Source organism: Lactuca sativa, chromosome 2 (assembly GCF_002870075.4).
Source record: "Lactuca sativa cultivar Salinas chromosome 2, Lsat_Salinas_v11, whole genome shotgun sequence".
In the NCBI taxonomy this organism is placed as follows: Eukaryota; Viridiplantae; Streptophyta; class Magnoliopsida; order Asterales; family Asteraceae; genus Lactuca; species Lactuca sativa.
Window position 1 is genome coordinate 177,333,367 of NC_056624.2, and position 144,179 is coordinate 177,477,545.

The following is a 144,179-nucleotide window of genomic DNA, read 5'->3' on the forward strand; positions in this document are numbered from 1 at the left end:
CCTGGTCCAAGGTCAACTCCTTGGTCAAAGTCAACTTCCAGTTGACTGGACTCGCCGAGTCATGGCACAGACTCGCCGAGTCCCTCTCCTACCATCCCAGTACTAACTCATCAAGTCCCTTTTCCCACTCACTGAGTCACCCTTAACTCACTACTTGGGACGATTAGACCGACTCGCGATCCAACTCGCCGAGTCCGAGAACAACTCGCCGTGTCCGAGAACAACTCGTCGAGTCCCACGAGCAGATCTCTTACTCGCTTCCAAATCCTCACCAGAGCATCCATCTTGAGGATTTGGGTTTCTGGGACTAATGTTACACGTTAAATTGCTAATTCCGCGTACAGCTACGAAGGGTTGGACCTTCTACACTTAAACCCGTCTTAACTCAGTAACAGTTCATATGACTCGCCGAGTTGTTCATCCAACTCGTCGAGTCTAAGACCATCTTCATAGAACTCGCCGAGTCCACTTTGGAACTCGTCGAGTCCCTTCAACCCTCCTCCCATACAGACCAAATCGGAGACATGCAATGGTTCCAAACCATAGATCTAGGCTCCTAGGGCATGCTTATCAGGTAAAGTTACAAACTTTACGTGCATGCATGGCCCTATGAGCTCCAAAAGGCAATTCTAAGCTCTTTATGAGGTCATACACTCAATAGGGACCTCAATCACTTCAACCACAGAGACTTTACACTTCTAAGATGTCCATAAGGTCCAGATCTGAAGTCCTTTCAGAACATAGAGCATAACACATGGAGTTTGAGGTTTAGGGCTTGAAAACCACCAGTAAGGGACAAAAAGGGGATCTAATGAACTAGTGATCGAGGTAGGGACTTTACTACCTGAATGAAAGCTTCTCACAGTGTAGGTTTCAGATCTACTTCCCTTCCTTGCACTCTTCAACCTCCTCCTTCTTCTTCTAAGCTCCAAACTTCCTTCACAAAGCCAAAAATCACTCACAAGAACAATATGGGGGCTAGGGTTTCGCTTTATAGCTCTCTGGATGTGTTAGGGACAAGGGAGGCCGAGTTAGAGTGTTTAAATAGGGTGCAAACACCCGAGTTAGGGTTTTACTCGTCCAGCACGGACTCGCCGAGTCAGGGACCCGACTCGTCGAGTCCCTCACTTAAATCCCGTGCCAAAACCGCTCCTACTCGGCGAGTCGGGCCTCCAACTCGCCGAGTCCAAGGCAAAATGAGAAAAATACATAAATAGAAATCGTACCAGGAATCCGGTGTTACATGATTTTTCTTCTTGAAAACGTATAATATGAAAAAAATACATAGGATAAAACTGTTAAAAAAATTATAAACTTAAGGGTAAAAACGTAAAAAAACTATAAACGTAAGGGTTTTTTTTGCGAAATTAATATAATGGTAACCTGTTATCACAGGTAAAAGGGTAAAACCGAACATTTTTGGAAAATGTTAGGGTAAAAACAGACATAAAATTCAACTTTGGGCAAAACCGACAAAACCCTGAAAACTTGAGGGTTTTTATGACATTAGCCCTCAAATGTATGTATTCATTTATTTCGATTTTCTTTGTCACAAATTACATGAAATCAGTTAACTACTTTTCTGAAACTTTTCAAATAAACAGGAAAAGATATTACGTACCTTTAACAAAACAGAAATTGACTATCTTGAGAACTGACATTAATTACAAAATTGTTACTTTTATATATATTAGAGATGATTATGATTTTTTTTTAATTTTTATGTCTTAAGAATTCGGTTAATTTTGGAATGATTTTAAAATATCATTGAAGTTATTATATTTTTGTATATCATATCAACCTACTTTTTTATCTTTATAGAGTAACAATAAAATTTATAAATTTACACAACAAATATACATATTTTGAATTTTGTAATATTATTATACCTTACAAAATACAACTCCCCCCCCCCCCCCCCTCCCCCCCCCAAAAAAAAAAAAAAAAAATTTTCGCCAGCAATTTAATCCAAAATTTCAACAAATTTAAATTTGTATTTTCTTTATATAGAATTTTTAATGATCCTGGTTTTTTCCTGTAGAAGTATATCAAACATTTACGTCTTAGATAATGTTGCGCTATTATAATTATTATTTTCCAAAAATATATTTGTTTAATGAGGATTTTGATATAATGAAGGAAGTAAATGTTAATTAAAATGAGATATTTATTCCATAATTATTACACTGGTTTATTAGAAAAAATAATATCAAGGTGTAAACGTTAAACATTTTCAAAGTGAAATTTCAGAAGACATACAAACGATGATGTTGTACAATGAAATATAAAATTGAATAGACTGAAAAAAAACTATTAAGGCAGTCAATCTTGAAAATAACATAGTGATGAAAAATTATAAAGTAAGATAAAAATTATAAGATATTAGGAGATTTGTAAAAAGTATAATTAGTAAAAGCGTTACGGTTATTAGAAAAATTAAGACCATTAAGATTAGTAAAAATACAATATATAAACTAAATTATCACAATAGTAATGAAATGTAGGGGTGGCAAATCGGGTCATCGTTTCGTGTTTTTGTTTGACACGACACGACACGACAATGTTTTATGTAACACGAACACGACACGACATGATCTCATGTTTCTTTAACTAACACGAAAACAAACCGATTAAAAAACGACAAACACGACACGACACGACAAAAATAACATGAAATAAAAATTAATGTGTTTAATTAATATTTATTCATACATAACACGACAAACAAGAAAAACACGACAAAAAATGTTAAATCGTGTCAAATTTTGAACACGAACACGACACGACACGACGTCGTGTTTTTTACACCTGACACGTACACGACACGATCACGAATTCAAATTTCAATTTCGTCTCAATTTCGTTTCGTTTCGTGTATTTTTGTCGTGTCGTGTCACAATTGTCACCCCTATTGAAATGTCATTATCTGATATTTTATATATTTGAAAGATATACCAAATTACATTGATGATATACTAAAATTATTCAAAGTTGCGCCAAAACTAATGCAAAGTTCTTACGAACACCAAATAAATAAGAACAAACATAAAAGCTAGCACTTATATTCATAATAAATTTAAAATAAATCAATCATGATTTAGAAAAGAATCTCCATTGATGATATACTAAAATTAAATCCATATAACATTTAACATTCTATAAATTATATTATACTATAACTTTATTTGAATAAATGAAATAGTTGTCAATATTTAATGTAGTAGATAAAATGGTATATTGGTTTTCAATATATGTTTAAATTAGGTAACCTTATTATGCAAGGAATGTCTAATTAAAATGCTTACAATTATATAACAATATCATAACTATATGAGACGAGGAAGGCCGTTTAACTAATAAAACAAAAAATGATGTCTACAAAGAGATCCTTCAATGATTATAGATATTTATCGTTTTCAATGTATTTTCTACACATTTCAATAATATCAATAATCATATATTTTTTTATAATCATTATGCAATATCTGTAAATGGTTATATTTTTTATGTGTTTTCCACGTTTAACGTGGGCTATAATATATATATATATATATATATATATATATATATATATATATATATATATATATATATATATATATATGGTTAGGTTTTTTTTTTTTTTTTACTATCTATTGTGTGCATGTATGACTGATTCTGGACCAATCATTTTAGTTATTTTAAGAAAGTAATTAATGCATATTACATGTTGAATATATAATGAATATTAATTACATCTTCAACATTTAATATACATTAATTATTTTTTTAAAATAACTAAAATGATTGGTCCAAAATCAGTCATACATGCACACAATAGATAGTGAAACATTTGCACCTATATATATATATATATATATATATATATATATATATATATATATATATATATATATATATATATATATATATATATATATATATAAAAGCGATAAGCGAAAAGAAAATAGTCGTGATCAAAAGTGGATTTTTTTCCATTTTTAGACACGAATTACAATTCAAAAACATTATAATTAAAATAGTATATGTTTTTGTTTTCCTCGATGATACTTTTGTTTTTTATATTATACTCATAAAACGGATTTATAATTAATGAAAAATTAATCATTAAGATGAAGGTGGTTAGATAAATTAGAAAAAATTAAAAAAATTATAAAAAAAAAAAAAAAAAAAAAAGGGTAAATGAGTTTTTAGCGATCCTACATATGTTGAAGAAGGAAAAGGAAGGGAATTTATAAGTAGAAAGATTTCTAAGCATTCTAAGACTTATGGAACTAGGGGTGTAAATGTGAACCAAAATGGCTTTGGTTTATTAAACTTGTGCGCGCGCGTGGGTACGAATGCACCACCAGTAAGTTAGAAATATCTTTTTTTTTTCCGCAATTAGATGTTTAATTCTTGGTCAATTAATTAAGGGTACTTTTTGCCAAATAGATAAACGGTTATATTTTTGTGTTCTCTTCAATGATATGTTTTCTTTGGTATATTATACTCATAAAACGGATTTATAATTAAAGAGAAATTAATCATTAATGTAAGGTGGTAAAATAAATTGGAAAAATATATTAATGTGTTTTTAGTCATCCCACATAACTTGGAGAAGGAAATGAAAATAGGTTTATAAGTAGAAATACTTTTAAGCCGTGTAAGACTTATGAAACCAAAGCTTTCTTTCGCATGCATAGAGGGGTGCAAATGCAATCCAAAATTACTTGAGTTCACTAAACTTGTGTGAGAGTGTAGGTACGAATCCACTATCGGTCATCTAGAAAAAAGTTCCTGGAACTTGTTTTGCTAAATATATTCTTTTTCGATATTGAATGTTTAATTTTTGGTCAGTTGCAGTGTTGCCATTAAATTAACGGTTATGGTTCGTATAAATATGGTTACTCATAACCATTTGACATACTATAGTTCAGACCAAAAACATTTGATCATCTACTATTCAGTTGTGTTTTTTTTACTATCAAGGCAACATTTGGATTTAATACGTTCAGACAGAATTAACTGTTTCTAGCTATTGTAAAATGGGAAACAAATGTATGATTGCAAAATGCGAACTGTAATGATTTTGGATCGCTAAAAGTATATACGAGCATGGATACAAATACACCACTTGTCGACCAGAAACGGTAAGTTCATGACCTTTTTGCCAAATATCTTATATTTTCCGTAGAAATTATATATATATATATATATATATATATATATATATATATATATATATATATTAAAATTTTCCATCCTTAGCTACAGTAAAGTGGCTAAGGATTTGACAAAAGTGGTCCCTTATGTATGAGTGTCTTTGCAATTCTTTCTCATTTGTTATTTGTTTTTGTAGTGGGTCAATTTATGCCATTATATAGTTTCTTTATTTATACGTGTTCTTTTTAATTTGGTTCACCGTTTTTTTTGACCAATAATATTTGGATTGATGTTACTGACATCTCTGGTAGAAGCACCGCCTCAAATGCTTGGATACCTTTATTCCTCTTTCGTCTTCCCCTTTTTGCGAGAATCTCAATAAACCCCATCGATCAACAAACCCCTTCCAGGATTGCTTCCAAAATTGAACGACGATTTCTCATCGCTTGGTACAACCGACCAACTACAGGGAACATCAACGGTCTAGGCTATGTACATACGTTTCTTTATGTGTGTGTGCTGAATCGATGACGATAGTATAAGGAATTAGGATGTCGAAGGTGTAGAGTCGGATAATAACCCAACGCCGGTCACTTACATATTTGGACCGATCGGATACCACTGATCGAAATTGTGTCTGTAAGGACTTCTAGCCCTAAAAATCACCATTAACGCCTTTAGAGGGAAACATCGACACCTCAACCGCTTCTCAACGTCCCTCTCACCGACTCTGTTTTTTTTTTCGTTCCTTTCCCTTCACCGCTTCCTTACCATTATGAACACCCGCTCTGTTGCTTCTCCACCGATGTCTGCTCAGATATGCGTCTCCACCGATCTTCCAACAGTTGTTTTCGATTGTTTTTGAAGCTTTCCTGATGACGGATGTGCCACCGACTACTTCCACTTTCCCCTTCTCGCGACAATCCGATGGAGAAGAAAGCCATGAGTCTTGCAAGAAAGGCGGTGGACCGACAAATTTTTTTCCCCAGTGGCGACCGTCCCCATCTCCATCTCCGTCCGTCTCCACCGCAAGTATGTCTTTTGTTTTTTGTTTTCTGCTGACATCTTTGCTTATTGCTGATGTATTGAATGCAATAAGCATTCATATGGGAAACCATTCATCTCCGATTTCACGTTTCGTTTTCAATTTCACAAAAAAATTGTTTCAATTTCACCAGTTGAATTGCGTTTGGGTGTTTAAAGTTTTTAGACGTTGGCTTCAGTCCCAGGTAAACACTAAACTAGGGTTAGTTCGATGCCCAAGACGCCAGAAAGTTCTTTTGGATCCACCAGAAGTTTTGGTCTATGAATGTGGAGGCTGTAATTCAATTCTTGTAGGTTAGTAGGATGTATGTGATTGTGTATTTTGCTAATTTGTGATGCTCTCTCGGTTTTGTTTTTTAATATATATATATATATATATATATATATATATATATATATATATATATATATATATATATATATATATATATATATATATATTGATATATTTTTTTGTAATGTTATGTAAAAATGCAGTGAAGGAGAAAAATGATACATTTGATTAGGGGTGAGCAGAAACCGCACCGCAACTAAAATTAACCGCAAAAACCGCAACTGAAAAACCGCAACCGCAATAAAAACCGATGGTGAGGTTTACTGTTTTTCAAAAACCGCAAATTTGCGGTGCGGTGCGGTTATTAATTTTCAAAAACCGCAAAAAAAATGCACCGCACCGCATATATTATATACAATTTTTAATTAATTATTAATATATTAAATATTAAAAATAAGACAAGTTTCATGAATAAAAGATGGATAAAATACTAGAAGACAAAAGTGCTGGTTTTTTCTTATGTTTAACTTAGAAAAATGATGAAATTAGACAATTTTAAGATATTTATTGTTAATTAGTATTTATTTGACGTTTTTAAGATATTAGTTATTTGTGATTTAAGTTATTTGTCTTATACTTTATGGTTTTTTTATTATTATTACAATTAATATGTTTGAACTTTTAAAACCGTTTAAGCTCTAAACTGTGGTTAAAAACCATACAAAATAACCGCAACACAAAAAAACAAAACCGCACAGCAAAAATAACCGCCTAACCGCACCGCAAAAATAACCACACCATGCGGTTTTGAAAATGGATTAACCGCATTTGCGGTTAGTGGTGAGGTTTTGGCTAATAACCGCACCGAACCGCACCGCGCTCACCCCTACACTTGATACAGAGGTAAATGCTGGAGATTTCTCATTTTTCTAGAAATTCATTATACGATTTTTTATGTTGATGAAATATTGGTAAATTGTTGTTGTGTATGTGTGCATATGCATAGATATTAGAAGCTCAGGTTGCTCAGGGGACAACGATGTATACTCAAAGTATACCTCCATCTAACCCTGAAAGTACTTCAGATCGTACGCTAATAACTCGCCCAAAGGTTAAATCAGTAAATTTTGTTTATGCGTAAAGTGTTTAAGACTAGATCAACATTAATTAGTTCAAATTATGTCCATAATGAAGCAGCCAAACAACTTCAAAATCCCCCTTCAGGCCACAAAAGATTGTACTCAACACTTCAACCAAAGAAACTTCATCGGGAAAGGTCTACAAGGGAGTCCTCTTCTAGGTGGATCATGTAAACCACCTGGTCACCGGGTTTCAAGGTAACAAGGAGTTCCACACTGAGCTCACAATGCTTTCACGATTAGATGTCCTTGTGACGCCTAAAATCGATTTCTTCATGCGAAATCGATTTTTATTTGGTATGCATAGAACCTGTTTGATAAAATTCCTCAACTAAAAGAGTTTCAAAAACTTTAATTTTTAGGAAATTTTTAATTATTTGTTTGTTTTATTATTTGTTCAAACAACTTTCCAGAGCCATATATAGTTGTTTGCAGAACCAAGCTCTAACATCAAACGTATCAAGTATTCCATAGTTTTCTTGGATTATTCTTCTGTTTTGTTCATTAATATTCTCCATTTTGCCTTTTTTTACACATATTTTTTTGGTGTCGCTGTTGTTGTGTTTTCAATTTTTTTATTATACGTACAGTTAGTTAAGCTTTAAACAAATTAACAGTAATGTGAAAATAGAATTTTGGTAAGATTTGCAAGTTTTGTTTTGAGGAATCCTTTTAATTGATATTATTATTAATAAAATCTTTGGCTAGAAGGAAAGATATTTAAGTGTTGATATATATAATTATTATTAATAAAACATAGAACATCCAGAATAGGAACTCATTTAAAAACTTTTTCCATGAACAAATCTTTGAAAAAAACTTACAGTAAAAATTAATAATTTTTCTCACTAAAATTTCTCTGTTTGTCATTTCATTTATTAATGCATATTATTTTCTAATTTTAATCAAGGTACTTCCAAAATATTTATTTATTTATTTTATAGAAAATTTTAATTTATTTTTTTTCGTTCCATGGTTATTTATTTATCAATTGTCTCTTACACCCCATGGCCCCATCTCCGACAACCAATCAATTAATATTTTATCTTCTCTAACTTCCTTTAACAGTTTCTTGATTTATTGTAACAACCCAATTTTTCAAGTCCAAAATTTTCATTTTTAATTAAACACTTTGCAAACATTTGAAAATAAACAACATTCGATCATATCATTTCTTAAAACATATTACGTGTTTGGAAACCAAAACATGGGGGCAACCACAGTGTCAGAGTACAAATCTCAGGACAATTTCATAATGCGGGAAACAAGAGGTGTGTATGATGGGCCGCTACCGTGCCAGCTCCTTCCCCTTCGCTGAAGAGGTACCTGAAACCAAAACTATAAACTGTAAGCACGAAGCTTAGTGAGTTCCCCCACAATACCTCATACCATACAATCATACAATGAACAGCTAGGAGATACGGGCCTCGCCCACACTCATGGAGATACGGGCCTCGCCCACACTCCGCTATCTGGGAGATACGGGTCTCGCCCACACTCAGCTACTAAACCACAACATACAAGTATCACACATACAACAAGTATAAGCAATTCTATCATACTGGCATATAACATAATCAAACTCAACTATGAGATACGGACTCTACCCACACTCCGATACTATCATATCGTCTATACGGGCCGACCTTGGTGCCTTAGACCCGTTCCTACTAGAAGGAAACTCACCTCGAAAAGTAGCTACCCAAAGTCTGACTGCTAGACGTCTGACTGCTGCACCGGTAATCCTCCGGCTACAAATCCATAAATATAGATCAGCCCCTCATAAATACCCTTAGGTCAATCGACTGACCCACCCCTGGTCCAAGGTCAACTCCTTGGTCAAAGTCAACTTCCAGTTGACTGGACTCGCCGAGTCATGGCACAGACTCGCCGAGTCCTTCTCCTACTAACCCGGCCTTACTCGCCAAGTCCCTCTTCCCACTCACTGTGTCACCCTGGACTCACTACTCGGGACTATAGAACCGACTCGCCGAGTCCAAGAACAACTCGCCGAGTCCCCACGAGCAGACCTCCTACTCGCTTCCAAATCCTCACCAGAGCATCCCTTATGAGGATTTGGGTTTCTGGGACTATTGCTACACGTTAAATTGCTAATTTTGCGTGCATATACGAAGGGTTGGACCTTCAACACTTAAACCCCTCTTTCTCAGCAACACTTCATATGACTCGCCGAGTTTGAAGAACAACTCGTCGAGTTCCAGGAAATCTTCATAGGACTCACCGAGTTGTTCATACAACTCGCCGAGTCTAAGACCATCTTCATAGAACTCGTCGAGTCCCTTGGACCCACTTCCTATACAGACCGAATCTGAGACATGCAACGCTTCTAAACCATAGATCTATGCTCCTAGGGCATGCTTCTAAACCATATGGGGGCTAGGGTTTCTCTCTACAGCTCTCTGGAAGTGTTAGGGACAAAGGAGGCCAAGTTAGAGCGTTTAAATAGGGTGCAAACACCCGGATTAGGGTTTTTGCCCAAACAGGGTCTACTCGCCGAGTCCGGGGACCAACTCGCCGAGTCCAAAGCTTAGACCCCGCGTCTCATCCCGCTTCTACTCGACAAGTTGGTCCTTCAACTCGCCGAGTCCAAGGCAAAATGCATAATCAAGAAATATTAATTACAAGGATTACGTACCAGGAACCAGGTGCTACACTTATGATGATTATGTTACTGTAATTGTTGATCAAGACAACATCAATGGTTTAATTGACTTCATTTTTCAGCATCAACGGTTTTAGTTGATAGTGACTTCATTCTAGGGCTATTTTTTTGGGCATTTTCGTCTTTTCACATCGAAAAAATTCTTTATGGTTTCAGACACTATCAACTTCTGATCTTCGTGATCCCGAGATTTCAAGTCTTATTGCCGTCAAAATGAAGGAATAACTACTTCAGACATTGTTGTGAACTACTTCATCAGTTCAATGAATCCATCTTGCAGTAGCGATATGAAAGCCTACTGAGCTGATAGTCGCGACACCTTCATCAGTTATCAGCACCAAAAGTGTATGGGTGTTGCGAAGCAAAGAAGCGACAAATTTTTGGTACATAAAAATCCCATTTTTTAGTTTAAATTTGATACGAGCACCTATTTTGCAATTTAATTAGTATGTAGAATTGAAATATATGCACTTATTTAAGAGGAGAAATTGAAATGGAAAATACGCATTAATTTGAAGTCATAAATTGTTGGATCCTTTTGTTGGGGTTTGATTGAAATAGGACAACATTTTGTGGCGGAATCATGGCTAAATGCCAGTTTTTTTTTGCATTTTTGTAGCATAACTGGTATAATGGTGATTTCATAAATCATATTTTCCTCTTTTAACAGTTTTTTTAAGGCTCTTTTAACATAATGTTTTTATATATATATTTTCACCACATACCATCATCATATGTTTCTATTAAAGAGTTTTATAACAAAAACTTAAACATAACAACCAACGACACACTACCTATCGCTACATCACATACATAATAGATAAACAAAAGACTAAAACTATAGTCTTAACCAAACCCGCGGAGCGGGGTTTCATACCTAGTTGTAATTAAATTTTTCGTTATAAAATTGTATTAATTACCAATATTTATTACATTTTAGGTGTTTAATTAATGGTCAATTACAATATTGCCATTAAATAAGTTATTATGGTTTGTATACAAATAAGTACTCCACGACAATATGGCATACCATAATTCAGACCTACAACCCTTTATCCTCTATCCTATACTACTTTAGTTGTGTTTTCTTGCTATCAAGATAACATCCGAACTTTACTTGGTTTTGATATTGAAAAACAACTTCTAGTTGTTGGATCATGAGAAACAAACATCCAAATGCAAATACAAACTGAAATTGCTTCGATTCACTAAACATATATGTGGGTGGTACGAATTCACCACCTATTAATTAGAAAAAATTTGGGGACTTTTTGCCAAATATATTCTTTTTTCCGCAGCTAAACTTTTACTTAAATTTACACTTATAAACCTATGTTAGTTACTATATATTTTTTTTGGGTGTTTAATTCATGGTCGGTTACAATATCGTCATTAAATGAGCGGTTATAGATTGTATAAATACGAGTAGTGCATTAGCATTTGACGTAACATAGTTCATATCTAAAACCATTTATCATCTATTACTTAAGTTGTAGCTTCTTGCTATCAAGGTAACATTCGAATGTTACAAGGTTAGGGAGGTCTTGAAGAATTGCTTCTAGCTATAGTATCCTAAGAAATAAATATCCAAATACGGGCGAATTTTATTTTAAAAACAATGTGTTAAACACATGCCACAATAATTTCTGATTTCTCGTCTAATTATGTTACCATAGGTATGTAATGCGTCTACTTTATTTGGATTTGCTTTTATTTATTCTTTCATAATGATGTAACCACTAATCTTTTCTCGTTCAACTTCATCCCATGTCATTTTTTTTCCATTGAGCTTATGCTCGACAATATCCCTTGGTATTTTAATCTTGAGGACTGGTTTCACTTTTTATTATGTTTGGTATTATTGTGTCATGACTTGTGGTGCCATGGAACTCACAATATTTGTTGTTGTCTCGAGGAGGGAATCTTTCATTACTTATCTAGTTTGGTTGTTTCCTTGAACTTGTTAGTTATGTGATATATGTTTTTGTTTTGGTTATGTTTATAGGTTGGTATTGTTGGCTTCGTGCTTTATTGAACTTATGTATCTTGTTGTATTGATGCTGATATTGTCCCATTTGGTTATTGTGACCATTGGTTGGCTTGTGCTCTTTTTTGTGGGAAGCATAAGGTTTTCCTCCTATGTCAAATTTTATCTTCTATGTTGTTGCATCTTCTTATTTGAGGAACCTATAAACTTTATCCTCACTTTCTTGTACGTGTTACTGGTTGAACAACAGGTGTTGCTATCGGCATTGTTATAAACTTATAGGTAAGGTGGTTGTGTTGAAGAAAATTTGTGACATCCCCAATTTCACGGCCATAAAAGAACGATTTGTTTATGCTTTGTTTTATAAATCAGAGTATTCGTTTAAAGAAAACGGTTGCGGAATTTGTTCCCAAAACAAGATATGATAATAACTTATCAAAACATTTCTCAAAAAGAATGTATTTTCATTTAATAATAAAACCTCGGGATGTCATGTTCCGATACAGACATATAAGCATAAACAAAACTTACATTTAATTACACTAATGATTTATATCTCCTTTAAATCTCTCTGTGAAATATATCTTCTTATCGATACCTGTGATACAAAGAAAACTGAGTGGGTCAGGCTTGGGAGCATGGTGAGCATATAGGGTTTTCATCCCACAATGTTATATCATATAAATATATATAGAACATCCAAAATTATATAATTTCACCATATAAAAAGCAACTCTTATCCCACCCCATCGATCCTCACAATGCCACGATCTAAACTCTCGTATCTAAACTTTTCCTCTTTATCTGAACCCTACTCACGGATCTAAACTAATCTCTCCACCTGATCCATACTCTCGGACCTAAAACTAACCTCTTGGTCTAATCCATACTCCCGGATCTAAACTAATCTCTTGGTCTGATCCATACTCCCGGATCTAAAACTGTGCCCAATCCATACTCCCGGACTAGGGACAATTAACTATGTCCTAATCCATACTCCCGGATTAATAACCAGTTTACCTATTGGTCTGATCCATACTCCCGGATCTAAAACTGTGCCCAATCCATACTCTCGGACTAGGGACAATTTACTATACCTAAATCCTGTTCTGATCCATACTCCCGGATCTAAACTGTGCCCAATCCATACTCCCAGACTAGGGACAATTTACTATGTCTTAATCCATACTCCCGGATTAATAACAAGTTTATCTCTTTTCCTATTCCATATTCTTGGATCTAAATCCAATCTCTTGATCTAATCCATACTCACGGATCTAAAACTAACCTCTTGATCTGATCCATACTCACGGATCTCATCTACCCATGTCCTACCCAACATATTCGTAGATACAAAATATATATACAGTTTAACTCATTAAAACCTATATAGTTCATCCATTCCATACTCATCTCAAATAAACAAACAATATATAAACACATAGCACGTATTTCATAACAAATACTTAATATTTATGTGTTAGAAAAAAGTGACCACACACTCACGCAAAACATATACTTAATACATTCAAACAATACTTGTATTATAATCGTGTTTATGAAAGGGACTATACACTCACTTGATCAGAAGATGATCGGATAGCACTACGGCTCTTCAAGTAGATATTCTTCGGTGAAACCGGGATCACTTCACACACCAGGTTTCTCGCGGGCAGAGCTTCGGCTCAGAAACTCTTTTCTTCTCAGGATCTTCGGGTTTCGGAACTTGCTTCGGGTCTCGGGGTTGATACCGGGGCTTCGGGGGGTTAAAATAGGGCTTAGTGGGTGTATCGGGAGTGGGAGAGAAGGGATGGAGCAACCATAGTCGGCTAGCCCTTCAAATCTATTTATAGGGCAAATTTGGCCGTTGCCACGTCGTGGCACCCTTTTTCCACGTCGTGGGCTTGGTCGTCACTGCATACGTCATCGCAAATTGCATCTGGGGGACTCCCGGAGGTGTCAGGAGACTTGCCACGTCGTGGCACTGCTTGCCACGTCGTGGTCTCTGACAGTTTTGGGGTTTCGTGCCCCGAAATTCAGAAATTCATAACTTTCGCATACGAACTCCGTTTTCGACGTTCTTTATGTCGACGCGAAGGTGAGATTATGCTCTACAACTCTCGTTTAGACTCCATTGGATAATTTTGACTTTATTTTTAATATATGATAATTATATTACTTATATATTATTTTTAGTAGGCCAGGACAGGAAAAGTCCGTTATAAACTCATAACTCCTTCATCTGAACTCCGTTTTCGTCTGTCTTTTTATCGTTGGACTACTATCGATGAGATCTTCAATTCTCATTTAGATTGTTTTGGATAAATATCGCCCTAACGTAAATTCACTATTTACGTCACGTTGTGTCATGCCGGTTCTGTCACGAAACTTCGACAGGTCATAACTTCTTCGTTATAACTCGGATTTTGGCGTTCTTTATATGCACGGAAACCTTGTGACATATACTACAACTTGGTTAAGATTAATCCTTCTAAATAATCTTGCATCAAAAAGTCATTTTTGACGCCTATCGTCTCTAAATTGACTAGCCCGGATCTACGGGCGTTACAATTATCTCCCCCTTAGGATGATTACGTCCCGGAATCATCAACAAAATAGGGCTTGCATAATGATTACACACGTTATCTCTTCATCCTAGGTAATAACCGTAACTTCTATGTTTTCCTCGAAAGAGTATTTAACTTTATGGCTTTCTTGACCGCAGACGATGCCCAATCTTGCATCTGCTTATCGTACTATGCTGTACTTTCAATCATAACTTCCAAGTTACAAAATAAGTCCTTATTGTGGACTCCTTCTTCTCAGGAAAAATACTTTCATTTATCTATTGTAACAGACTGATGGGTCGTGTTCTAATGACCTCTCATCGTATGATGTAACGCTTAGACTCAAGTCTCTTAGAGTCAAATTCCAGAATGGAATATACCTTCCTTCATATTCTAACGTGATATAATCACATTTTTTTTACATCTAGCATTTCTAGCTACAAGCTTCCTTAACAACAAGCGCGATGCTATTGATCGCATTGATTTCAATCTTTTGACTTAGGTCAGATGTTACATCGAACTTGGTTCCATGAACCACGTAACAAACTCCTTGTAGTCGGACTCAATTTGATATGACCACTAGGGTCGGAAAAACAACCATCTTACTAGTCACTACCGAAACAAGGGTAATGACACACTTGAACAAACCGGAATCAATTACTAGCTTCTTGGTAACCTTGTGACTTTCCCTGATCCAAGTGTGAGTCCTGTCCTTCCGGTAGTATATGTATCTACGACCTTTCACACCTACTCATACTCGTCCCAAGTATTGTCCCGCAGTCGACCAAGTCACCATACAAGAAAATCACAAAACAATTTAACACATACGAATGTGTCTAATAATCATAAACAATTTCCCTAAACTCTACTAGGACTTCTTCAATGCTCAATCTTCAATCATCAACTCTACTTCAACTCGATTGGTGATGGAAATACCAGGCGATGAGACAACTTCGAGAATTTCACCAATCGTTCCATCATCCTGCCAATCGAAGGTGTACTTCAGACGTACCGTACTCCTCTAAACGTACTGTTATTTCATAAGACATACTCTAAAGGCAAGATACCACTCTTACGATATCTTCTGATAGGTGTCATCCACTATCATAAGCCTTCTTCATTTCCTCCATTTACTCAATTTATCTACGAGTCTTCACCATGACCTCTTGTACATCCAAGCAGGCATTTGGTGTACCAAGCGAGAATTTTTAAGATAAGAAAGTTTTTAATTACGATAACCGTATAAATCTCCTTATCACTCCGAAATGTTTACAAGCTAGTTCTAATACCGTAGTTGTACGCTTAGAATCCTACACACATAAGGTTTTTCAGATCCGGTCGGCAACAGACCATAGATCCGAACAAATAATAGCATCAATTTAGCTATCACACAAAACAATTAGCACATAAAAGCATTTTAGGCATCATTCCTAAAATAAACTAGTGCTTGTGTCAATTTAAGTGTACTACCTAACATATTTTAGACACACTCATCACAATCATTACTTAGCATTCTAAATTTAAGTCTAGAAATTTCCTACAAATTCCTAGTTCGCTTAAACTAATGCTCTGATACCAACTGTGACATCCCCAATTTCACAGCCAGAAAAGACCGATTTGTTTATGCTTTGTTTTATAAATCAGAGTATTCGTTTAAAGAAAACGGTTGCGGAATTTGTTCCCAAAACAAGATATGATAATAACTTATCAAAACATTTCTCAAAAAGAATGTATTTTCATTTAATAATAAAACCTCGGGATGTCATGTTCCGATACAGACATATAAGCATAAACAGAACTTACATTTAATTACACTAATGATTTATATCTCCTTTAAATCTCTCTGTGAAATATATCTTCTTATCGATACCTGTGATACAAAGAAAACTGAGTGGGTCAGGCTTGGGAGCCTGGTGAGCATATAGGGTTTTCATCCCACAATGTTATATCATATAAATATACATAGAACATCCAAAATTATATAATATCACCATATAAAAAGCAACTCTTATCCCACCCCATCGATCCTCACAATGCCACGATCTAAACTCTCGTATCTAAATTTTTCCTCTTTATCTGATCCCTACTCACGGATCTAAACTAATTTCCACCTGATCCATACTCTCGGACCTAAAACTAACCTTTTGGTCTAATCCATACTCCCGGATCTAAACTAATCTCTTGGTCTGATCCATACTCCCGGATCTAAAACTGTGCCCAATCCATACTTCCGGACTAGGGAAAATTAACTATGTCTTAATCCATACTCCCGGATTAATAACAAGTTTACCTATTGGTCTGATCCATACTCCTGGATCTAAAACTGTGCCCAATCCATACTCTCGGACTAGGGACAATTTACTATACCTAAATCCTGTTCTGATCCATACTCCCGGATCTAAAGTGTGCCCAATCCATACTCCCAGACTAGGGACAATTTACTATGTCTTAATCCATACTCCCGGATTAATAACAAGTTTATCTCTTTTCCTATTCCATATTCTCGGATCTAATTCCAATCTCTTGATCTACTCCATACTCACGAATCTAAAACTAACCTCTTGATCTGATCCATACTCACGGATCTCATCTACCCATGTCCTACCCAACATATTCGTAGATACAAAATATATATATACAGTTTAACTCATTAAAACCTATATAGTTCATCCATTCCATACTCATCTCAAATAAACAAACAATATATAAACACATAGCACGTATTTCATAACAAATACTTAATATTTATGTGTTAGAAGAAAGTGACCACACACTCACCCAAAACATATACTTAATACATTCAAACAATACTTGTATTATAATCGTGTTTATGAAAGGGACTATACACTCACTTGATCAGAAGATGATCGGACAGCACTACGGCTCTTCAAGTAGATATTCTTCGGTGAAACCGGGATCACTTCACACACCAGGTTTCTCGCGGGCAGAGCTTCGGCTCGGAAACTCTTTTCTTCTCAGGATCTTCGGGTTTCGGAACTTGCTTCGGGTCTCGGGGTTGATACCGGGGCTTCGGGGGGTTAAAATAGGGCATAGAGGGTGTATCGGGAGTGGGAGAGAAGGGATGGAGCAACCATAGTCGGCTGGCCCTTCAAGTCTATTTATAGAGCAAATTTGGTGCTTGTCACGTCGTGGCACCCTTTTTCCACGTCGTGGGCTAGACTTGCCACGTCGTGGTCTCTGACAGTTTTGGGGTTTCGCGCCCCGAACTTCAGAAATTCATAACTTTCGCATACGAACTCCGTTTTCGACGTTCTTTATATCGACGCGAAGGTGAGAGTATGATCTACAACTCTCGTTTAGACTCCATTGGCTAATTTTGAATTTATTTTTAATATATTATAATCATATTACTTATATATTATTTTTAGTAGGCCGGGACAGGAAAAGTCTGTTATAAACTCATAACTCCTTCATCTGAACTCCGTTTTCGTCTGTCTTTTTATCGTTGGACTACTATCGATGAGATCTTCAATTCTCATTTAGATTGTTTTGGATAAATATCGCTCTAACGTAAATTCACTATTTACGTCACGTTGGGTCGTGCTGGTTCTGTCGCGAAACTTCGACAGGTCATAACTTCTTCGTTATAACTAGGATTTTGGCGTTCTTTATATGCACGGAAACCTTGTGACATATACTACAACTTGGTTAAGATTAATCCTTCTAAATAATCTTCCATCAAAAAATCATTTTTGACGCCTATCGTCTCTAAATTGACTAGCCCGGATCTACGGGCGTTACAAAATTGGACATCACCTGCATCGAGCTAAATGGTGTGGACATTGGAGGTATGTTTACATAATTGTTTTGACCTGACATGGTTACGTTGTTTTTTTTATCATTGATATTGTTCATTGTGATTAAACAATACGAAGACGACGTTGATATATATATATATATATATATATATATATATATATATATATATATATATATATATATATATATATATATATATAGGGTTAGATTATTTTGTTTTCACTATCTATTGTGTACATGTATGACTGATTCTGGACCAATCATTTTAGTTATTTTAAGAAAGTAATTAATATATATTACATGTTGAAGATATAATAGGTATTAATTACATCTTCAGCATTTAATATACATTAATTACTTTCTTAAAATAACTAAAATGATTGGTCCAGAATCAGTCATACATGTACACAATAGATAGTGAAAACATTTGAATAATATATATATATATATATATATATATATATATATATATATATATATATATATATAGAGAGAGAGAGAGAGAGAGAGAGAGAGAGAGATATTATATGCTCTTATTCAAATTACGTGGGGAAAATGTTAATGATTTTTTAATGAGCTTATGTGGGAATTGTTTCTAGTTAACCAATGTGGTAGTGATCAAGAATGAAAAGAAAGGGTTGGCAAAGGGTGTTGAAGAAAACAACTATGTGGTTGTGAGTAGGCGAGAAAACGTTGGTGGATATTGGTGGAGAGAAAGGCCCCGGCGACGGGGTTTGATATGCTGGTTAATTGTTGAGGCAGGAGTTGAAGAGGGAATGGATCGATAGAAGTGTGAATACGGTGGTTATTTTAGGACTTTCATTCCATTTTAAAAACAAATTAAAGGAAAATTTAAAATAATATAAAAACAAATTAAAAGATATAATAATCGTTTACACAAGTTTAATTAATCATTTTAGATAGTAACAAGCTTAGGGACTATATATATTCAATTTATGAAAATATTGTCCATAGGTCATATCAATAATTAAAAGTTCGGACTAAAACTACAAATAAACATAAATGACATGAAATAAAATTGTAACTTATTTTTATGAGAAATTAAATATCCTCCTACTTTTTGTTCCTACATATCTTCCTACCCAATTAAATTGTGATATGTGTAATATTGAATGCTCATTTAATGAAATTAAATGATATTTTAGGATACTAATATGACACATGTCATCATTTAAATATGTAGGAAGATTGGTAAAAATAAAGGTAGAAAGATATTTAATTTCTCTATTTTTATAGTGTAAATTACACGGATGGTCTCTATGGTTTAGAGTAATCTACGTGTTTGGTCCCTAAATTTTTTTTTTAACTCGAATCGTCCCTAATTTATATTTTTGTTGCACGCTTAGTCCATGTCCGTTCTAAAAAGACTATTTTACCCTGAATAATTTATTCATTATTTCTTATTTTACCTTTTTATATTAACAATATATTAAAAAATAAAAAATAAATAAAAGAATCCCTAAAACCCTAAGCAGCGCCTCCAACCCTCTTTGGCTCCTTCACCCCTCATCTTCCATCATCACCATTCACCAGTTGCATGGTGGCTAGCCCAGCCCTTTACTCATCTTCTTCTCCTGTAAACACTATATGCCCACAAGACCTTCCCAAAGCTTTGTGACCTTTCTGACGTGAAAGAGAATAGGCACACACATCGTTGTGAGAACTTAAGCAGATCTCTAAGAATTGAAGATGGTGAAAGTCAACATCGATTTTAATGGATTGCAACACAGTTGAGGGATTTGTGTAGCAGATGTCTCACCAGAAAACCCATCCCTCCATGAACATCATCGCCGAAATTCCTCATAAATCTTCGGTGCAAGAGGCACGACGACTTCTGTAATGATTTCAACCATCACTGCCACCTCTTATGCAATGATTTCAACCATTAGCGCAATATCTTCTTTAACAACTTCAACCATTGTGGGATCTCCCCTGTACGAAGTATTGTTCCACTGTCTTTAACGGTGTGTAACAGTGGTATCTTCCATGTACATGAGTGTACTCATGCCATGGTGTTCAATCAATTTTTTGGTTTTGATATAGGTTAGAAGGTTGAAATCTCTAATTTGGCTTGTAATCTTTTACAATATTAATGGATTTTTTTAGGTTTCTTCAATAGTTTATTTTTGTATATTTGATATAGTTCATCAAGTTGATTTCTTTTCTTGTTGGGGAAGACGAAGATGGTAGACTGGTGGGGGAGGGGATCGGTGTTGGCAACCGGAGGTGATGGTGGTATTCTTTTATTTAAAAAAATTAATATATTATTAATATAAAAGGTAAAAGAATAAATAATAAAGAAATAAATAAATTATTAAGGAAAAAATAGTCGTTTTAGAAAGGACATGGACCAAACATGCAACAAAAATATAATTAAGAACGGTCCGAGTTAAAAAAAAAAAAAAAAAAAAAAAAAAAAAAAAAAAAAAAATTGTTAGGGACCAAACACAAAGATTACCTTAAACCACAGAGACCATCCGTTAAATTTACCCACTTTTATATAATGGTATCTTTTACAAGTTTTAAATGCTTTATTATCACTAGCAGAATATCAGGTATTGTCTTTCCTACTTGTGTTCGAGGGTTCCTGCCTCGTTTGAGGCCTAAGTGGAACTAGAAGTAGCTTAGGAGTTAGAATATATTAGATTTGTCGTTTGAAAAAAATAACTTTACTAATGTCATTCACGACAACGGATTAAAATAATTGCAAAGTTTATTTTTTGTGAGGGTAGATCATAATTGTCGATTAAACAAAATGATGATACTATTTCCCAAAAATTTCCTAAAGAATATTCTGTAAAAAGACCACAAAAAACTAAAACAAAATTCACTCATTTCGAAATAATATCATTATTTTTACCGAATGATATCATGTTTTGCAAAACCTAATACATTTTGTAATATATTGTGTATTTTTTTTATTTAATTTTTTTTTGTCTCAAGAAAAGCTTAATTGTTTTACTTATCATCATACAACGAATTAGAAGGTAAACGGGCAACAAGATGCGCCGCTAAACTCTTCTGTATGGTAAAACCAATTCTTTTGAAAACTACATCCATAGATCTAGCGGATATAACATACTTATGCATGATCCGTTGTAGTCTACTAAGAAGCTCCACCGCATCCGGCGCAAGGAAACCAAACGTATCAAATGCAAATGGTATGAATGCGTGTTGATTTTCCATGCACGGTTTCTCATGTTTAGTGACCTTGCATGTAGCAGCTTTTAATGCAGCATGTCCCGCCGTAAAACCCTCAGCCCTCAAACTTACGAGAGGCGATACCCTTGTAAGGTCCACACATGTGTGTTTCCTTCCAACCCATCCAAAAATCAAAACGCCAGCCGGTCTAAGGGTTGACCTTCCTTCTGTCGGGTCAGTCAAGAAATTCACAGGAGCCTCTTTCTTGGTGGAAACCCCGGTACGCTTACATATGTCGACCAAAACATCCCTAACCATATCGTGTCTGTATTTGAACCCCGGGAGTTCTTTGCAATGAACTGGATGCTCTCCGAAAGAGTCCAAACATGCCTTGCGGCACACCGGACATATCCCATCAGCTGGGAATATTGGAATCATGAGTCGATATCTGAGGATGGTACGATACTCCACCGGAGACATATGTTGGCCAAGCCCATCTATAGGGATAGCTAGAAGAAAATCTTGAGCATGTGGTGCACATAAACACTGGAAAACTGTTTTCTGCCGAGCCGTCATATTGAAATTCATTTCCATATCTTGGATAATTTTACTAAAAATGGCACTCGCCAGTGTATTCTGGGATTTAGGGGGGGCGGTGTCCTTAGTAGTAAAACTGCTAAGGTCAATGTCCGGAAGCTTGTTATGAAGAGAATCTAAGGCACAAGCATAATCAGAATCCATACCATAAATGCCGCTATCCCGTAAGATGTGGTCTTGCAATACCCAATATTGGGCCCTTGAGGCTACAAAAGCATATGAGGTAGCCTCTACTGCTGAGTATAAACCCAAACCACTAAACAAAATGGGTAAGTCGCCACTGTAAGTCGCCAAAGAAGGGGCCACCACAAACCACAATGTCCTCAGTCGCCCCGCGTAATCCATTATCGAAGAACAACGCTGCCTCCTCCATGTGAATGGGTTGGCACATCTCAGCCTAAAGAAAAGTTTAGCAATACCCATACAAGACCGAAGTAGAAAGAGCTCACTCTGCGGGTTAGACAATTGTGGAAGAAGGCGCATCAAATTCACAGCGCCTTCAGCTCTCTTTATGGCTAAGTTGCTAATGAAACTAGCATCTCTGCTAACATCTCCCCCGAGAAGTTTCACCCACAATGGCGGCCTCCCGATGCTAACTGGGATTAGCCCCTCACGCAGCTTCCTTCCATCACACGAGGCCAAAAGAGCTCGGTTTTCTTGATATTCAACTGAAGGCCTAATTGTAGGCCAATAGCCTTAATGATGTCTAAGGGTTTGGCCACCTCCTCAGAATCTCCAATAAGTGTACCATCATCCCAGGTACCATGCATGGAGAAGAAGGCTGCAATTGTCTCTAATATTATGCAAGAGCGGGTTTAACACAAGGGCAAAGAGAAGTCGTCCCAAGGGGTCTCCTTGTTGAACTCCAGTAGAAGACCAAATATGTGCGTCCCCTAGCAGATATAACCTTGCTGATTGACCATATAGGAATTTTACCCACAAGGATATAGAAGGGCACCTCAATCTGACCTCATGAAGTAATGGGGATATGTCAACAAGGTTAAAGGCATTAGAGAAGTCCACAGTAAGCATGAAAAGAGACCCGTTATTGTGGCGTTCACTCAACACCCTGTTGGCGCTATGTAATACGGCTTCAGCGCCACACGACACCCCGACCCCGAACTGAAAATCATTGAGATACTTGGTCATTTCTTTACCAACACCTTTAATAGCCAACTTGGAAACCAAACGTCTCCATATAGTTCATACTGCAATAGGTCGTATTCCCTTGTCAGGTTTTAGAAGCGGGGTAAGAGGAGCAGAGGCAACAAATTCAGCCAAACTCGAAGGGCATCTCCCCCTAACCATAAATTAATTACACATGTGATAGCACATAGGAGGTATTTGGCAATTGCTGAACCTTTTCCACAAAGAGCATCTAAAATGTGTTGAGCTCTCAACTCATCTCTCCCACACGAGGTTCCTTTAGGGAATGATTTAGGGGGTGTTTGGCTTAGCTTTTCAAACCCCAAAAGTCCTTTTTGGAAAAGTTACAAAAACTCAGGATTTCCTGACTTTTCCAAAAAGTTCATTTTCCTTATGTAAAAACTTCAAAAGTGGCTTTTAAAACTAATTTGCCAAACATCTTTTGTTTTTTTTTTTTTTTCCAAAAAGGAATTTTGGCTGTGAAAAACTAAGTCAAACACCCCCTTAATTCTCCCAAGGACATTGTCAACAACAACCACAAGGAAAGGTACTGAACATATGGTACTCGGCATAAATGGTGGTGACTTGTGTGATGTGATTTTTATTAGAAGTTTTGTTATATTTAACATTTTTTGAATGATAAGCGTAATCTATAAAACAATTTGTAATACGTGACTACCTTATTACGAAATTTATATTATTTAGTTTTAATTTATTATGTTAACTATAACATACTATATTAGTCTACATATATACTTTTTCTGGTTACTCTTTGTTTTAAACCTAAATTTATTAAAAAGGACGATGACAATGTATAAGTTAACGAGAAGTTAAAATTTCATTTTGATTGCGTTCCTAAAAATAGAAAATATGGGAAAAGATAAAAAGATATTGTTAGGATGACGTACCTAAAAAAGACTTCAAAATAGAAACACTTTTAATTATTTAGGAAAGAAGAATGGGTGGGATACAGCCTGGCTCCCCCTCTCCCATTCAGCGACCAATTTTGTCTTTATTCACTCTACCTTTTCTTTTTATTTCATTTCATTTCTTTTTCTTTTTAAAAAACAGTTTCTTTGGTATCTAATTATCTTATCCCAATTATTATTTTATATTTGTTATAAACTTTTTATTTTATTCTAGTGTTTAGTTCTACTTGACTTTTTTAGAATGTTTTAAATATATTTTCAATAATTAAAAAATTAATAGATTCAATTTATACAAGTTCACTAAAAGACCGTTATTTCTAACGATATCAAAAGTTCACGGATTGTTAAGAGTTCAAATCTTATTATAAATTAAATATATAGATTTATAAATAGAAAAACAAATGTATGTAATACAAGTTAACCTATTAACGATCCATTTGCCAAAAATCAAAAATAAAAATACTTCGAGTAAAATACATCAATGATGGAATATACAAGTTGATATTCTCATTTTAAAACCCATATGAAAAGTATATAACTTTAGAAATATATATCTTTTAGTTTTAAAAATAATGGACAATAGCATTATGCTTTATATGTTCTTAACTGTCAATTTTTGGTTTTATAAATTTAGAATTTTATCTACAAATTTACGAATCTTAAAAAAAAAACAACAACACAAGTATTTTAAGTTAACCTTCACGTGATGTAATCATATAATTATAAGTTATTTAAAAAAAAAAAGATAAAAATGTTCGGCCCATACTGAATTCCGGGTCATGTGTGGCGGTTTGCCGTTTTCACACGTTGAACCGGATACCAAAACCTTTTGTCCGTCCGGCTTTTTAAGTGTACGGAGGCATTAAACCCAAGCCAACCGACTCCACGATTCCCCAAATGTCAGACATTGCCATGGACTTTCCTCTCACCTTCTTCCCACTTTACTTTTTTTTTTTTTTTTTTTTTTTTTAATTAACATATTTACTTTTAATCAAATAAAAAGAAATTAGTTTTGTTCTATTTTCTTCATTCAAAGTTGTTTAGTTTCTAAAATTTATCTTCATGTTATCATTTTTAATCAAAATGTCAATAAGAAAGTTGTAGCTTTTTATGTTATTATGTATATGGATTTATTGATATATAAAAAGAACTAAAAAAAATTATAATTCTGCCATTCTGCCATGATGATTATTTGGTGGAAGATTGGATAGAATCAAATCTTATATTGTAAACATTATTTGTCTACTCTTCCAATTAATTATAAAAATAAATAAACAATTCGACTATTTAATTAAAGTTACCTACAATAACTTGGTGCAATAAATATATTATATGTAGCAACTTTTGCACTTTGTCTGCTACTTTCATTGCTGTTAAGTTCTAATTAATATTTTTTTATTTGATAAAATACTTTATAACTTTCTTATTGACATTTTTATAAAAAAATGATAGCATTAAGATATTCACTTTTTTTTTGGTTAAATGTATTTTAATTCATGGCATTTACTATTTAGAAGTTAAAAGAGAACTATATCTATGTCAAATGCATTAGACCGAGGTGGATCATAACTACTACTAAAAAACTGAATTTCCGTTTATCATTTAAAGATGTAATTATGATTCAGAGGTTGAGAATGATGCTTATCCGATTCCTATTACTCGATGCATTGTACCAACTACCTACTAACATTTCCATTTCTTTATTACAGTATTTTGTTCTTTTAGAACGGCGAATAATTAATACTGTATTATTTGTTTTTTTTTTTTTTTTTTAACTTTTTAGTCACCGATTAAAGTTTCAATTACCTGAAAATGGTTTAGGCTTTTTGATATTCATCATAGAACTTCGGATCTAACTAGGTCAAATTTAGATTATTTAATATCATAATTAAAATTTTTGCTTATGTCTATAATGTTTGATATGTCGCTTACTAGGTCTGATTATATGTTGGATCTTATTCAGTGAGATAGTGCATCAATCAAATCTAACTCGATCAAATGCTATCAAATTTTATTATTTATATTGTCATAAATCCAATAATTAATATTGACATAAAGGATATTTTTTTTCTCTTAAAACCAGCAACAAAACGATGTTATTACTAAATTCCTCTACTAGAAAGTAACAAGATTGAGGCTAACATGGCAGAATTATTTACAGAGGAAAGGGGAAACTCCAAAGTAACCCAATTATAAGTCCTTTTCTTTCCTTTACGTTTAAATCTAGAAAAACACAATGAAATTAGTAACTTCAGCTCCCATAAGGAAGTAAATTTGTTAAAAACCATAAAGTTTTTTTTTTTTTTTTTTTTTTTGCCTTCTTTAGACTCCGACTCCGAGGCTACCCATAGCAAATCGCAAAAAACATCTTTCTCTTTTGGGAAAATGACATAAAAGCCCTTAAGTTTTCATAAAAATATCGGTTTTACCCTTGGACGTGTTTTATGTCTAGTAAAACCCGAAGTTTGTTTAATTTTTTCATTTTTATCCTTGTAGTCGGTTACCTAATGTCAATAAAACCCTTGAATTTTCAAAAATATTCAGATTTACCCTTAAGTTTTTCAAAAATGTTCGGATTTACTCTTACCTTGATTGTTATTATTATTATTATTATTATTATTATTATTATTATTATTATTATTATTATTACATTTTTAATTGTATAAAAATATTGTATACATACATTTTTAAATGTATAAAAATATTTTATACACACATTTTTAAATGTATAAAAAATATTTTTACTAATATAGATATATTTTTAAAAATATATGTACTTGTATTTAGTATTTATATACATTTGAAAACCCTAAATATTCATCTATAATTGTTGAATCGAACAGAAAAAGCTTGATAAAGTAAAAAATATCGTCAATGACTGATTTTGCAAAAACCGTATAAATATGTATAAATACATTTCTACAGGTTTACATGGGCTATCATATAAATATTAAATACAAGTATATATATTTTTAAAAATATATTTATATTAGTAAAAATATTTGTATATATTTAAAAATGTGTGTATAAAATATTTCTATACATTTAAAAATGTATTAAAAATAATAATAATAATAATAATAATAATAATAATAATAATAATAATAATAATATGTATAAAATGTATTAAAAACGTATGAAATATTTTTATACATTTAAAAATGTATGTATAAAATATTTTTATACAATTAAAAATGTAGTAGTAGTAGTAGTAGTAGTAGTAATAATAATAATAATAATAATAATAATAATAATAATAATAATAATCAAAATAACAATCAAGTTAAGGGTAAATCCGAACATTTTTGAAAATTCAAGGACTTTACTAGCATTAGCTAACCGATAAGTTACCTGGAAACCGATTACAAGGCTAAAAATAAACAAACTAAACAAAACTGTGGGCTTTACTAGACATAAAACACGTTCAAGGGTAAAACCGATATTTTTGTGAAAACTTAAGGGCTTTTATGTCATTTTCCCTTCTTTTTTTAAGACAACGACTCCCTGTGGTTGTGAAATTTATAAACTTATAGGTCTCCTTAAATCATGAATGAGGAATACCACACCATCTAATTATATGATTTTTCGTCTTAATTGCAAATGTACAACCTGTAACACCCGCAAATTCAGACTAGTTAATTAAAATATTATAAAAATTAAAAATGACTTTTCGATAGAAGATTATTTAGGATAAATAATTTTAACACAATTATAGTATTAATTGTGACAAAATTTTTGTACATATAAACAACGCTTAAATCTGACTTCTTAAGAGGAGTTATGATTCTTCTGATATTTCAGCATAGCAATATGCGGCTCAGAAACCGAAACTAAAATCGATCGATTGTCAGGAAAAACAATCTAAATGAGAGTTGAAGATCTCGTTAATACGTATGTGTCAATATAAATACAGTTGAGAACGAATGTCGTATGAGAGAATTATGAAGTTTTAACTAACTTTAGCAGTCTAAGTCTGTTAAAAATATAACTTTAAAAATAAAGTCAAAATTAGCCGACTGTCTAAATGAAAGTTGTAGATCTCTTTGACAGCTACGTGTAGATATAAAACCCATCGACAGAGGAGCTTGTACGGAAAATATATGAATTTTCTAAGAAATTAGAAATTTACGCATAGTCGCACGCCCAGACAGTAGGCGCGACACGCACTTACAGACCTCCAGGCTTGCGACACGTGTCAGGTTAGAAATTGGCCACGTCACCCTTGTCCGACCAGATGTGCGGCGCACACCGGATCTGTGCACGACGCACACCACTTTTCATCCTATTTAAACCCTCGAGTTCAACCATTTTCTCATCCCAACTCCACACGAATCCTCTAGAGCTCTTTCCACTTGTTAGTCCTGATACTCTGAATTTCTGGCTACTTTAGCAAGGCCATGCAGTGTCAGCTAGCCGGTGAATAGAAGCTCCCGAATCAGAGTTCTGCTCGTACAATAAGATACTCTGTAATTTAAGCTACGCTTATTTTATTTAAGTGTAACTTTTAATTATAGTCGTAATCATTTTTATGAACCTATAATTAAGATTTATCAGTAATTCCAAGTCATCATACTGATTGATCTACTTGTTGGGATGATGTCTAGACTGGATTTAGTGAGCTGTTTAAAGTGAGATTTCAAGCAGTATACTTTGTATACCAAACGGAACCTACCTCCAGTATGATCCTACATGGTTGTTCCTTACTTGATAGATCTTGATGTAAACACTGGGATTAGTGAGGAATCTAGACTATCATTAGTCACCATGAATATAAGACTAAGACTTAGTAATGTGAACCAAGGTTGCACCAGAGTAAAAGATAAAGTTCCAAGGCGAAGTTCTGCCGAATCCCGAGGCATCCACTTTTATTAAGTGAGTGCATAGTTACTTTCATCTTATATATATATATATATATATATATATATATATATATATATATATATATATATATATATATCGAATATGAACTTTTATGAATATTATACATTAGGTAAGAAAGGGTAATGAATGATGTCATAGTATGACGAAAGATAAGATGCCATAGCACGATGATAGATGTAGAAATCATACTAGCGTGCCAACGATGTAGAAATGGTACTAGCGTGTCAGCGATGTAGGAATGGTACTAGCACGACAAAAGATAAATATTGTGTCACATAAAATCCTAAGGATGTCATAATCAATATAGATACATATGTTACAATATAAAGACCTATTGGTTCTAAACACAATTGTGTGTTATCTCTTAATTACTCATCATCTCAATCAAGTTCAAGTAGCTTAAGTCTTGATACATGTGATGCATACAAACTGAGTAGGTTAGGTTGGGAAACCTGGTGAGATACATAGGTATTTCAATCCCATAATGATATAATATGTATATATCTAAATCCTATAAAGCCACCCATTACTAAACAATGTATCTCAAACTTAGATACCTATAAGCCAATCATACCCATCCTAACTGATCCTTACAGATCCTAGTCCAGGACTATCAGGAAGATAAACCGTTTTAAAGTATGGTTTGACTACACAACTAGGGGCTTCCTTGGCTGGTTAAAGTCATAAAGGCGCTTGAGCCATCAGCGTATTTGATGGATATGGTATCCCATTTTACCTACGTTTGTGGTTTATGATCCCACACTAGCAACGTAATTCACAAGACCTTCTATAATGATTAATTGTTGTCATCTTATTGTTGGAGATGACCAGACGTACCCTTATAGTCGCCTCATCTGGACCCACCATGGTCATCCAAGAAAGAATACTATATGTACTCTGGTACATATTTCATACCATCGACACCTAAAAGTGTCACTAAAAGAATTCTAGGGAATGTTTTGAAGACCTTTTGGATGGCTCAAAACATTTTCTTTTTATAAAAAATTGCCCACATGAATCAAGATAGCAATGACATGAATTTTAACAATCAACAAAGAAGACAATGTCCCCAAAACATGGAGTAATTGAAGGACATGAACAATAGCATTCTTGAGATGTTCATACCAAAATTTTGACAGCAACACACCATCAAAATACACCCAAAAAACTAGAATTCAACCATATGAACATTCAAAGACTGTAAGGAGGAAGAATAGATGATCAATAACATCAAAAATGGAGAAATTAACAATGCTAATAACCAATTATCATCAATTGGTGAATGAATTTCACAAGTAGGAGATCAATTGCCTACTAATAATGATTTCTAGCTCCTTATCTCCTCATTTCGACTTGTTCTTGCTTGTTCCGCTTCACGTCTGATCTTTTTTTTCTTTCCTAGCAAGCGATGATCGGTGTTGTAAATCCAAGTATAATTGGTTCTCCTTTTTTTCATTCGCCCTATAAAATATTAGAGGATATCACGATCGATTGCACTCCCTTACCATGAATGGTATCTATAAAATATACTCGACGAGTCGGGTCAACATGGATAGTTGACTCGAGTGTTGACTTTTGTTGACTTTAGGGTTTGGTCAAGGCAGGGAGTATGGGGACCGTGGAGGGGTAAAATGGTCTTTTACCCATTCCATGAGTTTGAGAGAGATATTAACCAAGTTTATTTCGAGTTGTGATTTAAGTGTTGATTATAGATTATTATCTTATGTGTTAAGTAGAGGCTAGTTCGAGATTCGTGTACGAGATTATTACTTACTTGATTACAAGGTGAGTGTTCTCACTATACTTACCATGAGTGGTATCTATGTGTGACCGGAGGGTCTTATGTGTTATATTGAGTATTTTGATATTATGTATTATGTCTTTATGATTTATGTTGAGTATTATTATTATGAGCTTGTTGAGTTAGGACCGGAGGGTCCACCCGAGTTGTGGAACCGGAGGGTCTCCACTGAGACACATTGACCGGAGGGTCGTATTGAGTTAGCCTCGAGCGGCTAATGTGATGTGTGGTATTTTGGGGAACTCACTAAGTTTCGTGCTTACTGTGTTATGTGTTATGTGTTTCAGATACCTCTCAGGATCACGGGAAGACACCGACTTGATTATACACACACTTGAGTTGGAGATATGTTTTTGGAGGATCCTATATTTGTGTTATAAACAGTTTTGGGACATATGTTTTGATAAATTAATGTTTGTGGGATTTTTGGGATTTTGGAAATGAGAAAATTGTGTTTTTAAATGAAAATTTTGTTTGAAATTTTACGGTGTTACAGATAGTAGCACAGTCCTTTTGGGTTGCCTTCATACTACCAACTAGACAGGATGATTAACTGAGAAAGAGGAAGAATTTATTAATTTGATTAATAAATTGAAATGGATGATTTATTAATGTATTATGTAAATAATATTTTTATTATAAATCATATTATTTAATTAATAGTTAATCAGAAATTAATTGGAATTAATTGAATTAATTAAAAGCATAGGGGTTGTTTGGCAATTTATTGATAGTTGAGGAAAGAAGCTCCAAAATACTCCTAAAGAGGCTTGGACAAAAATTTTCTAGAGAAGCCCTAGAATTTTCATCCAAGGGCTTAAGAATGGAAGGTTTAGAGTTTCCTTGGTCCTTAAGCAAAGCAATTAGGGTTGATGTAAAAAATGCTAGTTTTATAAGGTAGACTAAGGGTTTACCTTGTGTGAATTGGTAGGTAGTGTGTAGTACTGATTTATTGGTTGTGTAGCTGGTTAGCTATCGACAACATTGTAATGTGAGTTTTCTCACTATACTATGTAGGATGCTAGTTGTCTTTGTGATAATGGCATGGAATACCAGGGTTTAGCCCTTGGTATTTGTATGGAAGACCAGGATTTGGCCCTTGACATTTTTACGAAAGACCAGGATTTGGCCCCTGACATTTGCATGTAAAACCAGGTTTTAGCCCCTAGTAATTGTATGGACGACCAGGATCTGGCCTTGATACTTGTACAAGTAAAGACCATGCTTTGGCCCATGGCTAGGACTACGACTATGATTTGGCTCATAGCATCCTTAGGGTTGAAATAGACCCATTATGTTATGTATGGTATGTAGTACTTTTGGGAAGTCACTAACCTTTGTGCTTACGGTTTTATGTTTAAATAGTTTCAGGTTTTCTTATATTAAAGGAAGGGTGCGGCTCGATTGCACCACACCCATTGGAGATTTCCGCACTTAATAACTTCATGACGATACTCTGATAAATATTTTGAATCAATTGGTTTTATCTAGAACTTTGAAGTTGTAATTTGAACGGATGCTTTTGTTTTTAAATGAATACTTTGGTTTGTAATTTGGGACATTGCAAAAACTTTATAAAACTTTGAAGTGCTGGTGTTAAAATATTTAAAACATGTTTTCAAATACTATTTTAAAATCACCGAACAAGGGGTGTTACACTTTAGAAAATAGTTGGAGTGGAGTTTTATAAATGAATCCTTATTGTGATCCTTCATAAATCTTATTTGATTGGTACAATTTAAGTTTGATATGAATTTGGTAGCACACATGTTGTATACATTTTAACAAATGGTTTTTGTTGGACTACATTTTTGTAAAAAACATAACTACATGTGATGAAATGCTTTAAAACCATGACATAAAAAGCTTTATAAAAAATAGGTGTTACAAGATCCAGTTTGGGATTTGCAAAATTCACAATACTATTTTCCAGTACGTGTAAGGTTATATTAATTTTTGAGGAACTGATCAAACCCCAACAAATTTGTCAAATTTCAATGAAAAAAATTCATTATCAGACCACAGATCCACGTATGATCTAATTTAAATATTCAAAACTATGATTTTGACATTAAACCATAAAAAATACTTCAAAATTGGGTCGTTGAACTTATTTCATGCTTAAAATTGAATTCCAATGGATCTATCAATGATTTCATGTTAGGGTTTCAAAACCACAATTAAAGCTATATAAACTCAATTTTGACCATAAATATGAACTCACACCAAATAGATTAGTGTGAGAAAACATATAATTCAACATAAAAGTCGGATTATTCATAAATCTCATCGTATAACTCGGATTTGATGAAACAACTTGATTTTTCACCATTTTTAGAAACTAAAGTGTTGTTTGGTAAGTCTCTTAATGGTTCAATTAAAAAGGAGACTCGTTACATGTTCAACATTCACGTTGTTTTGGTAAGTTTAGAATAAACTTCTTAATGGTTATGTAGCGAGCAATTCAACATTTTACCTATCTCCAAAGCATTCCATTTTTTTCTTTAAAAAAATCACATTTCCTTTCATAACCCTAAAAGAAAAAAGTTCCTCATTTTCTACTTCATCTAAACTCGCTTGCGACCTTCGACAAAGTCCTCCCATCGACATCCACCAACAATCATTGAGGACCTCATCCTATCGAGAGTCACCGACAACCATCGACGACCTCCTTTCATTGATATCTTTTTTTCTCTTTTTTATGCTCTTGCTATCTATCTCAATATCTCTTTTTTCCATCATGATTTTGACTTTTCTTTATTTGCTAAAGGGTAACTACTAGTTTCATGGATATATGGATATGATTCATGATCTTGGATGATAATCAATATACATAACGACTCGTTTTTTGGATATAAGGATATGTTTATTTGATCCATTTTTGTACTTATAGGATAAAACTAACAACATAATTCATGAAATTTTACTAATACATAGTTTCCTTTTATCCTTGAACAAAACTCCATGATATTATTTTTAACAACCTCAGTTGGATAAAACACACAAGTGAATAACTATATGAGAATGTTGTTGTTCGTCAAACCGTGAAGAATGGAACAATTCATCATAATTATATCATGTCAATGTAATCTTTTCCCTTTTAGTTAATACCTTGATAATTTAATTTTTTATTTGGGCCTAGAAAATTGAGGGGTTTGATGATTTGATAATATGTTTAGTAATTTTTGGATTTCAACAAATTTGGGATTTGGTTAATAGGTTCCATTGTGGATGAATTTATTTATTTATGAATTAAATTACTAATATGTTTTCTTTGAAGTTTTTTATGTTAGAAGGTTAAAATGGTAAAAGAAAATCATTCAACAAGTTTGTTAACCTTACCAAACAACACCAAATTATTCATGTCTCTTAATGGTTCAGTAATGAGGCATTGAGTTTCTATGAAACAACCCTTAATTGAAAATGATATATACTATAATAAAAAGATTCATTTTGCCGCATGTCAATCTCTCATGAGTTCTGACACTTGTCATTTTGTGATGGTAACTTGCAATTAATACATTTATCCATTCCTTATTTCAAAATGTAATAAATGTGATGGTAACTTGTAATTAATACATTTATCCATTCCTTATTTCAAAATTTTATTTTAAAAATTACCTATTGTTACACTTTGATATTTAATCTTTTTTTTAAGCAACTCGTGTAATACGTGGGTCTTATACCTAGTATTAGAATAAACTACCTTACAAGCTTCACTTTATGGATTTGTGTTAATACACAACTAAGACTTCAATTCACTTCCAATCTTCTAAATATCTATCAAACTCACAATTTCTATCACTTCCTAAGCTTCAATTCATTAAAATGGAGGACAAAAGAGAATTTTCACATCTTTGGAGATCAATTTTATTGAATTGTTTAAACTAGAATTAGGCCATGACGACTCCACTACCTTTTGCCTTGATTGTTGGACCGGACCGATAGCTCTTTGTGAAAACACGCATTGTTATATGACTTGGAAACAAAAAAACGATGTTATCTGACTAATCAATGTATAAAAGTTAGGAATATGATAACATGGAATTGGTTTCGGAAGACATTAAATCGTCTAAAGAACTGCGCCAATTGGAAAACTACACAAGGGCTTTATTAATGTTGGAATATCTTACCAAGGTGAGAAATGGGTTTCGTTATGCGACTCATCAGTATGTTTATGGTAAGCTCCACACACAACAATGTCGAAACAAAATATACACTCCTAATGCTTATAAACACTACTGGAACAAATGGCTACCCTCAAACTAAACTTCTTTGGATGTTGGGTTGCATTGAATAAAATCTCTTCAAAAGTTGCACTTTCTAGGCATGGGGTTAGCACTTATCCTATGCATATTTGCAAGTGTCATTTGGTAACAAATATGGAGTTCGTGTAGTATGGAGGCTTCAAATGTAACACGTGTGAGTTAATTGCTTTCTATCACACAAATAACTTAGGCCATAAGGTTCCATACCAAACTCACCACACTATTTCAGTGCAACGTCATTGCCACATCATATTTCCCATCACCATACAAAACTGGTGAGTTTCATATCACACCTTACCACATACACAACAAACACACACACACACACACACACACACTCCAACGGTCAAAAATTAAGAAAAAAGGGTGTTGTAAGGGCTTGTGGTGTGGTGGTCATACCACAATGGCAATTGGAGGGTTGGTGTTGTGTACACTGCACACTGCGATGCCGCATCAACCATCACAGTGTGCGATTTAGGATGCATCTACCGACCTTATAGCTATTTCCATCATTCAAAAAAGATTCATTCAGTGTTGCTAGCTAATAGCTACGATATGAATTTTTTAGTGTGTTAGAAATAATTAGGTATTTACTAATTATGTTGCCTCATCCACTGAGATGATCGACGAGATAAAGACAAATACTTATGTTTAGATCAAGAATAGTGGAAAATTCAATTTTGTTAAATTGTTATTATTGATAGTTGATTTTTTTACATATAGCTTTCGCGGTTCAGAAAAAGTTATTTAAAACGAAGAATATAATATAATTGTTAATTAACAAGAATAACTAGATCTTTTAATCGGATATAAATCAATAATGAAAGTATCAATAAGTTTTACAAATATATGATGTAAAATGAAAATAAATTAAACATATTACCTATTTAGTATTTACCTTTAATTGGAAACTTAAACCTTGTTTCCAAACGGACGAGTATTGTTTAAGTGTTAATGGAATAATAATGGTTATGGTTCAAACCGTTATGAGGCATGTGCAAGGAGAACCTAATCACGTGGGGGTCGAAACACACGAGCGACTTGTATCCTCTGGCGCGGCAGTCAAAGTTAACCGTCAACTTTTAAATCTGAAATTCCTTTTCTAACCCTTATCTAGTTATCCACGTGTCGGTGAAGTTCAGGGCTAAGAATGTAATTTTATAAAAAAAAATGAAAGAAATCCCGATCTGCTTTGGCCTTCGAGATTATACGGTTGTCTTGTACGGTGGATCTACCACCTAACTGCACGTGGTATGAACCGTCCCTGCGCTTTCATTTATTACATATTTCTAATTTTCTAATTTTGAATTAATTCTTTACAGCAATATAATTATAATATTTTTCATGATCAAAAATTGAAAATACAAAAAAAGTTGCAGTTTGGGAAATATTAAAGGTCACTATCCTGATTATAATTTTAAAATAATAATGTAAGTTACAACTTATAACATGTAAATTGTCAGGTAATTTACGAAAGAAACATTTGCTTAACATTTTTATTCATCCCATTACTTACATGGTATTTTAATAAACCAGATCGATTCAAATGATAGCATATCTTTAATAAGTTGATTGGATCAATGTTTTTGGGCGTTTTCACACAAAGCGTTTGTAGCTATTAGAAAAAACTGGGAAAATAATAATTTTTTCAACTGCATAGGTTTTTGGTTTTTGTTTTAAACAAAAAAGTTAATTTAAAAATTACTTCAAATAGTCTTTAGTTTTTGGAAACCTTTAGCTTTTGAGTTTTATGTGATTTTATACCTTTAAAATCTAATATTTATTTTTGTCGAGCATTTTTATGCTAATAAAAAATGCAGCTTATAGAAGGTGATATTGGATTTATTTCCACCAAGCTAAAAGAACTAAATCTAAATCATTGTATGCTTACATATGCTAAATATTGGTTCCAATATACCTTATGAGCTTGTCAATAGGGGTCTTACCACTTCACGAAATATTTTATTTTTCATTTAAAATTCGTTTAATTTTGAGCACATTAAAATTATTTGATTAAAGAATAAAAAGCTTATAATATTATTAAAAAAAACTTTGAACATTTAGGCTAATTATTTGATAAGTGCACAACTCGACCGAGAAAATAGAACTACCATGTTATGCTCAACAATATGGTCATGAATCATATTTAAAATAGTATTTCGGTAGTAGAGCACTTTCAAGCATGTTACACATTGAATTCCATAACTAGGTGTGTATATATATATATATATATATATATATATATATATATATATATATATATATATATATATATATATATATATATATATATATATATATATATATATATATATATATATATATATATATACTCTCGTTGATCATATTCCATGCAGCTTTATTGTATTTTAAGTGAGTGAGTCATTAACAAAATATGAACTCATATATAAAAATCTAGATGCGAATTCATTCTGAAAAAATGTTATTGCTGACATTAATGACAGATTTAATTAATTTCCATAAAAAGAGAATTATAATTATGGATATTATTTAATATAATATAAGTATGAAAATAATTTAATATCTATATTTATTTAATTAAATATTTATTTAATTTACTAAATTCATATTGGTGCATTCTAGCACACAATAAATGTAAGAAACAAAATAACCTAGCCATATATATATATATATATATATATATATATATATATATATATATATATATATATATATATATATATATATATATATATATATATATGAAAAGTGAATATGCCCTTAGGGAGGAGGGAATCACAACCCACTCAATCCAATTCCACATCAATTTTTTTTTTCTTTTTTCTTCATCTTTCTCAACCCACAACACATGAAATCCTATCTCTTTCAACCCACTCAATTAAAAAAAATACAAAACAACTAAGATACAAGTCTTAAAACACATGGTACAAGAGAAAAGGAGAGAACAAAAGTAGAGAGAGGATGAAGCAGGTTAGTGAAACCAATTAAACAACCCACCGGTAGCTCTATTGCTAATTAACACTTGTACCTTAGTTTTTTATATTTTTTTAATTGAATGAGTTGAATGGATTGAAAAATATAGGTTTTTCGGATGTTGTGGGTTGGGAAAGATGAAGAAAAAAAGAGAGAAAAACCGATGTGGTAGTAAGTTAAGTGGGTTGGGAGGACATGACTCTCACCTTCCTTAAACGTATATAAGTTTGGGTACCCAAACTCACCTTAATACGTCGTTTTGTATCATACATGTATTATAATGTTCGTAAACTTCAACCCTTAACATGATTTAGTTTCAAGATTTTTGAAATTTTAATATTATCCCCCTCTTACATTAAATCTTTCTGTCGAACACCCTACCATACTATATACTACCTCCGTCCCAAATTGATAGTGTACTTTTGACTTTTGAAGTATTTTTTCTTCAACTTCGACCTTAAATATTTTTGTTTTTTATAGATAATAGTTGATGCAAAATATATGAATAGATTGTATTTTAAATGTTTTTCATTGTCATAAGTTTTATCAAGTAATATATAACATAATTAAAAATATTTAAGGTCAAAGTTGATGAGAAAAGACTTTAAAAGTCATAAATAGACTATCAATGTGGGACGGAGGGAGTATATTATAGTTAGAAATGAAAATTATGTAAGAGGAAGATAATGACGAAATTTATAAATTTCTTGAAAGTAAATCCAGTTAGGAGTTGAATTTTAAGAACTTTTGACGATTACAATGCATATATGATATAAAACGACGTAGTATGATGAATTTGAGTACGTAAACTTATATATCTGTAAGGGTATATATATATATATATATATATATATATATATATATATATATCACAGTGTTGTAGAAATCCCGATTAGGTCCCGATTAATCCTTAGGCGCTACTTAACCGATTGGAGAGCGCCTAGCAATTAATCCATGCATACAAAATGACTGAAACAGTAGAACCCGATGAAATTTTAACACTTTGAAGAAGTTGTATCTTAATAGAAACTATTTAAGGTATGATTAGTGTTGTATTTATCATATTAACCTATTTTGTTATGATATTAGTGGTATTTATGAACTTTTATATGATATAAGTAATATTTAATTTTTTAAAATCTAAAAAATTAGCAATTAATAGTCCCCGATTAATCTCCGCCTAGTCGATTAATCCCTAGACCCCAGTCCACCGACTAACTATGGTCGAGCAATTTTTACAACCATGATATATATATATATATATATATATATATATTCGAAAATCCCAACTACTAATAATACCATGTAACATTTAATTAAAAGTTTTATTTATATCTTTAATATATTTAAGTGCACTTTACACAGCCAATTAATAATATGAGGAACACTTTGAATATGGAAAAAATGTTTGTCATAATCTCGTTAATATTTTAATTTTAATTGTCAAGGTGCAACGTTATTATTCGATGCATTATAAAAAGATAAAGAAAAACTTTCCTTTTTAATTTAAAAGTGTTTATTACATAATCTTCAATTCTATATAAATTTTATCCAAAATGTGTATATCTAAACATTTCTAATACAATCTTATGTTTCATCATTTGCGCAGTTTGCAAATTTAACTAATGACCAATGACACATAGATATAAATCTAGTGAACTGTGTGGGGCGATCAAACATCGTATGTTAAATTTATTTCAAATTCTATTTTTTTAACAACCTTAAAACATTTTTAGTCAAATTCTACATATCAACTACATCACGTCTAAAGGTCGAAGTTCGAAAAAAAATGTACGTGACAATAACACGGTTAAACATTTTCTTGAATGAGTTTCGTCAATTGTGGATTGTCGAAGTGGTCGAAAGTCGACATTTCTTAAATCATGGAAATTTTCATCCTTTCCTAACCCCAATTTGGATCGAATTTCCAAACCGTTCCTTGATTCGATATTGTTGTTTGAACTCTTTGGACCAAATTTCATTGCTCTGCAATATATACTCAAGTGGTTACTCGATGTGGGGTTTCAATCTTCCTTAAGTTACCATATTTCTTGCATCGAGCTTTCGTTGGACTGAGCGACACTTCAGACAAGTCGTAGTGTTTCCAAATATCCACATTTCATCTTGTAGCACAAACTTCGACAATGGTTAAGTTGGTTGACGACCAACAACAACATAGTATCTGAGATCGATCATATTTGGATGTCATTGCTTGCAAAGGGAAGTAAAGAAAACGAGTAAGTAGTGAGCAAGATTACTTTTGAGATATTATTAGATAGCGTTTTTTAGTGCACATCTAATACCTATTTATACTAAAAAGGGGAAAATGATCGATTTGTAAAACGGTCACAAAATGGCTATATGCCCATTAGCTAAAAAAACATCTTTATTCGGTAATATGCGTTATCTGGTTCTTCGGACCGATTTCACCCAAGGCCAGATTTAGTTGTCGAGTATTCAATCCTATTCAAAACCTCTTATAAGTTGGACCGATTCATATAAACCGGCTCAACTTTTGGTCTGTATCTATTGAAGACTTTAAGTCCAGATACTTTTGATGATTTTGATTTGGGGCCATGGCCCATGAGCCATAGGGTGCGGGCCGTGAGCCTAATGTTTATTTGAACAGCCATTTTCTTTCTCAATTTTTGGTATTTTGCTTATTTGCTTGTAAGACTTATCCATTGTTTATTTTATAATAATCACGTATTGCTATTTGTAGGAAGAAACAACTTTTAGCTTAACTTGTGCTGTATAAATTGAAACTGGTTGTCATTTCTTTAATCTAATTCAATGATGACAAATCCCTTTATCATTAGTGAAGTTGAATCCAATCCACATAAACTCTCGTTTAGAAAATGTGAATCGAGTCTCAACCATGATTGATGATTCCATGACCACAAAACTCAAATTTTGAAATATTTTGATGTGGTATTTAGTAAAAAGTTCAAGGAAACTATATTGGGGTTAAAAACATACAATTATATGTACAATCATTAATTATACCAAATATAAAAGAGCTTTCAGATGCCAAGTGTTTTATATTTGTAATATAAGTAACAAAAGAAAATCATTAGGGAAATAGAAGTCCCACTTCTTCGACAACTTCCATCTCAATTGAAGTCGATAAGACTTTGGATTTGGGGATTTCCCTCGGTTATCAGATGCAAGGAGCTGAGAATGTCGTGAGATTGATTATTGCAGGAGAAGGAGTCAAGAAAGTTATCTAATGAATTTCCTATTGCTAAACTTAGAAGGCGCGGGAGACTTGTGTAAGCCGGAGTGGGTTAGAAATCTTAAAAAAATGCATCATTGAGTTTTATAAGTTGTCAAGAAACTCAGATGAAGGTAGATGAAGTATCATTGCATCAGTTTTGGGATGGTTCTAATTTCAAGTTAGTGGCTATTGATTCTAGTGGGCGTTCTGGTTGTTTGTTTGTTTGTTTTTTTTTTTTTTTTTTTTTGCTTATGGAACTCTTTGATTTTTATGGTGGATGAGGTTGTACAAAGTAAGACGATGCGATATAAGCCAACAACGAGAAGCAACCGGATGATGTGACACACGAAAACGTCGTCATGACGGGGGGAACACCGCCCCCCTTCTCGTTTCTTCTCATTATGACACTTCTCGTGCTCGTCACAACTTATTGAAACGGGAATAAGAACCAATCAAAATAATTTTTCTTTCTCCTTCTCTCTTTCTCTCTCTACCTTTTTCTACCTCTTAACAAGTTATAACATTGGAACACCATTTCCTACATGGTGTTATGGTGGTGTTAAAGTTGATGTGGTATGTAAGATGGCGTTATAACACCGGCCCATACCCCAATGCTCTAAGTCTTTTATTATGGTTTTTGTAGTTTGGAATAGGATCATAGAAAAAGTCAGCTTGGTGAATGTCTACGTCCGAGTGATAATGTTGAGCGATTATCTCTATGGAACAATTTAAGATAGATAAAGATGGTAGAAATGTAATGAGGTGTGATTTGGTTATCTATGATAACACATGATTCGAGTACATTACGGAAAACTTTAATTCGTTCATTTGTGAGGTTGAACTTTTTATTTTAATATGGGGTTTAGAAATTTGCGTGGAAGAGTCCGGATGGAAAAAAGTTTGAGCAAGATTGATCGTTTCCTTCATAATTACAGATTTCTTTCACGTTGGTCATCAGATGTTGTTATAGTTTTACTGAGGTTGTACTTGGATTATTGTCCCATTGTTTTGATCACATAAACTTCATATTATGGGCCCATTCCATTTAAATTCTTCAATTTTTGGCTCCTCCTTGATGGTTTCAGAATTCAGACATTATAGTAGACTCTTGAGATAAGATGGTTGAAAATAGGAAAGATAATTTGAATCTTCTTAAAATATTCCAGGGGCTAAAAAACAATATCAAAAATTAGAGGTGTGAGTCTAGATATAAAGAAAATAAGGAATTCACTGAGCTAATTGCAAAGATAGACGATTTGGAGTTGCAAACGACGAGTAGAGAGAAAATTCTAGAGGAATATGTTTAGTGAAATTTGTCATTTAAGAAAACTTGATTTGAAACAGAAGTCAAGGCTTAGATGGGATGTCTAAAGAGATGAGAACAACATTTTTTTTTCATGGCATAATTAATGGCAACAAGAAAAAGAGTAGAATAAATGGTCTTAGGGGGTGTTTGGCTAAGCTTATTAAAGGTTTATTTTTCAGGCTTATTTTTCGAGCTTTTTTTTTTATAAGCTCATTTTTTCTAACTTGTTTTCCAACTTAAGAGTTTATTATGACTTACACTAAGAAAATAAACCGATCTCATGAAAAATAAGCTAGAAAAAATGAGTTTATACAAAATAGGATTTTTGACATAAAAGTCTTTAAGTTTGTCAGGTCTTGTTGGGTTTGTCCCTGTGACGATTTTTTATTCGTTAATGTCCAAAATTGCCAAGATTTTTTCACTTTTGTCCTTTTTACAAATCTTTGATGTTTTTACCTTAAGTATGTTTTTCAAATTTGCAAAAAAAAAAAAAAAAAAAAAAAAAAAAAAAAAAAAACCCTCAAGTTTATAAATCTTATATGTTTTTATCCTAAGTATGTTTTTCAAAATTTAACTTAAAGTCCAAAGTCCTTAAGTTTGTTAGATTTTGTCGGTTTTGTCCCTAGACACCTACTATTATAGGTAGCAAAGGCAAAAATGAAAAACAGTTGGAAAATTTGGGACATTAACAAACAAAAAATCGTCATGGGGACAAAACCAACAAAACCTCACAAACTTAAGGACTTTTAAGTCAAAAGCCCTAAAAAATAAGATAGAAAAATAAGCCCTTAACAAGCTTAGCCAAACACCCCCTTAATATCAAGGGGGACTGGGGAACTGATCAGCGTCACATCAAGGATGAAGTTTGGCAATTTTTCTCTTCTAAATTTAATGAGAGCAATATGGTGAGACTAGAACTAGTGAATGGAAGATTCAAGAAGATTTCGAGTGAAGACAAGGATGGTTTGGAAGGCCCCTTTTCTATGGAGGAGATTAAAAATTTTGTTTGGGGTTGTAGCAATGACATGGCATTAGGGCCATGCGGCTTTACTTTTAAATTTTAGGACTACTGGGAAGTTTCCAAAATGGAATTTTTAACTATTTAAAGGAATTTGAAGCTTGAGGGGAGATAAGCAAAAGTTGTAATGAAGAAATTGCAAATGAGATTGAGTTCTCAATTTATCAAATCAAATGGGATTTCGGGGATTTAGTTCTCAATTTATCAAATCAAATGGGATTTTTAGGTTAGGGGATGTGGATTTCGAAAAGACAAAGGATGGGGATGTGGTATTCTTAAAGATTCATTCCTGGAGCTTTACAAGATTGACACGAATAAAAACTGCAAGGTTTTTGAGCGTGTTCATGGTGATAATGTTGTTTTTCAGGGGATGTGGAGGAGACAACCGAGAAGAGGAAAAGAATCATATATCATTTGAAACTCGTATGAAAAATGAGCCTAACAGATAGCCAATTCGCACACCCTTATGGTGACCCCAACATCAAAAACTCTATAAGGTTTTAATTTTGTATCATATTTTCTAAAACTGATTATAAAAGCTACAAAGGATCGACTAACTTCAACTCACATAGAGCACTTGCATGGACCTAAATCTTTTTGTAGTTGATCTTTGACCTATTTAACTTTGTATATATACAATCTGATCAAAATTGGGGCTAGGGCAACCAATACATGCAATGTTGAATCCCTAAATTGTCACACTTGGGAAATAAAATAAAATAAAAGTCTATAACATCACCAACAGTAAAATAAAGCAGCAAGTGGCAACAAAATCTTACAAAGTAATGTATCCAAATCGGTTTCACAAACTTTTTTAAAAGTAAAACTTACTTGCTAATAAATATAAAACAAAAGGAATGATCTTGATATATGTTTATGTATCTTTAGAAGTACCTCAAAGATCTGCTCTTCCTGGAAACCTTGGAAATGGGATTACATCCCTAATATTATCAATTCCAGTTGCAAACAAAATCATCCTCTCAAACCCTAATCCAAATCCACTGTGCTTCACAGTTCCATAGCGCCTCAAGTCAAGGTACCACTCATATGGCTCAAGTGGAAGCCCCATTTCAAGAATCCTGCATACCAAATCAAATTTCATTATATATATTTTTTTAAGCGTATACACAATTAACAAATTATTGAAACAAAAAAAATCATACCTTTCTTTGATGACCTCGTAATTCTCTTCTCTTTGACTTCCTCCAATTAGTTCACCAACCTATTGGAAAACAAAACAAAGGGTATTAATTAATGTCTAAAGTTTTGATGTATGATTTCTCAAAAGAACATTACCTTTGGGACAAGAACATCCATGGCAGCTACTGTTTTGTTATCAGGGTTAACTTTCATGTAAAATGCTTTGATCCCTTTTGGGTAGTTGTATACAATCACAGGGGACTCGAATTTTGTCTCTGTTAGGTATCTACACAATGCAAAATCTTGAAATTAGTGTACATGTTGAATATACAATATACAGATTCTCAGGTTGAAAATAGAACGAGAAAAAAAGACTACTTTTCATGCTCAGATGCTAAATCAATTCCCCATTCTACTTTGTTCTCAAATTGGTGGCCTTTAGAAACAGCTTCTTCAAGAATGGTCACTGCTTCTGTGTAGGTAAGGCGTACAAAATTGGTAGAAGCAACCATTTTTAGACGATTAATGGCGTGTTCGTCAAACTTTTCAGCTATAAATTCCATGTCATCAAGACAGTTGTCGAGTAACCATTGGCACATAAACCTAACATATGCCTCTGCACACTTCATATCATCCTGCATAAACGTAGGAATATGAACAAATCAAATCCATTTTCTTGGAGATTCAGTAAAGAAGTGTGTGCATTCTGCATTGTATAAGCAATGTACCTCAATATCAGCAAATGCTATTTCTGGTTCAACCATCCAGAATTCTGCAAGATGTCTTGAAGTATGAGAATGTTCAGCACGAAAAGTTGGGCCAAAAGTGTAAACACTGCTGAGGGCACAAGCAAAGGTCTCAACTTGAAGTTGTCCAGAAACAGTTAAAAAGGCTTGGCGTGCAAAGAAATCTTGACTATAGTCAACCTTCCCATCTTTCTTTGGGATACCAGGTTTCTGGTTGAATCTCTCTTCAATCTTCGAAAGAGTTTCTTTAGCTTTAGTAAGTTCAGCAACTGCAACTGTTATTGCAGATTTATCAGCTTTATCAGACTTCAATTTGGCAACTATTCCACCTTTTTCCTTGACAGCAGCCCTGGCTGCATCTACATCTTCTTGGGATGGAGGGGGATTCTTAAGGAGTTCCTTTTCAAGTTTTTCTGAATCGTTTATTAAAGTTGTGACCTGAAACATCTCTCCAGCGCCTTCACAATCACTAGTGGTGATGATTGGAGTATGGACATAGAGAAATCCATGCTTTTGGAAGAACGTGTGAGTTGCATAAGCTAGTGCGTTACGAATTCGGGCAATAGCAGAAATCTGAAATAGTAACAGAAACAAACTTTGAAACTAAGCAGATCAAATATGCAGTATCTAGAAACTAAGATCAACGAAATGAAAAACTCACAGTATTGGTTCTCGGTCGGAGATGAACGTAATCCCTAAGAAATTCAAGTGTCAATCGCGTTTTGGGCAATGGATACTTCGCGGGATCAGCAGCTCCAACATCTAGAACCTTTGAAACCTTTAGTTCAATCGACTGTTTCCCTTGTTTATCTGCAGGAGGCATCTGAAGCACACCTTCCACGTGCAGGCTAGTACCGGTCGGAGTAAACTGGCCTAGCGGCGCCACATCGGAGTATATTATAAGCTGGAGGTTCGCCGTACATGATCCATCGTTAAGTTCAAGGAAGGCAAATGAACCTTTGCCTTGTTCTCGCCCTTTCTTCACCCAGCCGCCTACCTTTAAGGTCTGCCCAGCAAGTCCAGCGCCGCCGTCAGGACGGCCCAAAATCGATCGAACCAGTACACGCTGTGAGAACTCGGCTTCTTTGACGGTTTCGGAAATTGTTAGCTTGTCGACCGGCAGCACTCCGTTGTCTGCCATTTTCGGGAGCTTGAAGGAAACGAGTGCTGCTTTGTGTCTAAACCCTAACGTATCGCTTTAAATTTGGGTAAAAATGTAAACCCAAAATATGTTACATATCAGCCCCTCAGACTATTGGATAGTTGTTATATAAAATGGGCTTAACTTTGAGTAGAGCTTGCCAAATAGGTTGGACTTGGCTCAGGTAAAAATTATTAACTCGTTTTCAATCCGTCAACCCATTTAACTTTTATATATATATATATATATATATATATATATATATATATATATATATATATATATATATATATAAAATTCAATATTATTTAAATATTATCATGTATTAATCAAAGTATTAATTTGTAAATTATAATGTTGCATTATTATTATTATCTTTGTTTAATTGTAACATCCCGGAATTCCAGGTATTGTTATATTTATGATTTTGGGTATTTTAAGAGGGGACTCGGCGAGTTGGAGCTCAGACTCGCCGAGTAGGATCGCGGATCGGGTCGTGCGTTCGCGACTGGACTCGGCGAGTCCGGATATGGACTCGGCGAGTCCGCGCTGTTTAGCGAAACCCTAACTTCCCAGGTTTGGAACATATATAAGGGGCCTTATGGCCGTCATTGTTCACCCTAGTCCTTTGAGTGAAACCCTAATTCGATTGTGAGCATCTGGAGCAAGGTAGAAGACCATTATTGATCTTGGAAGTGTTATTTTGCAAGGAGGAGGAGGCTTGGTTAAGGGAACAACAAGAGAAGCCATATTCTGAGGGTTGGGGACACAGAGCAACGTTATTCAGGTAATATTTTCGAGCTGTTCCCTTCTATGTTGATGTGTATATGGATTTAGGGTTTATTGAACCCTTTTGTGGCTAGATTGAGTGTTTCCTTAGTCCCCCAAGTGATTGGAACCCTATATTGGGACCCTTGGAAGTCCAGAGTGTCCCATGCCTGAGCTTTTCGGGAATCAATGGAGGTTTTGGATTGGAATCCTTATGCCTTAGGTCAAAACGTCAATTATGAGTCATGGGGTGTATTATGAGCACCGAAATAAGGACTTTACGTGATGAACCAGTCTAGGAAGGCCAGACCTATGAATCGCCGAAGCAGATCTGACCTTAGAAAGCAGTTTGAGCGGTTGCATGGCATGGACTCGCCGAGTCCGATGAACAGACTCGGCGAGTAGCTTGAAGATTGCCTTAGAATGGTCCTGTCCGGGTTATGGGTTGGACCGGTGAGTCAGGGCGAGTTAGAGAGGGTTAACAGGTGATCTGAGTCGAACTGGGACTCGCCGAGTTGTTCTTCAGACTCGGCGAGTTGAGTCGGGGTGGCCCCGCGATTCTTCCAAGAGGAACTCGTCGAGTCAGGGGGGATACTCGACGTGTAGAAAGGGAATCTTAGAGAATTAGTGAGGACGTCTAGACTCGCCGAGTCGCCCTAGCGCTCGCCGAGTCCGGTCAAAGTTGACCGTTGACCGTTGACCAGAGTGGACCTGTGTTGACTTCTTAGGGATAGTCAACATTTGAGATATAAAGTGTTAACTAGGGACATATGATGTTATAGGAGGATTAGAGCTCGGAGAATCGGGCACGAGGGATTCCCAGGGTTGTGAGATATCGAGACACGCGAGGTGAGTCTTCTCACTATACTTTACCTTGAGTAGGTAACCAGAGTTATGTGATAGAGTATTTGTATGCTATGTATGTTATGTGTTGCACTGCATTCTTCTATGTGATTTATGCTATGCTTGTTTACAGAGTTAGAACCTGAGGGTTCACAGAGTATGGGTGCACGGACCCACAGAGTTATAGCCTCGAGTGGCTAATATGTTTTATGTGGTATTTTGGGGAACTCACTAAGCTTTATGCTTACAGTGTTGGTGTTATTTGTTTCAGGTACTAGTGAGGATCGCGGGAAGGCGCCGGCCTGATCAGTGCACACACGCGGGATTCTATATTGTGTGATCTTGGGGTTTTTTATATGTTATGAAATGAATTACAAACAATGATGTTTTTATGAATATTAAATGAATTTTGCCTTTATAAAATGCGAAAGATTGTTTTTTAAATTCTTGGTGTTACATTAATAAAATTCAATCCTAATTTATATCTTTTTTTAGTGTCGATAATATTGGTCACTCTCCAAAATCATTGTAAGACTAAACTGTTTTAATGGTATTTGAACAATTTATTTATATTTATGAATTAGAATTATGCTTTTGTTATAATTATGAACTTTTATTTATGTTTTCTAATTTAAGTGATATAATATTTAATTTTATAATTTATTTAATTGAATTTAAATGGGTTAACCCAAGTTTAACCTATTTATTTAATATGTTGTGTTAGGAACTATATAAACAGGTCAACCCGATGACAACCCATTTATTTAAAATGTTGGGTTAGGTTGGAAATATCAACTTATTTAAATAAACATATTGGGTTGAGTTGAAATAATTAACCACACGACACACCAAAAAGATGTTTAAGCCACATTTAATCATACAAAAAGAGGTTTCAAAGATGCATTTTGCTCCATTAAATGTTTTTCAAATAGAAAACAATTAACCACACGACACACCAATTACTATCTCTTTTGAGTTTTGACACACCACTTGTCTCATCTGTTTCCTTTGTTTATAACAGTTCCACAATATAAAATTATATATCTAAAAATAGAGAATATAATTCATTAGTTACATCATTTTTACTCAGATGTTTGTAAATGTCAACTCACTTAAATTACCATAAAGATGAAATTACATAAAGAAGGATGAAGATAAAAGTTACAAGATGGTTATTTTGAAGTTGAAAATGACTTTTACTAGAAAATGTTTTATTAAGTTATGAAGGTGGGAAAAATAGTTTTTAAAATGTTAGGATTAGTTTTTTAGAAGCAAAAGTCAATAAATCAATTAGTTAAAAAAAATTGTTAAAATTTTATCTTTTGTTTGTTTTTTTATCATAATAAGTTATAAGTTAAATTAAAAAAAAGGAGTTTTAAAAGTTCTTAGGTATTCAAACATTTTTTTGAACTTATTGATTTTTCAATAAACGAATAAGTTAATAACGAGTTTTTAGATGAACACTCAAACAACCTTTAAAATGTGAATATCAAGTTAGAAATGAATAACCACACAGATGGTTCTTTCTAGGGTATATAAGTGTACAGAAGGTTCATTAAAAATTTAAAATCCTTCATCTTTTCAACTATAAGAGACTTGACAATCAATTTGTTGTATCTTAAAAACATAATAACGAATTCATCTTATTCTATCACTTACATACTTCCATTTAAATCAAACAGATAATAATGTTAATAATGCTAGAATAATGAAACAAATCAGATGTAATGTTCAGAATACTAGAGAATTACCAATTCAAAACATATAAGTGAATGAATCAACGCTAACAAAATTCCAGAGATCAGAAAACTAATGTTAAGAATTCTAGAAAAAAAAAATCAGAAATATTCAGAACTAATGTTGAAAATTCTAGAAAAATACCATAAATCAGTAGTCAACAAATAGATCAAAGTTAGGGCCCAAAAAATAATAGACCCATTGCTGCCCTAGGCTTTGGCCCAGGTGGGCTGCCAAATTTTGGTTTTCTGGTTTTTCTAGCCGTTGGGGTTTCCTCCGCTTTTGAATCACATAAAGTCGTATAAATCCCGCCTTCAACTCTCATTTCAAACAAACGCACCGTTATTTCTCTTTACAGGAGCGTTGCTGCGTCAATTTTCTCCCATCTCTTTCATACACATCTTTCTCTCTCTAGAACAGTCAGAAAGAGAGAGAGACTTCGAAGATGGCCACTAACATCGGAATGATGGATGCTGCTTACTTCGTCGGTAGAACGGAGATCTTAGCCTGGATTAACTCCAGTCTCCAACTCAGTCTCTCCAAAGTTGAAGAGGTTTGTTTTATCCCCAAATTTATACCTAGATGAATTTATTGAATTGTTGTTATTTGTGGTTTGGAATGTTTTATCATCGATCATTAAGCATAAAAATCTAGAGGTAGTTTCTCTATTTCTGTTTAGATCGTGAATTGTGTGTATTTAGAATGACTAAACTTAGAGATTTGAACGGATCTGATTGTTGCAGGCGTGCTCCGGCGCAGTTCACTGTCAGCTAATGGATGCCGCACATCCTGGAATCGTACCGATGCACAAGGTCAATTTCGACGCCAAGACAGAGTACGATATGATTCAGAACTATAAGGTTCTTCAAGACGTTTTCAACAAATTGAAAATCACAAAGGTTTTTCCTTCTTTATGATTCTCGAATTGTGCTTAGTATTTAGTAATTGTATTTATATGGAATGCTGTTATTAACTAATTTTATGCTACAGCACATTGAGGTGAGCAAACTAGTGAAAGGAAGACCACTGGATAACCTTGAATTCATGCAATGGATGAAGAAATACTGTGATTCTGTCAGCGGTGGTGGTCATCACAAGTAAGTCCTTACCATTAACTGTTATATGAGTTCTTCAATTAGTTGAAGTTGTTAATTAGCTGCTTCCATTTCATGTTATAGTTACAATCCTGCTGAAAGAAGAGAATCCTGCAAAGGTGGGAAAGATGTAAGCAGGAAATCCGCACCAACACAACCAACCAGAGGCTCCACAGGTGCACCTAAGCATCACTCCACTCGAAGAGGCGATCCATCTTCTGCACACTCAGCAGCTCCACCTGTCAAGACCTCTAAACCACCTTCTGCAACTCCAAACGTCTCTGTATACGATCAACAGGTACCATGGTCACACAAACAGTAATCCAGATTCTCCAACACTTACAGGCTCACATATTTGTTAAATTACTACTGATTATGCAGATCACAGAGTTAAAGCTAACAATGGATAGTCTTGAAAAAGAAAGAGATTTCTACTTTGCAAAGCTGAGGGATATCGAAATCCTGTGCCAATCTCCTAATATCGCAAACTTGCCTGTATTGTCTCTTTGTCTCTCTCAAGTTCGTTTTTATGGCTTGCAACTTTTTTGCTTACATTGGATTATTCGCAGATTATTGATGCGATACAGAGGATCTTGTACGCTGCTGAAGAGGATCCATCGATAGTGGAAGAAGCTCAAGCGATGCTTCTTAACCAAGAGAAGCAAGGAGTCTCTTTGACCCCGATATCTGAAGGTGTAGAAGAAGAGTCGAAGGTGAAATTCGATAGTCAAAAGAGGAAAAGCATTATTAATCTTGAGGTTGATCTTGCAGCAAGTAACACGTTGTCTCCTAGACAAAGGGTTTCTGATGCTTCTGATGTCCATTGCAGTGGGTCACCTCTTATGACTTATTGATGATGATGATGCTAATTATCTATCTAGTTTTTTCTATGTTGAAAACTATCATCTTCTTTATTTTCTTGATTAGTTTGCTTATTATAGACAATGTTTAGTCATTAGTGACAACTTGTTGGAGATGGCCTTTTCTCCTTTTGTTGTCTAATGGAGTTAAAACTTAAAAGGGGGATTTAGATGTTTTTTGTTGTATAAGATTGTGTGTTATACGACGCCATCAAGTCTAATTATTCTATAATTAGAATTTGGGTTGTTGCATATGATGTTTTTTTATTGAACCAATCACATTTATTTTATAGTTATTGTCGATCGTTGATGTATAATTTTGTTAACAATCTACTTATCACTTTTGTCACTATCTTCTTAAGAATCGAAAGTGGCACACAGAGGTTGAACAACGCAATATAGTTGACATAACTACCTTGGACTTCATAACACAGTTTAAACATTTGTAAGGCCACTTATTTAGAGATTACATTACTTGCCTCAAAACCATCGACCTTTGACACTCATTTATTACCATGCCTGACAGTATGAGAGAGTTAATTGAAGTTGTTCAGGTGTCACCTTCTCGATTAGAAAGTACGGATTACATTGACCGACAACGCAAATAACTTAAATGGAAATCATGTTGAACTGTTTGATCTTCATGATGAGGTCAATATGATCCAAACTTCAACTGATATAATCTCCATTTTAGAGGTTGTTTATTTAAATCAAACATTACTTGATGAACCAGACAATGACATATCAATTATTAATTAAGACCGGCAACTCAAACACTTTTTTGTGGCATCGGCTACAAGTTTTCTCTCTTCGGGTATCTCCTAATCTGTTACAATTCACAAAATGAAGAGAGAATCTTTTCGAGCCTATCACTATGCTAATGTGCACTACTAACATGAGCTAAACTAATATGAGCCTAACCGATTAAAACAGAAAAATCTAACTAATAATGAAGTAGTTAACATGACGTGACATAGCATAAATACACCAATATCTCCCCTCAAGATGGACTCTGAAAAATATCTTGAAGAGCCATCTTGGATAATAAAGGAACCATCTTTGCTTTAGGAAGAGGTTTAGTGAACAAATCAGCTAATTGATGTTGAGATCGAATAGACATCACATCTTTGCTTTAGGAAGAGGTTTAGTGAACACATCAGCCAATTGACGTTGAGATCGAATAGGCATCAGTTTAATTGTTTTATCAATCACTTTGTCACGTATGAAATGACAATCAAGTTCAATATGTTTCGTGCGTTCATGGAAGATGGGATTAGAAGCAAGTTTGATTGCCGATTCATTATCACAAAAGAGAAGAGTTGGTTGTAATGTGTCAATCTTAAATGCTTGTAACAAATGTTTGAGCCATATAATCTCACTTGTAGTTGCAGCTAATGCCCTGTATTCAGCTTCAGTAAATGACCTTGAAACAATTGTTTGCTTCTTAGATTTCCAAGAAATTAATGAATCACCAATGAAGATACAAAACCTAGTGATTGACCTTCTTGTGTTTGGGCAACCAGCCCAATCCGAATCACTAAATGCCCGCAGTTGTAAAGATTGCTTGGATGACAAAAACAAACCTTGACCCGGATTATGTTTCAAGTATCTTAACAAATGAGTGACAGCTTCCATGTGTGGCTTTTTAGGATATGTAATGTATTGACTCAATCTATGTACTGCATATGTTATATCTGGCCTGGTAATGGTCAGATACATTAGTCTTCCAATTAAGCGTCTGTATTGTGCAGGATCATCTAAAGGATCTCCATTAAAATTGGAAATTTTAAGCTTTGGATCCATTGGATAACCAGTGGTTTTAGTAGCAAGCTTGCCTGTATCTTGAAGCAAATCTAATGTATATTTTCGTTGGGAGACAACAATACCTTGTTTAGATCTTGCAATTTCTAGACCTAAGAAATGCTTGAGGTTGCCCAAATCCTTAAGTTTAAACTCATTACTCAAGCGATCTTTCACTAAGTTTATTTCACCCAAAGACACACCAATTAATACTATGTCATCAACATAGACCAACAAAACCACATAGGTAGAACCAGAACCTTTGTAAAACAAGGAGTAATCAACCTTTGATTGAATGAAGCCTTCTTTGATTAGAAATGAAGAAAACTTTGCATACCATTGTCTAGAAGACTGTTTTAAGCCATAGAGGGATTTTTGTAGTTTACATACGAGTTTGGTATTAGAAGGAAAACCTTTAGGTGGTATATAGCCTTATGGTAACTGCATGTAAACATCCTAAACTAAATCACCATTAAGGAAAGCGTTATTGACATCCAGATGCAATAAAGGCCATGAATGTTGTGCAGCTAATGCAAGGAGTAATTTTACTGTAACTAATTTAGCAACTGGTGAAAAAGTGTCAATAAAGTCAATGCCTTCTTGTTGGTTGAAGCCCTTTGACACCAAACGAGCTTTATGCCTCTCAATGGACCCATATGCCCTTCTTTTGATTTTGAAAACTCATTTACAGCCCAATGCTTTTCTGTCTGCAGGTAAGGGTACAACTGACCAAGTATTATTTGTCTCTAATGCATGTAAATCATCTGTCATTGTTGTACACCATTCTTTGGACAAGGCAGCTTCTTTATAACTCTTTGGTTCTGTTTCAGTTGAGATAGCCAAAGAGAATGCCCTCTGTGTAGGAGACAACTTGGAATAATCAACATATTTGGAAATAGGACATCTAGCCTTTGATACAACTTACTCATTTTGAATTAGATTACAATGGTGATCTTGGAGATATGTAGGCTTAGAACTGGTTCTTTGTGGTCTATTTAAGATAGGCAACTGTGGATGATCATCATTTTCAGAAAAAGACGAATGATCATGAGAAATGGTATTATAAAGTTCTGTATCATCATCCAAACTAGAATCAAGAACAACAGGTAAGGTATGAAATGGAAAAGGATTAACAATAGTTTGACCTTTTGTTTGAGTGAATGGAAAAATATCCTCATGAAAGACACTATCTCGAGAATTAAAGATTTGCCTTGTTTCAAGATCTATAAATTTGAAAGCTTTCATTCCAGGAGGATAACCCACAAAAACACATATTTTGGCACGAGGGACAAATTTGGTACGTTGTGAGTTAAGTGTAGAAACGAAGGCTAAACAACCAAATGATTTAAGCTTGGAATAATCAGGTTTCATCTCGTGTAGCTTTTCATATGGAGAAAATTTACCAAGTAATTTGCAAGGTGTTCTGTTGATTAAGAATGTAGCATGAAGAATGCATTCTGACCAGTAAATGATAGGCAACTTTGACTGAAAATACAAAGCTTGAGCCACATTCAGCAAATGTTGATGTTTCCTTTCCAAAATAGAGTTTTGTTGTGGTCTTTCAACACAAGCAAATTGGTGCATGGTACCTTTCTCTTCAAAAAAATTCAGTAAAAGTTAATTCCTTGGCATTGTCTGATCTAAAAGTCTTAATACTAACTCCAAATTGAGTATGAATCATTTGAAAGAACTTTGGAGTAACTGTTTGAGCATCAGACTTTTGTCTAACCGAATAAATCCAAGTAAATCTCGAGCAATCATCAACCAAAGTAATGAAATATCTATGCCTCTAATGAGAATTAACACAATATTGCCCCATATATCACAATGAACTAAATCAAATTGATTAGGTTTGACATTGTTTAAAGAAGGGAAAGACAACTTTTTCTGTTTTGCTAAAGGACAAATTAAACATGGAATACTATCAAATTCCTTATTTGATACAGGAATACTATCAAGCATCTGGATTTTATTGAATGAGGGATGACCAAATCTTTGATGCCACTTGTGACAAGAAACAACATTGATTGGTACTGTAAAAGTAGATTATGTATCTTCAAGAACATATAGGCCAGCTTGTACTTTACCCCTGCCAATCATCATCTTGTCCTCCATCTGCATTATAATGGCAAGATCATGAAAGTTTTTTACTGTAATAGTCTGTGGTTTAGTGATGGATGTGATAAAGATAAGATTAGTTCAAATTGTGGGACAAACAAAACATATCTAAGAAGAAGATGTGCATTGAGCTTGATGTTTCCCATATAATGAACTAAAATTCTTGATTGATTTGGTAAAAGAACTCTTGTATTTGCAATTTCTTTCATATTAGAAAACAAACCTTTGTTGTTACACATATGGCGAGTTGCCCCTGAATCTAAAATCCAGACATTTTACTCATAATGTCCAGCAGTAAGATTGAGAATATAGTGATTACTTGTGTTGGCTTCATTAGAGGCAGTCACTATGTTTGTAGAAGCCAATTTCCCAGAGAGTAATGCAATAAGCTGTTAACATTAGGCATTTGTCAGATTTATTACAGCTTCATGTTCAGTAACAGGGGCATTTTGTTAATTGTGACTCTAGCTTCAGGTTGATGGAATGAAATGGAATTAATTCGATTATCATTTGATTGTTTGTTTTTGTATCTTGGAGGGAACCCATGCAATCGATAGCATTTATCTTGAACATGTCCATGTCTCTTACAATGAGTACAAAATGGGGATTTGCCATTATTCTTGTAATTAGAGCCTGAATTATGATGATTCTGAAATTTGTTGCTAGAATTGTTACTTCGAACATTAAATGCCATGAGAGGAGTGTTTGACTGATTCAAACCAACATCTCTCTGTCGTTCTTCTTGAATAACCAATGAGAAAATTTTATTCACAGATGTCAAAGGATCCATGAGTAAAATTTGTCCCTGAATTTGAGCATAGGTATCATTTAAACCCATTAGGAAACTCATAACCTGTTCTGTCTCTCTTGCTCCTCCACAAATACATAATCCACATGTACAATTGAAACTATAATTCGACAATTCCTCCCAAAAAACTTTCAGTTTGGTGAAGTAATTACTTACAAAGTCTTGGCCTTGAACAAGATTCATCAGATCTCTCTTGATCTGGAAGATCCTAGGTCCATTGCTTTGCTGAAATCGCTCCTTAAGTTCTTTCCAGATTGCTACAGCAGTATCAAGGTAAATCACAGATGCAGAGATCTCTTTAGAGATTAAATTCAAAAGCCATGAGATAACAATATTATTGTTTCTGATCCACGACTTGAGTTTAACTGGATTATAATTATTAGGCTTAGGGAGACTTCCATCAACAAAATCAAATTTGTTTTTGACAGATAGATAAATATTCATGGACCTGCTCCATGAAGCATAATTTTCGCCAGTGAGAACTTGTGAAACAAGAACTAATCCTGGACTATCCGAATGGTGAAGATAATATGGATCATTATGATCTACATAATTGCTATTTTGAGATTCATACATGATTCAAGAAGTAGGTCAATTGTAACAATCAATTGAAAGAAAGAAACAATTTTACAGGAAAATTAGGCGGAATCAAACAAAGATCATTGATGAAAAAAACGATCTGAAAAGAAGAAGGGGAATCAATTCGAAATGAAGAACAAAAAAAATTTGAACAGAGTTCAGATCACAGACGAAAGCATAATCTCTGATACCATGTTACAATTCACAAAATGAAGAGAGAATCTTTTCTGTTATGTTTCATTCAACTGGAAATGATATATATACATCAGATTTATCTATGCTAATGTGCACTACTAACATGAGCTAAACTAATATGAGCCTAACTGATTAAAACAGAAAAGTCTAACTAATAATGAAGTAGTTAACATGACGTGGCATAACATAAATACACCAATATAATCACATAAAGGGAAATCTACGAAAAAGTCCCAAAGTTTTAGGTCAATTTACGATCTAGTCCTAAATTAAATTTCATTAAATTTCAGTAGGTTGCTTGATGAGGTGACACGCCAAGTAAACTTTTTGGCAGTTGATGTGGCATTTCTTCATTATTTGAAAAATCAGATTATCAGGATAAAAACGAGAGGAGGGGGACTCGAACGTGTGACCTTCAAATCGAAAATCATGCTCTTAACCAATCGAACTGAAAGACTCTTATGAATTTATCCATAACATTTATATTTAATGTAATAAATTCTAAAGTCAAATTAAATAAAAAGGATGCATGTTGATTTGAACCAGTGACCTTCACCTTCAAAACCAAAATCCCAAACTTTACCTCCCTACCCCATACATTCCTTTTTACATATATCTATTCCTCCCTATTCTCTTAACACTTGAAGAACCATAATGTCATCACTTTTGGACAACCACCACCGGAGCACATCCCTTGAAGTCAAAATTTGGCCACTTCACAGGACCTCTTCGGGAAACTCTTCCCCCTATCTTCACGTCCAAAAATCCAAAACCCCGATCTCCATCATCCCTGAAGAAATCACATGAATCTCCGGCGATCCCCTCTCTGTCTCCATCGTCATAAAAAGCTTCATCATTCTTTTGATTTGGCACGAGAGTCGTTCTTGTTGTCAGTATGCTTGAATCGCATTACAAAGGAGGACCATCGACGAAGACGATTTGGGGATTTGAACCTGCTTATACGATTTGCACATCCCTCTTCTTTGAGTTACCGGTTAGGGTTAAGTAATGTTTTATTTGCAGGTTTATGGTTCAACTTTTAGGTTTGATTCATTGAGTGATGAGTGGTGGTGGTGGTAGCAGAAGGTGTTGGGGGTGATAGGGGAGGTGTCGGACTTTAGAAATAGGATAGAGAAATGAGAGATGGATTTGTGAGATAAAGAAAGAGTGAGGGAGATTACCGATTTGGTGGAAGACAAGAAACCATATATGGAAGAAGTAAAAGCAGAGGAAGACGATGATTGTCGAGGGACAAAACCTAGTGGACAGATGCTTCACCGGATTTGTTTCTCTGACGGTATCATTAAATTTGCAGATTCAAGGAAGAAGAAAGGAAACACGGGAAAGAAAAGGGGGGATATTTTTTATTTTTTAATTTTAAAATTATTAAAGAATAAAAGAAAATTAAAAATGAAATTAGTTGCCATGTCAACGTAGCACGCCACTTGGCATGCCACATCAGCAGTAACCTGTTAAAAAGGTAAAAGAGGGCTAAAATGATTAAATTAGTCGGTTTTTTTTGTCTTTTTTCGTTAATGAAATTTAATTTAGGACTAGATCGTAAATTGGCCTAAAATTTTGGGACTTTTTCGCAGATTTCCCTCACATAAATGTGGAACATGCATTCATTATTGATAGTTTCATTTTATTTACTTCTTTTTTATAGTTTATTTTAGCATATTTCATTCACATTTTAGTTAATTTTCATGCATATTTTCCTTTTTGTTATTTTATGACCGCTTTCGGGTACTTTCGAATTTCATGAGCGTAATTGAAGGTTTTACGGAGAGTAGCGGAGCGGGATCTTTGGGAAGCGATTGGGCTTAGAAGTCGTCAGGAATTTTGGGCTTGATAGCTATGGAAATGATGCATGGAGTGGGCTTGTAAATTACTTGAAGGCTTGGAAGAATTATTAAACTTTAAATTTTGAAGATGCGGGAGAATTTTCGAGTGTGCGGAGATTGATGATCGGGTGATTACGAGAGCTTTGGAGGATTTGGAAAGGTCAAATTGAGCTAAAATTGAAGAGAACTTGAAGAAAAATGGGCTAGAAGCTGATCGACTTAAACTGGGCTAGTGAACTAAGCAGTTCAAGCCCAACAAATGAAAAAGGCCCATTCTCCATCAGCTCATGCGACTCGCGTAAGATTTCCACGCGACCCGCGTAGGTTTGTGATTTTACTTTTGGCTTCTATTTGAGCAAGTTTGGTGGGTTTCTTTTGAAACACTGGCACATCCGACTTTGGAGCCTTTTCTCTAGAGATTTTGAAGACTTTGAAGGCCAAGAACATTGAATAACATCATCTTTTGATCTCTAAATTTTGTTGAATGTTTGGTACAATCTTTTCTTATCTTGTTTTCTTGAGTTTAGCAATGCTTAGCTAGACAAAACTTGGTTGACTTTGGTGAAATCCTTTGACTTTTGTTGAATGTTGAAGATTCCATGAACTTGTTTTTGAATCTTTATGAGAATGTTATATGTTTTAAAATCATATTATTACTTGTATGTTTTTATTCATGAGTTTAAATATGCTTATGGTGATTAGTTGGCTAATTTCTTGATTAATTAAAGGATCTTCAAATTAGCAAGCAACAAATGATTTTTTTTGTGTTAGTTTTGCTTCACACAATCATAAAAACATTTTCTCCAACATGGTAGTGAAAGCATTTGACTTCTCTTGGATTTGGTAACTTTTTTGTTCTTAATGCTAGTTGACCTTCACTAATTACATGCTTAATGGAAATTGTGACTTTGACTAAGGGAATTGTTATGAGCTTCTCTAACCATTTTAACAACTAAGAAAAGTCTAGGTAATCTCAAGCTTATTGGATTAATATAACCAAATTAAGGAATTAAAACAAGTATTGCACCATTGGACTCTAATGATATGTTCATCAAAAAGTCAAAGTGAGGAAACCTTAAGCCAACTATCTTTCTCTTATTGATTTTATATCAAACTCTTGTTTTTGTTGAAATTGTCCATTTAAATCTTAGTTTAATTCTAGTTTATTTCAAGTATTTGAAAAGATCAAAACCCCCATTTTTTACTTTTATTGTTATTTTACAAGTATTTTTACAAAGAGATTTTTGATAGAGTTATAAAATTGAACCAATCTCCACGGATTCGACATCTTTACCACTACACACTATTTTAGTGTAAAGGATTTAGGGTTATTAATTTTATTGGCCTCAACGACCTCCAATTATCTCCCTATATGTTGGTCGATATACTTCAACAATGAAGCACAACCATGAAAAATGCAGTGCCTCTTGTATAATTTAAGTTTGGTAAAGTTGTTATTTTAAACTAAAGAGTACATTACACGAATGATCCCTATGGTTTGGGGTAACTTACACGTTTGGTCCCTAACTTTTTTTTTAACTTGGAAGGTCCCTACTGTTTGTTTTTGTTGCGCGCTTGGTCCCTATCTTACCTTAAAAATACTATTTTGCCATTGATTTTTTAATTTATTTAAATAAACACACCCTAACCGCACTTCCACCTCACCTTACATTACATTACCTACCCCACTTTATTTAAATAAATTAAAAAATCAAAGGCAACAATTCCAAACTATTAGATGTAAGAAGATTAATCATTAAAATAATAAATATCGACTAAGGATTTAATCAAGAGAGAACAAAAACTCTTAGGTTGCTTGAAAAGAAAACTGATTTGAATTGGCAACTAGATAAAGATAATAATCAAATAATATATTTGATCTAAAATCCAAACCTTCCTTCATTGTATAGCCTTGGATGAAAATCCTTAGCCTTATCTTAAGCTGATTTTCATCCATCCACCCTTTCAGGGATCTAAAACCTTTCATTATTCAACTATTGAATAGTTAACATTTAATCATGTACTTTGAATTAATTCCAAATCAATTCTAAACTAATTTCTAATTATTTTATCATCTTATGAACAATTAATAAACTATTTATATATCTCTCTCATAACTTTCTAATATTATTTGGATCACTAAGGCAACCCAAAAATGACCATGATATTAATGTAAGTCTTACCAATTAGTTATGACATTGGACATGATATTAATCTTTGAGATCACGTCGACGAGTACTATCTAAATATCTAAAGTGTTTTAAAAGAAGGTACAACTTTTTGGATGCTAATTTAGCCTAATAGTCGATTTAACTCTAAATGTAACAACATATTTGATTATATTATGGTATAAATCAAACAATACGAGGCTAAGTTATTACATTTAATCTTTTTCTACCCTTTCCTAACGGTGATCGATGACGTAATTTTTCTCAGTTGTCACACAACAAAGTCAACATCAATGAATAAAAACTTACTACCATTAAAATATGATAATTTATACCTTACAAAAACCCATTGGGAGTTGAGTTTATTTTTCAGATATATAGGATCCTAGCTGACATCATTTGAAATCAACATGCTATAAAAACGAATGTGCAGATTAAACACAATAAGTGATAGTAGCGATCTGAATAAAAAGGATGGGCTTAGATGAATAGATCATGTAAGATATGGAACAATAGCTTTAGTTACTCACTCATTCTGACAACCGACAAAAACCTTATCTCCTTGATGACTATCCTATGCTTCTCCATCTTGATGAACAAAGTAAATGACATTGGGATCATATAACCTCTAAATAAATGGTGTTTGACGGTTTTAAAAGGGAGGATTTCACATGTGGCTTTCTTAAAAATCTAAAAAAGGTGCATTAATATGTGTATTGTCGAGTCATCCATCCAATGACCCTTTCATTTTCAAGAAACTGATTTTACATGTTGCCAGGAACAAGATGTGACATCCTCTAAATTTTCAGAACCAAAAAGAACATTCTTTATACTTTAAAAATCATGATAGTTCATTTACGAAAAATCCCAATATATAAAAATCTTTTTAATACAAGATTACCTCAAAAAAATTATATGTATGTCATAATCAATACAAATACATAAGTTACAACATAAAGACCTAATGGTACTGAACACCATTACATGTTTTCTCTTAATCACTCAACATCCTAATCAATTTCATCTAGCTTAAGTCTTGATACATGTGATACATATAAAGTGAGTGGGTTAGGTTGGGACACGAGGTGAGTACATATGAATTTCAATCCTACAATGTTATATATATATATATATATATATATATATATATATATATATATATATATATATCTTAACCCTACAAAACAAACTATTAACAAACAACATATACATGTAATTCTGACTTGGATATCTATAAAACCTCATACCCATATATACCCACCCTAATCGATCCTCATAGACCCTAGTCCATGATTATCAGGAAGATAAACCGTTTAAAAGAAAGGACTTGAATACACCTCTAGGGGCTTCTTTGGCTGGTGAAAGTCATAAAGGCACCTGAGCCATCAGAGTATTTAATGAATATGGTATCCAAATTCATCTACGTCTTTGGGTTATAAACTACACTAGAAACGAAATTCACAGGACCGTATATAATGATCAAGTGTTGTCATCTTACTCTCGGAGATTACCAGACATACCATTATAGTTACCTGATATGGACCCACCATTTGTGATCATCCAAAAAGGAAAACGATTCATACTCCGGTACGTATTTTCGTATCATCAACACCTAAAAATGTCACGGAACAGAACCCTACAATCCATTCCCAACTTACACCAACATACTCTGAATAAGACTACCCAATATCAAACTTAATTGAACTAGGCATCTATAAGAAGTCTTATCTCATTAACAAGCAAACTACTAAGCTCCCAATACCAATTCTATTTAGAAAACATTATCCTAATTTAGTGTATATATTTAACATAAAGTATTTAGGTATTTATACACTTTTATCCTTCTCTTTATTAATACTTCTATTATTATTATTATTATTATTATTATCGCGCAATAATACATATATATCTTAACACATATAGAACCATATATAGTTTGCACGTAGTATATCATCAAATATATTTCTTACACATATTTCAGTAAATACGCATATAGCTCACATATAAACATTTTTATTAGATATTTAATACTTCAATTAATACTTGTATTAAAATCATATTCATGAAAGGGACTATGTACTCACTTGACTTAGGTGGGTGACTATAGAATTTGGCAGCGCTCCACCTAACACTTTAACTTTTCCTTTAATGTGACCTAAGTACGATTCATATTGAGTCTTAGTCTAATATTCCTAGTAATTAATGACGGTATAGATTTCTCACTAATCCCAATGTGTAACACCCTGGTTCGGGTCATTTCATAATTCGGGGCCGTGACCTGAGGATCAAGTATCATAAGGCTTTGGACTTTGGGAAAGAAAGGTTTAGACACATATGGTAATAGATAATGTAGGCTTTGGGCCTTTATGGAATTGGGCCCATATTAGGCCTTGTGTGTCTTATGGACTTAGGCCAATTGAAGGGAAGGGTAAAATAGTATTTTACCCTAGGAGTCGGGATTAGTGAATTAAGTCCTGATTATGGTTTGTGACCCAATTATTGATTATGTTTGTAGTTGACTGGTTAGTGTGGGGATTCTCCGGTCCAGTAGCCTGAGCTGTAGTTGAAGTGTTAGCGAACTGAGGTGAGTTTCCTTCACTATATCCGTGGGTCAAAGGCAACAATATTGGCCCACTAGATTATGTTTGTAGTATGATGATTGTCTTTGTGACAATTACATGTTATGTATGTATCTGCTTGATGTCTCTGTGACTCTTACTATTATGATTATATGTGTTAGTTGTAGGGGTGAAATAAATCCGATATCGGTTGAAAGATACCGAAAGGGGTGAAATAGACACAGTACCGGTTGAAAGATACCGAAGAGGGCGAAATAGACCCAATATGTTTTTGATTGTTATATATGTATGGTATGGGGTATTTTAAGGGAAGTCACTAAGCTTTGTGCTTACAGTTTATGTTTATGGTTTTAGGTACTTCAGGTTCGAAAGGGAAGGGCCTGACATGATCGCAATGCATCCACCCATATTTCCGCAACCTTATGATTTTGGGATTGTATTCTAATAACTATTTTATTTTGACATATTCTTGAATGATTAAAAAGGTTAAATGGTGTTTATGGTTGAATTAAAAATAAAATTTTCACCTTATAACTTTAGAATGTTACACAATGTCTACATCAAGATCTATCAAGTAAGGAATAACCAGGTAGGATCATATCGGAGGTAGGGTCCGTGTGGTATACAAAGCATATTGTTCGGAAATATCACTTTAAACACCTCACTAAATCCAACATAGACATCACTCTCGTAAGTAGATAAATCAGTATAATTACGGGGAATCACTGATAAATCTTATAGGTTCATAACAATGATTATGATTATAAATATAAGTTATATTGAAAGCGATATAAATGTAGCTTAACTTACATAAATTTTAGCGAAAACCGAGAGATTGCACTAGTAGAACTTCGACCCGAGAGCTTCTACTAGTCAAAGAATAGCTCCCCAGAGCTTTGCTAAACTAAAATAATCCAAAATTCCGAAGAAAGACCCCAAAAACTGGGTTTAGAGGTTGAGAGGAAGTTGAGAAAGGTGTACAGACAAATAAGGGGCTGATGCCCCTTTTATAGGCAGAACTCGTGATTACGCGCCACACTTTTCAAGGTGCGTACCGAACACTTAAAGTGATGTCTCCCCAACTGTTTTGTGCCACATGTCAGCTGTCACCTTCTAGAAACATGTGTCGAGCAAAACATAAATTTTGTAAATTCTGTAACTTTTTCATACAAGCTCCGTTTTCGATGTTCTTTATATCCACGCACACCTATCGACGAGATCTACAACTTTCCTTTCGACTTCATCGACTAATTATCACTTTATTTTTAAATTTATGTTTTTAAAGAGCTTAGACTGTTAAACCTCATATAAAAATCATAACTCTAACATATGACATCCATTCTCGACTGTCTTTGTGTCGACGAAATTGTATCGTAGAGATCTTCAACTTATGTTTAAATCGTTTTAGCTAACAATCAACCGATTTCTATTTCAGTCTTATGTCGTGCACTGCTGAGTTGAAACTTCGAAAAATTATAACTTTTTCATATGAAGTCAGATTTGGATGTTTTCTATATGCACGAGTTCACTTTTACCGCTACTACGACTTTCGTTTAGGTTATTTATCCTACATAACCTTCAATAATAAAAAAACATCTATTTATCATCGCGACAAATAATTATCCTATTTTTTTAATCATCTAATCATATCTTGTGGGTATTAGACGAGATGTTTAAGAATATCAGGGTGCCTCCAACAAAAATAGTAGACACTATTATTGTTAATTTATACTCATTGTGTAAATTTAAAAGTAAAAGGGTTGTGGTTGTTTGCTAGTGGATTTGCTCACTATTTTTTTCATTTATTTTTGTAGCCTCTTTACTTTTTCTTCGCTCATACTTTTGTACTTCGTTGCTATTTAATCACTTGCTAATTATTTGCTATTTAAAAATAAATAAATAAATAAGATGCATAGGGACCATTTACATATTTACAATACTTATTTACATATTTACAATTCACTAAAAACATAGGGACCATTTGAAATCAAACTCATTAGTTTGTTGGCTAATAAATAATGACAAGAACTCCTTTATTTTCTCTGTTTTTTTTTTTTTTTTTTTTTTTTTTTTTATCTTAAGTTATTTGTAAGAGAAAATATCATATTCTGGTAAAATTTAGATTTATAACCTACAAAATCACAGGCATATTCGGTTGCTTGAATCTATCCCCAAATCGGTTTCTTTACGTAGGAGAGACGACGGTAAGATGATGGATCCCGGAGCCGGCCCCACCACAGCAACCCCCAGCACCGACGCTCCCCCATCAGCCGGTTCGCTGCATTCAACGGACACACCTGCAGCAGCCGTGCAACGGTGGGGTTTTGTGGTGTCACAACGCTTTCAACATTTGCTCGACAAGTCAACGCCGTTCTTGCTCTACCGGTGGATCGTTTTCTTTGCCATCGCGTTCATCTATGGCGTCCGCGTGTTTTTTGTGCAAGGGTTTTACGTGGTCTCGTACGCACTCGGGATATACATCCTTAATCTGCTCATAGGGTTTCTATCTCCTCAGGTTGATCCGGAATTCCAAGACCTTTCCGATGGCCCTACTCTTCCCTCTCGGAGCTCCGATGAGTTCCGCCCTTTTGTTCGTCGTCTTCCCGAGTTTAAGTTTTGGTAATTACTGTTTCTACTCTAAATTCGATTTTCTAATTCCTGATTTCAATTGCAATATTAACTCAGCGATCAACTGATTTAGTTACTTTAGATTTAGATATTAGATCAAATAGGATCTCGTACTGAATCTAGGGATCAACAACCCAACAACACACACAAATTGATAGCAAGAAGAACTGGACTGTTGATTTGCAGCATAATCTAGGGTTAGCAATCAGGATGTTTATGCTGTTAATTGCTAACCAATTAACCATCATTCTTCAAAGCCACCAGTTAAATAATTCTGTTACTGCTGATAATACTCTTCCAATTACTCAATTGTACTTGATAAAATATCTGTCTGGATCCATTTCAAGCAAATTGGTAAGTTCTTCATATCGAAGTTGCTGAATATAACAATACACCAATATTATGCAGATACAAACGACCTTCTCCTTAAAAAGCTAACCCTGTTACCCAACATTCCAGTCTCTTTTGTTGACAATGAAATCACCAGATGTCAATCTTGTTTTCATTGATGACAGGTACTCGATAACAAAAGCCTTCTGCATTGCTTTTGTTTTGACATTCTTCAGTGCATTCGATGTGCCTGTTTTTTGGCCTATACTCCTTTTTTACTGGGTCATCTTATTCGCTCTTACCATGAAGAAACAAATACTGCATATGGTCAAATACAAATACGTCCCATTTTCGTTTGGAAAACAGGTACCCTTTTTATCCCCATTTTACATTAAAGTTACAAATTATATTTCATTTTGGGGCTATTTGTTACTTAAGTAAGCTTATTTTATACAGACTTACAATGGAAAGCGGGGGGCAACATCAACCGAGAGTACAAGTCTTCTTCCTAGAGACTGAAAGATGTTCAAACAGTTTTATAGATTTTGTTTCCTAAGAAGTTAGACTTGACTTTTTTAATGGTTTGTTTTATGTAGGAGATCATTTCGTACAGGTTTTTAGTAGTCGTAAGTTTAATGTTATAGACAAATGAAGCTTAAGTCTTTTTAAAGAGTTATCATAGTTGTGGTGGGGAAAATGAGGATCTTATGACATTGTGGGATAATACCTGTTTGACATAACAAGTTGTACTGTGTTTGAAAAACGTGCATTGGACTGACATTTGGTGTGATGTCAATGTGATAGAAATTCTAAATTTTTTTACCACCTAAAAACGTGGGACAGGGGCTCGTTCTCGATTTTTTGTATGTGCAACAGATGTAAATGGATTCCTCATCCCCTGTCAGAGGAAATAGTTTTAGAAAGTTTGTCTAGTCTGTGTGTGTGTGTGAACTAGTCTTATCATATGTGTTCATGTTTACCCTGTTTAAAAAACATATATTATCGGTTAGTATAGGTTTCCAGCCAAATATGAATTTTTTGGCCATTGTCTTAGGCACACACTCACACATCCGTACAAGTCGTACTTAGATCCATGACAGATATGAAATCATTGAAGGCACACACATCCATGACACATGAGTTTTCGGTCAAACATGAACACAGACATCCATATCTGAAAGTGTTGAAGGTACATACATGGCATGATTCTGATGAACACACATTCATTGCAGATCGATAACATGATGTTTTGGCTTATTTTTCGGATGAACATGGTTTTGTACTTGCACGTGAAAATTGTGGGTATTTCAAGTTCATCCATGGGGTTTCTTTTTGGGTTTGTTGGGAATAAGCGTTTTTCGAGTTCAACCATGGCGAATTCAGGTTTTTTTGGAGCTCTTACATGACAAATTTGAAACTGATTTTCAAGTCCATCCATGTAGTTCATCGAGTTGATTATTGGGTGTTCATCAAGATTTGAGTTTTTGATGAACAAACACACAAAAACTACAGATCCAAATAAAATTGTCGGAAGATTTTTGTTTCACGAGATAAGATGACCGAAGGCTCGTCGGAGCTGTGTTGATCATCTACATTAGTTGGTTATAATGATATATTTTTTTAACATGGTAAACTGTGTAAAAAAAAAATATGACGAAATGTATATATCCAATAATGTTCCTTACCCTTATAACTCTTCAACAAATTCATCAAACACTTAAGAGAAATGCTATGGAATTGAGTTAGTCGACTTGGTAACCAATTAGTGATGGAATAGAGTCATGAATAGTAATTTGTTGGAATGTGTCGGAATCCAAGAGACAATCATATCTTTATACTATGTTTATTTATGAGTTTTTCTTTTGCGAAAAAATAAAAAATGGGAAATAAAGTATCTTTTAGGATGGAAAATGATGAAAAGGGAGAAAGGGGAAAGAGATTTTAGTGTTTTTAGAAAGGGAGGAAATATTTCACGATAATGAAAATGTATGGTTTCTTATGTACAAAGAGAAATTTGTAATCACTTTAACTTCCCTTTACTTAAAAAATAAGACTTTTTTCAAACTGAAAACATAACTAATAATATTTTATTCTTTCTTTTCTTGTACTTTTTTTTATTCTATTTTCCTGGTTCTATCTAGGGAGAGAATTATGGGGAAAACTGAAAAGGAATATTACAATCTTTCTCTCACTCTATACAATTCAAGAAATAGAGAACAAATGGTGGTAACTATTTTTATACTATTGTTTATATTGATGAAAACTTTGAGAAAAATCTTTATTGAGCTTTTTTTGTTCAATTTTTTCAAATGTACCCTCTATTTGTTATAAAAAAACATAATATTTTACATGTTTGTTAAGTTATTTTATATATATTCAATTAGTTTATAAGCTAGTTTTAACAAATGTTATTTTTTAGCATATATTTTTTCAGCTAATTCGTCGACCATCTTAAAGTTTCAAGTTTGTGTTTTGCTTTAGGTCATCTTATTAATTCTTAACTAATATACTTTGGTACTTAACTAATATAATATGGCTTCCATAAATAGAAATTCGTTTCATGAACAACACGTTTTCATCCGTTTTTGTAGTAAAATATGTTTATAGATGGAAAAGTTAAGTTTGGAAAGAAAAAATAAAAAGAAACGTTTCTTTCAATTTTCCTCATGTTACATATGAATATATGATCACGTTAGTTGTTTGGTAGTAATATTTAATGTTCATTTAATAATATTTTAATATTTTAATATATTAATATGATATATATTATTATGTAGGAGCACTTGTAGAAATAAAAATTTAATTTAATTGAATAAATAAATAATCTATATCTTTGTTTGTTATTCCAATACAATAAAACCTTTCCAAATCAAACTCAAACTCATATAAAATCCTTTTATAAATATTACAATCATTTTTATTTTCTTCCCTAAAAAATAACCTTTTTTTTTTTTTTTTTTTTTTTTTTTTTTTTTTTTTTTTTTTTGTAAAATCTATGCAAAATTCAATAATTCATACCCAGTTATGTGAAAATATATCAGTTTCTCCGGCCGTAAACCATCAAGATGCCGGTGGCCGGTAATACCCATAAACACCGTAAACCGTCTGTGTTGCCGTGAGGATGAGCAGAATCACGGCGGCGAAAAACGAAATAATAGCCCAAGGATTGCTGAAATAGTTATGAATTAACGTCGCTCGCCATGAATTCCACCGGTGATTATAAAACTGGTTCACCTTCTCCGATAACTCCGACAGATAACTGTTATTAATATCGAAAACCACCTCCTGACATAACCGATTGAACAGATCTGCTACATCTGCATCACTCCCTAACCAATGCTCAAAAATCCCACTGTAATGGAGGTATCCCACGTCCTCCGGCGAGTTTATCAAATTATCCATAAAAATCACATACGACGTTATCTCATTCCCGCAGTCCAAATGCGATTGCTCGAATGCTATCAGATTAAGAAACAGAGATTTCGTCCCATCGTGGATTAACAGCCGGGGGATCTTTAGAACTCCGTTTTCGAATTTAATATCCCAGAAACGATCGGTTTTTCGTTTTTTGAACTTCATTCCGGCTTCTTTAAGCTCGGTTACACAGTGGATGAGCTGTGTTCTACGTTTATCGGCGACACGGTTACTATGCGACCACCGTTTGATCCATCTTCTTGGCTCCATCTGCGGTCCTCTACTCAATAGACTCTGCCGGAAAACATGGAGACAGTGAAGATATGACTGGTCCGATAACGGGTCAAACGCGCTGGAAACGTCGTACCCTCGAGACGATTTCATTTTGCTCCGGTGGCTTTTCGTCAACGGTTCATCGGTTGGCATTAACGGGTCGAAGAATCGTAAAGCCAGCTTCGCGACTAACCCTTTTTGATCCGGCTGACCGAATTGGAGCCCTAATAATCTGTCAAGGATGAACAAAGGAATCTGATTCTCGAGCATTATCATGTCTCTTTGAATCGAATGCATCGACCCTCGCATTGCAAAAACCGGATCGCATCGGGAATAACCGAGTTCCGAGAACCCTTCTGCAGCTCCCCGGAAAAGCTCGAGAGCAAAACAGCCATCGAGAACCATCATTTCCACGAATTCGTTACTGCTGATAGTAATCTGTCCTTCGTAGCAAGCTCTTGCCCTTTCTTCGAGTTCTTTAATGGAATCGATGTAGAGTTTAGCATCTTGATTACCACGTTTCAGAATCTGGTGAAACGCCCGCCATTTATGGCGATCCATGTTTCTCAGGCGTTTTTTTCCATGGTGGTAAGGCCCTAAAGAGACGATGTTTGGAATATAAGCTTTATCTTCACCATCGCGTAAATACTGAGGAACTTTATAGATACAGAGCTTTCCCCAAGTTCCGGCGACGTCGTCTTTCTGAGCAACCTCAAGCCTTTCTCTAACCGTGATCATCCATTCCGATTCCGGCGATTTTGGACCTTCCTTTATGGTTTCAGAACCACCATTGATATCAATCTGCAGTGGTTCATATGACTGTTGATTCTCTTCGCCGGAAAAGTTGATCGATCGGCTGGTGGTTGGGATTCCGGCGTCGACAGTTTCTTTGAGCTTTAGAGTAATTAGATACCAGCTCAAAAGCTCCTTGTTGAACACAGCCACCATTTTTTTTCTGTTGAAGAAAGATTATGCTAATGCTTTCAATAAAAAATGGAACCTTGATTGTTCTTATTATTTTTAAGTAACTTGCGAAAACAGAATGATGGCAAGAAAGTGACGTTACAACTGTTGAAATAATATCAATAATTTATATCTGATTTTATCCAATAGAATGCTTAAACGCAACCAAAATTGACTTTTGGATTAAAAGGAGGCTGATTAGTTAATTAATTTGCATTCAACTCTAAAGACCACATGCTTTTCTGACTCTAATGATAACTTCATCTCCTAGAAATAGGTTTGCTTTAGTTGCTTGTACTGTTCAAGTGCTTAAAGCACGTTTTATGGTTAACTTTCTGCATATAACCCTAATAGTGTCAATGGTCAATTTAATAGCTGGATAATCCGACCCGACCCGACCCAGCGTCATGAGTCATGAGTCAGCCAAACTTTCATCCCCTCCACCAACACGCCATTACCATCTATGATTATGAAAACGATTTCATTTCATGTGCCACATTCTTTTGGCATGATTAAGCCACGTGGGTTTTTATATATAAATAAGGGTCATTGTCTAATGAAGCTTCTAACATTTATTTCCCCTTAGGTAAGTGAGATCGTTCACACCACATAGTTGTCCTAAAGGTAAGTGAGATGTTTGTTTTTTTTTGAAACGAAGTGAGATGTTTTTGAGTTATCTTTATTATGAATGTTGATTGTTACTTTCTTTTAGTACCAAAATAAGTGTGTTCCATTAGCACTTTGAGATGCCTTAAATCCTAGCATAAATGAGAAATCTTTTAAAAATTTGGAGCTTTACATCATAATACTAAACGTATCCTTAATTTTCCAGTTTTATCTTTTGTTTCATTTATGCTTTTATACTCTTGTTCTAACAAATACACGTAATATGCAACCTTTTATCTCATGGTCATACATTGCCACCATCTCCCACCTACATTTTCATTCAGAAGTAGCTGGTTTTATGTTAACCCAAAAAGTCGAATTAAATAAAAAGTTTTGTTCTGCATATGAATTTTTAGTTTTTATTTCAAACAAAAAATTTATAATTCAAAAGTTATTTCAAGTTTGATTTTTGAGACATTTTAGCTTTTGATTTTATGTCTCACTAGTTTTTTCAAACACATTTACATAAATAAATGTTGTAGCTATCAGCAATCAGTTGTAGTTAATTTTGTCAAACATACACATAATATAATACTTATGAAATTAAATAAAATATAAAAGATATACTTTTATAATTGTTTGAATTTACTAATTTTATGCAGACCCCGATTTAATCACTATTATGCAAACATTATTTTAACGAAGACTTTTAATCACGATTACGCAAACATTATTTATTTGTGTTCATATTATATTTAAATAATGTCTTGATATATACATTTTTTTTTATTTCTCTTCTTGATATGTTCAAATGGAGTTTCTTTAATCACTATTATGCAAACATTATTTATGTGTGCTCATATTTTTTATAATAATGTCTTGATATTTACATATTTTATTTGTCATGTTCAACTGATGTTATGGCAATTCTTCTATGTATTGACCTCTTATAAAAGAGTGAAAAGTATAATTACGGTAGTAAATACTATAATTGTACATATAAGGGAACGAGAATGTAAAAAAATTTAAGAATACAAGAATAAATCTCAATCACTAACTTTTAAAATATTCTTTTATAAGAAAAGCACAAATATATCATAATTCGTATGAATTTGTATTCGGTATAAATAGTTATTCATATCAACATAATGTCTTTTAAAAGTAAAACAATTTTTTTTTTTACTTTTTTTATTTTAGTTTTCATATGTTTTATTTAAATATAAATAAACCTTTTATTTGATTGATATTAAAACTTATTTTTTTTATTGACATGTGAATAAACTATAGATATACACCGTTTATACGTAAACGCATAAGATTAAATAAGAGTTTTAATATAGCAAATGACTATTAGCTCAGTTGGTAAGATGCATCAAGGTAGTGGGAGGTGGTGCAAGTCTTGCTTTGATCAAAGTGGTGAATCATACGGAGGCAGAAAGGGAGGTGATTCCGGGCTGTGCCCGCTTTGCGGATCCGAGTCTAACGTTCCCGTGTACGCCAACATATATTAACTCCGTCGGTTAAAAAAAATAGAGTTTTAATATAAATTTGATAAATAATTTATTCACATATAAATAAAATATACGATGATAGTGGATGTAAAAAGTATAAATTAAATGTTTATATCAAAAATATATATCAATATGAATTTGGATTAATAAAATATAACATATTATAAATTTAATATATTCAAAAAGAATTTAGATAATATATGATATATCTAGTGGCATTTATTTTTTCGTACTTTTACAACTTTTTCTATTTTTGTTTATATCTAACATGTAAATGTATTAGATCTTATCATAGATTTTTCAAGTACAAAATTTATCTACTTATTTATTTAGGGTTATTGTCATTCTAGCCCAACCATCTTTCGTATATTGGTTTAAATGGTCCCTCGTGACTATTTTTTGCTTTTAAATGGCTAATACTTGTCATTTTATAGTTTAAAATGTCACATTTATAGATTTAAAGGGTGCAACCGGTCACACCCATCCGACTAGGACGTTGTTTTATTCCACCTCTTTGCCAACTAGATTAAATATGTCACGAGTTATGTTACTAAATGAAACTTGATATCCGTTTAAACCATCTCAACTGTCCATTTCATTTATTCTGCTACTTTTTCGTTGGTATACTTTTTTCAAACCGTGATTGACACGAATCCGTTTCTTAAACTCCTCCTCGCTCAAATTGGGCAACATAATCAATCTTATGGCTGTCTACATGAAGATAGATCTCCATTTTGCCAGAATTTTTACAAGGTACCTCGTTATTTGTTACTCAGATGGTACACAACAAAGGTTCGATGATGTAGACTTTGCTGGAATGAACAAGAACGAGTTTGTGGGGTTTATTCAAAGGTTCGCTAATGAGGAATGAGTCAATGTTTACTTTTGCATGACCGATGTGGAGTTGGATGATGGAATTGAAATTGAGGATCTGGTGGGTCATAGTTGGCAAGGTGTTACGGAGGATTTGCAAGGCACTACAAAAGATTTGCAAGATGGGGAAGGTGATGGAATTAACACTGAAGTTGAGAATGTTCAAGGTGATAGGGAGGATCTGCAAGGTAGTAGGGAGGATTGGCAAGGTAAGGAAGATGATAACATTGACTTGGAAGTTGACAATGAACGTGATGAATGTATTCCTATGAATAGGACAAAAGATGATGAGTTTTTGAGCAAACTGTGCCCAAAGGACCAAGTTACCCCTGATAGTCCTCCTTATGAAGAGACATATGATCATGTAGATGAGGATGAGGTAATATCTAATGACCAAGCTATTTACAATGACAAAGTTCATTGGAAAAAACAGAAGCCTGTATTAGGTATGAGATTTGTGAATCCTAAACAATTGAAACACATGTTGTGTAACTATGCTGTTGCAAATGGTTATCAGTTATGCTACAAGAAAAATGGTAGCATAAGACTTTTAGTGAAATGTTGTTCTGGTGCTTGCAAGTTTAGATTGTGGGCATCTTGGATGAGTAAGGAAAAATCTTTCCAAATTAAGTGTCTCATAAATGAGCATAACTGTGCAAGAAACTTCAAATTAGGTTCAATTGTCAGCTATGATTGGATAGGTACACATTACACCACCCAATTCTTACAGAAACAAAAAGTTAGTGTTAGGCTCCTTAGGGATGAGGTTAAAGAGAAATTTGGGATAGATGTAAGTATGGGACAGTGTAGAAGAGCAAAGAAGTATGCAGTTGAGTTGATCGAGGGAACACTAGTGGATCACTATGCAAAGCTATGGTCATATGGTGAGGAGATAAGAAGATCAAATCCTAGATCAACAGTCAAAATCGATGGCAATGCTATGCCAGATGGTAAGACTTATTTTAGCAAGTTTTACATTTGTTTTGATGGCCTAAAGCAAGGGCGAAGAGGGAGCTGTAGAAGAATAATAAATTTGGATGGGTGTTTCTTAAAGTGTTTATGTTCAGGAGAGCTAATTGTTGTTGTAGGAAGGGATGCTAATAATCACATATTCCCAATTGCATGGACAGTTGTATGTGTAGAAAACAAAGCAAATTAGAAATGGTTCTTGGAAAATCTAAAAGTTGACCTTCATCTAGAGGATGGTTTTGGTATATCGTTGATGTCGGATCAACACAAGGTATGTCCTATACTATCAACTTTTATATATTTTACAATTAAGTTACATGATGTTTAAAATATCACTGTTATTTGATAGGGGTTGTTAGAGGCTGTCAAGGAAGTGCTTCCTATTGCTGAACATAGGCAGTGTGCAAGGCATATTGTTGCCAACTTTAGGAAAAGATTCAGTGGTGTGCACTATGAGACCATGTTTTGAAAGGAAAGCAAAGCATCCATTGAGCCTTTATTCAATGTTGCCATGAAGGAGATTCAAGTACTTAATCGTGCAGCCTATGATTACCTTGTGGAAACAAACCTAAAATCTTGGAGTAGAGCGTTCTTTCAAGAAGGAAAGATGTGTGATACAGTGGAAAATGGATTATCTGAGAGCTTTAACAATGTCATCAGGGATGCAAGGAAAAAACCAATCATCACCATGTTAAAGGAGATTAGATTATATGTTATGGGGAGGCTATACAATTTGAAGATGAAAGGTTGTTCATGGCCTGATTACAAACCTTTCCCATCAATTACACTCCTACTAGATAAATTGAAAATAGTTCAAAGGTACTTTCTAATCTCTACTCTCTTAATATAACTTACATACTAACTTATAAGGTGGGTTTAATAGGTATTGGTAGGTTTTACCAAGTGGTCTAAACCAATTTGAAACCAGAAACCTCGCAGAATCATATGTTGTTGACCTTGACAAGAAGACTTGTACTTGTAGTGTATGGCAACTTAATGGGTATGGTTGTGTAAATTCAGTAGCTACTATATCATATCGGAATAGAGATGTAGCCACTTATGTTGATCCAATGTTATATGCTGCCTTCTACAAGAACACTTACAAATACCAAATACATGGAATGAATGGTAGCAACATGTGGCCAATTACTGAGTTCATACCACCCTTACCACCATTGAAGAGAAGAATGCCAGGTAGACTAAAGGTAAATAGAAGAAGAGATGCATCAGAAAAGCTTCCAAGGCACACTGTCTAACGCAGGGAAAATAATCTTGTGTAGTGTGTGTAGACAATCAGGGCATAACAAGGTTACATGTCCTAAAGTTGAAAGGCCACAGGTAGAAAGGTCAAGGGTGCAAAGGACCAACAAACTAAAGATCAAGAAAAGGAAAATAATTGACAAGGGTAAAGATGGTGAAGGAAGTTGTGGACCAACTAGAGTTGATGAAGGAAGTAATGGACTAACTACAGTTGTTGAAAGAAGGAGTGGACCAACTCCAGTTGATAATGAAAGGAGTGGAACAAATAGAGTTGATGAGGAAGGAGTGGACCAAAAATTGGTGGTAAAAGGAAAAAATCTGAGAGGATCATAAAAAAGAAACTTGCAAAGAAGGTTAAGACCAAGGATGGGAAAGGTGAAACTAGTGCAAACCCGGTAGACCTTAATGAGTAGGTAGAATTTGATGGTTTCTTGTGGTTATGTGTGACAATGGTTTGACATTAAGTTGTACTTGTTTGTTTGCTTTGACATTTACTTGTTTGTTTGAAGTTAGTATGTTTGCTTTGACAATGGTTTGTAATATTATCATGCTTTGGTTGTTATATATTAAGACTTTCAGATTCCTATTAGTTTTCACCTTGCATGCATGCAATTCCCATTATTTTTCATGTGCTCTTTGTGTGCTTAATGAACAAAAGAGCGGTCCTTGTGATGTTAATGGAAAAAAAGTGGTCCTTGTGATGTTGACGGTGAAGATGCTATATGTAATTAAGGGTAATGACATAACATATTATCCATAATGACATTAACGAACCCAATAACATCAATAGTTGGCTTAATTTGACTAGATTATGGGTAATGGCACAACAACACATCATTGGACCATCACATAAGTACATAGTGTTCTCGATTTAACTACCCAAATACATTTGATTACAACTTATAAATGATTAAACCCCAAAAAAATACCCAACTACAAAGTAAAATCAGCTTCAACTTCAAGACCTCTTCTTCCAGGTTTTTCTTCGACCTCAGGAGTACACTTAAAATTATTTCTTCATTGTTGCATTTTATTTCATTAACCCGAGAAATGAAACCTGATCGAGCTCCCTAAAACAAAAATTAAGGTTACATTAAAAAAACAATCGTCAAACTAGGGTTCTAAACATATGACTACATTTACTTGGTTTGGGCATGCATAAAATGGTCTTCCAGGGTTATTGATAGTCTTAGATGTGCGAATTATTACTGGACTTCTACACCCACAAACAATCTTCATGCTGTCGAATTTTTTTGAATCTCACTCCACAATTGCTTTGAAAAATATAACAAAAAATGAAACAGGTACCCTTTTGAATGAGACACCCCTTTTACAGCCGTTGTAAACATCAAATAACAAAACTACCCTCACCGTGCAACGCACGTGGGGTACAACTAGCCAAAATATGTTTTGTTCCTTGTTCTTGCATGATATTTCAACCAAACTAAAAATGGTCAAACATTAGATACAAAAAGCCTGAGAGCAACTCAGGTCCTTTTCCATTAAAAACCTTAACATACGAACAAAATGTATGTCATTAACACATGTATTTTCACATGATCGTTAGATACCAAACACAAAAAAAACAAAAAAAAAACACTAAGAACAGAAAATCCATAACTATCCTATATTATATATGTGTCGTAATGTACCCTAAACAACTTATCCAAGCTTCATAAGGACTTTGACCCCAACCATCATCATCCCAAGCATTGTCACCATGACGCCGCCCATCACCACAACAATCGCTTTTAGCTTCCTCTCATGATCTTCCAACTTGTGATGCAGACTGATGTGATCAACACGACACATAATGAAATCTTTACCCACCTGATATTTGAGTGTCTGTATCTCGATTTGGTTGACAGCAATCTTGTCTCCATAATCACATAAAATGGAATGCAGGTCGTTGAGGTTGAGAAACTCTCCAGAATTTATCGAGTCAGGTGAAGGAGGTGGTGGAACCAGCATTGACAGATTTTAGGGTGTTGGTCGGAATCTTGTTTGGCTTATTAGGGTAAAAAGGTATCGATTTCTGCTAGCTTAAGCCCCAACGATTTGTGAAGCTACTTTATGCCCCCACCACCGATGCTTCCTTGTCCTCTAAGGGTGGTTGGTGGTTTGGTAGCAATAATGGCAAGTTAATGAGGGTTAGCTGGAGGCTTAGGTGGAAGATGAGCACTAGTCCAAGTCAATGCTAAGTCAGCTGCTTAGTTGGCAAGTCAAACAATTGTTTTACCTTCAATTGTGGCTTAAAGTACCATATTGACCGGTCATTTACAAGTATAAGCCCTTTAATAGCAAAAAATAGTCACGAGGGACCATATAAACCAATATACGCAAGATGGTTAGGCTATAGTAACAATAACCCATTTATTTATACCACTTCTTTTACAATGTTGTCGTGTTTATCTTTCTTTTTAAAATCCACCCTCTCCTTTTTTTTATTGTATATCTCTTTGCATTTATGGGGAATCTTACATAAAAAATTTTTGTGTAGTCCTTGAATTTGCAGAAGATGTTTTTGTATAGACAAATTTTTTTACTAGAAATGATCTCTACAAGAAACAATTACAAAGATAGTCTTTATGTAGAAAAAATTATAAAAAAAACATCTCCAACCAACCTTTTTTTCAATTTTTTTTCAATTTTCCCACATTTTTCTTCATTTTGCAGGTTATGAATAGTATTACACCATATTTGATGTAACAATATTCATATCCCCTAAAATGGAGATGAACTTTAAGTTGTCGCTTTTAATCACTCTTTTTATATATTTATATATTTCTAGTTTATTTTTATCTATTAATTATAATTTAAATGTAATATTTAATATTTATAATATTTTGTTATATATTGAATTATATTAATTAATTATAAATATAAAGTTTGTTTTTTGTGTATCAAAGTCATATAAAAATTTAAATACATATTGAAAGTTTAAAACACAATAACATATTTTACAAAATCTTATAATTAAAATACATATTAAAAATATGTATGCATAATATTTATATAAATGTATGCATAATATTATTGTAATAAAAAATAGATTATATATTTGTTAAATAAATTAGTAGAAGAGTTGTGTTTGACAATCTATGTAAGTTGGAAGAATAGAATATAATAAGAATATATTTTTTTGGGTAGCAACTCAAGTAAGGTTTGAAATGAAACAGTATCTACCCCATTTTTTAGGAAAAAAAGAAAATGAGTTGGAGTTGGTCTAAATATTAACGAAGTTGCTATTTATTTAAAAATTTTAATTTTTTTAATAAAATTTCCTATTATAAATATCTTTTTTTTACCGTTTCAAACCACACCTTTCTTTCTTTCAATTTCATTATGTTTGCTATACTTTCTTTTATATTTCAATTCAAAAATTGAAAATGGATATCATTCGTAGATTAGTTGTATTCATAGAATGATGCAGAATCGAAGAAGTGGCGTTGACACTTTCGAAAATAGGCAAGTTACTCAATATGGATTGTCATATTTTGAAGATTAATTCTGGATCATTTGAAGTATCAACTTGGGGGGTTTGGATCGTTCAACACACAAAATTGCTTCCAAATAGAATAATATGTAACAAAAAAAGAGTTTAATGTTGTTTTCACCACACGATGAACACCCGAAAGCCCGGAGTTTCTGACGAAATTTTTTTGAATGCAACAAAAACATAAGTATTGCGAACACCATAACATGAAAAATTTTCGTAACGAGTTGGCACAAAATATTTTAAAAAATTACTTTTCTTTATTTAGAATTTAAGTATTTTTTTTAGTTTGTCGTTTGTCATTTGTAGTATGGTTTTTTAATTATTTTGTTTGTCGTTTTAGGATTTAATTAACGTTAGTGTAGTTTGATTTTTTAATTAAATGTTATTTTTAAAGAATAATAAAATAAAATTTGTGATATTTTATTTTATTTTATATTTTCTAATTTAATTAAATAATTAATGTTATGTTTTATTTTATTTTATATTTTTTCTAATTTAATTAAATTAAAAATAGTGATGTGACAAATGAGTTGAGAAATAAATAATTTTCATATATTGTAGATTAAGGAAGACGAAAGACGAAAAAGAAAAAAAATGATATGAAGGTGATGTGATAATAGATTAAACAAAAACATCATAAATGGTCCTTATATTTTTCAGAAATATGACATTTAGTCCTTAAGTTTAAAAATCTCACAGATGGTCCATGTGTTTTCAAAACTTTTGATGTTTGGTCCTTATTGCTCACTCCATTAAATTTTGTCTGTTAACTGAAGTATATTTTCGTCATTTCACTACCACATGGACCATTTATGAAGTTTTTTGTTATTTAAAAAAAATAAAAATAAAATATACATTTAATATATAATCTCTCTCTCTCTCTCTCTCTCTCTCTCTCTCTCTCTTTTTCTCTTTCCCTCTCTCTTTCTCTCTAATGTATCTTCTTCTCTAGTGGTATACCCCGACTTCTTCTTCAGGCATTATATGTCTTTTAAATCATTTTTCTCCACAATTTCTTTGGTAAAACCCTTAATTTCATCCAATTTTAAATAACCAATATCATCAACGCCCTTTTCCCCCTTTCAATTCCTCTAAAAACTCGTTGAACTCATCTTTGGTAAGGCAATTAGTGGTCAAGGATTTCTCCATAGTTTCTATTCTTACCTAATTCGCTTTTCAGGCCTGCAATCTCATTCTCGATCTTCCGATCCACAACTTCAACCTGAACTTGCATCATTTTGGTTATGGTCTTCAATAAGGCTTTGATTTCTGCAAACCTTCGTTCATAATTAGAATTAGGGATATGAATCGAATCAAAGCTACTCCGCTAGTCTATGAATCATTTGAGCCAAAAGCAAAGTATAAGTATAAGGGAAAAGTTATTCATGATTATGCTTACAACCCTCTTTCGTGGAGCCTTGGTGGTGGAGGGGACGTCGCGCTTCTTATCGGTGGTCCGTTTTCGTGGCTTAGTGGTTGAATTTGTGGGTAATGAGTTCTTGGTTTGAACAACATCTTTAGATCTTTCGAGAATGGTTTCTACTCCAGCTATGATTGAATGGATGAGATTTTTCCATCTGCTAGTTTTACCGCCGCTGAGCGGAGGAGCTTCAATTCCATCACTGTCGCCTAAATCTAAGCTAGATTTTTTTACCGGTGAATAAGGTTCCACGCAAAGTGGAAGAAGGGTTTGTAATAATTGAGACAGTAGACAATGACCTTGAGAATTTGGAGACTGATTTCAAATGAGATTTGAGAATATAAGGTGTGGTTTGAAGAAACTTTTCAAAGAAAATTAAAATTTTTATAGGGAATATGACGGCTAAAGAAGAAGAGGGGGTGTACCAATGGAGAAGAAGACATGTTGGATAGATAGATAGATAGATAGATAGATAGATAGATAGATAGATAGATAGAGAGTGTGTGTGTGTGTGTGTGAGAGAGAGAGAGAGAGAGAGAGAGAGAGAGAGAGAGAAATAGCCTTTATATATCAAATGTACATTTTTTTAAATAACAAAAAAATTCATAAATGGTCCACATAGTAATGAAATGACCAAAATGTCCTTTAGTTAAAGCACAAAACTTAACAAAGTGAGCACTAAGGACCAAACATCAAAAACTTTGAAAACACATGGGCCATCTGTGAGATTTTTAACTTGGAGACTAAACGTCAGATTTCTAAAAAACACATGAAACCATTTATGATGTTTTTTCTAGATTAAATGAATTGGGATGAAATCACTCTTTCCACCTTATTCATTAATATTGATGTGCACAAAAGTACCCACTAATTTTAATATTTATAACCTAACAAACTTAGACTAACTATGCACCTATAGGCAGTGTATCTAGTCAGATTATAATATAGCTTGGGTAAGTCGGGTATCGATCACAGGGAACTGTGTTACTAATTAATCTTCTTGCTATCAAATTAACCTAATTATTAACAAGTTAAAAAAGGGTTTTATCTGATTTTACAAGGTCAGACGAACTTAACTCAAATTCAATCAATAAGTAAAAACACTCTTGTTTAGTTCGAATCCACTTCGTCCTTATGGACAGCTAATAATTATGTATTATCAAGTTGGTTTTAATTATATTAGTAATTTAAGTCAAACTTTATCAATAATTAATTGATTCATGTAAAACTATGTATGGTCACACACAATTAAACACAAAACCAATTATGAATATGAATATGCTATATAAGATTTATTATGTAAATGCAATTATAGTCATAATCTACGTTCTCTAGCACAGCTAAGTTTATTTACTTTAATTACTAACTAAGACTGGTCAATCCTAGCTCTAACAATTTAGTTCACTAAATCATTGGGTAAACAAGTTCATGCACTTAATGGTCACTAAGCTACACAGAACATGAAATTAAGCAACTAAAGAAACAAACACAAGCATGCTAGGTAACTATAAATCCAACACAAGCAATTTACCAACTAAATAAATCCATATAAAACTAAGTTATTCATAAGTTAGAAGCTTCATCTAGCTAAACAAGAGTAGCTAGATTCAGCTGCTCATAATAGCAACTAACACACTAACACAAATCAAAGTATAAGGAAACATGTTCATAAGTATCAAATAAGTAAACTAAATTATGGACCGTCACTCTTTTGGTGTTGAAACCCTTTTTCCAGGACCTTTCTTTTGCTAAAAATCGCCTTCTGGAACCTCTTTCTCCAGCCAAAAGTTTTTCAAATCGTAATGGGCAAGGGAATTTATAGTTTTCTGATTTCCTGAGTTCACGTCATGAACCATAAGGATTCACGTCATGAATATGAGATAACCGTGTTCGGCAAGGACTCTTCCACCCACATGCATATCTTCTAGAACTCTCCACTCACGTTGTGAACCATGAATTGTTCACGTCGTGAGTACGTCTTTTGGGTGATTTTCAGTTCTTCTTTTCTTCAATCCACCAAAGTTCCATATTCTGTCAATTTCAGTCCCTATCTTTGAAGATGCTTCTATTTGGATGCAAAATAACAATTTAAACTCATAAGTACCATTATTCTATGCAAATGACCAAAATATTAATAGTAATGTAAATAAATATTGCCTAAAAATATGTATGAATATGGCAATATCAAATATAAAAAAACATATCTAATAGTCTTTAGGTTTTATAAATTACAAAAATGGTCATTTTCAGAATAAGTAGATGGTCTTTATGTTAAAAAAAATTATGTAAATTGTAATGCATGGTTCCTGGTATGCATTTAAATCATTAATTTATTTATTTTGAAAGGGTAACTCGACGAGTTGGTGGCCCTAACTCGTCGAGTAGAGGGTAGATTATACGCGAGGTTTAAGCTACCTACTCGACAAGTCAAGAGCACTCGACTTGACGAGTAGATCGGCCAGAGTGAAACCCTAATTTTGGGACTGCACCTTATTTAAGCTCTTAAACCCTTACCCTTAGCCTCATTTCCAGCCTCCTAGTCCCAAACCCTAATCCACGAAACCCTAGAGTGTTATTTGAGAGTGTGAGCCATTTTTAGTGATCTTTGTGTACTTTTGAAGCTTGTGGAAGAAGAAGAATATAGAGGGCTCAAGAAGGGAAGGGTAGATCCAAAAACTACATGCCATTTGCTACATTTTATGGTAATCAAGTTTCTATCTTGGCTATTAGTTCATTAGATTTCTTTATGTCCATATTTATGAAGGTTTTGGTCCAAGAATGATAGCTTTTGGAGAATGATCGACCCAAATGGGTGTTCTTCCAGATCTAGGACCTAGATGGGCTGATATGACATAAAGGTGCAAACTCTATGCCATTGGAGCCCCCATGCAAGCCTTAGAGTGTCAGATTGGCCTTTTAGACCCAAAAGGCCATGCATGTGGAAAAGGTGGGAACTTTATGTGTCCATTTAGTTTTAAGGTGTAGATCTGAGGTTGTAAGCTTTATTTGGGTGTAATGATGGCATAACACCAAGTTCTAGGTCCCAAAGAATTAGGGTTTGAGCTAAACCCTTTAAGAAGAGGTACTAATGGGGAAAGTTAGAAACTTTACCCTTAAAAGGGCATTGTAAGGGTTTTTATGAAGTATGAAGCTTGGATATGAAGTGTAGGGGCTTAATCCATTAAGATAGCCCAAACAGACAGGGGATCTTGGCAAGTCCAGAATGGGACTCGACGAGTTGAGTCGGGTTGTCCCGATTCTATGCCAAGTAGAACTCGACGAGTCTGTGAAGTTACTCGACGAGTTGACTCGGTTGATCACGAGTTTGAGTAGTATAGGTAACTCGACGAGTTGAGTCGACTGGGAGTTGACCTTGACTTTAACTTTGACCAGGAAGTTGACTTTGACCAGGGGTAAATGTAACACCCGGTTCCTGGTACGTATTTAAATTCAAGTAAGTTCATGTTTTGCTCTGGGACTCGGTGAGTTGGAGGCCCAACTCGTCGAGTAGAATCAATATTGACTGGGAAGTTTAATGATCTACTCAACGAGTCGGGAGACCGACGCGACGAGTAGAAGCTGTCTGGATGAAACCCTAATATTTGGGGTTTGCACTCTATTTAAACAACTTATAACGCGCCAACCCAACCTCCATTGTTCCTCCCAACCCAGAGAAAGCCCTAACTCGAACCCTAAGCTCTTTTTAGTATTCTTGAACTTTTGGTGACTTTTGTGTGCATTTGAAGTTGGAAGAGAAGAAGGAAGCTTGGGAGTTCATGTGGAAGCTAGTAGATCCAAAGGTTTTGCTTCATTCTCAGTTCATTCAAGGTAAAAAGCTTGAACCTTGACCATCTATCTTTTAGATCTTGTTTTGGGGCTATTTTTCTACCCCTTTAATGAGTTGTGAAGTTATAATCGGATTTTGTGAGTATTTTTGGATTTACACTTCAGATATGGAACCATTGAGGGTTCCCATGGCATAAAGGTGCCAACTTTATGGCCATGGGAGACCCATGCTTCTTATATACCTCTTTTTATGGCTTTTTGAGCCAAAAAAACCCCATGCATGGACATCAAGATTGCAACTTTACGTATAAAATGGACCCTAGGAGGTCAGATCTATGGTTTTGATGCATTAAGACCCATTATAATCGACTGAATAGTTTTGGAAAAAGAGGGACTCGACGAGTCGCTTGGGTGACTCAGCGAGTCGGGTCACATTTTCCCCCAAATGTCTTCTGAAAATGGTATTTGGTTGAGTGGAAGGAACACTCAGCCTGTTAGGGGTTTGTTATGGACCTGAAGATCAAAGGACTCGACGAGTTCAAGAAGGAACTCGACAAGTTCAAGGCAATGTCCCAACCACATGAAGACGTACTCGATGAGTTCAAGGATGAACTCGGCTAGTCATAGACTGAACACCTTCATATGGATGAAGATGAACTCGATTAGTTCAAGGACGAACTCAACGAGTCGGTTGAAGATAGTTCTATGTGTTGTTGAACGCGAACTCGTCGAGATCTTGCTAGACTCAAAGAGTAGGGACAGGTTGGTAGCTTTTTGTGGAGACGGGGACTCGGCAAGTTAGTGGACCAACTCGGCGAGGCAAGTCAACCAGATGTTGACTTTGGCCAAGGTTTTGATCTTGACTTTCACTTGGACTTGAGTGACCCTTGTAAGGGTTATGAGTATGAATTGATAACTTAGACAAGTTGTCTTGTAGGGATTAAGGAGTTGAGGATAGTTAATTTTCATACCGAGGACAGTGCAGACACTACATGACATTGAGGTGAGTTACCTTCCAGTAGAAGTGGGTCTAAGGCACCAAGGCCGACCCACTAGTATTTGATTACAGTTGAGATGATTGTCTTTGTGATAATTGTCTGGTTTGCTATTACTTGATGTGTTTTATATGCCAGTATGATATGTTCTATCTGGTAGTGGTAGTAGGAGGGGAATAGTCCCTCGATGGACCGAAGGGTAGGTCGGACACCCCAAATATGACTGACAACATGATTATGATATGTTATTATGTGATAGTGGTGATGGGTTTTGAGCATTCTAACACTCCTATGGTGTACATGCAACCCTGGAAACCTTGGATCTATGTGTTCTCTAATATTCATGCAAATAAGAATTTTCCAAGGTTTACATCCTAACTAGCATGGCATGGGGTACATGTAATATAAAACTAGTAGAATGACGTACCTTTGTAGTTGTTTCCATTCCTTAAGACTTTGTGAGCCTAGCACCTCAAGTGTGATGCCTCAAATGTTTCACACAACACCACAACTCTTGGAATAACTTGAGAGAAGAACACTTTGATCACAAAATCGGCTAGCCCTCCTTGTCTTGCATTAGTGGCTGATTTTGCTAGCTATGGAGCTCTTTATATAGTATGCCACATGTAGGGTTACACCATGTAAACCCTAATGTGCATGGATTTTCATTTCCCCATGATCCATGGGTTATAACCTCCATGGAGCACCCAATGGATCCTAACCTAATCTAGTGAATCATGAACCATAAGTCCACTATATAAGAATGAATGATTTACAAATCAATCCCCATATATTTAATTAGTCTCTTTTTTATCACAAAATTAATTCCAAATTAATTCTTGATCAATACTAATTAAATAATATGATTTCATATTAATATATTAGAACTTATAATATATTAACAAATCGTAAGTGTCCCTTTTCTCATTTTGTCTATCCAACAGTTGAGATGTCAATGCAACCCAAATGGACCATGCCAAGTCGGGTCAAGTACATACTAAATATAGTTATGGACTTAGACACCTTATCCAACAGTCTCCCACTTGGATAAGTCTAATAACTATAGTTACATGTATGACTTTAGGAACCGACCAACAATCGTAGCTCTTTCAAAGTCTCGCGGAACTGAGATGATGATGCGCCATTTAAGATAAGTGATCATATAATCCTCTGTTCTAGATATCAGCTAGACAAATACATGGAACAATGTCGTACTTATTGTCTAGCAGTTTGTTTCCCGATTTCCGATTTGTTTGACATAGAACTAAACTGAACACATCAATTTGGTTTTGACCAGGCCCGACACATAGGTCAAAACAAAATCATCGAGGGCCCCATATATCGCTTCTAATCCTCCAAGGACTAGAAGGAATAGATAAACTTCGACTCATATGCTTGTTCTACTACTTATTGAATCATACACAAATGCACGTTTTATAACATCGAGTTACCAATGCGTTTTAGTACAATCAATGTATAACCAACTCATAGTCAACAACTCATATCTCTAGGTTTGAAGACTTATATGATGTTACCGTCTCACGATCACTCGATATAGATTCCATGAAGTGATACAAGTGAGCGTGAGTTGAATCCAATACTTGGAACTTATAAGCACTTATGAATGTTGTAGCAACCACTGGCTATGTCTAGCACCTTAGACATCTACAAACCCAATTCATGACAGTCTTGGTTCATATCTACTTCCAACATATGACTGATTGTGGAGAGTTTGAATAAAGAAATTATTCTGGAAGTCAAAAAATGCAAAATTGAAACAATAGTAAATAATTGACACAAGATAGCAACACCTTACTTATAAATAAACAGCAAATTTTATTCAATCATCAAATGTCAATTTACATTTTACAAGTTTCAGAAATAGCTATCTAATCTGTAAAACTAATATCATCCTTTAGCCTGATGCGCCTCACATGCTGCAAATGCTTAACCCTACACAGTCCCTTCATGAGGGGATCTGCTGGGTTCTCATCTGATGATACCCTCTTCACCACGAGGATTCCTTCTTCTATCCAATGTCTAATGAAATGGTATTTTCTGTCGATGTGCCTGGATCACCCGTGATCCTTTGGTTCCTTCGCTAAGGCAACATCACCCTCATTGTCACAGAAAATCTCCATAGGCTCCTTAATAGCCGGTACAACTCCAAGGTCTCCAATGAAGTTCTTTAGCCATATAGCTCCTTTACCTCCTCGCTTGCTTCTATCTACTCTGATTTACAAGTTGAATCAGCCACTGTTTCCTGTTTGGAACTTTTCCAAGTAATCGATCCTCTATTTAGGGTAAGGACCCAACCCGACTGAGAGCGGAAATTATCCCTATCAGTCTGGAAGCCAGCATCACTATACCCCACTACTCTCAAGTCATCACTCCAACCAAGGGTAAGGACCCAATCCCTAATTCTTCGTAGGTACTTGAGAATATTCTTCACCGCAATCCAGTGAGCCTTGCCCGGATTCCCTTGATATCTACTGACCATGCTCAAGGCAAAGGCCACATCAGGGCGAGTACAAGTCATAGCATACATGATCGATCCTACAACGGAATCATACGACACTTGACTCATCTCAGCTATCTCAGCCTCTATACTCGGGCTCTGAGTCTTACTCAGTTTGGCGTTAGTCTGGATTAGTAATTCACCTTTCTTGGAATCCTGCATGCTGAACCTTTTCAGCACCTTATCCAAGTAGGTACTTCGACTAAGTCCAATTAGTCTTTTACTCCTTTCTCTCAATATCCTTATCCCTAGGATAAAGGCAGCTTCTCCAAGGTCCTTCATAGCGAAACACTTCCCAAGCCAGGATTTAACTTCCTGCAAGGTTGGGATGTCATTTCCTATATGTAGTATGTCATCCACATATAGTACCAAAAAGCTAACTATACTCCCACTAGCCTTAACATATACACAGGACTCATCTTCGCTCCTCGAAAAACCAAAGTCTTTGACTTTCTCATCGAAACAAAGATTCCATCTGCAAGATGCTTGTTTCAATCCATAGATGGATTTCTCAAGCTTACACACTCTATTAGGGTGCTTTGCATCGACAAAACCCTCTGGCTGACTCATGTAAACATCCTCAGCCAACTTTCCATTAAGGAAAGCGGTTTTGACATCTATTTTCCATATTTCATAATCATGAAATGCAGCTATGGCTAGCAAAACCCTAATAGACTTAATTTTTGCTACTGGTGAGAAGGTCTCGTCTAGTCAACTGCCGGAGTTTGAGTAAAGCCCTTTGCAACCAGTCGCACTTTAAAAGTGTGTACATTTCCATCCATGTCGGTTGTGACATCCCCAATTTCACGGCCAGAAAAGACCGGTTTCATTTATGCTTTTAAAATAATTTCAGAGTATATCCATTGATTTAAAAGAGTTACGGAATTTGTCCCCAAAACAATACATGATAAAATAAAGTTTATCAAAGCATTTCTTAATGAAATGTATTTTCATATATATCAAAACTCGGGATGTCATGTTCCGATACTGACACAAAAGCATAAACAATAAAACATAGACCTTACATTTATTTACACTAATGATTTACATCTCCTTTAATTTCTCAGTTAAATATGTCTTCGTATTGATACCTGTGATACAAAGAAAATTGAGTGGGTCAGGCTTGGGAGCTTGGTGAGCATATAGGGTTTTTAGCCCACAATATTATATTTATTATATTTAATCATCAACAATGAACCCAATTACCCATCCCTATTATCTTCTTTACTCTTAAGGTTTTAACCTAAGAATCAACTATCCTTCATTCATCAATTCCTAAGGATTTACCTAAGGAATTGGCACGAAGTCCATTGCTGCCAAAGTTTATCTATCAGGTACTAGATCCATAGCTATCAGGCGCTAACTCCATAGTCACCAAGGTTCACGTAACAGGCGCTAACTCCATAGTCACCAAGGTTCACTTAACTAGCGCTAACTCCATAGTCACTAAGGTTCACTTAACATGCACTAAATCCATAGTCGTCGGGGTTTATCTCGTTTATTGACAGTATTGGTTCCGAGACTCCTCTAGCAATACATATCAATAGGTTTTTATCTCGTTTACTGACTGTATCATTTCCGAGACTCCTCTCGTAATACAGGTCAATTGGTTTATATCTCGTTTATTGACAGTATTGGTTCCGAGACTCCTCTAGCAATACATATCAATGGGTTTTTAGAGTACAACAATGAACATGAAGTTCACAACACCTACAAGTTACAAGCTTGCTAGTGTTCCACTGGACTGTCTAGAATAGTCTGTGGTTGTCATCCCTACTCTGCTGAATGACGGGGCCATCGCTTGGGGAAAGGTGTCACTCATTTTTCACCTGTCACCCTCATCTCATGATCTATATCATCTTTTGTCTCATCCTCAAACTAATCTTTCCTCACACATCAACTATTTCATCTACCCATGTTCTACCCAACATATTTGTAGATATAAATTACATATATATAGTTTAAATCATTTAAAAACCTGTATAAAACATTCATTCAACATCCATCTCAAGTAAACAAACAACGTATAAACACATAGCACATATTTCATAGCAAATACTTCACATCTATGCGGTAGAAGAAAGTAACTACACACTCACATGATTAGACGATTATCGAATAGCACTACGGCTCTTTGAGTAGAAATTCTTCGATGAAACCGGGATATCTTCACACACCGGGCTTCTCGCGGGCAGAGCTTCGGCTCGGAAACTCTTTTCTTCTCGGGATCTTCGGGCTTCGGGACTCGCTTCGGGTCTCGGGATGATGTCAGTGCTTCGGGAGTACTTCAAGACAGCTAGAGAGGGTATCGGGAGTGAGAGAGTGAAGAAATTAGCAACCAAAACCCGACTGCCCTTCGATTCTATTTATAGGGTTGATTTTTCGATTTTCACGTTGTGAACCACTTGTTCACGTTGTGGCCTTAGACGTCATCAGGTGCGTAGGTATCAACTTGGGTCTGCAAGCTCCATAAGGGTCAAATCTCCGAATTCAGGTCGTGAACACTGTTTTCACGTCGTGGTCTCTGACACAGCTTTGGGGTTCGCGCCCCAAACTTCAGAAATTCATAACTTTTGCGTACGAGCTTCGTTTTCGACGTTCTTTATATCCACGCGTAGATGAGACTAAGATCTACAACTTTCATTTAGACTCCATTGGCTAATTTCGAATTTATGTTTATTATATTATTTTTATATTATTTCTAGTAGGCCAGGACAGGAAAACTCCGTTAGAAATTCATAACTTCTTCATCTGAACTCCGTTTCTCGTCTGTCTTTTTACCGTTGCACTACTAATAACGAGATCTTCGATTCTCATTTAGATTTTTTCGACCAAAAATCACTTGATCTCAAATTTGAGTTTCAGGCTGCATACTGCTAAGCTGAAACTTAGAAAAATCATAACTTCCTCATACGAAGTGAGATTTGGGCATTATTTTTAAGCACACTCTCGGTTTAACGAACTCTAATGCTTTCGTTTAGATTACTAAGGCTAGATATCGCTCTATCTTAAATTCATATTTTACGTCGTGCTGTGTCGTGCCAGTTCTATCGCGAAACTTCAACATGTCATAACTTCTTTGTTATAACTCGGATTTCGGCGTTCTTTATATATTCGGAATCCTTGTCACGACCACTACAACATAGTTAAGATTATTTCATTATAAATAATCTTTTATCAAAAAGTGACTTTGATGCCCATCTTCTCTAAACTGACTAGCCCAGATCTACGGGCGTTACATCGGTCTTCTTCTTGAAGATCCATTTGTACCCGACCATCTTACGACCCGGTACATTGCCAACCAAGTTCCAAACTTGATTGTCATACATAGATTGGATCTCGTTGTCCATGGTCTCTTTCCATTTGGCGGACTCTTGGCCTGCCAGGGCTTCCTTAAAGTTGTTAGGTTCATCCAGATTTATCAGTGTCCTATCACTGATAAATTCATCACCTTCCGTAGTAATATGAAACCCTTAGTAATGCTCAGGAGGATTCCTAACTCTTGTGGAACGTCTCAGAGGTACGGACTCATCAACAGGAGTTTCCTCCTCAGGTTGATTGCTAGGGTTTTATGTTCCTTCACCGCTTGACTCTTGAATTTCTTCAAGATCAATTTGCCTCCCACTGTTTCCTTGGCTTATGAGTTCTCTCTCATGAAAGACCCCTCTTCTTGCCACAAAGACCACATTCTCACTGGGTCTGTAGAAGATGTAACCAAAAGAATTATGTGGGTAGCCGATGAAAATACACCGCTCACTTCGAGGTTCGAGCTTGTCTTGAGTCTCACTTCTCACGAAAGCTTCACAACTCCAAATTTTGATGTGGTATAAATTGGGAATTTTCCCAGTCAACATCTCGTGAGGTGTTTTGGCAACCTTCTTGGTAGGGACCAGATTTAGGATATGGGCGGCAGTCTCTAAGGCATGCCCCCAAAATGAGATTGGTAACGAAGCTCGACTCATCATGGAATGAACCATGTCTAACAAAGTCTGATTACACCTCTTAGCCACACCATTCAGCTATGGTGTTCTGGGAGGTGTCAATTGTGAACAATTCCACATTCCCTAAGATAGTCAAGGAACTCTGTACTAAGATACTTTCCACCTCGATCGGATCGGATAATCTTAATGTTTTTGCCCAGTTGATTCCCCACTTCCTGTTTAAACTCTTTGAACTTTTCAAAGGTTTCTGACGTATGCTTGATTAAGTAGACATAACCATATCTACTGTAATCATCAGTAAAAGTCACATAGAAGCGGTTTGCATCTCTAGTGGTGGTTATGAAGGGTCCACCCACATATGTATGTATGAGGTCCAACAAACCTTCACCCCTAGCACAAGAACCAGTGAAGGGTGACTTTGTCATTTTTCCAAGTAAACAAGACTCGCAACTATCATTTGACTTTAATTCAAAGGACTCCAAAACTCCAGCCTTCTGGAGTTGTCCTATGTGCTTCTTGTTGACATGTCCAAGACGACAATGCCACAAGGATGCTTTATCCAAACTAGTGGAAGAATCGATATGTAATACATTATTTCCTAAGTTGTCTATAACCAACACAATTTCATATACACCATTACAAGGTAATGCTTTAAAATAAAGAACATTATTATAAAAAGCATTAATACCACCAACTTCATTATCAAATGAAAAAGTAAATCCTTGTTTGTACAAACCATGGAAGGAAATAATATTTCTCGCCATTTCAGACGAGTAAAAACACTTATTTAAATCTAACACTAGCCCACTATCTACAAACAAAGAGTAAACTCCAATCTTGGTGACAGGTGGAGCTTTCCTATTCCCCATGATCAAGTTTATCTTTCCATGCTCCACATCCTCACTTCTTCTTAGGCCCTGCAAATCAAAACATATATGAATACCATAACCTGTATCAAGAACCGAAGAAGTAGAATGTGATGAGTTATTAGACAATATAGTGTAAATATCTGCATGGGTAGGTTTGACCTTCCCATCTTTAACATCTTGCAGGTACTTGGGGCAGTTTCGTTTCCAGTGCCCCTTTTCCTGAAAATAGAAGCATTGAGCTTCCTTAGGGTTGGAAGAAGGAGTGATGGAACCACCTTTGGTTCCACTTGAAGAGGAACCATCAAGAGACTTTCCCTTGGTACCCTTCGAGGGGGTCTTCATCTTCTTCCCTCTACTTTGCCCGATTTCCAGAACAGGAGCAGCGGTAGGAGTAGGAGTAGTAACAACCAATTTTCCCTTAAGACTAGTTTTAGCGGTCTTCAAAATCTCTTGAAGTTTTCCGAGTGTGACCTCTTCCTTGTTCATGTGATATGTCATTCGGAATTAATCATAACAAGCAGGTAAGGAGTGCAATATGATATCAATAGCCAATTCCTCAGGGAAGTTCACATTCAGTTTCAGTAAACAGTCAACATACCTTTGCATTTTTCTGCATGTGACCTGTGATGGGTTCACCATCCTTCATTCGGGTTGTTATCACTGAAGAGATGATTTCATACCTCTCTTGACGAGCACTCTGATGGTAGCGGTCCATCAGGTCCATGTGCATCTCAAAAGGGTAAAAGTCCTCATAGGACTTCTGGAGTTTAGCTTTCATTATGGCCAACATGATACATGCCACCTTGGTAGCATCTCTCTCATGTGCCCTAAAGTCGGCGATCTCCTCTGGAGTAGTAGTAGACTCATCAATTTCCTTCAGCTCCTAGTCGAGGACATATTCCTTGTCCTCGTAACGTGTGACCATCCAGATGTTCCTGATCCAATCATTAAAGTTTGAACCATCAAAGATGACTCTCCCACAAAGGTTCATGAGAGAGAAGGAGCTGGTAGGGTTTGAACTAGAAGCAACATTGTTGGAAGACATCTGAAAAGAAGAAAGACAAGTTTAGATTAGGTATAGAATCCTTAACAAGACACCCAAATGTAATATTAAGGCTAGGACCCAACACAATACTTTATAACTTGGAAGAGGGATGCCGTAATCCAAGCTATAAAATATTTGAAGGTAGGTGAATGACGATTCACCAATTTCCACCATGAAAAATGAAATGAATTGTTAGGTTTTAATTGGATTGAAACTCTTAGATTCTTTTGAGATTCGTTGAACTTTTCAATGGCATGTTTAAATCTCGATTGTACCCTCTTAAGTTTGTGACTGGGATGTCGATGATCACAAACAAGGTGTGAATAACCATTCAAATTTACTTGGTACCCTTAATGTTTATCACCTAATCAATGTGTCGGTTACCCACACGCGCTCCACCGATCTATGATAAATATTAAGTCACCGTTTTCCACTCTTACTAGTCCATGTTAGTGTGTTGGTTACCTACACATGCTCCACCAACGACTTAGTAAGGTTCAAAGTGTAATTTCATGGGTTAGCACCAATTTTACATTTTCCTAAAGTAACTAAAATTGGGAATTTATAAAAGTTTTAGTTACTTTATGTTTTTCATTATAATTTTAATGAGGATTATAGTCCTTGTCCTACCCGTTCGGCTAACGACCCTCCACCAGTCAAGGAAGCGGTGGGTGAGAGTGGACACCCATTAAGCTGCCATTTTATAGGCAACAACCTTATACTCCCCTTATAGACCGACTTCGTGAATGAGGCCTACTAACGGTAAGACAAACTTGCTCTTATATATATATATATATATATATATATATATATATATATATGTATGTATATATATATATATATATATATATATATATATTATTAACTTATAATCTTATAAAGTATAAGGGTTGAATTTGAACTTTTAAAACTCTAGGGTATGAAATTAAAGTTTTCTAAAGTGACTTTACAAATTTCAAAACTTGAGTCGTTCGGCTAACGACCCTCCACCAGTCAAGGAAGCGGTGGGTGAGAGTGGACACCCATTAAACTGCCATTTTATAGGCAACAACCTTATACTCCCCTTATAGACCGACTTCGTGAATGAGGCCTACTAACGGTAAGACAAACTTGCTCTTATATATATATATATATATATATATATATATATATATATATATATATATATATATATATATATATATATGTATATATATGTATGTATATATATATATATATATATATATATATATATATATATTATTATTATTATTAACTTATAATCTTATAAAGTATAAGGGTTAAATTTGAACTTTTAAAACTCTAGGGTATGAAATTAAAGTTTTCTAAAGTGACTTTACAAATTTCAAAACTTGAGGGCAAGTTTTGAAACTATTCAAAACCTTTCATATTCATAACTTATGAGTTTAATGGTTTATTAAAATGAAGACTCTTCATTTTATGTAACCTATGGTTCTTTAATGACTTTTAAAGAAGTGACTTTTGGTAATCCATAACTTGAGGACAAATTATGGACTCCATCAATGACATTTAGATCAAGAATTCCACTAACAAACAATTTGCAAATAATTCCTATGTTCTTCTAAAACTCATAAGTATGAACATTCATATCAATAATTTCAAGAATCATATAAACACATATAAAAACTTAAAATTTTGATAATAACCATTGAAAATGGACTAGCGTAGTCATTACACCATCAAAAACAGGTTTTATAAGACCAAAACAGTTTAGGGTAATGTTTGTAGTCCATTTCCAACAGCAAAACTCGAAATTCTGCACACAGGTGCTCCTACTCTTCGAGTGCAAGAACCTACTCGACGAGTAGGATGCATTTTTCCATGAACTCGTCGAGCCCCCCCCCCCCCCCCCCCCATGGACTCGGTGAGTTCACTGTCCAAATTGTAGAATTTTCGAAATTTTCAAGCAGTTTGCATCAAATACAAAGAAAACAAGCCTAGGCTTTGATACCACTGATGGGTTTTGAGCATTCTAATACTCATATGGTGTACATGCAACCCTAGAAACCTTGGATCTATGTTTTCTCTAATATTCATGCAAATAAGAATTTTCCAAGGTTTACATCCTAACTAGCATGGCATGGGGTACATGTAATATAAAACTAGTAGAATGACATACCTTTGTAGTTGCTTCAATTCCTTAAGACTTTGTGAGCCTAGCACCTCAAGTGTGATGCCTCAAATGTTTCACAAAACACCACAACTCTTGGAATAACTTGAGAGAATAACACTTTGATCACAAAATCGGCTAGCCCTCCTTGTCTTGCATTAGTGGCCGATTTTGCTAGCTATGGAGCTCTTTATATAGTGTTCCACATGTAGGGTTACACCATGTAAACCCTAATGTGCATGGCTTTTCATTTCCCCATGATCCATGGGTTATAACCTCCATGGAGCATCCATGGAGCACCCAATGGGTCCTAGCCTAATCTAGTGAATCATGAACCATAAGTCCACTATATAAGAATGAATGATTTACAAATCAATCCCCATATATTTAATTAGTCTCTTTTTTATCACAAAATTAATTCCAAATTAATTCTTGATCAATACTAATTAAATAATATGATTTCATATTAATATAATAGAACTTATAATATATTAACAAATCGTAAGTGTCGTTTTTCTCATTTTGTCTATCCAACAGTTGAGATGTCGATGCAACCCAAGATACTAAATATAGTTATAGACTTAGACACCTTATCCAACAGTCTCCCACTTGAATAAGTCTAATAACTATAGTTACAGGTATGACTTCAAGAACCGACCAGCACTGCAGAATGGCTTGACATGGGTAGGTCAGCACCCTAGAATGGCTTGACATGGGTAGGTTGGGTACCCCAGAATTGCCCGACAGTATGTATGTTGAATGGTATGTGGCACGATGGAGGAACTCACTAAGCTTTGTGCTTACGATTTTCAGTTTCGGTTTCAGGTACCTCTTCATCTAAGGGGAAGGAGCCGGCAGGGTAGCAGCGTATCGCACACACATGATTCCGCATTGAGAACCCTGGGATTGTACTCTGATACTATACTATTAGACATGATGGTTTTTGAAAACATGTAACTATGGTTTTGTGGTTTGATGTGATATCAGTAATGTTTTACTCAAACACTTTTACAAGTATTATAATTAAAAACAAAAAATTTTGGTCTCGATTTTTGGGATGTTAAAGTAAAATGGTCATTTTACCCTAAGAAGGATTATAAGATTTTGATTAAGTATTATTGTGAAATTGATAGTCGGGGAGTCGTTGGAGCAGCCGTCGGAGATTCCTCATACGAGATTTCACAACTAGCATACAAGGCGAGTCTTCTTCCAGTAGGAATGGGTCTAAGGTACCAAGGTCGACCCGTTTATGTATGTTAGCAATGTCGTGGTTAGCCCGATGTAGTTATATGTTTTCGGACTTCGGTCTGATGTCGGGGTAAGCCCAAGGAATGTTCGTATGCTTGATGTCTTTGTGATTCTTGCATGTGTTAGTTTATGTGTTCCGGACTTCGGCCCGATGTCGGGGCAAGCTCGAGGAAGGTCTAACTTATATGTTATGTGTTTCGGACTCAGGTCCGATGCCAGGGCAAGCCCGAGGAATGTTTATATGTTTATGTTATATGTTTATGTGTTATATGCCGGTTGCTATGTTATATGTATACCGGACTTCGGTCCGATATCGGGCGGGGCCTGATGCCGGACTTTGGTCCGATGTCGGGCGGGGCCCGATGAAGTGGGCAAGGCCCAATGTATGTTATTATGTGATTATGTGTATGGTATGTGGTAGTTTGGGGAGACTTACTAAGCTTCGTGTTTACAAGTTTTCAGTTTTGGTTTCAGGTACTTCAGGTAGCAAAGGGAAGAGCTCTGGATGACTGCATGACACACACCACAGTTTTCGCCTGGGATGAGTCACTCTGATATTTGATATGATTTTGATACATTGACAGATATTATGTTATTTTGAGTTACACGACTTATTGTTTTTATTCGATGATTGGTATTCATGTTTCTTTTGTTAATGATTTTAAAATGAAATTTTTGGACCGTATTTTTGGGATGTTTCATAAATTGTCTTCTACAAAATTATCTAATGATCTTATGTAAAAATTATATTTTATTTAATGGTTCTTATGCTTGAGATGATTATCGAAACGATCGTTATAAAATTATTTAATGGTCCCATGTTTAAAAAATTTACATAAATAACCCTTATAATAGCAAAATTACGGAAGTGGCCCACATGTTAGCAGATTTTATGGTAAGGGTCCATCTTTAAGGCAAAGTTACAAAAATGGGCCCTACAATAACATATATAGCAAGAATAGTCCTTATGTAATACTGAAATTACAAAATAGTCTCCAAGTAAGACAAAATTACAATAATGATCTTAGTATAAAAGCGAAATTATAAAAATGGTCCTAGAGAACAGTACACAAATGGTATAAAAAAATATAGGTTTAATAAACTCGCCGCAACGTGTAGGTATCCGTGCTAGTTTTTTTTATATACATTAAGATGTTAAACAAACATATATGAACATAAATTAGTACAAACAAACAAAAAATCTTGTTGATATTTTGTTCGTTTATCAGATAAACGAACATCATGTCAAATAGTTCAACAAGCAACAAGGATTCACTATTCATTCGGTTCGTTTAGAGTTATGCTCCTATGAAAAAAATCTCGGATAGAAGTAAGAGTTTCTGCATCTAACTTTTCCTCCATCCCATATATTTATTGAATTTCAATATATTTGTAGTATGATAATTTGAGGCATGAATGCAAGATAGTATTTTCTAATCTTTCAACTATAACCACTTGAAACTTTTCCAACTGCGATCTATGGATACAAATCTTTTAACTTTTAAGTTCCTCAGAATAAGCAAAAAGACTATAACAAGCTTCCTTTACCAAACACCAAAACCAAAACTAATACAACCAATTGAATTATATTGAATCAAATCGTAAACTTTAAAAAAAGAATAGTTGAATTCACTCTGGAATCTTGAATTCATGTTATCTCGAATAGTTGCCATGCATATTCTGCATCAAATCAAGAGGCTTAGCTACTTCTCACTTCTTTCATGGACATTTGTGTTTTTAGCTTCATGTTTTCTCTTCCCTCGTGAACTTCGTCTTGATTTTGGTGTTCGAGTTTTTGTAGGATTCTTCTGAGAGTTTTCTTGAATGCCATTGCCAGTCATCATCACTTTCTCACTGTTGGATGCAATTTCAAGAGTTACATCAGGCCATGGTGTTCTCTTTGCAGCAACTGTCACCTCTAATGGAGGATCAATTATCCACCTGAATCAAAATCAGAAACAAATCTCAACAACAGAATCACAAGAAAGAAAATCTTGAATTGTAACTTGAGGAAGAACTAAGAAGACTAACCCAGAAGGAAATTTGCTATCTGCACGAGCCTCTGCACGAAGCCACCACATCATCACTTTCTTCCCACAATTCCCTAATGGTTCCACCATTGATGAGTCTTTAAGCAAAGAAAGAGGATTTTCAATTTCATCAACTTCGTTCAAATCCTTGATCCACTCAGGTTTGAATTCAGATTCTTCCCAGACTAATCTTGAGTTCATTACAAATCCAGACCATTCCAGTTTTTGGGGCAACACGATTGCCATATCACCAATGTAATTTGCACTCTTTTGTTCATATGCAGAAAAATTAAACGTGTGCCACCCAATTGAATGATCAGATGAGTTGCAAGCTGGACCTTGGATTGGCAATGGTGATTTCTTGTTGTTGTCTGGTTCGTTTATATTCTTTTGAACCTCAAAAGGGTCTTCGTTAGAATGACTGGAATGAAGAAGAATCCCTACTGAAACAGCACCAATCCATTCCACTTTTTGGATCTCATCGAAGAGTTCTAAACTATGCATGTTGCTTTCATCGGCAAACATAACAATTCCATCTAGTTTCTCTTCTCTCACAACTCTGGATCATTAAGATTTACATCTATTAAATTTTGATCTTGGATTTGAATTCAAATAGAATATGTAATGATTACCTTAAAGCTTGCAATCGCATCTCGGATTCCAGCTTGTGACGAGCGTTCCAAAAAATGGGCATCTTCTTCTCGAACCCAATATGCTTGATTTGAAGTTTCGATTTTGCCAGCAACGCTGCCGTTTCATTGGTGGCGCCACCAGCTTCCACCACGATCCATACGACTTCGTAGGGCAAATTCATCAATGTGTGCATCAATCCGGTTAGATGTAAAGCTTGAAAAGTTCGAACGTAAGTTGGAGTGACAACAATCAAAGGTCTAGGGTTTTTAATCCCGTACTGAACCTTCTGTTCCCGCTGAACAGTTTCCATGATTCTGTGAGCTTTCATTACCTCCTCCGGGTTGGGGTGGGGCCACGGTCGGATCCGGATCCCGTGCCGGCCAACCACCACCCTGCTACTACTCGTAACAGCATCGGTTTTATTGAGCAGCGGTGGTGAGATATTTCTGAGAGAAGTAGTGAAAGAGAGGGATTCGGCGATATCGGCGGCAAACGGCGAAGTTAATCTCGAGGTGTAGAGATTGTTAGTGGACGAATTTGAGAAGAGGAGGAAGAAAACAAGACGAGAGAATCTGAATCCAAGGACAAGAGAAATAAGGCAGCATAGACAATGGAAGACTATCCAAAAAATAGCCGCCGGAGATTTCGTAGCGCCGCCGCCATCAGCAGATGCATCTAACGGCGATACGCCTCTAAAGCTATTGCTCCGGCCACGGTTGGCGTGGCCCTGCTGCAATAACTGAAACTTCATCTGACTCCAATTGATTCCCCCCCTCTCTCTATGAATGCTATACAAAGAGATGCAGATGGGTTTGGATCCTTGAAGCTTGAAGAGATGATTCCGATTGTTGTTGCATAAGATGGTGATATGTTGAGGGAATGATGGAGGTGGGTTCAGCTAACTTGGTATAGGGTTGTTGAATTGTACAAATCAAATAAGATGCTTTGAATCTAAGGATCAATCTGATAGGTTTTGTCGAATTATAAATTCATATCTGAATTTCAACGGCAGGTATGGAGTGAGAGGAAGAATTGTCGGCCAACGAACTGGGGTCGTTGAGTCGTTCTCTTTCCAGGCGAAGAAGAAAGGGTTTCCGATTTACAACATCAGATATCGGCGTTCCATATTCCGACACAGTGTAGCTTCTTTGAGCAGAAGGTGGAGTAAATCCAGCTGTCCGTACCTTTCATTTAGGAATTTTCTTTTACAAACACAGAATTTATAATTACTAATTAACAACAAAGAGTAATATTTTTTATTTTATTAAAAAGAAACAAAAAAAATTGTCTAAAAATTATGATTTTATCATAACATCATTTTTGATGTCATGATTTTATAAAGCTTTTTTCATAAAGATAATTTATCAGATTTATCACTTTTTAACTAGTTACCATGTCGCATAGGTATTATTTTAACAAGTGACGAGCTTAATGATATTTAGGTTACACGGAGTCAAGTCGTTAAGGTTCGCCAAAGAATAGGAGCACTACCCCCTAGCGCTCGGGTCCCTATGGGTTTGACGATATGAGAGAGAATTGCTTGAAGCTGATTGGTTACAAGAAATTTGACTAGATCTATCATTTTTTCCAAACAAAATTTCATATTTTTTATTTAAAAAAAACATTTTTTTTTCTCAATTTCAAATTTTTAAATTTCAATCCAATCCTTATAAATTAACACCATACTCTCACAATTTCACATACATATATTATCATTCTTTCTCTTACAAATTGGTTCTTTTAGTTATTAAAAAAAATGTCGTCTTCGTCTTCATCATCATCATCAGACGATGTTTTCGATGACATAATACAGTCAGTTATCTCCATACGTAATAGGCTACAACGACATCTTAACAACCATGAAGTGAGCAATGAGAAACATAAACAAAGAATATATATCCAGAGACATCGTGTAGCAGCCTACCGTCGTCTCATGCATGATTATTTTGACGAGCAGCTCTCTTTCAGGGATATTATTTATACCGATAGTTCTGGATGCATAAAGATTTGTTTATGCATATTGTCGAAGGTGTGAGTTTAGTGTCTGAGTATATACGTTCTCCAAGATATATTGTTGTATTTCGTATGTTAGCATATAGTACCCCCATGATGCACTAGACGACAATTTTAGGATTTCTACAACTACCGTTGTACCGCATGAGAAAGTCTTTACGAACGTTGCATATTTGTCATGCCTTTGTATGGTCCACGATATTTGCTTCATCCTACTTCTAGTGACATATAAAAGTTATATGTTCATCATGTGAATGCGCATGGTTTACGTGAGATGTTAGGATGTTTAGATTGCAAGCATTGGAGATAGAATTTGTATCCTAAAGCATATCATGGACAATACACAAATGGAAATTATCATTACTGCCTCAAATTCATAATTTGTACTCCGAGGAAAGAATACAAATCTGGGTACTATTTTAAGGATGGAATCGATCTTGACCTTTCTATTTTCATTAGAAATGTCATATCCGGATGACCCTCAAAGGTCCAGATTTAAAAGAGTCCAAGAAAAAACAAAAAAAAAAGATATCGAACACGCGTTTGGAGCACTTAAAAGGCGTTGGTAGATAGTTGCCAGAGCATTTTTGTTTCGTAATGTTTCTACTATGACAGAGGTTATGTATACTTGTATCATATTGCATAATATGATACTAGAACATTAAGGAAATGCGATATGTGTGTACGACGAGAATGAAGTCATCCCCGAGACAGATGCACTTGAATTTGGTGGTCAAGAATAAATATGAAGAATGAGGATAGTCAACAATGCAGTAATCCATCCCGATCTTTGTCGCCATTTGACCAATCATCTTTGGATGATGGATAATGTTGATCTTAATATGCCTTCGGAAGACAAATTAGAATGCCAATTTTCAGAGGAAGACCCGTTGATTTAGTGTATTTTTTATGAAATGTTTTTTTTTATGTATTAAGTTGTGTTTCTAGGTATTAAGTCATGTTTCTAGTTATTAAGTCGTGGTTTGAATTATTAACTAGTGTTTCTAGGTATTTTAAGATTTAATTTATTGTAACTTTTTTTTTAATTTAATACAAAATGTTTGTGTTTTAAAAAATATAATTTATTTGATATTAGTTGTTTGTGGTTTAAAAAAATAAAATGTATTTAATATTAATTGTTTGTGTTTTTAAAAAAATATAATTAAATTAAATTTGAAAATGAAAAAAATGGAGTGATAGGAGTGTTACAACTCTCTATGAAATGCTAAGAATTTGGTGCTAGCGAGGTGATAAAAAAATGACGCGACACTCAAAAAAGTGATGTAGCAAGTTGCTAGGAGTGTTACCACTCCCTCCAGCCTTACACATAAGCACCTAAGTGTAAAAAAACAAATAAAATGTCATAGAGTAATTTTTCTAATTTATATATATGAACATGGTTTTCATGGTGATTTTTATTTTGGTGAGTCAAAATTAGAATATATAAATGAGTTTTTGTTTTGTTCTTCGTCACAAATTTGATTCGTCGATTAGGTTTAACTTCATCATCATCTTCATTGTCATATTCAATTTAAGTTCATCAGACCGAACAGTTCTCCATGGGGAGCATTGATACTGTTCGTCAAAAAGACATATGGTTCACATCGGATGTGCATTGATTACCGGGAGTTGAACAAGTTAACGGTGAAGAACCGTTATTCTCTTCCGTGGATTGATGACCTCTTTGATCAGTTGCAAGATGCATATTGGTTCTCCAAGATAGATCTGAGGTCTAGGTATCATCAGGTGAGAGTGAGAGAGGAGGACGTGGATAAGACTGTGTTTCTGACTCATTATGGGCATTACAAGTTCGTGGTGATGCCATTTTGGCTCACCAATGAGCCTGATGTATTCATGGATTTGATGAATCGAGTATGTAGGCCAATGCTCGACTGATCTGTCATTGTGTTTATTGATGATATATTGATGAATCGAGTATGTAGGCCAATGCTCAACATATATTTAATACTTTTATTAATACTTGTATTAAAATCATGTTCATGAAAGGGAATATTCACTCACTTATTAAAGTGACGACTTTAAAATTGGGCAGCGCTTCGCTTCTAGCAACCGTCTTTTCCTTTGACGTAACCTAGTATTATTATCGTTAAGTTTTAGTCTAATATTTATTGCGCCTAATTATTAGTCTAGATTTATTATTAACTCAAAGTTACTTCAAGATCTATCAAGTAAGGAACAACCAGGTAGGATCATATCGGAGGTAAGGTCCGTTTGGTATACGAAGTATACTGTTTGGAAATCCCACGTTAAACACCTCACTAAATCACAGCCTAGACATCATCAAGTAGATCAATCGGTATAACGACTTGGAATCACTGATAAATCTTGTTTATAGATTCATAATAACTATAATGAACTTAAACATAAGTTATACTTAAAGTATGGTAAACATAACTCACTTAAAAGACAGTTTAGCGAGGAGCCGAGCTCTGCACGGTCAGAACTTCTGAGCCGAAAGCTCTTCTTCTCGGGGCCTTCTGGCACTCCGGGACTCGCTACTAACACCTAGGAGGTACTTCTGGATTAGGTGTCTAAGTTCATAACTATTTCTGGAATGTACTTGACCCGGTTAGCATGGTCCATTTGGGTTACATGGCATTGCAACACTTGGATAGAATAAATGAAAGAAAGGACACTTATGGTTTATTAATATATTATAAGTTCTAATATATTAATAATATTATTTAATTAGTATTGATCAAGAATTAATTTAGAATTAATTTGGTGATCAAAAGGATACTAATTAAATATATGGGGTTGATTGTGTAAATCATCAATTCTTTTATAGTGCGCTAATGATCCATGGTTTATTGAATTAGGCTAAAACCCATAAGGTGATCCATGGATAGTCCATGGAGGTTATGAACCCATGGATCATGGAATATGAAAAGCCATATCAATTAGGGTTTACATGAGGTAACCTTACTTGTCACACAACTATAAAAGGACCCCATGGGCTATCAAAATCGGCATTAAGTGAAGAAGTAAGAGGGCTAGCCGATTTTGAGTGTGTGTGAACTTCTCTAAAAGTTATTCCAAGATTTGTGGTGTTGTGTGAGACATTTGAGGCATCACATTTGGGGTGCTAGGCTCACAAAGTTCTCAAGGAATCCAAGCAACAAGAAAGGTATGTTCTTCTACTAGCTTTTATGTTTCATGTTCCCTCATGCCATGCTAGTTAGGTTAAGAACCTTGGAAAATCGAATTTGCATGTATCTTAGTAAAACATAGATCCAAGGTTTCTAGGGTTGCATGTACACCTTAGGAGTGTTAGAATGCTCAAAACACTTCAGTGGTATCAGAGCCTAGGCTTGTTTTCTTGATACTTGATGCAAATTGTTGAAAAAACTCAAGATTTCTGCATTCTGCTGAGTGAACTCGCCGAGTCCATGGGGGGACTCGACGAGTTCTTGTGTTATTTCATCCTACTCGTCGAGTAGGTTCATGAACTCGACGAGTAGGAGGCCCAGAATGTAGTTTTTCGAGTTTTGCTGATGGAAATGGACAAGAATCATTACCCTTAACTGTTTTGGATTTATAAAACCTGTTTTTGATGTGGTAATGATTATGCTAATCCATTTACAATGGTAATTATCAAAATTTCAAGTTTTATATGTGTTTTTATAATTCTTGAAATTGTTGATATGAATGTTCATACAGTTATGAGTTTAGTAGATCATAGGAATTATTTGCAAATAGTTTGTTAGTTTAATTCTTGATCTTGATGTGTTTTAATGGAATCCATAATTTGTCCTCAAGTTATGGATTACCAAAAGTATTTCTTTTGAAGTCCGTTAATGAACACATAGGTTACACAAAATGAAGAGTCTTTCATTTTAATAAACCATTAACTCATAAGTTATGAAGTTGAAAAGTTTTGAAAGTTACAAAACTTGCCCTCAAGTTTTGGAACATGTAAAGTCACCTTAAAAACTTTAGTTCCAACCCCTAGAATTTTAAAAGTTGAAATTCAACCCTTGTACTTTATAATATTATAAGTTAATAATACATATATATATATATATATATATATATATATATATATATATATATATATATATATATATATATATATATAAGATCAAGTCGTTTTACCGTTAGTAGGCCTCATTCATGAAGCCAATCTATAAGGGGGTATAAGGTTGCTGCCTATAAAATGGCAGCTTAATGGGTGTCCACTCTCACCCACCGCTTCCTTGACTGGTGGAGGGTCGTTAGCCGAACGGGTAGGACAATGACTTTAATCCTCATAAAAATTTTAATGATTATAAATTAACTAAATGTTTTATAAATTCCCAATCTTAGTTACTTTAGGAAAATGTGAATTTGGTGCTAACCCATGAAATTACACTTTGCACCTTGCTTAAGTCGTTAATGGAGCGTGTGTGGTTAACCGGCACGCTAACTTGGATTTAACAAGGTAGGCAAATGGTGGCTTAAGGTTTATCATAGATCGGTGGAGCGCGTGTGGTTAACTTACACATCGGTTAGGTGATAAACATTAAGAGTACCAAGTAATTTGCATTGTTATTCACACCTTGTTCTGTGATCCTCGGCATCCCAGTCACAAAACTTGAAAGGCACATGCGAGATTGAAACATGCCATTGAAAAGTTTAATGAATCTCAAAAGAATCTAGGAGTTTCAAAACCAATTAAAACCTAGTAATATATTTCATTTTCATGGTGGAAATTGGTGAATCGTCATTCACCTACCTTCAAATATTTTATAGCTTGGATTACGACATCCCTTTTCTAAGTTATAAAATATTGTGTTGGATCCTAGCCTTAATATTACATTTGGGTGTCTTATTAAGGACTATCTTTATATCTAATCTAAACTTGTCCTTCTTTCTTTTCAGATGTCTGTCCAACAATGTTGCTTCTGGCTCAAACCCTACCGACTCCTTCTCTCTCATGAACCTTTGTACGAGAGTCATCTTCGATGGATCCAACTTCAATGATTGGATCAGGAAAATTAAGATGGTCACTCGGTATGAGGCCAAGGAATATGTCCTCGACAAGGAGCTTAAGGATCTTGATGAGTCTACTGCTACTCCCAAGGAGATCACTGACTTTGGGGCACATGAGAGAGATGCTAACAAAGTGGCATGTATCATATTGGCCACGATGATAGTCGAGCTCCAAAAGTCCTATGAGGACTATTACCCTTTTGAGATGCACCAGGACTTGATGGAAAGATACCATCAGAGTGCTCGTCAAGAGCGGTATGAAATCATCTCCTCCATGATAACAACCCGAATGAAAAATGGTGAACCCATCACGGGCCACATGCAGAAAATGCAAAGATTCATGGACCGTTTGCTGAAATTGAATGTGAACTTCCCTGAGGAGTTGGCAATTGACATCATTTTGCACGCCTTACCTTCTTGTTATGATCAATTCCGAATGACATATCACATGAACAAGGAGGAAGTTACACTCAGCAAACTTCAAGGACTTTTGAAGACCCCCGAAACCGGTCTTAAAAGTAAATCGGTTGTTACCACTCCTACTCCTACCGCCGCCCCTGTTTTGCCTATCGGGCAAGGTAAATGAAAGAAGAGGAAGAGCCCTTCAAAGGGTACCAAAGGAAAGTCTCTTGATGACTCCTCTTCAAGTAGAACCAAAAGTGGTTCCGTCACTCCTTATGCCAACCCTAAAGAGGCTGAATGCTTCTATTGCCATGAAAAAGCGCACTGGAAGTGAAACTGCCCAAAGTACTTCCAAGATGTTAAGGATGGGAAATTAAAACCCAACCATGCAGGTATTTGCACTATATTGTCTAATAACTCACCCCATTCTAATTCTTGGGTCCTTGATATTGGTTGTGGTATTCACATATGTTCTGATTTGCCGGGACTAAGAAGAAGTGAGAATGTGGAGCATGGGAAGATACACTTAATCATGGGGAATAAGAAAGTTTCACCTGTCACCAAGATTGAAGTTTATTCTTTGTTTCTAAGTAGTGGGTTAACATTAGATTTGAATAAATGTTGTTACTCGTATGAAATGGCGAGAAATATTATTTCCTTTCATGGTTTTTACAAACAAGGGTTTACCTTTTCGTTTGATAATGAATGTGGTGGTATTAATTCTTTCTTTAATAATGTTCTTTATTTTAAAGCATTGCCTTGTGACGGTGTGTATGAAATTGTGTCGGTTGTAGATAACCTAGGAAATAATGTGTTGTGTATTTATTCTTCCACTAACTTGGATAAAGCATCGTTATGGCATTGTCGTCTTGGACAAGTAAGCAAGAAACGCATAAGCCAACTCCAAAAGGATGGAGTCTTGGAGTCATTTGATCTAAAGTCGGATGATAGTTGTGAATCTTGTTTACTTGGAAAAATAAAAAAATCACCTTTCACTGGTTCTTGTGTAACACTCGTGTTTCTAGCCTAGGCATTTATATTGAGGTGATAGTCTAGGTTAACCTTTGTAACTCATTTTGAAGAAATGAAAATGAATTATGTGAATATTATGTGAATTATGTGTTTTATGCTTAATCATTAGGGTTTAATTAATTAAGAATAAAAATAAGCATCAAAATTAAAGTGTGAGATAAAGCCGATATCTTTAAATAAAGTTGTAGTGGTCGAAACAAGGATTTCGGGGATATAAAGAATACCAAAATCCGAGTTATAATGAAGAAGTTATGACCTGTCGAAGTTTCGCGACAAAACCGGCACGGTGCCGAGTGTCGTAAAAAGTGAGTTTTTGATAAACTACTTTTTAGCCTTATTGATCTAAACTAAAGTCGTAGTATTCGTTAAACCGAGAAGTTCGATAAAAAGAACGCCCAAATCTGACTTCGTATGAGAAAGTTATGATTTTTCGAAGTTTCAGCTTAGTAGTAGACAGCTAAAAACTCGAATTTTAGATCGAGTGATTTTTAGCCAACACAACCTAAAAGAGAATTGAAGGTCTCGTCATTAGTAGCACAACGGTAAAAAGTCTAACGAAAACGGACGTCGGATGAAGAAGTTATGAATTTTTAACGGATTTCTTGTCCTGGTCTGTTAAAAATAATAATATAAAAATTAAAGTCAAAATTAGTTGAAGAAGTCTAAACGAAACTTGTAGTGCGTAATTTTACCTACGCCTGCATATAAAGAACGTCAAAAACGGAGCTCGTATGCGAAAAGTTATGGATTTTAGAAGTTTTGGCGTGAAAATCGAGAAAATTCGCATAGTCACGAGCTGCCACGTCACCCTCGCTCAAAACGCGCCACGTGTCCTGCTGAGTCATCCGAGCTACTGAGTCATTCGAGCTGCTGAGTCATACGAGCACCTGGCCTTATCCGAAGTGGTCCAATAGCGGTGCGACACGTACCCTCTTAGCACATGTCCGAACCCTCGCAGGCTGCCACGAACCTACCCTACTTCAGACCTAGACCTCGGTCCAATCACAGACTGCCAGCGAAGCCTTCGCATGCGCAGACCATGTGTGAGCCACCTCCCTGCGAGCCCTTGGATCTGCGACGCCTGGTTTCTTCTCAGCCGTCCGATCAGAAGCTCCACCCTATAAATAGAAGGGTGCGAGACCTCCCGGGTAACTTTGGAAATTTGCCACTTTTCATTCTAAATCTCATATTTCTTTCATATTAGCATCCCCCAAAGCCGCGATATTGATTATAAGCCCCGAAATACGCCACAAAGTGCCCGAGAAGCCCAGAAAATTTATCTTTTCGGTTTCGAAGCCCGACCTTTGCAGAGCCCGGTTTCTCAATAAAACTCCCGGTTTTATTAGAAACGATCGTTTTAAGCAACGAATTGCTACCCGATTATCATCAAATCATGTGAGTGTGTAGTCACTTTCATCTTACACCTAGATATGAAGTATCTTCTATAAAATATGTGCTATGTGTAATTATATTAAGTGTTTATTTGAGGTGACTGTTGAATAAATGTTTTATACAAGTTTTAAACTGTATATGTATTTTATCTACAAAATATGTTGGGTAGAACATGGGTAGATGAAATAGTTGATGTGTGTTAACATGGTGAGAGGCCTCGATGTTGTTATTGTTGTTCTAGTCATCTAGCGGAGTATAGATGATGACCATGGACCTTTCTAGACAGTCCAGTGGAACACTAGCAGGTTCGCAACTTGTAGGTGTTGATGAATTAAATGTTCATTGGTGTACTCCATCCCCCTCATGGTTGCCTTTAGGAAATGTATGGCTGAGGAAACCCCTTAGCAGTAGTGTCCATCTCGATGATATTCCTTAGGCTAGGTCCCTTATGATAGGTGTTTAGGGACGTAAAGTGAGGACAACAGGAATGGGTAATTAGGGTTATTGTTGATTGGTGAACTTAATAAATATATTATTATTGTGGGTTGAAAACCCTATATGCTCACCAGGCTCCCAAGCCTGACCCACTCAACTTTTATGATTACATGTAGTGGACCCCGAGCATAGTCGAAGGACGATGAGAGATTTTTGATTATAGGCCAGTAGTTGTAAATAACTGTTGAAAGGCTTATAATGTCTTGTTTATGCTTTTGATCTGTATCGGAACATGACATCCCGAGGTTTTGATATGAAATGAAACTATACATTTCTTAAAGAAAGGTTTTGATAAACTTTTATCATGTTTTGTTTTGGGGACCAATTCCGCAACATCTTTTAAAAATATTTCTCTGATTTTATTTTAAAAAGCATAAATTAAATCGGTCTTTTCTGGCTGAGAAATTAGGGGATGTCACATCTTGTGCTAGGGGTGAGGGTTTGTTGGATCTCACACATACTGATGTGTGTGGACCCTTTAGAATCACCACAAAGGATGTTAACCGCTTCTATGTGAGTTTTACTAATGATTATAGTAGATATGGATATGTATACTTAATCAAGCATAAGTCAGAAACCTTTGAAAATTTCAAGGAGTTTAAATAGGAAGTGCAAAATCAGTTGGGCAGGAACATTAAGATACTTCGATCCGATCGAGGTGGTGAGTATCTTAGTAAAGAGTTCCTTGCCTATCTTAAGGAATGTGGGATTGTCTCACAATTGACACCTCCCAAGACACCACAACTTAATGGTGTGGCCGAGAGGCGTAATCGAACCTTGTTGGATATGGTTCATTCCATGATGAGTCGAGCTTCGCTACCAATCTCATTTTGGGGATATGCCTTAGAGACTGCCGTCTATATTCTTAATCTAGTCTCTACCAAAAAGGTTGCCAAAACACCTCACGAGATGTGGACTATAAAAGTTCCCAATCTAGACCACATCAAGATTTGGGGTTGCGAGGCTTTCGTGAGGCGCAAGAGTCACGATAAGCTCGAACCTTGAAGTGAGAGGAGTATTTTCATCGGCTACCCACATAAATCCTTTGGTTATCTCTTCTACAGACCCAGTGATAATGTGGTCTTTGTAGCAAGGAGAGGGGTCTTTCGCGAGAGAGAGTTCATAAGACAAGGAAATAGTAGGAGGCAAATTGATCTTGAAGAAATTCAAGAGTCAAGTGGTAAAGGAACCTCAAACCCTAGCAATCAACCCGAGGAGGAAACTCATGTTGATCCGACTGACAAGTCCGTACCTCTGAGGCGTTCCACAAGAGTTAGGAATGCACCTGAGCATTACTATGGTTTCCATATTACTGCGGAAGGTGATACACTTATCAGTGATAATACACTGGTAAGTCTTGGATGAACCTAACAGCTACACGGAAGCCATGGCAGGCCCTGAGTCTGCCAAATGAAAAGAGGCTATGGACAGCGAGATACAGTCCATGTATGACAATCAAGTTTGGAACTTGGTTGACAATGTACCAGGTCGTAAGATAGTCGGGTGCAAATGGATCTTCGAGAAGAAGACCGACATGGATGGTAATGTACACACGTATAAGGCGCGACTGGTTGCAAATGTCTTTTCTCAAACTCTAGGAGTTGATTATGATGAGACCTTTTCACCAGTAACAAAGATTAAGTCTATTAGGGTTATGTTAGCCATTGTTGCATTTCATGACTATGAAATATGGTAAATGGATGTCAAAACCGCTTTCCTTAATGGAAGGTTGGTTAAGGATGTTTACATGAGTCAGCCAGAGGTTTTTGTCAGTACCGAGTACCCTAATAGAGTGTGTAAGCTTGATAAATCCATCTATGGATTGAAACAAGAACCTCGCAGATGGAATCTTAGTTTCGATGAGAAAGTCAAAGAGTTTGGCTTTTCGAGAAGCGAAGATGAATCTTGTGTATATGTCAAGGCTAGTGGGAGTATAGTTAGCTTTTTGGTAGTGTATGTGGATGACATAATACTCATAGGAAATGACATCCCAACTCTGCAGGAAGTGAAGTCCTGGCTTGGGAAGTGTTTCACTATGAAGGACCTTGGAGAAGCTACCTATATCCTAGGGATAAGAATTTTGAGAGACAGGAGTAAAAGACTAATTGGACTTAGTTGGAGTACCTATTTGGATAAGGTGTTGAATAGGTTCAACATTCAAGATTCCAAGAAAGGAGAGTTACCAATCAAGAGTAACGTCAGACTGAGTAAGACTCAGAGCCGGAGTACAAAAGTTGAGATAGCTGAGATGAGTCGAGTACTGTATGCTTCCGCTGTAGGCTTGATCATGTATGCTATGACTTGTACAAGTACTGATGTGGCCTTTGCATTGAGCATGGTCAGCAGATATCAGGGGAACCCTGGCAAGGCTCACTGGACTGTGGTAAAGAACATTCTCAAGTACCTGCGGAGGACTAAGGATTGGGTCCTTAACCTCGGTGGGAGTGATGACTTGAGAGTAGTAGCGTATAGTGATGCTAGCTTCCAGACTGATAGGGATAATTTCCACTCTCAGCCAGGCTAGGTCTTTACCTTAAATGGAGGAGCAATTACTTGGAAAAGTTCCAAGCAGGAGACAGTGGCTGATTCAACTTGCGAATTAGAGTATATAGCGGCAAGCGAGGCAGCAAAGGAGGCTATATGGCTGAAGAACTTCATTGGAGACCTTGGAGTAGTACCAGCTATAAAGGAGCCTATGGAGATTTTCTGTGATACTGAAAGTGTAGTTGGCTTAGCCAAGGAACCAAGGGATCACGGGAGATCCAAACACATCGACAGAAAATACCATTTTATAAGACATCGAATAGAAGAAGGACTCCTCGTGGCAAAGAGGGTATCATCAGATGAGAACCCAACAGATCCCCTCACGAAGGGACTGGGTAGGGTTAAGCATCTTCAGCATGTGAGACACATAGGGCTAAATGATGACATTAGTTTTAGAAATTAGATAGCTTTTGAAAATTTTAAAGTGTAATTGACATTTGATGATAAATAAAAGTTGTCATTTATTTATAAGTAAAGTGTTGCTATCTCCTGTCAATCATTTACTATCATTTCATTTTGCATGTTTTGACTTCCAGAATAATTATGTTATGGTACATCATATTATTCAAATTCTCCACAATCGGTCATATGTTGAAAGTAGATATGAATTAAGACTATCATGAAGTTGGCTTGTAGATGTCTAAGGTGTTGGACATAGCAAGAGTTTCTACAACACTCTTGAGTGCTCATAAGTTATGAGTATTGGATTCAACCCACGCTCACTTGTATCACTTCATGGAATTTATCTTGAGTGATCATGAGACGGTAATATCATATAAGTCTTCAAACCTAGAGATATGAGTTGTTGACTATGAGTTAGTTATACATTGATTGCACAAAAACGCATTGGTAACTCGATGTTATAAAACGTGTCTTTGTGTATGATTCAACAAGTAGTAGAACAAGCATATGAGTCAAAGTTTATCTGTTCCTTCTAGGATTAAAAGCGATATATGGGCCCCTCGATGATTTTGTTGTGACCTAAGTATCGGGCCCGATCAGAACTAAATTGATGTGTTCGATTAAGTTCTATGTCAAACAAATCATAAATTGGGAAACAAACAGCTGGACAATAAGTAAGACATTGTTCCATGTATTTGTTCGGCTAATATCTGTAACAGAGGATTATATGATCACTTATCTTAAATGGCGTATCATCATCATCTCAGTTCCGCGAGACTTTGAAAGAGCTACGATTGTTGATCGGTTCCTGAAGTCATTCTTGGAGTTATAGTTATTAGACTTATCCAAGTGGGAGACTATTGGATTAGGTGTCTAAGTTCATAACTATTTCTGGAATGTACTTGACCCGGTTAGCATGGTCCATTTGGGTTGTATGACATTGCTGATGGGTTTTGGCCATATGAACATTCCTATGTGCACATACAAACCCTAATGCTCAGATCTAGGTTTCTCTAATTGAATATGCATTGAATCCAAGACTTTTGAACAATATATCTAGGTAATAACATAAGAAAACAGATCTAGAAGATTACCTTAAGTTGCTTGCTTGAATCTTCTTGTCCTTAGAGCTTAGAGTCACAATTGTCACTCCTCTAATGGCTTACAAACACCAACTTAGCAAGAGGATGATTAGAGAGAGAGGGGAGGGAGCTAGAAATCAGCCAGGGTTCTTCCAAAGGCAAGAGTACCGATTTCCTTGACCCCTTGGGTCTATTTATACTAGTGAGGCTCCTAGGGTTTCACCCTTAAACCCTAATTGGATAACTTAGGCCCTAAGCAATCCAATCTCCTTATGATAAGCCTTGGACGATTTCTAGGTCTATCCAAAGCCCTAAAACCGTACACCCCTTATCCTTAAGGGATTATAGCCCAAAGTACAACTATCATACAATTGACAGTTTATGCCCTTCTATTTAATTAATCTCCTTAAGTCACCAAATTAATTCATAATTAATGTATGACTTATATTAATCAAATAACAATATTATTAATCCTTATATTATTCTCATAATATATTAATAATATTTCTTCTCTCATTATAAATCATCCTGTCAAGTTGCTATGGTGAAGGCAACCCAAAAGGACCATGCACAATCAGGTCAAATACTTGCCTAATATAGTTGCAGCCTTAGACACTATTCCAACAATTGCAACACTTGGATAGACTAAATGAGAGAAAGGACACTTATCGTTTATTAATATATTATATGTTCTAATATATTAATAATATTATTTAATTGGTATTGATGAAGAATTAATTTAGAATTAATTTGGTGATCAAAAGGAGACTAATTAAATATATGGGGTTGATTGTGTAAATCATCCATTCTTTTATAGTGGGATAATGATCCATGGTTTGTTGAATTGGGCTGAAACCCATAAGGTGATCCATGGATAGTCCATGGAGGTTATGAACCCATGGATCATGGAATATGAAAAGCCATATCAATTAGGGTTTACATGATGTAACCCTACTTGTGACACAACTATAAAAGGACCCCATGGGCTATCAAAATCGGCATTAAGTGAAGAAGTAAGAGGGCTAGCCGATTTTGAGTGTGTGTAATCTTCTCTAAAAGTTATTCCAAGAGTTTTGGTGTTGTGTGAGACATTTGAGGCATCACATTTGGGGTGCTAGGCTCACAAAGTTCTCAAGGAATCCAAGCAACAAGAAATGTATGTTCTTCTACTAGCTTTTATGTTTCATGTTCCCTCATGCCATGCTAGTTAGGTTAAGAACCTTGGAAAATCAAATTTGCATGTATCTTAGTAAAACATAGATCCAAGTTTTCTAGGGTTGATGTACACCTTAGGAGTGTTAGAATGCTCAAAACCCTTCAGGTACTAGGGAAAGGCTTAGAGGGTTTGGGGGTATTTGGGAGATAATGGGTGAGAAAGGTGTGAAAAATGGAATGATTTGCGCATTCTATTTATAGGCTGTCTGAAGGCCGAACACAGGGTGTTCCCTAGCTGAACGTTGGGTGTTTGTTGGCCACGTGTCACCATCTGGTGGCAAGGCGTGGGCCGTGGGGAAGAAGCAGTGGCTCAGATCGCGCCACATGTCACTTGCTGGTTACTCCAAAAAACTAATTATCTTCTAAAATTTGTAACTTTCGCATATGAGCTCCGTTCTTGAAATTATTTATATCCATGCGTAGGTATCGATGGAATCTACAATTTTAGTTTAGACTCCGTTGGATAATTTTGACTTTATTTTTAAAGTTAAATTTTAACAGGCTTAGACAGTTAAAATCCGTTAAAAATTCTTAACTTTGTCATCCGACGTCCATTTTCGGCTGTCTTTATATCGTTGAGCTCCTATTAACGAGATCTTCAATTCTCGTTTAGGTTGTGTCGGCTAATAATCGATAGATCTAAAATTCGATTTACGGGCTGCATAATGTTATGCCAAATCTTAAAAAAATCATAATTTCCTCAAACGAATTCAGATTTGAACGTTTTCTATATACACGATCTCGGTTTAACATATACTATGAATTTCATTTAGATCTATAAGGCTAAAAAGTGTTTCGTCAAAAATTCACTTTTTACGATATGCGGAGTCGTGTCGGTTTTGTCGCAAAACTTCGACGAGTCATAACTTCTTCGTTATAAGTCGGATTTCAGTATTCTTTATATGTACAGAATCCTTGTGACATATACTATACTTTGGTTAAGATTATTTATTCTAAATAATCTTCTATAAAAAATTCCTTTTTAATGCTTATTATCTCTAAATTGATTCGTCCGAATCTACGGGTGTTATAGCGGTACCCTTCACTCATCTGACGAGGAAGGGGTGGATTTTCGATGAGGCCCTGAGCAGCAGTCGGTGTTTGAGACTCTATAGTAGAGGTTATGCAAGGCTCCAGTATTGACCCTACCGGAGGGAGTCGGGGATTTTGTGGTATTCTGTGATGCATCCATCATTGGTTTGGGGGCAGTCCTTATGTAGAGAGGACGAGTGATTGCTTATACTTCATGGTAATTGAAGCCGCATGAGACGTGATATCCCATGCATGACCTGGAGTTGGGGGCAGTGGTGTTTGCTCTCAAGATTTTGAGACATGATCTATAAGGGTCCGTTGTACTGTCTACACGGATCACAAGAGTTTGAGATATCTTATGGATCAAACGAACCTAAACATAAGACAGCGCAGGTGGCTGGACGTGGTCAATGATTATAACTGCGAGATCCTTTACCATCCATTTAAAGCGAATGTGGTAGCAAATACTTTGAGCCACAAGTCAGCTGGGTCTTCCGTTGGGGAGGTGTGTTTGAGGATATTTGTTGATTCTCCGCTTTTGGGATTGATCAAAGAGGCTCAGGCAGAGGGAGTTTGGAAAGAGAACTGGAAACAGGAAAGGATCAGAGGTGAGATTGATAGGTTTGTCACAGATAGTCGAGGGTTGTTGACCCGATGTGGTCGGGTTTGAGTTCCAGTTTCTGGTGAGATCAGGCAGACAGTGTTGGAGGAGGCTCATAAGTCTCGCTTTTCTATACACCCGAGAGCCACCAAGATGTATCGGGATTTAGGATTGAGTTACTGGTGGCAGTGTATTAAGAGGGAGATAGCCTGGTATGTTGAGAGGTGCTTGACCTGCAGGATGGTAAAGGTCGAGCTTCAGAGGTCGCATGGCAAGCTTCAGTCTCTGGAGGTTCCTATGTGGAAGTGGGAATAGATAACCATGGACTTTATCACCAAGTTGCCGAAGACGACAAAGGGTTTTGATGTTATATGGGCCATCGTGGATAGATTGACCAAGAGTGCCCACTTTTTGGCCATTCGGGAGAGCTCTTTGGCCGAAAAGTTGGTCAATGTGTATGTCTGAGAGATTTTTGCTCATCATGGGGTTCAAATCTCTATTGTTTCCAACCAATATGCTTGGTTCACCTCCCGTTTATGGCAGAAGTTCCACGAGGAACTGGGCAGGAGGTTACATTTCAGCACTGCATATCATCCGCAGGGCCAACGAACAGAGTGAGCGGACTATTCAGACCCTTGAGGATATGTTGTGGGATTGTGTTATATATTTTGGTGGGAGTTGGGATTCCTACCTACCTCTTGCGGAGTTCTCTTACAACAACAATTATCAGTCCAACATTGCTGCTCCGCCATTTGAGCTCTTATATGGTCGGAGATGTTATACCCCGATTTGTTGGGGAGAGGTTGTTCATAGGGTCATGGGAAGGACCGAATTAGTAGGGATGATCATCGGAACCGGGTATCCGGTACCGGAACCGAAACCGCCTTAAGCGGTTCTGGTTCCGGTTCTTTATTTTTCGGAACCGATATCCACTAGATACCCGCTGGAACCGGGATATCGACGCAATTAATTGTATTATTTTTAATACTATGGATGCAGTTTTTTAATTTAGAAAACATAGTATAAATCATCACGAATTATAAAGCTTATTATTTTTATTTATAGCTTCGTAAAGTTGTCTCAATCTACTAGCATATTTTCTTTTATGTAGTTAATTTTTTATTGGTTATGTTTATATAAGTTTTTAATAGTTATCAATTTCTAATGATTAACTTTTAATGGAAAATTAGGGAAAAAAAAGCTTAAAACAGCCGGTTCCGATTCCGGTTCCAGACAATTTCGGCGGGTACCCGTCTATGCCCATCCCTACGAAGTAGTCCTTCAGACCATGGAGTTTATCCAACAGATCAGGCAGAGACAACAGACCACTCAGAGTCGGAAGAAGAGCTATGCCGACCAGGCGCCGATCAAAGTTGTAGTTTCAGGTTGACGATATGGTGCTCCTGAAGGTCTCACCCTAGAAGGGTGTGATACACTTCAGGAAGAGGGGAAAATTGGGTCCCTGGTTTATTGGACATTTTCAGGTGATTGTCAGGGTTGGTATGGTGGATTACATGTTGGATTTTCCGAGTGAGCTCATTCAGATCCACAACACTTTCCATGTCTCTCAGTTGTGGAAGTGTGTGTTGGACAGTGAGGTAGTGGTTCCGTTGGATGATATTTAGGTCGATGAGTGTCTGAACTATGTCGAAAGACCAGTGGGTATCCTGGAAAGGAAGATAAATGTCCTAAGAAAAAGGAGATACATTTGGTAAAGGTACAGTGGCAACATTAGAGAGGCTCTGAGTAAACCTGGGAGTCGTAGGCTGAGATGCGGGAGCATTATACTGAGTTATTCGCCACAACCGACTTTGAGGTTGAAGTCTAGTTCGAGTGGAGGAGAATTGTTACATCCTGATGATGAGGTATTTCTAAATTTGGTCATATAATTGAATTATATTGCATTTTGTTCCCTAGGTGTTAGAAAGTGGGAAAAAGGGACCCATAGTGGCAAATTGGAAAAAAATGGGAGTAGATGAGTATGTTGTGCGTACGTGGGTGTACGTTAAGCGTACTATGGTGCACCTTAGTACACTAGGCGTATATTTGTACGCAGGGCATACGTGGATTTCATGCAAACCCTAATTTTAGGTCTTTGGCTCATATTTAAGCAACCTTATGGACTCATATCCTCTTTTTATCCAACCTCCTTTTGTGATTCTGAGCCTCAAGCAACCCTAGAGCTAGAAGGAGAGCAAAATTTGAGCTTTTAAGTGAGTTTTGCAGTAGTTTTGGAGAAAGAAGAGGGTGGTGAGAAGATCATGGAGTTGAGAGCACTTTGGATCTGGGATTTCTCCTTGGTTTGCAACATCTTGAAGGTATAAAGCTTGCATCTTTACCACCCTATCTTGTAGATCTAGGTTTTTTCTCTTTAAGTCACCTTTTTTGGTGCCAAAATGATGATTCATGAACATAGCATGTTCTTGATCCATTAAGTTGTCCTTTCAGACCCTTGGAAGGGTCTTGAGTCATAAAAATGGATTCAAAATGATTGGTTTTTCTCCATGCATCATTTAGAAAGTCTTAATGGATTAAGAAGTTGAGTTAAGCTCTTAATGAACATGCAATGTCATAAAGTTAGAAACTATATGACTATTGAGGGTATTTTAGCAATGGGTCTGAAAAATGGACATGAGTGCTTAAGCCATCAAGCACTTATTGGGTTTTAAAGCTTCTGGGAGTATACCTCGCGTACTTGGAGTACGACGTGCGTACGAGGTCAACCACCCTAATAGTGGTCAACATGTGAGTACGCCCCACGCACTCACTCTGTGAAACACCCATAAAAAATCATGCCAAATTTAAACTTTTTAAAACATATCAAACCAATAATTATTACAAAACTGGTTTTCAAAAAAGTATAGCGTCAAAGTATCCCAGAATAAAATCATGAAAACATAAGGAGGTGTACAATCACGCCTTTGCCTTCCTGCGATCATCAAAAGTACCTGAAACAAAATCAAAAACTGTAAGCCCGAAGCTTAGTGAGTTCCCCCAAAATACCAACACCATACAAACCATATCAATAACATATAAACAAACAACATGTATAATGACCCTTCAGCCTGACTGGACCGCATCATAGGGTCTTCAGCCTATCTAGACCGCTCTCCGAGCCTTCAACACGTCTGGACCGCCTCGCAGGGCCTTCAGTATATTTGGACCGCTCGTCGGGCCTTCAGCCTGACTAGTATACCCTCCCAAGCCTGTAGTCTATCCGATCCGCCCTGGGTAAGTTGGCCTTCAGCACAAAGCAGGACCGCCTCAACCCAACCCCAATCAAATAGTCATGTGCACATAAATATCAAACGCTAGCATGTATATAACAATCAAACTGATCTAACATATCACCAAGCATAGCAACATCCTATAACCAGGATACTGACCTAACCGGTCACTAACATAGCATTATCCTATATACCAGGATACCGACCTAACCGGGTCACTAAGCATATCACCATCCTAACTACCAGGATGCAAATCAATAAGCAGATCATGCAATAAACCCGGATACAAATCCGAAAGGGCCGACATTGGTGCCTTAGACCTTGTTGATATAGTGAGAAGAACTCACCTCACAAATGTCAAACTATAGTTCTAAGATAAAACTCTCGAATCACAACCATGAACTCCACCAACTATATTCATCATAGGACCACTTCCATAAATTCCTAATTTATAAAAATACCACCAATAGTTAAACTGGTCAACCCTTGGTCAATTTCAAAGTCAACGGTCAAGGTTAACAGTCCATGTTGACCCAACTTGACGAACGCAGTTCACTGACTCGTTGATTCCTTCCAGAACTCGAGAAACCGTGAAAACCCTAGTTGACTCGCCGAGTTTCCAGACAACTCATCAAGTCCATGCGTGTCCAAAAGTTGGAAAAACCCTAACTGACTCTTCGAGTCGTCTCACTGACTCGCCGAGTTCATGCAGAAACCAACAACGGCCAATCTTCATCGGAATCGTTGAGTTGACCATGCAACTTGTCGAGTCCCTTCAGTCTATTTCTCATTCAAACATTTTTAAGCTACCCCAAAGCTCCAAATTGTAGATCTAGCTTCCTAAGGAACAGATTCCACGTAAAGTTGCAAACTTTACGTGCATGTAAGGTCTTAAAGGCTTAGAACACCAAAACCAAGTATAGAATGAGGTTTAGGGCATGGTGAGAGGTCAATACAAGGTAAAGCTGATAACTTTATGAATTTGGGACCTAAAAGAGTCCAGATCTGAAGTTACAACTTTAGATCATGGCCAATACCCGAATTAATTCCATAACAACCTAGAAATAGCCCTAAACCTAGCATGAAGAGATATAGCTTAGAGATAAATCAAGGTAATGACTTGTTACCTTCCAGATGATGCTAAGATGAAGTAGAAGTCAGATCCACAAGCTTCTGCTTGTTCCAAGCTCCTTAGACTTCAAGTCCTCTCCACAAGTTCACCTTCCAAGCTTCTTAACACACAAAATGGAGTAAAATCACGGTTAGGGTTTTCTGAGCTTAAGGGGGACAGTAAGGGAGGCTAATGACCTTTTAAATAGGGTGCAGAACCCCAGAAATTAGGGTTTCATTTTCTAGCTCTTACTCGTCGAGTCAGGGTCCTCCGACTCGTCAAGTAGTTCTAATGATCTACGCGGGCTAACCCGCCTCTACATGACGAGTTGGGGGAACTAACTCGTCGAGTAGGTCCATAAACATGTATGTAAAGCTTTAAAACTTATACCTGGGAGTCGGGGTGTTATAATTCTACCCCACTTGAACTAGACATTGTCTTCGAAGTCTGCTGCGACGAACAAATCTGGATAATGCTCCCGCATCTCTGCCTTTGGCTCCCACGTCCACTCGGATCCCCTCCCATGCTCCCACTGTACCTTTACCGAAGGTACTTCCTTGTTCCTTAGAACCTTTACCTTCCTCTCAAGAATGGCCACCGGTCTCTCCACGTAATTCAAGTGCTCATCAACCTGAATATCTTCTAACGACACTACCACCTCCTTATCCAATATACACTTTCGCAACTACAAAACGTGAGATATGTTGTGAATCTGACTGAGCTCCTCTGGGAGGTCCAGTCTAAATGTCACCTTGCCAACCCTGGCAATGATCCTGAATGGCCCTATATATCAGGGATCCAATTTCCCCCTCTTCCTGAAGCAAATCACACCATTCCAGGGTGAGACCTTCAGGAGTACCATGTCACCCACCTGGAACTCCAGCTTATATCGGCGTCTGTCAGTGTAACTATTATGCCGAATCTGAGTGGTCTGCAACCACTGTCTGATCTGTTGAATCCTCTCGGTAGTCTGCAGAACTGCTTCTGTCCGTCCCATCTCCAATCTCACCCCAACAGACTGGGGTGCGACATATCCGTCCATACAACATCTCATATAGTGGAGCACCACTATTGGAATGAAAGTTCTTGTTGTAGGAGAGCTCTTCAAGGGGTAGGTAGGAGTCCCAAGTCCCACCGAAGTCAATAACGCAGGCTCTCAGCATATCCTCGAGAGTCTGTATGGTCCGATCACTCTGGCCCTCTGTCTGCGGATGATAGGCCGTACTGAAGTGCATTCGTGTGCCCAGTTCCTCGTGGAACTTTTGCCAGAAATGGGAGGTGAACCGAACATCGCGGTCCGAGACAATAGAGATCGGCACCCCATGGCGAGCGACGATCTTACGGATATACAAGTCAGCCAACTTCTCGGCAGATGAATTCTCCCGTATAGCTAAAAAGTGGGAGCTCTTAGTCAATCGGTCCACGATGAACCAAATAACGTCAAAGCCCTTCGACGTCCTCGGAATCTTGGTGATAAAATCCATCGTGATCTGCTCCCATTTCCACATGGGAATCTCAAGAGGTTGCAACTGACCATGCGGCCTCTAATGCTCGGCCTTGACGCATACCCTCAACCCGAGCTTCCTTGATCAAGCTCAAAAGTGGAGAATCCACCGATATCCTCATATAGATGTTTTTAAGCTACCCCAAAGCTCCAAATTGTAGATCTAGCTTCCTAAGGCACAGATTCCATGTAAAGTTGCAAACTTTACGTGCATGCAAGGTCTTAAAGGCTTAGAACACCAAAACCAAGTATAGAATGAGGTTTAGGGCATGGTGAGAGGTCAATACAAGGTAAAGTTGATAACTTTATGAATTTGGGACCTAAAAGAGTCCAGATCTGAAGTTACAACTTTAGATCATGGCCAATACCCGAATTAATTCCATAACAACCTAGAAATAGCCCTAAACCTAACATGAAGAGATATAGCTTAGAGATAAATCAAGGTAATGACTTGTTACCTTCCAGATGATGCTAAGATGAAGTAGAAGTCAGATCCACAAGCTTCTGCTTGTTCCAAGCTCCTTAGACTTCAAGTCCTCTCCACAAGTTCACCTTCCAAGCTTCTTAACACACAAAATGGAGTAAAATCACGGTTAGGGTTTTCTGAGCTCAAGGGGGATAGTAAGGGAGGATAATGACCTTTTAAATAGGGCTAGAAATTAGGGTGTCATTTTCTAGCTCCTACTCGTCGAGTCAGGGTCCTCCGACTCGTCAAGTAGTTCTAATGATCTATGCGGGCCAACCCACCTCTACATGACGAGTTGGTGAAACTAACTCGTCGAGTAGGTCCTTAAACATGTATGTGAAGCTTTAAAACTTGTACCTGGGAGTCGGGGTGTTATAATTCTGCCCTACTTGAACTAGACTTTGTCTTTGAAGTTTGCTGCGACGAACAAATCTGGATAATGCTCCTGCATCTATGCCTCCGGCTCCCACGTCCACTCGGATCCCCTCCTGTGCTCCCACTGTACCTTTACCGAAGGTATTTCCTTGTTCCGTAGAACCTTTACCTTCCTCTCAAGAATGGCCACCGGCCTCTCCACGTAATTCAAGTGCTCATCAACCTGAATATCTTCTAACGACACTACCACCTCCTTATCCAATATACACTTTCGCAACTACAAAACGTGAGATATGTTGTGAATCTGACTGAGCTCCTCTGGGAGGTCCAGTCTAAATGTCCCCTTGCCAACCCTGACAATGATCCTGAATGGCCCTATATATCGAGGACCTAATTTCCCCCTCTTCCTGAAGCGAATCACACCATTTCAGGGTGAGACCTTCAGGAGTACCATGTCACCCACCTGGAACTCCAGCTTATATCGGCGTCTGTCAGTGTAACTATTATGCCGAATCTGAGTGGTCTGCAGCCACTGTCTGATCTGTTGAATCCTCTCGATAGTCTGCAGAACTGCCTCTGTCCATCCCATCTCCGATCTCACCCCAACAGACTGGGGTGCGACATCTCTGTCTATACAACAGCTCATATATTGGAGCACCAATACTGGAATGAAAGTTGTTATTGTAGGAGAACTCTGCAAGGGGTAGGTAGGAGTCGCAGCTCCCACCAAAGTCAATACCGCAGGCTCTCAGCATATCCTCGAGAGTCTATATGGTCCGCTCACTCTGGCCGTCTGTATGCGGTTGATAGGCTGTACTGAAGTACAGCCGTGTGCCCAGTTCCTCGTGGAACTTCTGCCAGTAACGGGAGGTGAACCGAACATCACGGTCCGAGACAATAGAGACCAACACCCCATGGCGAGCAAATATCTTACGGATATACAAGTCGGCTAGCTTCCCGGCCGATGAACTCTCCCGTATAGCTAAAAAGTGGGCGCTCTTGTTCAATCGGTTTACAGTGACCCAAATAGCGTCATAGCCCTTCGCCGTCCTCGGAAGCTTGGTGATAAAATCAATCGTGATCTGATCCCATTTCCACATGGAAATCTCCAAAGGCTGCAGCTGACCATGCGGCCTCTGATGCTCGGCCTTGACCATCCGACAGGTCAAGCACCTCTCAACATACCATGCAATCTCCCTTTTCATGCATGGCCACTAGTAGCTCAAACGCAAATCCCGATACATCTTGGTGGCCCTCGGGTGAATAGAGAAGCGAGACTTGTGAGCCTCCTCCAAAACAAATTGTATGACACCACCAGACATCGGAACCCAGACCCGACCATAACGGTTCAATAATCCCCGACTATCCTGCACAAACCGGGTGTTCTCACCCCTAATCTTCTCAAGCTTCAAATTCTCCTGACGCATACCCTCAGCCTGAGCTTCCCCGATCAAGCTCAAAAGTGGAAAATCCACCAATATCCTCATACATGTCACTGGAGTAGAAGATCCAGCTGACTTGCGGCTCAGAGCATCCGCAACCACGTTTGCTTTACCTAGGTGGAAAAGGATCTCACAGTCATAGTCCTTGACTACATCCAGCCACCTGCGTTGTCTCATGTTTAGGTTCGGTTGATCCAAGATGTGTCTCAAATTCTTGTGGTCTGTGTATATGGTACAGCAGACCCCATAGACGTAATGTCTCCAAATCATAAGAGTGAATACCACCGCTACCAACTCCAAATCATGAGTAGGGTATCTCATCTCGTGCGGCTTCAACTGCCGCAGCGCGTAGGCTATCACCCGTCCCTCTGCATGAGGACCGCTCCCAGTCCCGTAATGTATGCATCACAAAACACTACAAAATCCTCAACTCCCTCCGGGAGATTCAAGACTGGGGCCTTGCAAAGTCCCTGTCTGAGGGTCTCGAATGCTCTCTGCTGCTCAGGGCCCCACCGGAAATCCACCCCTTTCCTCGTCAGACGAGTGAGGGGTACTGCAATCTTGGAGAAATCCTGTATGAATCTCCGTTAGTACCCTACCAATCCCAAGAAGCTCCTGATATCCGAGGGAGATTTTGGAACCTCCCACTGCATAACCGCCTCGATTTTGGCCAGATCGACCAAAATCCCCTCCTGGTTAATGTGGTGTCCAAGGAACTGAACCTCTCGCAACCAAAACTCGCACTTCGAGAACTTGGCATATAGACGCTATCGCCTCAAAACTCCCAATTGCTCCCGAAGATGCTCCTCATGCTCCTCTCAGGTCTTGGAGTACACCAAGATGTTGTCTATGAACACAATTACCGAGCGATCGAGCATCGGTCTGCAGACCCGATTCATCAAGTCCATAAATTCCGCCGACGTGTTGGTGAGCCCAAACGGCATTAGCACGAACTCGTAATGTCCATAACGAGTCTGTAACGTGGTCTTCTCCACGTCCTCCTCCCTAACCCTGACCTGATGGTACCCGAACCTCATGTCTATATTGGAGAACCAAGATGCTCCCTGCAACTGATCGAAAAGATCTTCTATCTTAGGGAGTGGATAACGGTTTTTCACCGTCAACTTGTTCAACTCCCGGTAGTCATTGCACATACGGTGTGAACCATCCTTCTTCCTAACGAAGAGAATTGGGGCTCCCCATGTAGAACTGCTTGGATGAATGAACTGCTTGCCCATCAGTTCCTGTAGCTGTGACGACAGCTCCCGCATCTCTGGTGGTGCTAACTGGTATGGCGCCTTAGCGATAGGGGTCGCGCCTGACAGTAGGTCAATCCTAAACTTGACCTTCCTCTCCGGAGGTACTCTGGGTAACTCCTCCAGGAACACGTCAGCAAACTACCGGACCACTGGAACCTCTGAAATTGAAATCTGATCCCTGACCCGCATATCCACCACATACGCTAAGTAACCCACACAATCGTGTTGAATATACTATCGAGCCTTGGCAGCTGAACAAAACTCGGATCGTAATCTGGTGCCCTCGCCGTAGACAATCAGTTGTCCCCCACTTGGGGTTCGAACTACCACTCGCTGACCCTCGTAGTCGATCATGGCACCGAAGGGACTAAGCTAGTCCATACCCACGATCACGTCCACATCCCCCATGGGAATCGGAATAAAGTTTATCGGGAAAGATACCCCGAAGATCTCCAACATGCAGCACCGATAGACGGAAGAAGTAAAAATCTCATGTTCATTGGCAATAGAGACTCACAACGGACACTTTAACTCTCCTACTGTCAATCTGAACTCCCTACTGAATGACTGAGATACAAACAACCGACTCGCCCCTAAGTTAAATAATACCAAAGTAGGTAAAGAGTTCACTAAGAGCGTACCTAATCACAGGTACAAGCATATAAGCATAAAACATATATAATTAGTAAGATAAGGGATAAAAACATACCAGCAACCACGTCTAGTGCTGCCCTGGCCTCCTCTGATGTAAGCTGGAAGGGGCATCCCTGAGCCTCGGGGCGCTGCTCTACCTTGTCTCTCGTCAGTAATCCTCAGTGTAGTCTGCGTCAGCCTGGGAGCGATCTGTGGACAGTTGGTATTCACGTGACCAACCTGATGGCAGTGGTAGCAGATCCTCATATCCTGAACCGGGGCTGTCTGGCGACAATCCTTCACAAAATGCCCCTCCCTGTCGTATTTACAGCACACGCTGCTCGATCTGCAAATCCCCGAGTGATGTTTCACGCACTTGCCACAAGTACGACCCTAGTGTCCTCCCGTCCTGGAATCGGCGATCTTAGACCGCTTTGGCGTCGGCTGTGACTGCGTCAAGGCCTGCCTCTGCTCTCTTAGTTGTAACTCAATATCAAGCCCCGCCGCCTAGTCGCCTTTTGTAACTCTAGCAAAGTATCACATCGCAGGGTAGCAACAAACTGAAGGATGTCGGTCTTGAGCATGCTCAAATAACGTGTCATCTGAGTCTGTTCAAAAGCAAACTTCGGACAGAACATCGCCCTCTCCGTGAACATACATGTGATCTCTGTCACCGTCTCAGTACCCTCTGTCAGATCCAAAAACTCCTAAGCTAATCGTTCCTGCTCGACCCACAGAATGTAGCGGGCGCGTAACATGTCCTTGAACTGATCCCAAGTAACCACAACTCTCTGATCACCAGTATAAGACCCAATCATCAACCTCCACCAGTCCTTGCCCCGGACCTCAGCAGGTTTAGGGCACATCTGACCTTTTGGTCAGTAGGACATGAGCACATGAAGAAACAACCCTCCACATCAGACAGCCACCTCATGGCTAAAATCGGGTCCTGTATCCCATCAAAAGTCGGGGGCTTCGTGTTATTGAAGTCCCGATACTGAAAAACCCAACTAGCTCCTCCCCATGTCGCCGTTACAGCTGCTGCGGCAGCCGTCTCAGCAAGGGCAACATATCGCTCGTCGAAATACTCAACCATTGAGGTCTTAATATACCAAAAAATGTCTGGCAGTTGTGCCCGGAACAGAGTAGCAATCTCATCATGCAGGATCTCTCAAATCTTGGCGTCCAGCTCATCCAACCTCATCTGACCAACAACCTCGGGGACTATCGGTTCCTCCTGACCGCCATCTCCTGATCCTGATTCGGATCGAGTCACAACACGTCTCGTAACCACCATACTGAAAATACACATGGAAAAATATCAGATAATCCGTATAAATAACGGGGAACCAACTCCCAACTAAACCCTAGGGGTTCTGACTTCCTTGCTACACGTATGGGTCCTGTGCTATCAGTAGTACTTCCACACCTACCCATATTTTCTCAAGTATCACCATAATGCCCTAACAATATACATAAACATAGCGAGCGTTCAATCGTCACTCCTAGAGGAATGTTAAATATCTCATACTGGCGTACCGACCTCGCACAACCCACCCATGAAACTTCCACCAACCCTGCAGCACTCGTGTATGATAGCTATACATAACGTTGGACCCTATAGACTTTCGAATACCTGATCCTACCCTAAGCCCTTCATCAAACAAGAACAGGAAAAAAGGCCAAACTAAAAATTCTCAGGCTATAAGATCTTAATTATGTACAACCGTGATGCATACACTAAGCAACTACAGTAATGATGTTAATTTCATATAAGGAAAACCCTAGGCTACCAGGCATTATATAATATCAGGCAATTCTATCATGCAATTCCTGAAGATCCCTAGCCTAGTACTAGAATCCGGTTTTAACATATCACAAAATAAATAACCCGTAAGGTATTTTGGGGTCTATTCGCGAGCTCCGACTGATCGTACACTTGCATCCTCCTTTATTATTTTGAAAACCATTTGAAAAATCATTTTTAAAATTCATGTCCTTAGTTTGAGACTGGATACACACGAGTGTTTCCTCCAATTCACTCAAACCAAGGCTCTGATACCAACTTGAAACACCCATACAAATCATGCCAAATTTTAACTTTTTAAACCATATAAAACCAATAATTATTAGAAAACTTGTTTTCAAAATAGTATAGTGTCAGAGTATCCCAGAATCAAATCATGAAAACATAAGGAGGTGTACGATCACGCCTTCGCCTTCCCGCGATCATCAAAAGTACCTGAAACAAAAGCAACAACTCTAAGTCTGAAGCTTAGTGAGTTCTCCTAAAATACCAACGCCATACAAACCATATCAATAACATATAAACAAACATCATGCATAATGAGCCTTCAGCCTGAATGGAGCGCCTCGCAGGGCCTTCAACCTATCTGGACCGCTCTCCGAGCCTTCGGCATGTCTTGACCGCCTCGCAGGGCCTTCATCCTATCCGGACCAAGCGTCGGGCCTTCGGTCTGACTAGTACGCCCTCCCGGGCCTGTAGTCTATCTGGTCTGCCCTGGGTATGTTGGCCTTCAGCACAAAGCAGGACCACCTCAACCCAACCCCGATAAAACAATCATGTGCACATAAATATCACACGCTAGCATGTATATAACAATCAAATCGATCTAACAGATCACTAAGCATAGCAACATGCTATAACCAAGATACGGACCTAACCGGTCACTAACATAGCATTATCATATATACCAGGATACCGACTTAACCAGGTCACTAAGCATATCACCATCCTAACTACCATGATGCAAATCAATAGACATATCATGCAATAAACCCGGATTCAAATCCAAAAGGGCCAGCATTGGTGCCTTAGACCCTATTGATATAGTGAGAAGAACTCACCTCACAAATGTCAAACTATAGTGCTAAGATCAAACTCTTGAATCACAACCATGAGCTCCACTACCTATATTCATCATAGGACCACTTCCATAAGTTGTCAATTTACTAAAATACCCCCAGCAGTCAAACTGGTAAACCCTTGGTCAAATTCAAAGCCAACAGTCAAGGTCAACAGTCCATGTTGACCCAAAACGTCGAGTGCATTTCACTGACTCCTCGAGTCCTTCCAGAACTTGACAAACCGTGAAAACCCTAGTTGACTCGTAGATTTTCCAGACAACTTGTCGAGTCCATGCGTGCCCAAAAGTCGGAGAAACCCTAACAGACTCGTAGTCGTCTCACTGACTCTCCGAGTTCATGCAGAAACCAAAGCTCGTCGAGTCCCTTCAGTCTATTTCTCATTCAGACGTTTTTAAGCTACCCCAAAGCTCCAAATTGTAGATCTATCTTCCTAAGGCACATATTCCACATAAAGTTGCAAACTTTATGTGCTTTCATGGTCTTAAAGGCTTAGAACATCAAAACCAAGTCTAGAATGAGGTTTAGGGCATGGTGAGAGGTCAATACAAGGTAAAGTTGATAGCTTTATGAATTTGGGACCTAGAGGGGTCCAGATCTAAAGTTACAACTTCAGATCATGGACAATACCCGAAATAACTCCATAACAACTTAGAAATAGCCCTAAACCTAGCATGAAGATATCTAGCTTAGAGAAAAATTAAGGTAACGACTTGTTTCCTTCCAGATGATGCCAAGATGAAGTAGAAGTCGGATCCACAAGCTTCTCCTTGTTCCAAGCTCCTAAGACTTCAAGTCCTCTCCATACTTTCACCTTCCAAGCTTCTTAACCCACAAAATGGAGTAAAATCGCGATTAGGGTTTTCTGAGCTCAAGGGGGGTGGTAAGGGAGGCTGGTGGAGGCTAATGACCCTTTAAATAGAGTGCAGAACCCTGGAAATTAGGATTTCATTTTTTAGCTCCTACTCGTCGAGTCAGGGTCCTCCGACTCGTCGAGTAGGTCCAATGATCCACGCAGGCTAACCTGCCTCTACATGTTGGGGCAACCAACTCGCTGAGTAGGTCCATAAACATGTATGTAAAGCTTTAAAACTTATACTTGGGAGTCGGGGTGTTACACTCTGAGTTGACGTGGTTGGGTTGAATCAGCTGGGTTGACTCAATTGATTTGACCAGTTTGACTTTGACTTTGACCAAGTTTGACCTTAAGGGTATTTTGGGATTTTGATTGAGATTGGTCATTTGGTTGGAATAGGTGTCGATTAGAGCTGAGATTCAGAGTCAAGACCTCATTAGGTTTTGTCCAGTTTATGAGGTAAGTTTTCCCTTACGATACTTACGGGTCGAAGGTACCAAGACCGGCCTATTGGATTAGATATCATGTTATGTGATAGTATGTTGTCATGATCTGTATCCTGATACATAGGATGATGATATGCTTAGTGATCCGTAGATCTGCCTGACTGTCTATGGACTGATTATATGTTTATTTGTTAGATGTGCACATATATTTGGTTGGTGGTTGAGGCTTTATTGCTTTGTGCGTGAGCCAACAGGCTGAGGGCATTCCAACCCGATGATTGATTGGGCCCGAGGGTATTCTATCCTGAGGATGATAGGACCCGTTGTATATTGGCATTCCAACCTGATGGTTGATAGGGTATGGGGTATTCCAACCCGATGGTTTATTGGACCCATAATATATTAGCATTCCAACCCGATGGTTGAATGGGTGTTTGGCTGTCAAACCAACAAATGATAGGATAAAATAATATTAATAAAGCTCAAATCATTGCCATTTCTAATACTAAGATAGTATAGAGTAAACAGGGTCGGTCCACAGGAATACAGGACTTCTTATCTTGCCATATTTCCACACATAATACAAATAATATTAAAATGGGGGATTGTGTTTGAACTTGAATTAAACTTCATAAATAAGAAAGATTGATAACAAACGCAGTAAAAGAAGTACATTTCCGATTTTGACTCTTATACATGTATTATGTTGAAAGATGTAATATGATTATAACTCATGTTCAATCTAGGTTGGTAAGTTAGATATTAATAAACTCTAATATCCAAATTGGCAAAAGTATTTTATTCAAAACAAGCTCTTCAAATAAAACTTCATTTAATTGATTCAATTCAAATAAGCTCTTGCATCAAATCATTAAATGACATTAAGTTCTTGCACTAATTACCAACAATGTTTAACATTCCTCTGAAGCTTGGGAATATAAACATTTAATCTTTGATTGCACTAATTTTGATCTAATTACAACCAAGTAAGTGTGTGTTACTAACATCAAATCATAAAACATATACAAATTTCATAATTTGATTAACTAGATTGACTAGAACCCTAATTCATTGATCAAGTGAAAAAGAGAACCAACCAAACACATGATTAAGATCAAATCAAATATTACTAGATGTTAAACACAAATCAAATTCAAGTTACAACCTAACAACACATACTTAAGAATTCAGATTTGGAAATGATAATGAAATCAACCACACATGTCTAGGTTGAACTACAAATCAAACAAGTTTAAACTTCAAATTGACTTACAAAAAGGAAATTAAAGTGTTTCCAAGTGTTAATCTACTTGCAAAAGCTCTGAAAATCGCCTTCTTTCTTCCTAAAATCCGACCTAACTCCTCACAAAACCGATTGTCTGAATTATAAGAGGATAAAACCACTTTAAAATGCCCGTGTAAATTAAAGGGAGCCATTTACACGGCTGTGTAAACAAGAAAAGTAGAATGTTTAATTCTTCTAGGTCTTCAAATTAGAATGCCCTTGTATATACGTTTACACGGCCTGTGTAAATTGTAGGTATACGTTTACACGGCCGTGTAAACTCTTGTGAAGCCAAACTCTTCATTCTCTATCTTCTAAGCTCCAAAACTTCTGCAACTTTGTCTCCAATTCTTTTAACTTCCTCCAACAATTTCCAACCTTCAAAAAGTCCTTGAAATATCATAAAAGTGTGTGAATGGAATTGCATCATGAAAAATCCCGAAAAATATGCAAAATGCATGAGTTTAAACCTAAATGCAATGCACTTTTATGAACTAAAACTACAAAATGAATGTATGAAATGCACCTAACAATAGGCCTGGGGTATTCCAACCTGATGGTTGATTGGACCCAACATGTTTTTTTTTTGTATATGTTATCATGTTTATGTATTGGTACTTTGGGGGAACTCACTAAGCGTTGTCTTACAGTTTTGGGTTATGTTTCAAGTACTTCGGATGACCGCGGGAAGACGAAGGCGTGATCGTACACATCCTCTTGTTTATGACTTATGATTTTGGGAGACTCTGATGTTTGAAAATGTTTTGAAAACTATGATTGTAAAAAATTTATGAATTTGAGTTGGTTTTAAAAGTTTAAATTTATTGTGATTTTTATGGGTGTTATAGGAACTCTATATCCAACCAACACTTGTTGGCATAACTCTTATGCCGGCTCTGAGCTGTCTGGAGTCTACTCCGAACATGTTGTATCAACTTAGTAGTCTTGAGTACCACCTCGGTACTCCCCATGAATAGTTGATCGACCTCACCCCAACAAATCGGGGTCCTGCATTTCCTCCTATATAGCATCTCAAAAGGAGTTCGATCGATGTTTGAGTGATAGTTGTTGTTATACGAAAATTCCAATAACAGGAGATACATATCCCAAATCCCACCAAAATCCAAAACACATGTCCGAAGCATATCCTCCAAGGTCTGAATAGTCTGCTCACTCTGACCGTTAGTCTGGGGATGGAACAGCATGCTGAAATGGAGACGAGTACCCAAATCGTCGTGGAATCTCTTCAAAAATATGAAAGTGAACCAGATGTGTCTGTTTGAAACCACCGAAACCGGAACCCCCATGTCATGCTACTACCTACCTGATGTATACCTCAGCCAACTTCTCCGCATATATACTCTCCTGAATTAGGACATAATGCGCTCTTGGTCTATAGATCCATGATGACCCAAATCGAATCCACTCCGCATGCAGTCCAAGCCAACTTCGTAATGAAATCTATGTTAATCTCCTCCCATTACCACACGAGAATATCCAACAGTTGCATCTTGTCGTGAGGTCGCTGATGCTCTACCTTGAGTTTCTTGGAAGTCAAGCACCTCTCCACATACCAAGCTACATCCCGCTTCATGCAAGGCCACCAATAATCAGGAAGAAGATCTCTATACATCTTCATCGCCCCAGGATGAATGGAGAACCTCGATTTGTGTGCCTCCTCCGTCAGAAACTGACGCACACCGCCCCAATACGAAACCCATATTCTATGATGAAGAGTCAATAGCCCCCAGCTATCATAATCAAAGGAAGCCTCCTGACCCACTATGCGCTCACTCTTTCGATGATTTTCCTTCATAGCCTTGATTTGAGCCTCACAAGTCCACTCCAAAAGCGGAGTAATCATGGTCATCCTCAAACAAATATCCTTGATCAGAGCCGCGACCGCCTTGCGGTTGAGAGCATCCGCCTTCCCCGGATGGTAAAGGATCTCACAATCATAATTGTTTGCCACATCCAACCACCAATGCTTCCTCATATTCAGATTCAGCTGATCCATCAGATACCTCAGGCTCTTGTGATTCGTGTAAATACTACAGTAGACCCCATAGAGGTAATCTTGCCAAATATTAAGGGCGAAAACCACAACCCCCAACTCCAAATCATGCGTTAGATAATTCGCCTCATGTGGCTTCAACTTCCTCGAAGCGTAAGCGATCATGCGGCCCCTTTGCATAAGAACTGCCCCCAAACCTGTGATCGAAGCATCACAATAAACCACGAAGTCCTCAACACCCTCCGACAGGTTCAAAATTGGAGCCTCGCACAACCTCTGCCTCAGGGTCTCCAAAGTTGCCTACTATTTAGGCCCCCAACGAAAAGTGACAGTCTTCTTCGTCAACCGAGTCAGAGGAACCACTATCTTGGAGAAATTCTGGATGAATCTCCAGTAGTAACCTGCTAAACCAAGGAAACTCCGAATCTCAGATGGAGACCTCGGAGACTCCCACTTCATCATGGCATCGACATTAGCCGGATCGACCGAAATATTGTTCTGGTTGAAAAGGTGCCCTAGACACTGCACCCCGCGCAACCATAACTCACACTTGGAGACCTTTGCGAACACTCTCTCCTTCCTCAAAGTCTCCAATTCCTCCATCGGGTGCTCCTCATGCAACTCTTGGGTCTTGGAATAGAACAAGATATCATCAATGAATACAATCACAAACCGATCCAACATCGGCTTGCATATGCGGTTCATGAGGTCCATGAACGCGGCTGGAGCATTAGTGAGCCCGAAGGGCATCACCACGAACTCGTAATGACCATAACGATTCCGCAAGGACATCTTCTACACATCCTCCTCTCTGATCCTCATCTGATGGTACCCTGAACGTAGATCAATCTTGGAAAACCAAGATGCACCATGAAGATGGTCAAACAAATCATCAATCCTCAAAAGTGGATAATGGTTCTTCATCGTTAGCTTATTCAACTCCCGGTAGTCAATACATATCCGATGAGACCCATACTTCTTTTTCACAAACAAGTTCGGTGCTCTCCATGGAGAACTACTCGGTCGAGTGAATCCATTGTCTAAAAACTCATGAAATTGTGTAGACAACCCCTGTATCTCTTGAGGAGCCAACCAACATGGTGTCTTGGCTATCAGAGCCACACCAGGAACCAGGTCAATCCTAAACTCCACCTGTCTCTTCGGAGGCACCCTAGGCAAATCATCCAGAAACATATCCGGGGTACTCCCATGCAATCACCAGGTCATCCACGGTCGCTTTACTCTTATCCCGGGTATCCATAACATAGGTGACAAATCCGAAGCAACCCTGATGAAGATAGAATCTGAACCTAGCCGTTAAACATAGAATCAACCCACACTCAGCTCTCTCTCTCTCTCTCTCTCTCTCTCTCTCTCTCTCCCTGGACCACACCAACTCTGCCCCACTTATGGCCAAGATAGACATGAACTAATGATCACAATCGATCACCGCCCCATTGGGGCTGAACCAGTCTATCCCTATGATAACCTTGTTCCCGCACAAAGGAATAGGAACCAAATCAATCGAACATTGCTCTATGAACATATGAAGAAGACAACCCTGATGAACCCTTGATACCCAGACATATCAATCATCTACAATCTCAACATTTAAAGGACAATCTAGCTCCCCCATAGCTCCAGCAAACCTCTTGCTAAACGTAAGCGATACAAAAGATAAGGTAGCTCCTGAATCGAACAATATCAAGGCATAAATATCGATCACGAGGAAAGATCCCAAAATAAAACACATAAATGTAAGCATACAATTCAATATAATTAAAGATATAAGGAGAAGATACATCCCCGTCACTACATAAGGTGTTGCGCGAGCCTCCTCGGCCGTCGGCTGAAAATCCCTGCTCTTCACCACAGGAGCATCTGCCTTACCCTGGCGGCCATCGGTGATCCGTAGAGTCGCAAAAGAGGGTGCTGCTACTGGTCCTGCTGCAGTCAAACTCGGAAAATGGGCCTTCTTGTGGCCCCACTAATTGCAATGGAAGCAAATCAAATCAGATACTGAGGTGGTGGTGGTAGTATTAGCAGTGCAATCCTGCTAATGTGATCCGTCTGACCGCACTTGAAGCAGCCAGAACCACCCACCCTATACGCTTCCTCGTGCATCTTGCCTCACTTTCCACAAGGGCACCGACCCTGCTAGCCTCTCGATCTTGAATCAAACACCTTGGGCCTCTTGCCCAATCCCCCTAAAACCTGAGCCTGATCTGACTTCCTCTTCCTCTCCATCTCAAGATTAATCTCCCTCTCTCTAGCTCTCACAATCATGTCCTGCAGTGTCTTGCAACTAGATCCGCTCATAAACTACCAAATATCACTCCTCAACATCTTGTGGTATCTCGCCTTCTTCATCTCCTCATCCACCACATACTACGGAACCGTCAATGCCCTCTCACGAAAAATTATGGTGATCTCAGCCACCATCTCAGTAGTCTGCGAAGGTCCTGGAAATCCCTCGCCAGCTGCTACACCTCAATCACTAGTGCAAACTCAGCTCAAAATCTAGTCGTAAAATTATCCCATGTCATCGAATCAATAACCTCATCACCAATGGAGCGCCCAATCTCCTTCCAACAATCTCAAGCTCTGTCTTTCCGAAGACAGGAAGCAAGTATGACTTTTACCTCATCAGGAAAACTGCTAGTATGGAAGGCGTTAGCGACATCCTCTAACCAACGCCTACTCGCAATCGAGTCCTTCTCCCCATAGTAATCCGGAGCCCCCTAGAGCCCCACATGCCCGGAACTCCCTGAAGGTTAGTGAATGTGCCCCAATCAAAGCCACCATCTCAGAATGGAAAGAGCCCAAGTGCTCCTCCAAAACCTTCATGATACCTTCGTTGATCATACCAAAGATCACAAGAGTCTGCTCAAGTATGCTGCAGGCAAGGTTCTAAATGGCGTGAGGCGTGGCGTGGCAGCAAGGTCAAGCCTCAAGCTTAACGAGCCATGGCGTTTTTCAAGGCATGATATAAGGCGGCTATTTTGTATTAATTTAAAATTATATTACTACATAAATATAAATTTATATTCAATATAACCACTTTTTAGAAGTGTTAGATCAATAGCTAGTAACAAAAATTTAACGAAAACCACAATACCTGTATATCCAATTAGAAAAGACATAACAAAGAAAAAAAACCGTGTCTCAAACGAAAAAAAGCGCCATAACACGCCATAACGCTCCATGGCGCGCCATATCACGCCTTGCCATGCGCCACACCTAACAGCAACGTTATGAGGCTTTTTGTAACGGCGGAGCCACGCCTCACGCCATGGAGCGCCTTTTTGAACACTGGTTGCAGGTAATCTCAGAAGAAATGAACTTCCACGTATGTTTATCCAACCGCTCGGCTCCAGAACCTGAGCCTGAACCCTCACCAGCACTAGAACCACTAGCCGGTCTACCTCGAAGAGTCAACATACTAAAAATACACCATATAAACAATCAGAATATACATCAATATATATATATATATATATATATATATATATATATATATACATACATACACACACATATCGATGAGTCTTATACTCTACAAGCTTCATGGTTTCATCGCAACTCTCCTTGACTTGAGTACAGATCCTCTGCTTCCAGTAGTACGGGCCCATACTAACTTCCACATCTATTCGTACTTTCCACAAGGATTAGTTTGAATCCTCCAAGTCACTCCTTACCCACAAAAATAATCCTCCACAAGACAAGGCTCCCAATACTAAATCTCTTCCTAAGTTTTCCTTGGGAAATCACCACACCACTCTCCGCCACCAGCTGCAGAAGGAACTCCTACCAGCATCCTCTAAGTAGCTCATAAAATACAATTACATATCACTGATACTAGATAATTCTTCGAATGAAAGGTATCACACTACAGCGGTTAGACTCAAACAAGAGCTGCGTAATAGAGTTAAAACCTAACCTTCTAAAATTATTTTGTTTCTGTAATATGTATCTTAGCATATTCGCTTACTAGTTAGCTGAAGTTAGTGAGAAATCCTAAAAGCACAAAGCATGCAATATTTGAGCATTGAGTCATCGGAATCAAGCATAACCTAATCATGCCATCTTATCACTAACTGATTATTACTAGCATGAAAGTCTACAAGCTCATACAATAGGCATATAAAGGCATCTCTACTAGCATTCTATCATGCAAATCCTAAGCAGATCCTTAGCCCTAACTAGCATGCGATTCACAAATTCATAACTCAAAACACATCATAAATATGTATGGTATATTGGGAAAATTTCCTTCAGCTCGGTCGATTGCATGCACCACACCCTTTTCTTTTATTAGAAACCCAATTCATAAAATATTTCTTTTTGGAAAATTCTACCAAACCCTCAGTTTGAGTTCAGACATACCCGAGAGTATGTCTGAATCCCTCAATCTAAGGCTCTGATACCAACTTGTATGTAACATTCCGTTTAAATAAAATAAAATAAGTAAATAGTAAGCCCTAAACCCGATATGTAAATGATATTTTTATATTATTTTATTGTAGCCCTAAATCCATAATAATATATTAGTGTTAGTTATGGGAGTTAAATATTATAATTTTGTGAATTTGGAGTTTATATTGTATCAAAGGGACTTGTAGTGAATGGATTTTTGGAAAACAAGGGCTAAAGAGTAAAGTGTGGAGTTGCATTGTAATGAATTGAGGAGGAGGGGCCGAATGTGTCAATTTGGGCGAAGTTTTAATATATGACAGGAGTTAAGACCCGTCATTTCCCTCCCTACCCAGTTGAATGATGCATCTCAAGGAAACCCTAACCCTAGCTCTCCCAACAACCGCCACCTTATATCCTGTAACCACCGCCCCCGCCACCATGCTCGTTTTTCCTATCAGACAAGGCCGTCGCCTGTTGCCTCACCGATGAGCACCATCTCAACGCTGCTGCTGGAGACGTAAGCGAAGACGGAAGAGCCACCGAGACCAACGAAGAAGCTGTGAAAACCGTTGATTGAGTTATGAACGATTGGAGGTACTCGGTAAGGTAGCTGCAACCCATTTCTTCTTCTCCTTCGTTCTTTCCGGTGTGCGTGATGTAGGGAACGCCCTTGCTGACGGCACCGACCTCAACCGTCGTTTCCGCTAACTCCGACATTGCCAGCCGCCAAGTCGGTGGCTGACGGATGTTGTTTCGCGTCATGTATTACCTATATTGCTACCACGATCCGAATGTGTTGGCTTGTGTGTTATTTGGCCAGAAACCCATCGCCACCACCACAAGGTGGTGACTGCCACTAGCCATCGTGAGGGGTGGCTGTGTGTATGTTTTTGTTTGTGTGAGAGTGTACTTTATGGGTTTGAAGTTGTATATCCAATATTTGGCCGGAACACCCATCACCACCACCACCGTCGATCACCACCGCCCGAGGTGGTAGTGGGTGGTGCTCGACATAGTGAAACCCTAATCGACCCAATAGCTTAATATTGGACTTAGTTGGTTTGTGATTGGGATGGAAACCCTAATTAGGCTTTAAAAAACCCTAATTTTGGAAATGATAAGTTTGGGATTTGTCGGGACCCGCGGTTGGACTGTTAGATTTGGAATTTTGAATTATGTCCGACTGCATCATATAAATGGCCTAGTTGAGTGATGGACTTAACGGATTAAGTCCTTAATGGGTTGAGTCCTTAATGGGTTATGTAAGAACACTTAACCCTAATCGTTATTTTATGTGGAAACCCTAATTATGATTGGGCTTCAAGTTGGGCCTCTCTTTTGGGCTTTGGTGTTTGGATTCTTGTTGGGCCATCTGAGGACAATTGTATGGACCATATTATTTGGATGGGCTTTAGGGTAAGGCCTGTGGAAGGGGTTTAGGCCTAATTTGGAAAATTAGGCCATAATGTGGCCTTGGCTGATTATTTGACTTTTGGGCCTTCAGAGTATGAGTTTGGGCCTTGGTCTTGGACCAAGCTAGGTTAGGGGTAAAATGGTATTTTTACCCCAATTATGGACTTATGGTTATGCATTGGAACCCGATTATTAATTGGGTTTATTTTGATGTTGACAGTTCAGGAATCTGTCAGCCAGCAGCCAACAGCCAGGTATCGTCTGCAGTACGAGGTGAGTTTCCTCCTGGTTTGAACGGGTCAAAGACACCAATGTTGGCCCATGTAGTTTGTATGTTCTTGATAGGAACACGGACTGTGGGCAGGGCCCGTATCTCATTATTACCTGAGTATAGATATCAATTAGATTGTTGGATTGCTATACTTGTTTTCTGTGTGATACCTATATGTGTTTTTAGGAATGTGAGTGTGGATGAGGCCCGTATCTCATCATTAGCTGAGTGTGAGCGGGGCCCATATCTCATAGAGTGTAGGCGAGGCCTGTATCTCATAGAGTGTGGGCGAGACCCGTATCTCATCATTAGCTAAGTGTGGGTGGGGCCCGTATCTCATAGCATTATTTGATTAGTAGCTAAGTATGGGTTGGGACCGTATCTTAGTATTATCTGAGTATGTTATTGAACTAGTAGATTATAGTTATTCTTGTTGTCTGTGTGATACTTGTATGTATGTTTAGTAGTTGAGTGTGGGCGAGGCCCGTATCTCATAGTTAGCCGAGTGTGGGCAGGCCGTATCTCGTAGTTAGCCGAGTGTAGGCGGGGCCCGTATCTCCTTGTTAGCCGAGTGTGGGTGAGTTTAGTATCTCCTCGAGTGTGGGCGGGGCCCGTATCTCCTTGAGTGTGGTTGGGGCCCGTATCACTTAGTAGCATGATTATGTGTATGGTATGTGGTAGTTTGGGGATACTCACTAAGCTTCGTGCTTACAGTTTTCAGTTTTGGTTTCAATTGCTTCCGGTAGCAAGGGGAAGAGCTCGGGATGACTGTAGTGCACACACCATTTTTTACTTTGATATATTTGATATGATTTTTAATGAGATACTCTGATTTGAGAAACAATAAGTTATGATATTTATGTGGTGTTTTGATAACTATGGTTTTATTAATAATTAAAACGAAATTTTTGGACCGTATTTTTGGGATGTTTCATTGTAACATACCAAAATTAAGACCACAAAGTTTTGTTTTTAAATTAATAAAATTTTTATCCCAAAACATTATCATAAAACCATGGTGGAACAAAGTATATCAAATACATCATAAAACATCAGAGTAATCATAAAATGTGGAACGAGATGGTGTGTGCAATGCAATCATCCTGGGCTCTTCCCTTTTAAACCAGATGTACCTGAAATATAAATTGAAAACCGTAAGCACGAAGCTTAGTGAATCTTTCCAAAATACCACATACCATACATAATAAACACATAATGGGCCCCGCCTGACATCGACCCCGCTCGATATATAGATCTGTCAGTAATCGGGCCCCGCCCGATATACATATAAACATATAAACATATGAATACATAACATATGCAATAATCACAAAGATACATAGCATACAAAATGATCACCGGGCCACACCCGATATACATATCAACACATAACACATGCAAGAGTCACGCATACATCTAGCATCCTAGCATAATAAACCATGGGTCGACATTGGTGCCTTTGAACCGTTAAAAAATAGTGAGTAAACTCATCTCTAGCTGCTGAATCACTCGAATGAATCTCTAACTGCTCGCTCGAAAAATCCCTGTGCTATCAATATCAATAACATCCAATTATTAAATGGATTCTGACCCATAACCAAGAGTCTAAGCTACTTGACCCATAACCAGGCAAATACCATTTTACCCTTTATCTAACTCGGCTCAAGACCAAGGCCCAACTCAACTATTCAAAAAGCCCAAATCCTAAATGGCAACTCAAAGCCCAATTTATGGCCCAATCTTCCAGATTGGGCCCAAAACCCATCATGGGCCTATATCCAAGGGAGCCCAACATGCCAGCCCCAAGTCCAAAATAGAAGTCTAATGGCCCATCCAGGTCCAAACTTACTAACCCAAACTATGGCCCAATACCAAGGACGTCAAGCCCAAAAGCCCATCTGCTGAGTACGCGGGGTGTACTCTGCTCATACGCTTAGCATACTCCATCTGGGGCTAGTACGCACAACGTATCAGCTGGGTACGCCCAACGTACTCCCAGTTTGCCACCCTACTCCATTAAGCACTTAATCGGTTGAGACCTCAAGCTAAACTCTCATATCTGATCCTAAAGGGGGACTTATCATGTAAAGTTGGCAACTTTACACTCATGCA

At 36.6% G+C, this 144,179-nt stretch overlaps 6 protein-coding genes and 1 long non-coding RNA gene across 7 annotated transcripts; 3 read left to right on the forward strand and 4 right to left on the reverse strand.

Moving 5' to 3' along the window:
* The first annotated feature begins 5,471 nt into the window (after positions 1-5,471).
* Positions 5,472-8,052, forward strand: LOC128132093 (uncharacterized). Its single transcript, XR_008230019.1, has 5 exons — positions 5,472-6,177; positions 6,369-6,483; positions 6,667-7,366; positions 7,470-7,574; positions 7,661-8,052. It is a non-coding gene; the product is annotated as an uncharacterized LOC128132093 (long non-coding RNA).
* Positions 8,053-44,609: 36,557 nt separating this feature from the next.
* Positions 44,610-47,027, reverse strand: LOC111902744 (asparagine--tRNA ligase, cytoplasmic 1). The gene is made up of 6 exons (XM_023898552.1): positions 46,447-47,027; positions 45,768-46,358; positions 45,418-45,674; positions 45,196-45,325; positions 45,063-45,121; positions 44,610-44,978 (listed from the first exon to the last, which is right to left on the reverse strand). The coding sequence occupies exons 1-6, from the start codon at positions 46,924-46,926 to the stop codon at positions 44,795-44,797; spliced, it is 1,701 nt and encodes a 566-aa protein (XP_023754320.1). The 5' UTR covers positions 46,927-47,027; the 3' UTR covers positions 44,610-44,794.
* A 3,571-nt stretch (positions 47,028-50,598) lies between these two features.
* LOC111902743 (microtubule-associated protein RP/EB family member 1C) lies at positions 50,599-52,524 on the forward strand. Its single transcript, XM_023898551.3, has 6 exons — positions 50,599-50,827; positions 51,018-51,173; positions 51,265-51,371; positions 51,453-51,666; positions 51,750-51,863; positions 51,938-52,524. Exons 1-6 carry the CDS (start codon positions 50,720-50,722, stop codon positions 52,220-52,222), a joined length of 984 nt encoding a protein of 327 aa, XP_023754319.1. The 5' UTR covers positions 50,599-50,719; the 3' UTR covers positions 52,223-52,524.
* An 823-nt stretch (positions 52,525-53,347) lies between these two features.
* On the reverse strand, positions 53,348-54,799 carry LOC111902789 (uncharacterized mitochondrial protein AtMg00810-like). Its single transcript, XM_052768996.1, has 3 exons — positions 54,718-54,799; positions 54,499-54,594; positions 53,348-54,288 (listed from the first exon to the last, which is right to left on the reverse strand). Exons 1-3 carry the CDS (start codon positions 54,797-54,799, stop codon positions 53,348-53,350), a joined length of 1,119 nt encoding a protein of 372 aa, XP_052624956.1.
* Positions 54,800-66,407: 11,608 nt separating this feature from the next.
* On the forward strand, positions 66,408-68,055 carry LOC111902742 (protein RER1A). Its single transcript, XM_023898550.3, has 3 exons — positions 66,408-66,938; positions 67,463-67,643; positions 67,734-68,055. The coding sequence occupies exons 1-3, from the start codon at positions 66,529-66,531 to the stop codon at positions 67,794-67,796; spliced, it is 654 nt and encodes a 217-aa protein (XP_023754318.1). The 5' UTR covers positions 66,408-66,528; the 3' UTR covers positions 67,797-68,055.
* Positions 68,056-70,093: 2,038 nt separating this feature from the next.
* LOC111902740 (UPF0481 protein At3g47200) lies at positions 70,094-72,007 on the reverse strand. Its single transcript, XM_023898549.3, has one exon. It carries the CDS (start codon positions 71,910-71,912, stop codon positions 70,338-70,340), a length of 1,575 nt encoding a protein of 524 aa, XP_023754317.1. The 5' UTR covers positions 71,913-72,007; the 3' UTR covers positions 70,094-70,337.
* A 28,018-nt stretch (positions 72,008-100,025) lies between these two features.
* LOC111902739 (beta-1,4-xylosyltransferase IRX14) lies at positions 100,026-102,462 on the reverse strand. Its single transcript, XM_023898548.3, has 3 exons — positions 101,261-102,462; positions 100,630-101,187; positions 100,026-100,539 (listed from the first exon to the last, which is right to left on the reverse strand). Exons 1-3 carry the CDS (start codon positions 102,010-102,012, stop codon positions 100,302-100,304), a joined length of 1,548 nt encoding a protein of 515 aa, XP_023754316.1. The 5' UTR covers positions 102,013-102,462; the 3' UTR covers positions 100,026-100,301.
* Positions 102,463-144,179: the final 41,717 nt, after the last annotated feature.

Excerpts from the sequence above, each read along its gene's own strand:
- LOC111902740 (XM_023898549.3), bottom strand. The coding sequence starts at position 71,912 with ATGGTGGCTGTGTTCAACAAGGAGCTTTTGAGCTGGTATCTAATTACT.
- LOC111902739 (XM_023898548.3), bottom strand. The coding sequence starts at position 102,012 with ATGAAGTTTCAGTTATTGCAGCAGGGCCACGCCAACCGTGGCCGGAGC. Across the intron at positions 101,188-101,260 it reads ATGCGATTGCAAGCTTTAAG|AGTTGTGAGAGAAGAGAAAC; the intron begins GTAATCATTACA and ends TTAATGATCCAG. Across the intron at positions 100,540-100,629 it reads GATAGCAAATTTCCTTCTGG|GTGGATAATTGATCCTCCAT; the intron begins GTTAGTCTTCTT and ends ATTTTGATTCAG.
- LOC111902743 (XM_023898551.3), top strand. The coding sequence starts at position 50,720 with ATGGCCACTAACATCGGAATGATGGATGCTGCTTACTTCGTCGGTAGA. Across the intron at positions 51,174-51,264 it reads ACAAATTGAAAATCACAAAG|CACATTGAGGTGAGCAAACT; the intron begins GTTTTTCCTTCT and ends TTTATGCTACAG. Across the intron at positions 51,667-51,749 it reads TCTCTGTATACGATCAACAG|ATCACAGAGTTAAAGCTAAC; the intron begins GTACCATGGTCA and ends CTGATTATGCAG.
- LOC111902744 (XM_023898552.1), bottom strand. The coding sequence starts at position 46,926 with ATGGCAGACAACGGAGTGCTGCCGGTCGACAAGCTAACAATTTCCGAA. Across the intron at positions 46,359-46,446 it reads TCCGACCGAGAACCAATACT|ATTTCTGCTATTGCCCGAAT; the intron begins GTGAGTTTTTCA and ends TTACTATTTCAG. Across the intron at positions 45,326-45,417 it reads TTAGCATCTGAGCATGAAAA|ATACCTAACAGAGACAAAAT; the intron begins GTAGTCTTTTTT and ends TGCATTGTGTAG.
- LOC111902742 (XM_023898550.3), top strand. The coding sequence starts at position 66,529 with ATGATGGATCCCGGAGCCGGCCCCACCACAGCAACCCCCAGCACCGAC. Across the intron at positions 66,939-67,462 it reads CTTCCCGAGTTTAAGTTTTG|GTACTCGATAACAAAAGCCT; the intron begins GTAATTACTGTT and ends CATTGATGACAG. Across the intron at positions 67,644-67,733 it reads CATTTTCGTTTGGAAAACAG|ACTTACAATGGAAAGCGGGG; the intron begins GTACCCTTTTTA and ends TATTTTATACAG.
- LOC111902789 (XM_052768996.1), bottom strand. The coding sequence starts at position 54,799 with ATGACAGATGATTTACATGCATTAGAGACAAATAATACTTGGTCAGTT. Across the intron at positions 54,595-54,717 it reads AGACAGAAAAGCATTGGGCT|TTGCTAAATTAGTTACAGTA; the intron begins GTAAATGAGTTT and ends CTTTTTCACCAG. Across the intron at positions 54,289-54,498 it reads CAATAACGCTTTCCTTAATG|GTTCTGGTTCTACCTATGTG; the intron begins GTGATTTAGTTT and ends TGTTTTACAAAG.